At 40.0% G+C, this 144,179-nt stretch overlaps 1 protein-coding gene across 1 annotated transcript; it reads left to right on the forward strand.

The window, feature by feature from the left end:
* The first annotated feature begins 895 nt into the window (after positions 1 to 895).
* PPP1R14C (protein phosphatase 1 regulatory inhibitor subunit 14C) lies at positions 896 to 59,823 on the forward strand. The gene is made up of 4 exons (XM_075203611.1): positions 896 to 1,480; positions 49,411 to 49,494; positions 50,318 to 50,350; positions 59,599 to 59,823. Exons 1-4 carry the CDS (start codon positions 1,226 to 1,228, stop codon positions 59,671 to 59,673), a joined length of 447 nt encoding a protein of 148 aa, XP_075059712.1. The 5' UTR covers positions 896 to 1,225; the 3' UTR covers positions 59,674 to 59,823.
* The last annotated feature ends 84,356 nt before the right edge of the window (positions 59,824 to 144,179 follow it).

The following is a 144,179-nucleotide window of genomic DNA, read 5'->3' on the forward strand; positions in this document are numbered from 1 at the left end:
ACGCCCCTTTCCCTACCCCATTCCAACCATGAAATTATAGGCTATCAGAAATGTCCTTTGTGTCTGAAGAAGAAGTGCATACATTTGTATTCTCTGGTGTATAGACCGTTTCTGAGCAAGCGCAGTGCAATTTAACAAAAATGACTGCACGTATCGCCGTTTATACTCATTAATGAATTGGGCAGACGATGTTCTACCATTATATATGATTATCATGGCAGTCTATGACTGGCACACCATTTTCAGTTTATTGTGTAGGCCTTTTATAAACGCAAATGTTTACAAATAGAGGTTTATGACAGGTGTGTCCTATATGGTCCCTGGCCACTACTCTTTTCCTGCACTATGTATTTATTACAAAATATGCATGACTAAAACCATACATGTCACATTTTAATGGAACAATATTCAGAAAACCACATATTTAAAAACAATATTTGTTATAGTTTTAAGACTCATCTTGTTGTTTATGTATCTTCAAATAAATAATTAAAAATTTATTTGGGCTTTTTCCAGCATGACATATCAAGACTAACCTACGCTCTCATATTTTGTATTGAATAGATAAGTTTCCTCTTAGGAAGTCACTGGCTGAACGAGTGCAATTACAAAAATAGCTACTCTGACTGTTGTACTTCTGCACCTATTACTTTAATGTGAAACATAAATACAATTATGTCGTACAAAGTTATTACAAATAAACTGTATAAATGTACCACTAACACTAGTACTAGTGCACTGGCTCCCCTGACAGACATAAAGGCAAAATATATTACTCTTCATCACTCAATTATCAACCTTAGCATTGGATAGCTACGTCGCTGTTCCCACCCCTATTTTTTTTTGGAGGGGGGGAACCTAAGCACCTCCCTTCAGTATAGAAGCGAACCAGAATCGAGCCTAATGCAGGAGGAGGGGAGAAGTGCAGGTGCTAGGTGAGGAGACAGACTGGTGAGAGGAGGATTAGAGAGAGAAAAGAAGGAATATTGCAGAGAGAGGTGGAGGTGGAATAATAAGGCACTGAGGGAGGGAAATAGAAAGATGGAGAATATCGTTTGATATAACCATAAAGAAAGGAAATCTAAGCTCTGACCGTCATTGCAGTCAGGGGAGCACGGTTTAGGTTGGGGTGCATACAGAGTGTGCGCCTTAGGATTGTTGCGCCGGAGAGGAGAAGCCAGTCCTCAGAGCACAGCGCTGCGGGCACCTGGCTATACCCAAGGAAATGTCAGCAGTGAGTGGCACAGAGCCCAGCCCTGCAGCCGGGGGCAGGGTGTTCTTCCAGACCCCACTGGCAGCCCCTGCATCCCGGGAGGACTCCCCGCAGGTAGTGGTCGCAGCGGCTCAGCACAAGCAGCAGCAACAGAGGAGACAGCAGCAGGGCAAAGTGACTGTGAAATATGACAGAAAAGAGCTGAGGAAACGGCTGGTGCTGGAGGAGTGGATTGTGGAGCAGCTCAGTGAGCTTTATGGCTGCGAGGTACGGTATGGAGATTCGTAAGGGCATACAGTAATGACTTGCTGTAAAGCCTCTGACTGCATGCTTTAGGATGTGGTGTGTGGCACTATCGTTTAATTACATATGTAATACAAATATATATCATTTATATAGAACATACATTTAAGACACATGTACATGGCTGTATACCAGTTATCTATGTGTGTGTGTGTGTGTGTGTGTATCTATAGCTATATCTATATATTTTATTTATGATTAGTATGTATATATTGTTTGATAAATAATTATCCTGTATCTAATAAATATTTTTTTCACCATAGCAGAAACAAATGTGTCTGGTTTATCAGCCTTTTAAATGCTACTAATCAGCATTCATTTATAAGCATATGAGGGATGAAATTAAAGCTCTAAACGATCTGTCAGTCATGTGTTCACACTGATACATACAAGACTGAGGTTAATGCTAGTTTGGTGTTACTTGTAGTTAGGTTCAGAAGTTAAATGATATGGGAAAATTTCAGTTTTTGTGTTTCTCTGGCCTATATGTACATGAAAGCATTGCGTCTGGGTCACCTTCATTTAATGCCATTAGTTCGCTCTGTCTGGGTAAGGCTATTGTGTCTGGTTCTGTAGAAGCCTCTTTTGCATTAGATCAGATTTAGGAAGTATTAACTCATTCATTTGTGTGGACAAATACATTGCACTTGAAGGCCTCGCACTCACTGACATTAATGTCTTATGTTGCAATAACTTCTTTAATGCTAATATTACATTTAAACCCATTTGAAAATGGAATTGATTGTTTCCAATTATTCCACACCAATTCAGGGTGTTAGTTGTGTTTGGGTGTGTTATGGTAGCTTTGCAATTTATTTTTTAGCTCCGCTGCTTCATTCTTTTAACATAGGTACCTGCATTGTGGATGCCAAGCTGACCTCCAGTGACCTCCGCAGTGCAAGTAAAAGTGCTGTAAACAATTGCATGTAAAGCATGTTTGACATGCTTTTTTATACTGGTTTTTGTTCTAGCATTTATTAATGCAGAACCAGTGGGTGGCATAATGTTCTGGGTGATACATCCAGAGGAGGAGGACAATGACTTCATGTCTATAGGTAGAAAATGAGAGTAGCAGATTTGTAACTTTCAGCAATTAAAATGAACTGCATTATGAATCTTGTTTCAATTAATTAATGCATGTATTCTCTGTATAGGCTACATATCTTGTTGCTCCTTTGAATACTTCACTGTCTGTATTTTCTCTACAACTTGATGTACAAAGACTATTACTGACTGGTATTTATTGGAGTACAAACTAATGGATGGTGTGTTGTCTAGTGTAAGACGGAGATATGTTTCCCATACGGGTCTCTGCACTGGGTTACATCCTATTTTCTCCTGGTCAATTATGGGTATTGATGAGCAACATTTTCAAAACTGTTACTTGAAAGTTTTCCTAAATTCCGCATTTGGGTGCAGAAGTTGGTAATTTTATATGGCAGAATTTTGGTCTAAAGTGTTCTATGTGGAATTCCTTCCATCGTATTTATTCTTCTCTGCCTTCTACCCCAGACACAGTACAGAATAAATTGACTCTCTCACCCTTCCAGCTCTTTTATGGACTGTAGATTATGGAGAAAAAGGCGAAGATTGTATCGCCTTTGGCACCATTGTGAAATGGCCTTTTCCGCTGCAAAACTTGATATGCATGAAATTCTTCCACTCATCTTTAGTTATAGAAAACTTTTAACAGTTTACTGTCAATTATTGTAAAGCTCAATAGCAGAACCACAGTAGTTCAGGTCATTGTAAAGAAGTAGGAAATAAGTCTGTTACTTTAACAATAGAGTGCACAGTAGGTGGCGGAGGGAGGACAGGAGATTGCAGTTCTTTGAAAAGACTTCCGTACATATTCATTGGTTTTCCTTCTTTTTAATAAATACAGTATAAACTTGTAGATATGAGGAGCAATTTCTATATACATGCCAACATTTTAGATCTCCACTCTGAGATCCTGGTGCAGAGTTTGGGGGCCATGCCTGTGCATTGGGCCATGCCTGTGCATTTCACAGCATCACGCAGCAGGGATCGGGATCAGGATGACGCGATTTGCTGTGAATCTCTTGATCAAGTCCTGTCTCTTCACTAGGGAAGTGGGCTGGATGCAAAGTGTGCTCTGCTCTCCTAGAAGTCTTTGAGTGTCCCGGCCATTCTGTTAGGAGGGAGGGGGGAGGCGTAGGCTACTACAATTTCCATAGTAAAGTGGCTAATTAGTCAAAATAAATTTAGTATTGGGTGGGTTGAGATATCACAGCTCACTAGCTAAAAAGTTATTTTATACAGACATCTATAGGTATATTGTTATCTTTAGTAACTAATAAGACAGTACCAAAGGAGAGATCCAGAGGCGCACGCAGGGGGGGGTTCTGGGTCTCCAGAAACCCCTCCCCTCCGCTAACAAAGTGCCCCACATAGCGATGCTGTATTGTATACAGCACCGACGCGGACGCTTCTTTGACAGCGCCATGGCTGCTGTATAGTGCAGTGCTGCCGAAACGGCATGCGCAGCAGCTCTCGCGTGGTTTGGGGGTTTTTTTGCGCGCGCCACTGAGATCCATATTCCATCCAGTTAAGCCACTTTTTTGTTTCACAAAGGGCCAAAGAACCAAAAATACAAGTTGTCTTATATAAAACAGCTACTCTATATCTTTCACGAATTTATGTGTAAAAGTAAGAAATTCTCTGGTGTTCAGGAACAAGAAAACGCCTCTCATGCTTGTATTGTCTTCCGTTCTGACCAACTCCAGAAATGTTTATATAAATATTTATGTATGTTATTAATAGCTCTTCATATATGCGCCTATTATTTTCGGTTTAATGGCCCTTTAAGCAGAGAACTGCTATAAAGGTCACAGAGTGTTTACTTCCTTGTGTGTCCTGCAGTAGTTCATAACATGAGGTTTAATTAGTTAATAGAAGATGAAGGCTGGTTCCAAGTTGGCCTGAAATATGATCTTGTCGTTTGAGACAGCTGGTAGGGGGAGCTATTTTGATTGCGGGTCGATTAAGCGGAATCCTATATTCTCGGTTGGCCTTTCTATGCAGTATTTTTAGAAGCTGTTTAAATTTATATCCATCTATTTTAACAGATAACTTTAATATTGCCTAGATTTTTCATGAAAGCCTCCAGTACAGGTCTGATATCCTAATTTATGTTTTTTTAACCACTCTTAGGGGGGAGTTCAATTCCCCCCGAACTACCGCCACGCTAAAACTATTACCGTTATTATGGTAATAGTGTGCGTAATTACCGTTATTACGGTAGTTCTAATGCCGGCTTTTTGGGAGCTGCGAGCAGAAATCCGTGTTTATAGATATTACCGCTATTACGGTAATATTAATGTGGCGGTACTTTGCGGGGAATTGAATTCCCCCCTTAGTTTTTGGGGGGTTAAGACAAAACTTTTGTTGCTCAGAATTGTCCTGATGAATATTGTTCCTTATGAACACAGAATGTTTCAGTAGAAGATGAGATGTCCCTCAAAATTGCACTCCCCCCTATTTGTTGAATACAAATGGGAAGTTGGTTAAAATGGACATCTCACTATGATGACACTATTTTATTATTATATTTATAATAATCTGACAAACAACCCATTAGAGATGTCATTCTCACATGGCTAGTATAGAGCTGCACCTTCTTTACCTGTGACCTCCCGTTCTGTGACACCAGTAAAGGAAGATAATTTGGGCTCACGTACACGCCAGAGGGGGACTGAAAGACTTAAAATACTGTCTCTGATGCACATAACACTTCCTATCTCTGTATATTGATAGAACGTTTCATCCTAAAATGCAAGACACTTGGTAAAATAACTATTAATAATGTTCAGAAATATACAGTATATATTACAGCTTTACAAGCTTAACTGTAATGAAGACCTTTAAGATAAGGTTTTCGATACTGGGATACAATTTTTCTTAGCAAACCACTCCTAAAATAATGTGGGAATATCAGAGGGCAGAGCTTGGACAGAGGTGGATAACAAAGTTACATACTGTGCCAAATATCTTAAATCTTGTTAGGAAAACTTCTCTAGATTAGATATACAGCTGTGCTATATGGGGAGACCTCCCAGGGCGCAGCACTACAGGAGTGGGCGGGAGGGGACAGATTATGAATATTTTAGGTGCATGTGATTGAAACTGAGTGTTAGGGAGGTGGCGTTTTTGCTTCTCGCCCCATGCGCTAAAATTTGAACTTAAGGCTCTGCTACTGGTAGCAATATCTTGACCATGATGGGAGCACGGCGGTCCCACAACAGATAGTTGGTGGCCCCCACTGCAGCTATTACAGTCATTTCTGTACACCGGCTTGATGTTACTGACAAGGGAGTACAGCGTTAGAGCTGGTAATCGTAAACTGGTTCCTGGCCCTGTAGATGATGGAGTTATGTTTTCTCGCAGGTGCAATCAGTCTAGAAGTATGCAATGAGATGAACCTTCTCCAGCTTGTATCTGTACCCAGAGCCCAAAATGTATGCCACTGCAGGTAGATTTGATTTTTCTAACCTGATACATTAACAGCTGGCATTTGGGTTAAAGAAATTCATGGCAGGGTGACAAGATGTTGCTTGTTTCTCTGGCTTATTATTAATAGGCCTTTAAACGAGTTGATGCTGCTGTTGTGATTGAGTGTCTGGCAGGAGGGCAGAGTAGTTTTCCTGCATATCTCTTCCCAAACTGTTGGCTGAAAATGAACTCCCAAGTCAGGACATGTGCTCTTTTCTTCTTGGTAAGCACCTGTTGGCGGTATTTCCACAAGCTACATGTATTTAATCGCCAGTGTAATGTGTTGCAGAAACTCTGCAACATTGTTTTTAATTAAAATATTTGTATCCGTATGCAAATTGAAAATGTAATCTACAATAGTCTCAATTTATCATTATTAGAAAGAAGTTGAGTAGTGAAGTTATCTAAACCTAACTCATGTTTGTACATGTGCTTAGGGGTTTATATCCTGAAATCAGTATTCCAAACACATTGTTGCTGTAGTTTGCAATGCATGTGACTTCATGGTGATAGTTGTATTGCTGGTCATCCTTGACTGAGTGCAATAAAGAATGTGCTAAAATAGTTGTCCACTTGTAAGTGGCTGTGACATTTTTATCTTATCTGAAGGAACAGTCTGGTTTATCACATAGGAGAGTATTAAATTTAGAAACCACCCTCTTCATTTTGCATACGTTTGCAAATTGCTCCTAAATGTGTGCATCCATGATAGTGTGCCTGTTTTTTTTTTTTTTTTTTTTTTTAATGTCTGTACACTGCAGGACTAATAGCTAAAGCCATTCTTTTGGTTGAAGGCCTATGTACATGGTTTCTCTGTTCAGTCTTCCAAATAGAGCCCGCACAGGTTTACTTGAATAGAGGTTAAATTGGGAGGTACCCTCAATTTTTGTTTGTATTTGTGCTTGGAGCATATGATCACCTTCCATAAGGATTAATTACTTCCATTCATTTTCCACTATTGTATAATGTAAATAACAGAAGATATGTTTCCTGACTTAACCTAATTAGTAGCAAGAAATTTTTTTTTCTTCAATTTTACTATGCAGTGGGTACACCAGGGATAACATTCTTTGTGCACTCAAGTTGATTATATATTGCATTTTGTTTAGAACAGATATGAGTTTCTTTTGATAACCTATTTGAATAACTTTATAATGTATGTGAATTATATTTGAAAATGGCAGAAAAAAAGGAAAAATATATTAACATGATTCTGGCGAAGACTAAGATATGTGCCAAATTATAATCTTTCTCGTTTCCCGATGAGGGATACCAGTGTTTCCAGGATGTACAGTATCATCATAGTTTTATTCCCTTTTCTTTGTCTGATCTCTGCCTGATTTGCATACATTATTTTGTAATTGATCGAAATGTTATAACTTATTATTTTATCACAGTAAGGTGAAATACCCTTATATTGCGTCTTTATTGTCATCTGTAATTTATTAAACTGCAGGTGAAGCTAAAGTGTAACATGACTTATAGAGACTTCAGGCACACTGTCCTTCTCTGCATCTTTAATGCAGAAGTATGGCATCTTCAGATGCTTAGGTTAGAGAGCGGTTTGATGTCCTGTTGGTTCAGCCCATTTAGTCCTCCACTTCTACTTTAATCCATAAGCTCACTTGCTATTAGATGAGTGCTGTCCAACTAGAGTACTGTAAAACAAATTGGCCCTTCAATGCTTTTTTTTTTTTTTACTATTATTTATTTGTGGCCCCTGGCTTCCTTGAAACCTTCGCAGGCTCTGTTGGGTTTGTTTCTTTTTAAAAACATGTTCCGCTTGCAGTCCTATGGTAGTAGGTATAGCCCTTTTTTTTTTTTTTTTTTTTTCATGGAAACCCTTGAACATTAAATGACTCAACACATTTGCAATCTCCACTTTGCCAACTGAAGCAGTCATGACTTTCTCAGGAAAGGCATGGAATTGAGATGATCAAAACTTTCAACATTCTTATGCAGAATTGCAGGTAAACAAGCAAGCCTCTAATAAAGAGTTAAAATTATTGTGAAACCACACCAAGAGACTAAAGTTTGTGTTACTGTTACATACAGTATGTTATCTACTCCAGGAAATGCTCAAATCACATCTAAAATCATAGATGCGGTCATCAAATACACCCTGCAAAAAATATATTTTAAAAAGTTACTCTAGCTATTGGCATTTTAGTGGTGTACTCGTAATCTGCGAAAGTGATGTGATTTGTCCATGGTAATTGCTCAATTATAAGCACAGTCAAGAACATGGCATAATCCCAGTTGTATTCACCTTTTTTTCCTTAATTGAAAATTAGTTTGTAACTAGTATAGATGGCTATATATATATATATATATATATATATATATATATATATATATATATATATATATATATATATATATATATATATATATATATATATATATATATATATATTTTTTTTTTAAAGATCTCCATCTACCACTTGGTGTGAGGTATGGGTGTGTGTCTGAACTGCTTTACTATGCACACAGGAAGTTTTCAGCTTGTGTTTGAATTCAATTTTTGGTGGTATTATATTTTAAGGAAGTGCAGGCATGATCTAGATACAGTGGTCAGTGCTGGTAAATTCAATAAAAGTAATAGTGGAATAACAAACATTAAACTGAGTTTAAAAGCAAATCTTATTATATATATTTTTTTAAACAACCTTTGAGCTTTTTACGCTTTCAGCTGAGCAAGCCGGTTTCACATCTGATGGCTATATTTTGCAATGGGTGCAGCGTGTGGGTATGTACAAAAAATTGTCTGTCTTTCTGTAAATCACAGGATAGGGATGTTTTGCTTATGTTATGCAGGTAACATTTGCAATCCCTTATTGACAGAATACATGGTAACTTTTAATTCTCATGTCAGTACTTAGCTGTAAACTTTGCAGAGACTTTTTCAGCAATCATAAAGTATACACATCCCAAAACACACAAAAAAGGTTAACACCCCTCGCACCCTACCACAATATAAAGTAAATTTGTGACATCACCTATCCTATTTGGGTGAAAAACTTGATCTACTTTGTCTTCAGCTAGGTCTGTAATAGAAGACCAAGCATCCATGGAGAATTTAGGATGGGATTTGTTGGGATAGGTAAACCCAACCATAGGAAATTGTATATTGCAAGGACAAATTATTTGGCACCTTTGCCTTTTAAAAGTTGAAGTATAATTTCCAATTAGTAACTCTCTCACTTGACAGTTTCTACCTTAAAATACAATCGGTGCAAAGTTGGTTAAATGAGGTGCCACTCCTATTTAGGTGTGTTTCTGCCCTCTAGGAATTTATTCATAGAACAGCTTTTGAAATTTGTTGACGTAATGTTAAGTGGGTGCAGCTGATTTCTGGAGAGAACAATCCTTTTTCACAGCTTCAATTAATATAATACATGCATTAAGCATATTTTCTTACCTGGTTTATAGTTATGCAATCCCTAATTATATCCATTCCATAATCTAATTACCTGGATATCTACACACCATATATTATGAAGTGGTATCTGAAGGAATAGGTTGAATTAGTTTTAGTGTATGATCATCTATGGCTTTAAATATTTCATTCTGTAATGATTGGACAAACCAAAACTTTTTTTTATTTTTTTTTAAAAAGTGGTCTTGTCTTGTTGTCTTGTTTAATATTTTCAGATTTTCAGCACACTAATACTTTACTTTGATTAATGAATGGATTTAGGGGGAATAATCGCAATAAATATTTGTGTACTCCAACTTTGTGTGAAATTGGATTACTTAAATGCACTGACAGGAATTTATTGTACACCTGGATATCAAGTCCTTTGATTTTTCTTTCCAGCCATCATTTAGTATGGATTAGTTTGAGAATAATTACAGAAAATCATATTATGTCAAGCAAGTGGTTTTGATTGTGCTTAGTTTTAAGACCATAAGAAAAATATTGCTTGTAATTTCACTTTTGTAGATTGAAATGGAGTCTCTCTACAATACTTTTTGTGAAAGGTAAACAGCACGGTGGCTTAGTGGTTAGCACTTCTGCCTCTCAGCACTGGGGTCATGAGTTCAATTCCCAACCATGACCTTATCTGTCAGGACTTTGTATGTTATCCGGTGTTTGCGTGGTTTCCACCTGGTACTCCGGTTCCCTCCCACATTCTAAAAACATACTGGTAGGTTAATTGACTCTAGTCTGTGTATGTGTTAGGGAATTAAGATTGTAAGATCCAATGGGGCTTACAATCATTTTATAAATAAATGATGGTGATAAAGCTAGTGTTTTGTTTTGTAAAATAAGAAAATTGAAATTTATTAAACTGGAAAATATTTTAATGTATTTTGATTCCTTTACACTCTTATCTGCATTTTTTTTGTTTTGTTAAATGAAACAAAATCGTAAAGACTTCTGTTTTATTGATGGGAAATCAAAGCTATGAGTTTAGTCCAGCCATGTCCACCATAATATATTTTAGAGGTTGCAAACGTAACGTCATCATTGGGACTGAACAGTGCATTTTTTTTCTGAAAACGGTGGATGTCCTCAAATGTGAGTTTTCCATTGTAATTCTCCTTGCAACCCACATTATATCCCATATATTGCTTGCTGATGAGCATCCCAGTTACTAGTTGTCCTATAATATCCAGACTTTATTACAGAATATGCAGCAACATGAAGGAAGCATCAGATTTCTGGCACATTTTGGGCTTAGTTATCAACTCTTATGATTAGGAGATATAAGGGCTTCAGCTCAGAAACCTGTCAGACAATATATAGCAACATGAAGGAAGCAATCAGATTTCCTGTCAGTTTGACTTTTATTAGATGGTGTCCAAGATTTTTATGGGTGCTTTCTACACTTCTGTTTGATTCCCTTGTTGAGCTATCATCCGGTCTCTGTCCAGCACTGGAGCTTCACTGATGCTGCTAATTATTTCAGTTGATTAATTATCACAAGGGTTTCACTGGACTTCTCTAGGAATTTCACCTATTTGTCCCCAATGTTTGAGAGCTATTGTCTTTTCAAAATAATAGTTGTTACTTTGCTGTTATATTGCTATTGATTTTGTTTTGGTTACATTACAGTTTTTGACCCAGTAAAAAAATCTGAACTTCGATAAGAAGTACCTTACTGTTATCAATCAAGCAACATTTATCAGCATGTTCCATGGCGCTTTACAATTGGAGAGGGGGAGGGGGGGTGGATGTAATTGAACAAGACTGTGTATCACTGACAGACTGAGAGGAAAGAGGGCCCTGCTCAAAGATACAATCTATATATATTGTAGAAACTTAATATCCGACAGTATCGTCAAAAATACCTACAAGAGTACCAGACATTAAATATTGCAGCAAAGCAGTATGTACTACACAATTCAAGAAGATCTATCATTTTTGAGATTTATTAAATATTTTGTATCTACAAAATATTAAAGGATTAAATATTTATTATGATATCTGTGTTCCTTTTAGTATATAGTGTCTGATTTTTTTTTTTTGTTATACCAACTGTGAAATATTAATGTGTAATCTCCACATTTCAAACACAAAATATTGCATTCAACCAGCTGTCTATGAGGAGTTTGAATGTTCTCCTCTGGTGTTCCTCTTCTTTCAATAATCCTACAGTACAGGTAGGCCAAGATAATTATGATCATGTTTCTAAGGTAGGTTGTGTGGTTATGTGTATATATAATGAATACATTATTTACATTGGAGATATATGTATGTATATGTATATATATATATATATATATATATATATATATATATATATATATATATATATATATATATATATATCAAAATACAATAGATAATACAGCGCGTAACTCTAGGTAGACAAATAGGTATAGATTAAATGTCTCTTTGGATAAACGAATGTCCTATGTTCAGGCGGCTGCCAAATCCCCACAAGGCCAGATGGTGTACTGGATAAAATCTAAAACAAAATAAGCGAGAGGGGGCGCCACATAGTATAATACTGTATGTAACAATACAGACTAATGTACCAAGTAGTAGAAATAAAGATCACCACGTGGGTACAGACACACAGGTTGAAGTGAATCAAAAATAAGTGCACTCAAGAGTACCAGCACCATGCAAATATAATATGCGTACCAGATATAAAATCTTTAAGGCTTATCTGTTAGTATCCTGTATCATCAGGAGCTCAGATTTTTCTCCCAAGTCAGTGTTGTCTCACACAGCGATAGGGGTACAGAGCTGGCAATAAAACACTTCAAAAAGATCTTATCTGGGTATCTTTGTAAAGAGCCTAAACATTAGGAACATCAATGCAGGCTCACCAACATATTGCTGGATTCTGGCTCACCAACATGCAGCTGGACTCAGTAATCACATCAGAAACAGTCCTCAACGCGTTTCGTCTCATGTAATAAAGACTTCATCAGGAGGAAATACAATTTCCTCCTGATGAAGTCTTTATTACATGAGACGAAACGCGTTGAGGACTGTTTCTGATGTGATTACTGAGTCCAGCTGCATGTTGGTGAGCCAGAATCCAGCAATATGTTGGTGAGCCTGCATTGATGTTCCTAATGTTTAGGCTCTTTACAAAGATACCCAGATAAGATCTTTTTGAAGTGTTTTATTGCCAGCTCTGTACCCCTATCGCTGTGTGAGACAACACTGACTTGGGAGAAAAATCTGAGCTCCTGATGATACAGGATACTAACAGATAAGCCTTAAAGATTTTATATCTGGTACGCATATTATATTTGCATGGTGCTGGTACTCTTGAGTGCACTTATTTTTGATTCACTTCAACCTGTGTGTCTGTACCCACGTGGTGATCTTTATTTCTACTACTTGGTACATTAGTCTGTATTGTTACATACAGTATTATACTATGTGGCGCCCCCTCTCGCTTATTTTGTTTTATATATATATATATATATATATATATATATATACACTAACAAAAATGAAGCAATAAAAATGTCCATTTGATTTTTATTTTTTTTTATTGGAAATTTTGCTAAAAAAGAGAGACCTAATCTAGCTTAGTTTCTGAAACGGACATGTCCCACTCATGAGCTACCACCCACCACCTTGCATTTGATTTTTAATATTAAATATGAATAGCTGATCATATGTACATGTGTGGATGTACAGCAATATGTTTAGTGCACACCTAGCAACACAAATGGCAACAATCTGTTTGTTTTGTAACGTAAGAATAGATATGAGTCATTTAATTGTGAATCTGCACCTATGCAAAGACGTAATGTTAAAGCCGTTTGCTGTAGACTAACATAAAAATGTTAACCCCCAGCCCCCTTAAAATCAACAATATAGATTTCTGATGGAAATTCAGTGTTGCTTCTGTTGAATTTGAACAGTGGGCGGTATTTTTGCAGCCCAGCAATTATAACAATGGCAGACAAGGGCGGCCCATTGAGCCTTCGCCTGCGCCTACCCCCCAGCTGGCTGCTCACAATCTCATCCTCAAGCTAAACCAACTTGCCCATCATTGGCTTAGTGGATTCTTGACGACAATCTATTTCTGTGTGAAAATGTAATGTTCAGGTTAGTTTTTATATTCCGTGTGCAGATGAGGATGTTTTTATTTCTTTGTGAAAATAGAACCTGCATTGTGTGGAAAAGTATGTTATCCTTCCATAGGATTGCTCATGGTTCAGTATTTGGTTTACCCCAAACACACACCTGATTGGACAGGATAGCTGGGGTCATGAGTTCAATTCCCGACCATGGCCTTATCTGTGTGGAGTTTGTATGTTCTCCCTGTGTTTGCGTGGGTTTCCTCCGGGTGTTTCGGTTTCCTCCCACACTCCAAAAACATACTAGTAGGTTAATTGGTTGCTATCAAAAAAAAATAAAAAATACCTTTAGCCTCTGTGTATGTGCGTTAGGGAATTTGGACTGTAAGCTCCAATGGGGCAGGGACTGATGTGAATGAGTTCTCTGTACAGCACTGCGGAATCAGTGGCGCTAAATAAATTATGATGGTGATGACGAACTCATAGCAGACCCATCTGGTGCAATAATGACATGCAGTCCTATCATTTTAATGTCCTATCACCAGTGTAGCTCAAGCATGTCAAATGAAGCTGCATCTTTGCAGTTTTTAATATAATATTACAATTTTCCATCAATTAAGTGGGTACAAAAACATAATGTTTTCTGTAATGACTACTAGCTTTATAGAATAATGTGATTATAAGGGCAAATAACTTTTGTTTTGTTTTTCTTGGAGGGATGCAATTTCAAAGTAAACAAAGATTATATAAAAGAATAAGAGTTGATTTGGGTTGGATTCCAGTGCACTTTTCAGTTACTCCTGTTGGATGAGGAAGGAATAGATATGGAGCACTTTTTAGGTGGACAGCACAATCTAGCATGTATGTTGTATGGCATGTAATTTGTGCTTCTTTTCACCCACAGCAATTAAAGTCTAGTGGGAGGGGTGATCTGGTGTGTCCACCGAGCCTTTAATGGTTTGTGCCACTTATTCAAAGAAAAGGTGCCTCATCTATATATTTTGATGCTTGAATATACCTGTTTCTCTCTAGCACACTCTTGTGGTTAACATTTACACATTCTCTTTTTTTTTTTTCTTTTTTTTTATTTAAGATGTATAAAATATTCTGCCAGTTTAACACATTAATAACCAATTTGTTTTTGCATTTTCTCTTCTCCACATGTACTATTATTCATACTGTACAGTCCCATGCCCTCCTTGCCTATAACTGGATAATGCAATTGAAATGCTTGTCAGCTCTTGTAGTTTGCATTTCAACTATAACATTGAACAATTGAGTAATTGAAGAGCATGTGTGTGGTTATACTCCAGTGCCTAATATATAGTGTCAGTTGGTCAATCTCCTAAGACTGGGTGGCCACCTCTACATGAATTTCTCGCATACCAATGAAGATAGTATAACCATGGCAATATGCTGTAACAAAGTTTCCAAAATTGGATTTTCATGCAATGTAAATTGTCACATTGAATAGGTTTCGCCATCATCGGCCCACCTCTCTTTAACTTTGTCAGGGATAAGCCCTATCTAGTTAGTCCCTGATTTAATATCTTATCATATATTCCAACAGTCACTATATATTGCCTCTATTTTGTCAGGAAACCGCACCTGAACCCCTTTATCTGTCACAAACTGCCCTCTGCTCACTTGTGACTTGGAAGCTTACTGTAAGGGAACACACAGGATTCCAGCCTAAACCTCACACTCGCCTCTCTTTCAGACTACAGATTTCGCTGGTCCCTTTCCCAACACAGTTGCACGCTGCACACCTCTCAGCAACTGTAACCAGCTACATAAAAGGCCCGCAGCAAACCTGTGACTCAATTATCCAATTGCGCACACTCTGTGCTCAGGTAGCTACACAGTGAACCATTCACACACTGGTTTCTAAAGAGTTAATCCAGCCAAGAACTGTCTTTTCTAAACAGGTAATGGATTAATTTAGAGCAATAATGACAGAACTATTAAATTGTTAGATATAATATACAAAAAGTACAATGATTACAGACAATAAAACAAAAATAGATAAAGGTTTCATATACAAATACAAATTTGCAAACATTTATTAATCACCTAGGCATCTGGCTCTCCCTAATTTACATCTAGGGGTAAATGTATGAACATGCGGGTTCTTCAACACCCGCGTGTTCGGCGATTAAATTTCAAGCGGCGCTGCATTGTAAAGGGGAAACTTCCCTTTACAATGCAGCGCCGCTTGAAATTTAATCGCCGAACACGCGGGTGTTGAAGAACCCGCATGTTCATACATTTACCCCCTAGTGTTTAAAATCAGGTTCACTTCTATGTATCAATGCAATATTTTTTATTTGGTCCCTGACATTTAATATTCTATTTCATCATATCAGATTTATGCTCTCATCCTGACAAACCTCTATACTACAACCCAATTTCTATTCTATGGGGATTTTGTGTGTATAATAGTTTAGTACTTTTGCAAATCAGTGTATTTCTTTTAGTACTTCTAACCACGTGTATTTCGCCCCCCCTTTCCACTTTTTTGGCCCATAATTCTTCCTCCCTCCTAATAGTCACATACATTACAAGTTCCTGTCTATACTAATGCATTTGTTCTTGGTGACCGACCTATTTGTACAGTTGTATTTCTGTAACCTTTATTTGTACGACTTTTGATGCTTTCATAATGAATATCCATAAGGCATTGGTTTCTAGTGAATTGATAACCGGTGCACTTGTTAATATTGATTTAGCATCCAAAATAGCTGCCTATATTATAGGTAGACTTCATGTTCTTAATGAGGCTTTTGAGATAACACCTTTTAATGTATTTTTGTCTGGCTGACTATGTTCTAATGTGTGTGTTCTTTTCTTTTTTTTTTTTTTTTTTTCTCCCCCTCCCCTTGTAACTTTGGGCATCTATATACATATTCTCTGTGTATGACTTGAATCTATATTGTATATTGAGCTATGAGGATTTCTGCTGATTTGTATTATGTATTTAGACATTTTGTATTTTAAACATTTTAGGTGATGTAACAATATAATTGCTATTTAAATGTTTATACTCTATATGTATTAGATTGTATATTAAAGGATGAGGTATTGTATTACATTACAATTCCTATCATCATTCGTTTATTATAAATGCATACTTTTTTGTTAATAAATTTTTTAATACAGATAGAATTGTTTTTCATACAATTTGGTATTTCGGACTTTTAATTATAAAAAGGTGTTTTCTCGCCCTCTAGGCTAATATTGTTCTGCACATTAACTTGTACAACTAAAAGATGGTGCTTTTGTTGCTTCTAATACCATCAAGAAAATGGTGCCTTGATTATGTAATAATTCTTATACTGTTTTTAAATATGATTTAGTTCACTGTGCTTGATGCATGTACACTGTTGTTGGGGTATCATGTTCTTTATGTTCCATTATCGTAAATAATCTTCGGCTGGTGCGGGCTCGATAGCAGTGTCATACACTTCTTTGGGCGGAAGTATGCTACTTGTAAGGTGCGGATCTAATCCCCGCCTTGTGTGTTCTTATGATTGGACTCTGTTAATTATATAAACTATACAAACCTGGACATTTTGCAATTATATACATTCCTTTTGATAAAGTCGGAATGATGAAACGCGTTAAGAATTTACTTGGAACCTCCTATTGCTTCAGTGTGGTGTGGAGATCACTTTTGTGGCCTGAAAGCTTCACCCCTGGGTCATCTGCAGGAGATTTTTCCTTTCAGATAAGCTCTCACTTCAATTGCTCTTAGTACAGGCATTTGTTTGTTAATATTGTATTACATTGTTTTGGTGCTTGTTTTTATAGACTTCATGTACTCTAACTTTTTCATAGCATATACAGTAGTACAGGGTGATTCAAAAGTCGCAGTACACCCTTTTATTTCAAAAACTCTACAGGAATTGGGCCGATTTCAAGATGGCGCCCATGTTTGGTACATACCGTAAAAGATAGACCACGTCACCCATACCTTACTGGAGTATTCAGGTTTCCCAATTTCCTGTAGAGTTTTTGAAATAAATGGGTGTACTGCGACTTTTGAATCACCCTGTATAAACTTGGTTCATTATACAGATCATTACAAGATACACAGTAACTTGCAAACGTTTTTGTTGTGTGTTTGTTTCAAATGCATGTACATTCTGCATTACACAGGTCATTTCCACTTTTCTTTTTTTATTAATTTTTTTTTAGCACTTGTTAAAGATCCCGTGTTTACGCTTTATTTGCACATGCTGTTTTCGTATTCTGTGGTTACGCTCGTTACATTACCACATTCCCTCTTACAGCACATCTACAGTCCTTTAAACCTAATTTACTGTATCTCAGTTCTATTTATATAATCCCCTGTATTAAGACATTATAAATTCACAATCGCAACACAGATGTGTATGAAATAGAATCTGTACTTGTAATATTATTTCATTAGCATAAGCTTACACATGGTACAGATAATTTCAACATAGATGACAATCTGTGTGTAGGTACAGTATCTTATATTACTAATTTTGTGTGTGTATATATCTCAGAATTCGTTACCATTCACATGTTGGCTGCATTATCTCCACCTTACATAGAGTGCAGCAATATCCATAAATCCTAATTGCACTCAATAGAAATAAGTAAATAAATCTCACTATTCTGGTACAAATACACTAGTACTTGTAGTAAAATTTGTCTTGCAGAAAAATCTTGACAATGCAATATCATTGCTTAATAAAACTTCCCTGTGCAAAGTCACTACTCAACAAAGCATAGTATGAGGTTGGCCATTTGAGTGCATATATTAAAAAAAAAAGCATGTGGCTCTCTGGTGCCCATTTTTCTAATTGCCTGTTTTATACCACTCAACAGGGGCAAATGCAGGATTTTTAAGGGGGGGTTTCCAAATAGTTGAATTCTGAACAAAGCAAAAATACAACTTAAAAAATAAAGCGCCACAATAAGATGTCAACATAAACTTTTTTACTATAAATAACAAGTATTCTATATTATAGCATTTTACATGAAATGAAAAATCATTGCTACCACATACTAAAATACTGTACATTAAAACAATCTAAACCTATCTGTAAAATGAGTATTTACACTCCACATTAAAATTAGCAATGATACTCCACATTAAAACTAACACCGACACCGCACATCAAAATAGCATTGATAACACACATTAAAACTAACATTGCTAATGTACATGAAAAAAAACGAACAAAAAAAACAAATAAATAACATTACACAAGTTTGGACTATATATATTTATATTTATATTTATATTTAGTTACAGGGTGAAATCAGATACTGGCCACAAACAATCTGATATAGTTTTTTTTATTAATGGACCAAAGACTCCATTTCTGGGGAGCCTGCAGGGTATGCAGAGCTGTGTGACTATATATAAATATTGTATTATAGGATTAAAAAAGTAGAGTAATTCTCTACTTTTTTAATTCTATAATATAATATTTATATACAATAACACAGCTCTGCATACCCTGCAGGTTCCCCAGAAATGGAGTCTTTGGTCCATTAATAAAAAAACTATATCAGATTGATTGTGGCCAGTATCTGCAGCTCTTTTATTATTTAATATTTGCAGTGACACTAGAAATAGTCCTACCGTGCCCCAGGGAAGCCAGCCAGTAATGCCGGGTATTCAAGGGAGGAGCTGCTGTGCTCGCGCATGCGCAGCAGCTCCTTCTCGCCGAACAGGAGTTATACAGCAGCCGCGGCGCTGTGACAGAAGCGTCGCGGCGGTGCTGTAAGAGAAAAAAATATTTGGCATGTTTCAAAACATGCATTTTGCCCGACAGATCCGCGGAGGGGGGGTTTCTGGAGACTCAGAAACCCCCCCCTGCATGCGCCCCTGCTCAAGTATATTGTTTTATAGCCACATATCTTAACTATGTAACAAGCCTATTACAGTCCATATTAATTACACATTACAGTCCAGTATTAGCAATATTCTTATTAAAACTCCAATAATATACATACATCTACCACAAACATTTCTAGTGGTGATTACAAATTGTTCTTTTTACTCATGTCCCTCAGCCTCCATTAGAGGGAGGGGATGTCTATGCTCTATTATAAGAACAATCTTATTGAACTTGTCTCTTCCTAAATAACAATATCTCTTACTATGCAATCACTTACAAAATAACACTTCTTAAAAGCTAGACCACATGGCCCATGGCTCTGTCAGCCATCTTTAACAAAGCATGTGTGGATATCAAACAAGCTTCTTACAACACAGATCTTATCTAACACAAACACCTTTTAGCTAACTTCTGTACAATAGCATGCAACAACCTTTGCTTACAATTTCAATTCCTCACAAAAATAATTCATATTCTAACATCTGCAAACCAAAGACATCTATTTCACTTTCTTACACACTACGTATTTAACTATTAACCATTTTCTATGCACACTAACATTTATTACAGTGTATTTAGTGACATTGTACAATTCATGTTGCTTATCTTTTACCATTAAGACTCTGACACTGAAACTTTAACTAATATTGTACAACTCCTATTGCTATACACTTCACCATTAAAACACTGTACATCATACATGCCAACTTTCAAAACTTCTCCCCAGGGAGATCCCGGGGGAAAAGTAATGTGACAGGGGGTAGGAGGGGGCATGGTGATGCCGTCTCGTCTCCATAGCCCCACCCTCACTATAAAATGCTGAAATTCACGGCATTAAATAGTGGAGGCAGGGCTTCACAACACAATTAAGCCACGCCATTCAATGCCGTGAATTTCGGCAAATCCGGGAGGACTCCCCGAAATTTGAGAGCCTCCCGGGGATTCCCGGAGAGTAGGCAAGTTTGCTGTACATATTAAACACTATGGGACTAAACACCTAACTTTTTTAACCATTATATATTTCCTAGTCAACTCTGTTTTAATTTGATGCAACCTCATTTTCGATACTGTGCTTGAGGCTCTCAATACATTTGTTTTTTAAAAAAAAAAAAAAAAAAAAAAAAAAACTCTCTTGCCTCAAAAACTTGAATTGAAATCTTTTACTTAAAGGTGTGACTGTCTAATGTAATTATTTTATGTCATTTTCTGTACTTCCCAACTGTGCATGAACAGGGAATACATATATTTTGAACAGCTGGGTAAGGTCTTGAAAAAAACTTTATAAAAGCTCCTCCAAAAGAGTTCATGATTTATTTATTTTTTGTTTCAGGACTCCGTTTTATTTCGTGTAAACTTAATATTGTAAGGAGGGGACATAACACACCCATTGTTATGAACTGCTCAGAATTCACTTTTTAAATGGCCCCTTGACCAAGTACGAAATATTCAACTTATTTATTTTTATTACATAAGTATTCAACTATATTTGTTAAGATACACAAAACCCTTTGGCAATCTGTTGTCTTAATGTCTTCAGATGCCACAATTGATTGCTGTTCAACTGTGTACAGTTAGTTTTTCAAAATAGTATTTCAAAATAAACACCCCATGATGAGCTTCATCATGACAATCATCTTAGAACATGCATAGCAAAGCAAGAAAAAATATTGAAAAGCACATATCTAAGGGATATACAATTATTTAATAAACTTTCAATATCCCCATAGCATTGAATTGACAATCCTAAAGATATGGGGCCTGAGTCATTAAGGCAAAAAAGGAGTAACTGTTCTCTGGGACAAACCATGTTGCAATACAAGGGGTGCAAATTAGTTTATTATTTTGCACATAAGTTAAATACTGGCTGTTTTTTCATCTAGCACACAAATATTTGATAGCTTTATTATTACACCGAAATTTAAAGTTGATCTAGGACATGTCCTACCCCAACTATAAATCTGTCCCCACATTTTAAATTTACCTCTCCCTCCAATGCAACATGGTTTTGCCCAGGTGCAAATGTTACTCCTTTTTTATGCTTTGCTCTCCTTAATGACTCAGGCCCATGGAGAGAATATGGCACAACTGGGAATTTGTCTAGGGATGCTGGACATCTTTGTAGAAATACACTTGTCAGCAGACTGGTGACAGCAAGCTCCTCCATCTATCCAGGACCTAATCAATAGTCTGGCAGACTCATCATATGGAATACATAACCAGCATTTTTTGCAACTCGTCGAGATTCTTCACCAGTGTTCTCCTCAGAAAATTTTGCCAGCTGGGTGTCATTTAAGATGTAGCCAGGTGGTGACAGTTGTTATACTTTGCAGTAATATTCAAAAATATATATTCCCACACCTGCCGGGAATGGTCAGACTTGTGGTCAGTGGTCTAAGAAACACTGCTTTCTGTAATGCTTGCGTAGTGCCTGTTCGAATAGGAGAAACAATGGTTTATTCTATTATAATAGGACTCTGTTGGGCTCCAAGAGTCGGGTAGCAAGTTAAAACAGCCGGAAAATAGGTGCTGAGAAGAACACTGTTCACCACTTTCTGGGACCCATGGCTCTTTCTTTCACGCTCGTTCTCCATTCTCATGACTTTGTATTGTTCTATGCCTTCCCTTCTGTTACCTTATACTTCTAGCTGCTTCTAAAGGAATTAGCCACGCCACTCCGCTTTTTTCTTCTTTCCTCTCCTTTTCTTCTCTTCTTCCTCCCCCTTCTTCCTCTGTTTCTCTGAAAACTCTTGGTCATTCATTTTAAGTAATTTTTATGTTTTCTCTACATTGGGACGTTGCGCTTCTAGCCTGGCCGTAGATACTAATTTACTCCTTTTACCTGTTTACATGTACTCTCAATGTCTCTTGTATTTCTGCTTCTTGACCTTGCAAAAAATAATACTTGAAGGGGGAAAAAAAAGTACTCCTTGTTATAGAAGCCCCCAAAATGTTTGGTAGTGAGGGGAGAAAATATCCATCTGACCACTTCACAAATCTGCACTATGGGAGGGTAGCATAGAGAAAACCATTGGTGAACAAAGATTACATTTACTATTACATTTACCAAGTTAAGTAAGATTCTGGTCTGATGAGACAAAGATTGAACTTTTCTTCCACAACAATAGGCACCATATTTGATGCAAGCTGGAACATAATGCTATGAGGATGCTTCTCAGTCTGGGAAACTTGGTAAAATGAAAGGAGAAAGATATAGACAATCTCAGAGGAAAACCTGCTGCAGTCTGCAAGGGACCTCGGACTGGGCAGTTTAATCTATTTGTGTTTAAGCCACTCAAATATTGATGTCTTGGTGTAGTCTAATCAGACCAGCACTCAATCTGTTTGACAGCAATTTTCAAATTTATCCCATAGGTTGTCAATCAGTGGTCCCCACACATTCCAATAAATGTGTTATTACAGTAGAATGGAAGAAAACGAGTCCAGATATGCAAATTTGGTAAATACTTGCATAAAAATATGTAGCTGCACCTGAACAGTCTAGTGGTTATTGCCCATTCATGTGTCTATTAGCCCTAAAGATTTGTATTGTATGTCTGTATGCTGCACCTAGTGAAATTGCAGTGGTCATGCTCAGAACAGGAAAATGAGATTGTCATGTTTTTCACTCATTTCACTTTTTAAATATTTGTTTGTTCACACTGTCAAAACAGGTAGGTCTATGTGCAAACTTATTTGTATGTTCACTGCTTTCTTGGTGCAACAGCATTACATTGAAATCTAAACATCAGGAAACGAGTGACTTGCCCTTCTACTTACATTTTTTTTCTTGTTACTCCTCATGCAACTGGTACTACCTTTCCAGTTTTTAATGCCCTAGGCAATTGTGTAGACATTACAATAGTTTGACAGCTTTATTATGGTTTCTGTTGAATCAATGTGTTATTAATAACTATTACACTCCGTTTAAAGCTAGTCACACATGCATCTATTTTTGTTTCCGAATGAATGATTGCTTTTCTGTACAAACACCTCAATGCACAATTACAAATGTAACTTGCGCTATATTTTCAGCAATTTTTTTTTATTTAAAAGTGCACTTCAAATACAACAGTTTTAATCTGTCTTTTTCATCTATAGGTTAACTTTGCCACAACCACGAAGTGCATGATTTTATTGCACACACTTTGGCATAAAAAATTTCCGTTAAAGATGATCTGACTATTGAATGATTTGACCATTTAAACTTGATATTTTGTTTCTATTCTACCTACTTGTATGCTGAATATTTTTGCCTCTGTGTATCAACAGAGTTTCAGTAGATATTATTCTGAGGACTTGAATTCCTGTTCACTACTATGGAACTTGACAGGCAGTCATGACTATGTTTCTGTACTGTTCCAAATCCCTTCTTGCCAGGGTTACACTAGAGATGGTACCAACAATTTGTGTAGTGTGCAAATGCACAAAACTATCTCTAGCCATTTATCGGTCATCTGTGTAGCTATTGGCTCCCTATTTGTTTTATTGTGCTATTGTCAAAGAAGCACCTCACTGCATCTTTGTCAAACACTATGACAGAGCAACAAGTATAGGTGGTCCTATGGAAGATCAGCCATTACAGGTGACTAGTAGCTAGTGGTGGCGCTGTGTAGTTACGCGCTACACATGATCCAGCGCTGTTGCTATTGTAGTCTAGCCCTTGCTGCTGCCGAGAAGCTAATCAGTTTTAATATTTTTACACCATAAGATCAATATTTTTTTTTTGCAGAAAAATGAATTTCAATGTCTACAAATACGCATGTTGTAAATGGGAGGGGTATATAAATGTTTCTTCTACATTTCTAATCTTCATTGTAGAAGTGTGTAATAAAAAAGATTGCATATTTTTGACGTAGATCTAAACATAAACATTTTAGTTCAGAGTTAAGTGTGTAAATGATTTTCTAACTATACAGGTCTTTTTTTTTTTTCGCACATTCATAGAACCGTATATGGCGTAGTTCACTCCAACTTACAAAGTGATATTTATAGATGCTTTAATTTTTTTTATTAATTAAACCCAACAATGCTCCCGATTAGCCAGCCTGAAGATGAAGCCTATCTGTGCCATTAATTAAACGCCAGTGAAGTCACATGTTGAACGAGTTATTGGAGCATGCAGCATCTAAAATATGCTACCATGTACCGTCATTCCTGACACAGGTGGAATTTGGTATATGGTCTTTGGAACTAATAAGTTTAACTGAGCACCATTTAGTCTGTCCAAAAGCATTCTAATATTCTCCAGTAGCTGATTTCATAAGGGAATATCTGTTAAAAAGGCAAAGAATAAATGACTAAACTTGTATTACTCTACGGTAAATCTTCTCTACTATGTTCTAGCCTGTTTTGCCAGATTCCAAATAGACAGCCATTCTTGTCTGACTTCATTGCCTTGTGATAGTTGAATGACATCTGTCAAAATGGAAAACCTTAGTCATCAAATTTAATAGCGGTTTTGATTGTAGTATGCAAGTTTGTGTCTATTGCTCAAAGAACTACTCAGGTAGGCATTGACATTAAAAAGTCACTGATAATTTTTCAGTTTGTATTTTATTGACTACATAGTGAGTCAAATTATTTACACACAATGCAGAACACCTTTTTACATTTTGGAATTGAAAAATAAATTTTGTATTCATTATTTGGCACTTAAGGTGACTTAAACTACCTGTTGCATTTCAGATCTGATTTTCTCTAATTAAATCGGCACCTTAATCTAATTATTAGCTCTTTTTAATAAATTAGATATGTGTAATATATGGAACAGATGTAAGTATTACTAGCGGCTCTCTAGCCATGCTTAACAGTATGAGCTATTTGTTACTCTTCTAGACATGAATTTTAGCTAGTTTTTCTCATTTCTCCTTCAAAACTTTGCGACAAATACAGTAGCCACAAAGGACCAGATTCATATTAGGAAACAAGTCTGTTTGCGTGCTTGATCTTGTGTGAAATACCTCTGTGCATGCTCAGAAAAGGAACTTGCACCAGTGAATGCAATTGTATACAATTCATATCCTAATGCAAACTACACTTACGACTGCCTTTGACCTGAAAAGTGGGGAAGGGGTGAACAGATGTAGGAAATGTGTAGTAAGGGCGTTCCAACACAAATGTGGACATTTCGAATTCTGGGTTTCAGACAAATGATTATAGTGTTCAGAGCTGTTCATTTATTTTATAATATATGATTTCTTTTTGTACGTGTTCTGATTTGACCTTTATATTGCACATACGCTTGTGCATATACTGCAGACTGTTTTGTCTATGTAACGCAAGTACCATTTAGGCAGTGTGCTTACACCCAGATTCAAATTGATGCACATCTTGAGATCCATATTGATTTGAATAGAGTTGGAACTACACTCATGTAACATTCTTTTTTTTTATACCACAACTTGCGTTCCGATTTGAATCGGGCACTAAACGTCTACTTGATTAGGTACATCTAATAGGGAGTTGCTTTCCCCATTTGCTCTTTGAAGAGTCTGACTTCACTTGGGCATGAGCTCAACAAGGAGTGTCAAGTGCAAAAGAGGATGCCGGCCCAAGTCAACACATTTGTCCAGTAACTGGTGGTGTATCTGTACTCGCACTCATTCCATCTCATCCCACAAATGTTCAGTTGTATTTAGAGCTGGTGACTCTCCACCCACAATTGTTTTTGGATGCAGTCTGGACTTTTTTATGCTTGTGATATGCAATATTATTTGAAAACGTCCATTCATAGCTGGATTCACTGTCCTGAAGGAATGCACATGATTGAAACAATTTTGAGAATCTTAGCACGCAAACATCACTCTACTAATATTGAAGAAACAAACTTTGCACTGAGGAAAATAATCTGTATATTTATACATGTCATTTGAACACCTGTTTAAACATACACTTGAATTATTGACTGTACTAATATTGAGGAATCCAATATGTACCATGAAAACACATACAAAGCCATTAATCTACAATCTCCAGCCTGTTATTTATAACTTGTCGTGTTTTCAGTTAGTAGTAGCAAAACCAGGATTTGTTCGATCACTCTCCTCCAGTCATTAGCTGCCACCTTGTTTTCTGCAAACTGGAGTGCATCTCTTAATTAGTTGTTGGCTGCCATTCCTTATTTCTGTGTGCTGGTTGTATTCATTATTTTGTTTCTGTAAACATTTGTAAATGTGCACCATATTTTTCCCCAGTGAAGAGGTGGTAGGTGAGTGCAGTTTCACTTTTTTTTTTTTTTTTTTCTCTGCATCTCTCGTGTTACTGCACTACCATTGAGCTTCTATCTTGACCCTCATGGTTGACAATATCTTCCCTATTCTCAAAGCCCACTGTCTCGTCTTATAGTTGACAGCTTCACTCCACATTCCAATCCCTTGCACTGTCTTGTCACCTCCCCGTTCAAAATATTGCCAAAATATCACACTAAATGTTATGAAAACAGTTATATTATCATATTGCCCCTCACCTTGACTGCTGCTCCATCCCTACTGTCTGGCCTTCTCTTTACCTTTTTTCCCCCATTTACAATCTGTCCTAAATGCTGTGGTGAGACTGATCTTCCTTTTCTCAACCCTTCCTGGTCTAGCTCCCCATTTCCTTCAGAAATTAATTCAAGCTTCTCACACTCACCAACTCCTCCCCTTCATACATCTCCTGCCCTTTTCAATATGCCTCTCTTCACTGGGTAACCACTTCTCACTCTGACCTCCAAAATTTCTCCCATGCTTCTCCCTGCTATTAAACACCCTATCCTGCCTGACCAGACTCTCGCCCAACCTTCAATCTTTGAAGTGCACTTTTAAAACCCACCTCTACACTATAGTCGATCATAACCCGACCTGATGGGGTACAGTTTGGGCATGGAACGGTTAGAACATGCAGAGTACCAATTGCTCTTATAGTCTCACCGGTGCCTATTCCCCCTAAGACTGTAAGCTCTCATGAGCAAGGCCTTTGTCTCATGTCTGCACTTGTACTCTTTTTATGTGCAATTGTATTTTGTACGAATTGTAAATCGGACTCTCCGGTTTTATGGACTTTTGTGGCATCTTACAAATCAATGATTATAATTTTGATGGGTTGACACTGTCTCTGTATTAGAAGAATAAACTTATTATCCAGGGCTTTCACATCAAAAGCCATCAACTATTGGACATTGCAATCCCAGATTTTGAAAACAGTAGTGTAAAATCTTGAAGCAATGCTTTTTCACCCGTGGTTCTTGTGATTGAACAGGGTATCAATGGTTCACTTTCCAGGACGCAGGAAAACTAAGGCCATTGAGCTCAGCTGCTACTTCTCCAGCGGGTAGTACTCCTTTCTAATCACTCCCATCATCAGATAGCGCCACCTCCTCTCATTTTTACTTGTGTTGCCCAGGTGGTCATGCTCTTCACTCACCTTTTATCTTTTCCCTGCTACAATGTAATCTTCAAAATACATTCTGAAAAATCATATGCATTTTAACTACTTCTGCTTGAAAATGCTTTTACTCTCCCCCCTCCAATGTAACATGGTTTTGGGAAGGTGCAAAGTTACTTATTTTTTTTTTGCATTGCTCTTCTTAACTGCTCATTGACCCCTGGCAGACACTATGTCCATTGTCTCTGCCAGGGGCTCTATGTCAACCCTTTTTTACATGGCCTACTTTCCTCATAATGCTGACTGACTGACTCATTAACTGACTAGTCTGGATATGTGATTTCCACACACTGTTGGGATTGAAGCTTATAAAAAAACAAAAAACCCATTACTCTGGTCCTGCTGTGAACTTCTTGTTATTACTTATTAAAGTCATTCCCTATAAAAATTACCTTTTTTGTTTTTGAAGAATTTTTGTTTGCAGCTATAGGGCACTGCAATAGGTTTAAATATGGCCCCAATTTATGCTAATCTCTGTATGTTCTAATATATGAGTAGAAACATTCTAACTGATCCACAATTTACTGACTACATTTTGTCTCATGTACGGAATATTTGGCAACTTAGTTCTTATTTGGACTGGCACTGAGTGTCAATTGTTGGATTTTGTGAATAAAGTACATTTTATCCTTTAGTCCCACAGTGTTCAGCATCCTGGATGTTGGTGTTACTTGTACGACTTATGACTTATCTAGAGACATTTACAGGAGGGAAAATTATAAGTATACTCTCTTGTTGTCAGGGAATTTTTACCTCAAGACTTTGAAAATGAGATTACCCTGCAGGGCACTTACTAAAATGTGACTTAATGCTTTGAGGCATGTAAAAACGCATGGCACATCATAGTAATATTAAACTTGTTACTATACACTCACTGTTTTTGTAGTCTTCCAAGAATACCTCATTATTTAATCATATCCAAACCTTCACCAGCATTATTTAGACCACACCAACTCCAATCCTTCATTACTTAAATAATATACAGCCCTCATGGTTCTTTGCTCGATAGTTATTGTACCCACAATCTCGGTGCAAATATACTCAGTGGCCACTTTTTTAGGTACACTTATTTAGTACTGGGTAGTATGCCTCTTTGCCACATGAAAAATTATATTTTAGTGTGAGGTTGCTGAGATACTACTGCTGTACATAATAGACTTGACAATTGAACAACAATGGCAATAATGCTGTGAAGCACCTCCTTTTTAGTTTCCTAAAGAAATACACTTTTTCTGTATGTAGTAGTAGAACTGGTTGGTTTCCATTGCTCAGTAAATGTAAACAAACTTTGCTATTCTTATCAGTGAAACTGTGTTTAAATAAGCAAACACTGTTATAGTTTCCTACCAGACATGTTAAATCTGTCATTGATACAGGTGTAGATTAAAACAAGTGATATTAAATAACTATTCATCCATTGATGCTAAAGTTAGTTTATATTTGGTTGTTTACTTTAGAGATAGTGGGCCTGAGTCAGCAAGGAAAGTAAGGCAAAAAAAGGAGTAAATGTTCTCTGGGAGAAACCATGTTACAATGCAAGGGGTGCAAATGAATTTATTATTTTGCATATAATTTAATACTGTCTGTTTTTCATCTAAAACACAAATACTTTATAGCTTTATTTTTACACTGAAATTTAAAGTTGATCTAAGACATGCCCTATCCCAATTATAAATCTATCCCCAAATTTTAAATTTACCTCCCCCCCCCCCCCCCCCATTAATGCAACATGGATTTACTCAGGTGCAAAGTTACTCCATTTTTATGCTTTACTGACCTTAATGACTCGGGCCCAGTGTGTGTATAGTATTGATCATATATATGCAGTAGTATTTTTGATTAATCTTTGTAAACACTGTTATGCTGATTTTTTTTTTTTTTGTGTTCCCAGTTTTTGTTTAATGAACATACATCTATTTGGCTTACAAATCTTTACAACTGCTCTCACTTATAAATGTCAGAGGGAGAACATTTTGGGAAAGCAACAATCCTACTTGGATGTGTTTTGTACCACTTTATGCTCCTTTTTCCAGAGAGTTTGTTTAGAATTTTGTTTCTTTTACAAAATTGATCAGGTGGCGATTCATATGGCTGGCACAGTAAAAAAAACAAAAAACAATAAACCATCTAACAGATGGAAGCACGGTTTCTGCATGGGAGAGTGTAAGCAGAGAAAAACAGTCAATCAGTAAGCTGCTCTGTGGTCACATGATGCAGAAGAAAAGGGGGGAGCACTGCCTCCTGAGAGGAGGGAGGGGTGTTCCAAAATTGCTCAATACATCATGTCTTTGGTTGCTATGGTAATTGCATAACACTGAGCAAAATGTAAATCATTCTCCGCTTTAATCGCAACTCAAAAAATGCACAAACCTGTCTCTTCTTACAAATAACCATTGATTTATGGTAAATAAAGACTCCTAATTTTAGAGAGGATTGCAGCTCTAATATTAAGAATGGCAAAACTGAAATTGTCGCATTTCCTTTACCTACTTTTGATCATCAGCATTCATATTTTCTTTTTAGCTACCTCTGTGCTCGAGTTTTAAGTTTGTGTAGGTTACTAGGTTACTGAACAAGGCATTGCAAATAAACAAGGGCTTAAACTTTGAAATATTTTGAAAAATAGATTTGTGGCAACTTAATCTGCAGATTGTTACATATACAATGAAAGCGGTATACTAAGCAGAGGTGTGGTGATCACAAATTCAGTGTTTTATTTATACTTTAACCTTGAGTAAAAACAAAACCCAAGGTGTGTCAAATGTCACACACCAATATAATTCATAGAAATTTAGTGTAAACTTGTAAGAGTATTTTTTGATTGTAGGGAATACTCCCAAAACACACACTGAAATAATTTTCTTGTTTAAGTTAGACTAGGACAACACCATTAACCTCTCTATATTATTGCAATTTGTTTCACATAAGGCAACAAGTGGATCACGTGCTATAATCTCTGCTTTTGCTTGCCAGGATAATTCCTGTCAAATTGTCCGGCAACTAGATGGTTTAGTCTTTCGCCCCTATATATGGTACTATTGGCTCTGTTTTGTTTCTGTTTTTCTTCCAATCACTGTATCTGTAAGCATAATTTATAGTTATTTTTATACTGTAAATCAACCAGAAGTTTACATCTCATCTAGTCGCTGACCTGACCTTTAAATGTTTGTGCACCATAAAAATCACTTTTGTTAAGAGAAACGTTTTTTTTTTCCTTGAATTTTATGGCCACTACTTTTAATGTGTTTTTTTTTTTTTTTTTTTTTTTTTAATCTAACTACTTTTACACATTACCTCTTTGCTTAAAGTAACTCCCTCGCCTTAATGCAAGTTGTGTAACTGAATGTTGTGCCCCAGGCTTGACGCAGAGTCTTTGGCCTGTTGACTTCCCAGTTTTGTGAAATTTAAATTACCTTTATAATTGATATTTATAAATGTAGAACAGCTTTTATACAGAAGCTAAGCCTGTATCTTATTCTGGGGTTGCCTTAAGGATTAATCTTTCAGCGTTGAATTAATAATCCATTACTTTTAATTATTGTTTACTACATGCAATGTGCTGTGCAACGCTGCTACATGCTATGAAAATGTTTTGGGTACTACCGGCACATGCTGGGGTACGGTTAGGCAAATCCACTCTTAAAAAAAACAAACTAGTGGCATGCAAAGCGTGACGCACAAAATTATTCTGATAAAATTGCTGGCTCTAAACTTTTGGGAAAACTCTGTCCAGCCCTGATTTTAACAAAGTTTGAAAGTGTTTAAGACCTCTAAAGATACCACATTACTTGTCCCTGGGATGGAATACAGAACTTATAAATTAGCATTTACAGGTTTTAATTGTTGCTGACTTCCTGTCATAAACTAGGATTGTTCTGGGTGCACCAGATACATGATTGCGTTTGTTGGCCAATACCTTTGCCTATGCATTTTAAAACTTTAATAATATACACTACAGTATGCATGGCTATAGTGACTTCATTCAAAGGAATGACTATATACGTATATGATTGTAGGTGTCCTAAGTTTCAAAATATGATATACACTTTAGGAGTTCATCCATCCATCCCATGACAAATTTTATTTTTTTCTGATCCCAGACACATTTTCTGTCAAGTTCATCTATCCTAAGGGTAGAATACAACATTACTTTGTATCATTTTTAATCCATAGTCGGGTGCGGATTGGGAACTTAAAGTGGCTGTGGAAAAAACTCTTGAAGTGGCCTCATGTTGGTGGGACCAAATCAACCGTAGGTGGGGCCAACACAAAAGTAGGTGGGATTTAGAACTACTCAATTTGGTTGTAGTAACATTTAGGAAAACCTAGATGTGATGACTTAAGGCTGCCAGTCCTGTGATATAAAAATATTTTTTTTCCTTTTGCATGACGTGCGACTGGTTTATGCATCTGTGCTCAAACTTGTTTAGTTGCTTATGAACATATCTTTCCAAAATTCCCTTCATAGAAACCTATCTGACTTGGTTTAATAAGTGTAACTATTACGAAACACAGAGCAGCATATGAGCACTGTTGCATCTTCCCCTTACATCATGAGATGCAAACTACTAGTCAAATTTCTCTTTAATATAGATAAATGTGTATTGTGTGTTTTAAAAAAAAAAAAATTAAAAAAAAAATTGCATTAAAAATAATCCTTATAATAAATGGCTATTTAGTGCGGTCACCACACCACCGGCTGCTGCGTTCCTGCGCACATAGAAGCCCCTTCCCGGCTGCTGCGTTCCTGCGCACATAGAAGCCCCTTCCCGGCTGCTGCGTTCCTGCGCACATAGAAGCCCCTTCCCGGCTGCTGCGTTCCTGCGCACATGGAAGCCCCTTCCCGGCTGCTGCGTTCCTGCGCACATGGAAGCCCCTTCCCGGCTGCTGCGTTCCTGCGCACATGGAAGCCCCTTCCCGGCTGCTGCGTTCCTGCGCACATGGAAGCCCCTTCCCGGCTGCTGCGTTCCTGCGCACATGGAAGCCCCTTCCCGGCTGCTGCGTTCCTGCGCACATGGAAGCCCCTTCCCGGCTGCTGCGTTCCTGCGCACATGGAAGCCCCTTCCCGGCTGCTGCGTTCCTGCGCACATGGAAGCCCCTTCCCGGCTGCTGCGTTCCTGCGCACATGGAAGCCCCTTCCCGGCTGCTGCGTTCCTGCGCACATGGAAGCCCCTTCCCGGCTGCTGCGTTCCTGCGCACATGGAAGCCCCTTCCCGGCTGCTGCGTTCCTGCGCACATGGAAGCCCCTTCCCGGCTGCTGCGTTCCTGCGCACATGGAAGCCCCTTCCCGGCTGCTGCGTTCCTGCGCACATGGAAGCCCCTTCCCGGCTGCTGCGTTCCTGCGCACATGGAAGCCCCTTCCCGGCTGCTGCGTTCCTGCGCACATGGAAGCCCCTTCCCGGCTGCTGCGTTCCTGCGCACATGGAAGCCCCTTCCCGGCTGCTGCGTTCCTGCGCACATGGAAGCCCCTTCCCGGCTGCTGCGTTCCTGCGCACATGGAAGCCCCTTCCCGGCTGCTGCGTTCCTGCGCACATGGAAGCCCCTTCCCGGCTGCTGCGTTCCTGCGCACATGGAAGCCCCTTCCCGGCTGCTGCGTTCCTGCGCACATGGAAGCCCCTTCCCGGCTGCTGCGTTCCTGCGCACATGGAAGCCCCTTCCCGGCTGCTGCGTTCCTGCGCACATGGAAGCCCCTTCCCGGCTGCTGAGTTCCTGCGCACATGGAAGCCCCTTCCCGGCTGCTGCGTTCCTGCGCACATGGAAGCCCCTTCCCGGCTGCTGCGTTCCTGCGCACATGGAAGCCCCTTCCCGGCTGCTGCGTTCCTGCGCACATGGAAGCCCCTTCCCGGCTGCTGCGTTCCTGCGCACATGGAAGCCCCTTCCCGGCTGCTGCGTTCCTGCGCACATGGAAGCCCCTTCCCGGCTGCTGCGTTCCTGCGCACATGGTGCACGTCCCATGTGACCTTTCTCTGTACAGGGACTGGAGGTAGACAGGCAGAGGGGACAAGGAGGAAGGGAGTGTCCACGGCCACTTTAAGGAAGGTGGCTGGTCCCTGAGGAGGGGCCAGCCATCCAGTACCATACTGACACTCCCACTGGAACTTTGATCTTTAGTAATACTGTCCCCACATTTAATTTTTTTTTTCCCCCCTTTAAACGCACAAGAAAAAAAAAATACATCAGGCACCCTCCTGAGGCTACCGGCAAAAGTTTCAGTAGGTTGTATGGCCAATCTGCCCCTACATACAGTACATGTGGTACCCATTCCTGACATCTGGAAATATGTACAACAAATAATTGCATGGTTTGATCATGACTATTCTATAATGCATATTTTCAACTAGCTGAAGTACCCGGCGTTGCAAGAATTTAAATCTCCAAGTTATTAAGTTATCAATCCGTTGGATGTAATTGTCAACATTTTAAAAATAATTAGCTGCTTAACAGCTCTCCTAACACAACTATGAGATGGCTGCCCAGTGTCGTTTTTTTATTTTTATATTTAAATGTCATCCAAATTCACCCAGTGGAAGACCCAGAACAGGCTCCCTGGGTCAAAGTTCTGCCCAGTGTACACCAACAGTTGGTCCAATCGGGACTCAAACCCCCCTAAAACCTGGCCAGGGTCCAACTGGACCACATGCATTTGTTTTATCCCAGTTGGTGCAGGGGTGTCGAAATGCATAACCAGAAAGACAGACCAATGATTTTTATATATAAATTATATATGCATTTTGAACTGTTAAGCAAAACCTTTGAGTTTCAGGGACAAAAGTACATTTTGTAGACAATTGCTGTTCACCAGCTTTAACGTCCCAAAACTGAGAAGAAGACTTCTCTTGGGCTAGCATTACCTTTCATTGGTTAAAACTAATCTGTACGAAGTTTCTATGATCCTAAAACAAAGTGAAATACCAAAGAAAAACAAACAAACAAAAAACAAAACTTCCCAGCCCTCTTAATTAGTGCTACCAGTCTATGTCCAAAGGACCATCAATCCTTTAATTATAAACCAGTTTCCATAACCTGATATTGACCCAGAACAATATATATAATGTTTCTTCATACACTTTTTTTTTTTTTCTTCCAAAACAGAGTTCTCAACTGTTATTCTATTTGATTTCTAAACAAAAGTGTTTATTATATCAAAGTTTAGAACAATTCCAAAAAACAGTGCTCCAACCCTGTGCATTACTTTCTACACTGGTGGTGCTTGAACCTTCACTCCACTCAGTGTCTATAAAGTATGCAGCCTAAATTGTTGAATTGGTATATAGATCTCAAAAGGAAATGGAAAATGTATATAATGAAGTACTATTGGGCTTTTGGGATACTGAGGTGGTTTATCCATGACGTCTGTAGACTTTCCGGATTGAAAGCAATAAGCACTGGGAGTGGTCAGAGATCGCTCTCTTTATGCATTGAATGTCGGTTATCTTAGGTGCCATAAGGCTTGATGAAAAATATGTCAATCTTCGGAAAGCCTGCACAGCATGTGTATAACAAGAGTGCTGCTTAACCAGGGTTTACACACTATGTTTTTAGACTATCTATTGAACTAAGTGCACAAAAAGTAGTAACTCTGGATATTTTGAGCGTTTTTCCTCTTATTCCATTTCAGCCGTTATAACCATATTAAAATTGCCAACAAAATATCTTTTTGTTGTGGTTCAGATCACAAAATAGTAAATTATGCGGAGTCCTTAGTTACTTTAAAATGCCTAAAGATTTTTCCTAATCAGGATTGATACCCACTGTGAAAATGTAGAACAACGAATGGTGCAGTACGTCTAGCCAGTCCATGGCCATTTCATTGCTACCAATTTATCTTCCAGCAAATATGAGGTGTGTGTGTGTGCAAAAATAAAAACAAAGTTTTACCCTTTAATAACCACTGTAACTTGTAGCACCAGGACATGACACATCTTTGCATAGTTTGTGTGTATAATATATTTTTTTGTAAGAGGGTTTCTCTTTAATATTGACATTTTTATATTTGCTCCTTTTTTTTTCTTTAACTGGAGCTGAAAGTAACTGTTATCTATCTATATTTTTGTAGGTTCTTTTTTTTGTTTTCTTGCTTCTAACTTTCTCAGATTTAGCAGCCGGCAGCTATTTATTGAATTAATGTGTGTGCCTGTTCCACACTGCACCATGTCAAGGATAGGCATCCAGGTGGTGTTGCTGACCTGGACCGGACACCATATTTTAAGTTAGCATGTGATTACAAACTACAGAGCAATAAAATGGGGTAGATGAATTATTTATATTCAAGCTCTGCACTTAAACTTCCAAAACAATATTCAGCAAATATTGGTTGCAGTATTGTAATTACTCTGAGATGGATTATTAAAATCCTTTTGACTGAATAAACTACTATAATAACCATTTGTTACTAAATGGTGTGGTTTTTTTTTCCTTTTTTGATCTGAATTCTAATGTTCAATGATTGTTGTCCTTTTAGCTGTTTGCTTTTGATGCACAATGGTAGTGTTGTAAGTGAAGTCAACTTGTTCATATATAATTCTGTTTCATAACCGCATATGTAGTCCTGTCCAACAAAAGCTTTTGTGCCACTGAAGCCTTATCAATATATTTCTACTCCTATGCAAAGTATGATTGTCTATTAATGGTCCATAATGATTAGTGTGCTTGCTGTATCTACTTTGTATGTTGACATTGTAAGCTGCTGTAGGGGGTACTAGCAAGTACCTATTTAAGCATAAGTTTTTACATGACGACATAATTGCAGCGCTCCTGAAGCTCTCCAGAATGGCTCCCTAGTTCAAGCTCCAGCCCTGTAATGAATATAGCAGCAGTTTCAAGGGAGCAACCTCCACAAATATCTAGTCTTTAAGTGTGTGCCTGGTATAGGGTGGAAATCTCTTTAACCTAATCAACAGCATGCCATAAAACTGTTATGTTGTAGTGGGCCTTGGCTTATCCGGCTGTAGATCAAAGTATTTTACGATTGGAACCAGGCGTTCTATCAATCTTGCTCTAGTAGTTTTTTTTTATGCTACAATAATTTACCAGCAACAGTTAAAACCTTTTGAAGATCTAAATATATCAATATACACTATAGTGTAGGAATGATTAAAAGTTATTTCAACACATCCCACATATGGTTATAATGTTCCAGGGATATTTTTCTGGATTGTGAGTCATCTGATCTAGGTTTTGAAAGCCATGTCTTTACATATGGGTGTCCCGTTAAACTTTTATGAACATAAGTGGTGAAAGCAGCAGTATCAGAAGACTATTTTGTAAAGGATTGCAGATGTTCACAGTGCAGAGTCCTCACTATCAATGAGATTCCAAGAACAGTCCTTAACTGAGCCAAAACTCAGGTGTTGACTTATTCTATCTTTTTTTTTTTTTTTATTAAAAGCCTTTTCTCACCTTTAAAAACCAAGGACTGTATTTGTTTGCCATCTGTGAGGAGTGGGTAAAACCTGCATTTGGTTGATCATCCCCTGAAAGTCTGATGTATTCCGCCTGTCTAAATCATTTTTATTTGCATAATGGTTTATTTTAGGCTGTAAGCTCCAATGGGCCACGGACTGATGTGAGTGAGTTCTCTGTACAGCGCTGCGAAATTAGTAGCGCTATATAAATAGCTGCTGGTGATAATGAATGGTTTAATGTTGTTGTAGCCCATAAGCAAAATTGCAGGTCGTTGAACAAATTTCGGAACAACTGATCTTTGCGTATCAGTTTGTTTGTGCAGTGATGCGGATGTATGTATGAAGATACCCTTGAAAATATATATATTTTTTTAATCCTTTTTCTTCATCGTTTCAAAAGCATGAATGGTGCTGTGCATCGCTTGTAAAACACTTGTGATATGACATCACCTCTTTACACCAGCTCTGAGACTTTGCGAACTTTTGCCAATGAGCCCACAAGGAAACACAAATTTAAAACCACCCAGTGTATGGTCAGTATTTTCTCAGCTTACCAAGGTTAATATTTTGTTCTAAAGCACATTAATTTAGTTTTTTTGGGAGATTAATTGTACACACTGTAGAGTTTATCCATAGAATGTTTTGAAGTAATCTGTTCCTTCAATTATGGCACCTCCAACACTGAGTTTTATCTGGTGACCGTTAATATGCCACTTTTCTAACCAACCATTCCCATAGTGCCATCAGAATGTATAATGTATATAGTCTAATCAGATGTTCCAGTATGTATTGGGAGAATCAATTTGTTCTTGTTGTTTTGGCATTTACGGTTGATCCAGGATCACAACCAAGCTAAAATGGTAAACATCAGAAGAAAAGGATACTACTTTAAAGTTTGAAATGGTTCTTTAACAGAAGTACTGATTTGTGAGGAAATTGTTGTGGATGTGTCCATAAGATGTTTTTGGATAAGTGAACTCTCTTTCAGAATCTTTAGTGACTTTCTCTTTTTGCTGAAGTTTCAACATTTGTATGTTTTTATGTGGTATAATGCTTAAATATGATATATTAAACTGTCTGAAACAATAGTTTATACAGTTCAACAGCAACTACAGAATTTAATAATGTATAAAATATCAAATGTGAGTTCTAATATCATTTATTTTAATGAGGACGTACAAAGAAATGTACATGTATGAGATGCTTCGCTATTCAGATGTATTTTACTGTCTGTTCTATCACAAAACACTTTTAAAGCCTGTTGTAACATCACTATTCTGCAAATGTAAGTAAAATTTGACAGGAGTGACATCACTGTTCTTCATATATCAGTGATGATATCACTATTGAATACAATGGCTACACTAATAAAATAATTTTTTTATTTTTTTTATTTAAATAATAAATTAGTTGAATTCTCTGTCCAAGTTGCAAACTTCTGTTGCTACCAGCCAGGTGCACATAATGTCAGTGACTTTATGCAGGTAGATGGAGAAGGTAAAACCTATTATACATAAATAATGCTCTACTGACAGCTGATGAAATATGTTGATGATCAATTGTGATATGGCTTATTTGTGTACATAGTGAACAGCTGCTATAGTGTTTCAACTATTCAAATATGCCCATAAATCTGTTAAATAAATGGCTATATCTGATTCATGTGGGTGCTATTAGGGTGACATACTTGAAATTCGCACATCAGTAACTTATGTTTAAAAAAAAAAAAAAAAAAAAAAAAAGACAACCTGAGTTTGTGGTTATTGACATTTTGCTGTGTATGTTGCAGGGCTGCTTTAAAGCAGATTAAGACTATGGCAGATATCGCATTGGTGGGCCCCACGCACAGTTACAAAATATGAGATGTAACTTGTAACTATACCCCATAAAGGCAGCATATCTGATGTCAAGACAGAAGAGGCAAGTTTGTTAAAGATAGTTTTAGAGCTATAGGTGTATTTAGGATTATGGCTTCATTAGGTGCTGGAGGTGGGAAATGAATTACAGGGGAGGCTGGTGAGGAAAAATGAGCTGCAGTGTGTACACATGTTATGGCCAAGTTTGACATTATTAAACCAATAGCCAACAATAGTAGCGTTTCTAACATTAGTCACAATGTACAGTAATATGCAAAAGTCACTGTTGCAGGAAAACCTGCAGTGTGAGGTCCCCCTGCAATAGGTAACCAAGCCCAGGCCTCTCAAAGAGGCTACCAGAAACAATTTGGTTGTGGGTATATAGCTAATAATGAGTATTGGGACCCCTGGATTGGCAATTTTGCCACCCCAGGGATTCACAGTAGGAACTGTCCTATATACAAATATAGTATAAAAAGCAAATAAAATACAACCAGAATTGTAAAAATAAAGTATAATTAAAAAACAAAAACAAGCACCCCCTTCCATGTGTTGACCACTGGACCATCGCAGAATAAGAGTTGATTCAATGGACTGAGACTCATGAATTGCTCAGCCAATCACAAGTGGTTTTCCCAAGCTACCAGCTATGTGGTTGACTGTTGATGCACTGCAAATGCACCCAGATGCCAGTATGCATCCAAATGGGCATGGATGCATAGTACGGGTTTTATTTTTACATGCTTTTGCATGCATTTTACAAGTCAGATGCAGCATTTAAACACCACTGGGTAACTTATCTATGTAACATACTCTTCTTTTAAAACAAATTATCTCTTGTATTCGTGATCCTTTTCCTGGAATACCAGTGAAGCAGAATGGTTTTAGAGGGGAAATTCTCTGTCAGAATTGGGTTCTCCATGGAATTTGGAACACACTTCTAGTAATGAATCCAGAGAGAGGAAATAAACACCTTTTGGATGTTTAATGTAGACAATGAGGAGGTTTTGCTCAATCATATATACAGCTCTATGGTTGGTTATAAGTGACTAACCAACTGACACTGAAACTTGTAAATCTATTTTCAGTAGAAAGGGTAGAGCTTTCCTGTACATCTGGTTGTGAAAGACTTCTTAATAAAGAATGGAAATAGTCATACATTCTAATTGCTTTAGAAAGTCTGTCCATTCAGTGCTGAAGATGAAAAGTGGAGCTTGCTCCCAAACGTAGATGCACCTGTAGCTAGTATATCATTCATAACTACTAAACCAATTTAATGGGCGGTCACCTGAGGGTTCTCATGGATAGGAAGATGAAGTTATTTTAAGAAGCTTCATATTACAGTTACCACTTTGAAATCAGGTGTGGCTATGATTTTGGTGGCCAGGGCACTTAGATTGTGAGGAGAGAGACTGTCCAAGAAAAAGTGAGCAAACAATACATGTTGAAGAGCATTGAAGTCATGCAGTGGTGACTAGGCAAGCTTTTATGCTCTTGTTCATCAAATGCTTTGTCAAAAAATAATTTACCCAGTCTTCCATTTGAAAAGTCCCTGTTCTTTGGAGAAAAAATGGACTCTTCTGGATGTAAATATCACCACTTGCCACAAGATAGAAGAGGGTTTTAGTACTTCTACTCTTCCTTGGCTCAGCACTTCCAATAGGTATAAAGTTATAAGTCAGGGAGAAAATACACCAGGCAGAATATTCCTGCTAAACAGTCATTTTTGTGCATTCAGAAGAAGGTCAATTCAGAGAACATCTCAAAGTTGATTGACAGAATCTGTCCCTGCTAACACCAGTAGGGGACAAATTGCACAGTATACAGGAATATGGACACACTATATCACAGATCAATGGGTGTTAAATATTGTAAGAAACTGATACAAGATCATTTCATCAATATTCCACGGGGAACTTCTTTGTCTAATCCAGTACTCTGTCAACACAAAATAGATTTGGTAACCTTGCAAAACAGGCTGCAAACCTTAAGAAATGCTTGTGCACTTTTTAGTGTTCCTGCAGGTCAAGGAGACACAAGGCTTTTGGTTCCAGACACTTATTTTTCAGAAAATTACTAAAGACCTTTTACGCTGTTCTGGATTTGAAGAGCTCATCAAGTTTGCCCATATCAAGCACTTTCCAGTGTGTGAATTCCGTCCTTCTGGCCATCAGACATTCATAGCCCTATTTTAGGATGCCTGTTTTTAATTTCCTGTTGCAAGTAATCACAGGAAATTTCTTAGATTCTGGCACTTCAGTCAACGCTCAGTTCACATACCTTCCCTTAGGGTTGATAACATCTCAGAGAACTTTTGCCAAGGTACTAGTCACTCTGGGGGTGCAATGAAAATAGCACCAAGTAATGATATGACCCTAACTGTTGACTACATTGTAGTGAGGAGTTTAGAACTCTTTGTGCTCCCTAGAGGAACCCGCACGCACCCTTCTAAGCACGCCAATTCCATAGGGATCAGAAAAGTAATTTTACAGGCATATAAGAGGAATAGGTGTTAAGTGCCAGAGATCTAGCGCTCACTCAACAAAAGCACAGTAAACACCTTGGGCAAGAAACTCTGTGGCTTCGGATACAGAGCTTTGTAGAGCAGCTGGATGGACATCTATCCATAATTTTACTCGTCATTACCATCTGGATAGCAAATCCTCAATTGACTCTGTTTGTAAAACATGTTATCCACACAGCCACTGAATGATTTTGCAGTAGATGTGACTGACTGACTTGTTTGTTTGTTGCCCTCCCCCTAGGTACATCTCACTTTGATGGCTGCCATTGGAGGATTGAAGAGGAAGAAGGTGGAATTTGCTTACCCTTAATTCCTTCTCATCAATATACTCCATGGCAGCCCAGTTGGGATGTAGTTGCAATGTCGACTGAAAATGTCTACAACAGAATTTCTACATGTTAATAATGTCTACACAGTTAAAAGGTAGACATATAAAATGTATAGAAGGTTGTAAACTTGACCATAAAAAGGTTGTGATCGCTACATTTAAAATGGCAATACATGTTTAAAAAATACATAAAAGTTTAACTCAAAAGATTAGACAACCATTGTCTATAATGTACTATCATGTGAAGTTAAATCCCTAATGCGCTAAAGAGCGTTCATTTACACTAAGTAGTTTCCTAATTTTGAGTACGTTTATATCAAAATACTATTTCACATAAATGTTAAACAAAACTATTGTGAAGATGTATTTTTAAAATAAAAGTAAATGAATTTGCAACAAATGAAAAACTGTGATTACTGAAGTGTGTTACCCCTTAGGATATGTGTACCTAGTGGAAAAGCTAACTCTTACTCTATATAAAAAGAGTTCGTAATAGGAACTGGATCAAATTTGCTGAATCCTCATTGAAAAGGGAATATGTTTACATGTGTGCCTCGGCCTCTAGTTTGTTATCATGAGATGTGCGAAGCTCTTTAAAAGTATATTAGATGACAGATATAAAGCTATAAATAGGTTGTGGCCCACAAGGGTGCAGCTGTTTGCATACCCTATATCATGCTCACCATGTTTGACTGTTCTAGAATTTTGTCTGGCTCTACCTCTAAAAGTGTTTCTCAAACTTTATAAATTGGTTCAATACCCCCAATATATATATATATATATATATATATATATATATATATATATATATATATATATATATATATATATACACGGAGAAGTGACAGTTGGGAGTGGTTGGTGGTTGAGACCTGGGCTATGGCCCAAATGCATGACAAGAACCTTTTTTAACACCTTAAGTAGCTTGATTTGACTAGAATGCATGAGTATCATGCACGGGTTAACTTGTGTGTGTGTGTGTGTGTGTGTGTGTGTATATATATATATATATATATATATATATATATATATATATATATATATATATATATATTATTATTATTATTTTCTCTGAAATATTAACTTTGCTTTCACCCTGACTGTCCCCTTAACTTGCCCTTGTTCTAAAATATCCTATTGCAGAGACTAAATAAATGAGACTACTTGGCCGGAAAAAAAAAAAAGTCAGACACACTCATACTGTACTAATAGGAAGCCCAGAACAGTTTGTCATGAATTTTTCCTCTGCACACAGCTATTTATAATCTTCCCTCTCGGAACTAAATGGTCTCAGTCTTACATGCTGCGTGCATTCTGTTCACTTGTAATTTTAAACACAATGCAAAGCTATGCGAACCAGTGTTTTCTGCTATGGTGTCAAGCAGTGCCTATTATTATCCTACACATTCAGCATTTGGATTCTCTCCACCTTTAAACTGCTGAGAAACAGCACTCTTTGCTGATCGTGCATACACATTCTATATTATGTATGGTTCAGGAAACATTGCAGTGCAGTGATGATTTTGATAAAGATATTTCATTTAATTTTTTTTGTTGATCAAACCCAGTCAGTCTGCCTGTGTTTTTTATTTTTCAGCTGGTTTCATGAATAACTTCATTGTCCATGATACAAACTTCATCCTCCTTTTTTAAGATCTTAAAATGTTCCACAGCCCTGCAGTTCTGGTTGTGTATCTGATCTATTTTGACGTAGGCATGCTTGAGAATTCACATCTACTAAATCTATCTAATTATGCCACTCTAGGATTTGTTTGGGTTTTTTCTCGAGAATAAATTGCTATTGTGCACAAATATGCAACTGTTCCTATGGGTTTTGCTTGTATTTGTTGTGGAAAACAATGTAATGCCTGTGTTGTATGGAGTCTTGGCAGAGTATACAGAATATGCCTTTGTACAATTCTGAATGCATGTTTAGTATAAAAACTTATACTGAGAATTATATAAAAAATTTATTTATGGGACATTATATTTTCACTGGAGAAGCAGTCACCTTTTTGCATACTCTATTTTGCTTTCTAGGATATTTAATTTTCAGCAGAGCAAGAGAAGTAACCATTCAAAAGTGGAATACAGTTTTAAATGGTCAAGTTCTAAAATGTCAAAGCTCCAATTTGGATATAGTTCAGAAAATGTGCCAAGCCATATTATTTATTATTATTATTATTATTATTATTATTATTATTATTATTATTATTATTATTATTATTATTATTTATTATTATTATTATTATATTTAATATATAAACAAACAGGTGTGCATTTGATACATAAGATAGTGATGTTGAAATTGTAGCTGTTGGTGGGGATGCCTGCTCATGGATACAGACACTTCATAGTTACAGGTACAGTACTCGTTCCGGACTCTGGATATTTGGTGCTTTGAAATGTAAAACACAACTTGATACAATATATAGGAATTATGTAATAGTTTATGTAAAAAGATACATAGAATGATATTAACTTACTATGTAGCTGAAAAAGGATGGTATGACACTGGTGCTTTTCAAGCACCCATGTCTTATTTAAATAGCTTTTCTCTTTTAAAAAGTCCAACATTGTTATACAGCTGAAAGTGAGAACTTAATCAGTGTTTTGAAATCCACTTGAGTGTTTAAGGCACTAGTGTGATATACCCTGCATTTTACTCACAGAAATTGATGAATTCAATATGGCTTTAAACACGGAGTGAAAAAACCCCCCCACAAAACAAAGGATTTGAAGATGGCTGCAGATGACCTCACAAATAAGGGGACATCTTTAATCTCCCAAGGTGATAGGGTAAGATTAAAGTGCCCCTGTGCCCGCCCTACAGTGGCTGAGAAGTCTAATGTGCTTCCTGCAATAACTGTAGTGTGATGTTTGACCACATGAAAGCAGTTAGAGACAGTAGAGTGAAATGCTTTGTGTACAATTCCAAACAAACCAGACCAGATGCTAAAGTAATTGAAAAGTTAATTTTAAATACATTACTGATCAAAAATTAACCATATGCAGTAAATCATTCAATCAATCAATAAATTATTTAGATACAAAATACAATTTAAGTATATCAACATGCAAATAAAAACATTTTTCCATATGAGATACACATAGGGGTCGATTTATTTCTCGGCAATGTGTGGCCAAACATCACCGCAATGTTTGCCTATGCACATTTTCGTGTACTATGGTACCCAATATTGTGGATTCTCTTACATCAGCCCAGAGGGGAGAGGGTCTACAATAAGTGTAGTAGGGATCAATTCACTTTGAAAAGTGTTAGGGCTAGATTTACTAAGCTGCGGGTTTAAAAAAGTGGAGATGTTGCCTATAGCAACCAATCAGATTATAGCTGTCTTATTGTAGAAAGTACTAAAATGAAAACTAGAATCTGAATGGTTGCTATAGGCAACATCCCCACTTTTTCAAACCCGCAGCTTTGTAAATCTAGCCCCTAGTGTCCAAAATGTTTTCTGAATGTAGGAGTAGTGAGGTTTAAAAGGAACTGTTCAGTCAATCCAAGCTGCTTATTAGGAACAAGCAATCCCCATAAATATCTAGAAGACAGTACCAAATATATAGGAGACTCAAGTTTAAAAATGCTTTTTTATACAGTTTAATAGGTAGTGCATTGAATTGGAGAGTTTCATTCAGGTGACCAAAGACCTACACCATGCGCTGTTAGTAGTGGAAGCAGCAAAAGCTTATCGGATGCCAGCATCAAAGGCACAGTCTTCCAGCAGCCCATCTGACCTCTTCATGCTGACAAGAGTTGACTGCAATGCATGCTGTTGGTATCCTAGGGGGCTTAAATAGCCCACATAACCTTCCTATTAACTAGGCAACTACTGTATTCATTTGTAAAGAAGATTGTGCACAAAGGTAAGATAGCCATTAATGTTCTGGATATAAACAGTCTTCACTAAAACAGATTTTCCTCAAACAGAGGCTATATATGGTGTACAAGCTGTGAGTTGCAGAAGGGAGAAGAATGCACTATATATAACACAAATTTTTGAATGGTATTTATTTCTGTTTTTAAAGTCAGGTTGTATTTTAGGCTTTTTAGATACTTTAATACAAAGGTGTAATCTTATAATATGTATGGATGCCTTTAATAACTGTACTCCTGAGACTAGAGAACAGGCACCTAATCTTAAATTATGTTTACAAACTTCACATCTGTGGCAGCGTTTGGTGCAGTCATAGAGCTTTGGATCATTTTAAGTTCCTGGCCCTGCAATTTGTACAACGAGTGTTCACAACTGGATGTTTGTACAATGCAAGAACACTGGAGTGCTATTGCATTGTCATTAAAACCCAAAGGATGTCCAAGGGTTCCCTAAACTTGATCTAAGGTAACTGAGGATGCCACCCTTAGCTGGAATGGCAGTTACCCTCTGTGGGATTCAACTCACTCGGGTAGACCAGAATATATCCAAAATAAGGCTTTATTACAACACCACAAGATGTTCACAAGATACAAGGTAAATGGTAGCATGTGCCCTCCAGGAGCCTCTTGCAGTCAGCGCTCCAAAGTAATTATCTCAGTCTCTTTTAGAGACTGCAATATTACCACTACCGTTTAGCTAGACAGTTACCATGTCACCCAGCCCAGGCTACTGGCTCACACAAACCCTGTCCTGTTAGGGTTTCCTCCAGCGGCACTAAAATGCCCAGACTCTTTTTTGCTGATGTCTTGTACACCAGGAATCTCATGGTTGCCAACTCAGAAATGAAAAACAAGCCAAAAGCAAGCCCAAACCAATCCTAAAAAGCCCAACTTACAGGGGACAGGGGTGCTATTGTAGCGAAAACTACAAAGTTTATTGTTCATTATTAAATAAATACATATAAAGATTTCTACAAACTGTAAAGATTATTAAAGCAGTGACACAATTGACGCCTTTCTCCATTTTAAATCCTCCTGGTTACTGGGGCCCTCATCTATACCCACCCCGTGCATTCCTACACAGGTTCCCCACTGTAACACACCGGGTGACCCGGATTTCACACTTCTTGAGTCCTCGGGCTTCTCTCACCTCTTCTTGGTTCCGCCGCTCCGTCAGTCCTGTTGTCGTGGTAATGAGCTGGAGGCGGGTTCACCTAGAGTAGTGCGCTTATTGCAAGTTGCAGGCAGCTATATACTTGAGCTGAGCGCTCCTGCTAACACATATCTACCAACAACTGAGGTCACTCCCACATAAGAAGAGACTAGCAGTGTATAACACTGAACCGTTCTTTTACGCAATAAAGCTTCTTTTTTTTTAAAGAAAAAAAGTGTTTTGATAGCGATGAACTTGACAGACGTTTTTGCAAAGCCCAAAAACCTGCAATTTGCCACCAGCGAAAAAACCCACAAGTTTAAAAAAAAAAAAAAAGGCCCAATTCCTCTTGTTATAAGCGGAATTGGCAACTATGACCCGGATCCTCCAAGCTAGAATAGCTCTCTTGGTATTCTGCTCTTCTTATATTCTTCGCTGTATACACAGGGAGTAGGGCCAAATGTTTCAATCCTCCTCCTTTCAGCAGAGGTCTATCAGTGGACACTTTAGCTGTTAGACATACCATCTCTGTTACCTTGATTATACAATGGAATTGCTTGACTGAATTAGCTATTTGGCTGGATACACTAAACAAAAGGTTACAGTAGAACATCAGGGGATGACACTTCATGCTTGTGTGAAACAATAACACATTTGACACATTGTGTCTGCAGCATTGCACAATCTGAGTCTGTGATAGATTTTGATAAAATGACATTTATATTGATACATGTTAATACATTTCCCAATGCTATTTCAGCCAGTATATTACTGTGGAGGCACATTGCATATCATCAAGAAGTTCTAGCCTAACCTCTAAGATTACCTGTTGACTCACTCAGACATTGTTCTGATTACAAACTAGATCTAAGCCACAACTCATAACAATGGACATTTGAGACAAATGGTAATTCCTTTAGCTAACACAAGCAAAATTACTTCTGCCATCTTGTTATTTCCATACAATATCGCAATATTCTTTATTTCTAATACATACAATATTGCAGGTAATAGCAAGGGCAAAATGTACCCAAATAGCATGAAATAATACACACAATACACCGATGCTCTGATGTATATACTTTAGACTGGGCCAGGGACTAAAAAGTATATTAAACTGTGAGAAACGGATGATGAGTAAAAAGTCCTTAGTCCAGTAGCACCACGTTTCATCACAGTAACAAAGCAATTTTGTCAATGTAATTTTTTAAAAGCTACATTATACATGATTATCTACAATAATCAAAAAAAGTCTACACACTATCCTCAAATTTTAATTTCTATTTAATACATTAATCAACCAGATGTGTGCAATTTAAAGTAAAAAGCTCAAATAGAACAGCACTCATCCACTTTTATTGGAAAATATATATAATAATGCTTAGTCCGGTGTGGAGGGACTTCACTGTGCTTGTATAGTCTGGCCCAAGTGTGTTGTATTTTTTTTTTTCCCCCTCCTGGGCACATTGGGCCTGAGTTATTAAGGAGAGCAAAGCAAAAAAAGAGCACATTTTCTCATGGACAAACCAGGTCACAATGCAAGGGGTGCAAATTAGTTCCTTATTTTACACATAAGGAAAATACTGGCTGCTTTTTCATGAAGCGTACAAATACTTGATGGCTTTTATTTTTACACTGAAATTTAAAGCTAATCTAGGACATGCTCTATCCAAACTATAAATCTGTCCCCACATTTTTAAATTTACCTCACTTCTCCAATGCAGCATGGTTTTGTCCAGGTGCAAAGTTACTCCTTTTTTATGCTTTGCTCTCCTTAATTACTCTGGTCCATTGTGTTCAGCGGCGCACGGAGGATTGTCGGGGGGGGGGGGGGTTGGTTTCCCCCCCGCCGACCCAAAAAAACCCCCCGTTTCGCCAGCGCTGTCCTATATACAGCAGCCGCGGCGCGGTCTAAGAAGCGTCTGCGGCGATGCTGTATACAATACAGCACCGCCGTATTCTTTGACAGCGCCGCGGCTGCTGTATAGAACACTGGCCACTTAGCGCAGGGGAGGTTTCTAGAGACTCAGAAACCCCCCCTGCGTGCGCCACTGGTGTTAATGTTTCTCATTCACAGGTTTGTAAAATTAGTCTTTTACATCATAAAGTATTTCCTCAGCCAATAAGGGCAACAGATATTTGAAAAGAAATAATAAAACATTTTCTACTTTTTAAACCTACGGTAGCCAAAAAAACAATCAATGTCTGTCCTCTGTGAATTTATTACTTTTAATGATTATTAGTCATTCTAAAGCTACATCAGTTTAATTGGATGTAGTCCTTTTTTTATTGCGTAATGCAACCTATAGACGTAATGCCTTTTTTGTAGGTTTTGTCTTCCATTTTGTAACATAATTAATTTTTGTTAAGCTGCAAGGTATATTTTGAATTTTTTGTTTAGTTTTTCTTTATTTTTCCTTTTTAGGAAGAAGAAATGCCAGAAGTAGAGATAGACATAGATGACATTCTAGATGCATCCACTGAGGAAGAACGAGTTGTTAAATTACAGGTACAATCTATTTAATTTTTTATAATCTATAACCCTTTGTTTTTGTTCCAGTATAGCTTTCAATAGAATGAGTTATACATTTTTGTTTATATAATATATATTAAACAAAATGTGAAGGGGAATGAGATGATTTCAAACTCCAAAATTGGCAAGCCAATTTTCTCTTCGGTTTCGTTCACACATAAGCACTGGGTAAAACAGGTAAAACGAATGCTTTGTTTTCTATGTTAAAAGTGTTTTCTGTTGTGCTTTTATCAATACGATCTATTGTACTGTTAGCACACATTTAAAAAGGAAAAAAATAAATAAAATTCATGTCATTTCTCATGCATTGATTACAATTGAGACTGATCCCATAAATAACTATTCATCCTGTTTAATGTGATTTTCTGCTGTTAATGGCTGAAGAGTTTATTCTTCTGCTCTAAAAGCACTATGTTGTGCAAGACCAATAATGTAAAGCATGTAACTAATTCAAATAGCTACCGGCCAGTTCAATTCATGACTCTCTACCTCTGGCTGTATCGATGCTAGTAAACCAGCGGTTTTAATGCATGGTTTGGACATTAGTGTAAAAGGGCAAGTAGCATGTCTCTAATCACAACTCAAAGGGTAAGTTTTGTTGTGTTTTTTTTTTTTTTTGTTTTTTTTTATTTTATTTCACTCTTATGGTTGTTTGAGGTTACTCTAGAGTTTATGAACTAGCAGTAACACATCAATTCCTTATGTTATGGGAATGTTTTGATAATGCTAAACCATTGTTTGTGCTTCTTCGTGTGCTTCATTTTATTCCATAACAAACTTATTGAAATGTTTCTTTTAGGAATCTTTAGTAGACTGCTACAAGCCAACAGAGGTAATTACTTTTTATTTCCTTATGTATAATTTGTTCAACTGAAAATGATGCAGGTACTTAATCACATCACCCTTTTGTAACCAGACTAATTAACCTTTACTCGTTGTATCTGTTAAAAGGTATGCTTCCCAACTGTCCTGATTTTTAGGTAGGACGATCCTGATCCTGATTGTTTGTTGACTACATGAATCTGAAAGCCACAGGGTTGTAATTACGGGTTTTGGGACCGCCTAGCAATTCAGAAGGGAGCAAATTCCCAAACATAAACTATTGAGTCAGGCAAGGTATTAACTGTTATCACTTTATGTGACCCACATTTTTTATTCGTTTTGGGGTTTTTTTTGGGAAAGGGGGGCATTTGTTTTTGTTTTTTTGGGGTTTTTGACAGCATTTGTAACCCACAAAACTATCTGGGTGCTGATGTGTCAATTCCAGTCACTGGGAACTGGTCTCATTCAGAACTTGAAGTGAGAGTTCATCAAAATCCTGTCTCCAACCCATACAGTGTTCATTTTTTGTAGAGAACAGAGATGGTTACTGAAGACTATTTTACAGAAACACTGCTGTGAGCTGCCTTTCTACTTGTATATAAAAATGCAGAATTCTCAGTTACACACATAATATGCTACCCGCCACTACACAGCGCTTCTGCTAATAGGGTGGTCCTAACTCATTGTGTAGAGACTATTGGGGTTTAACTAAATCACTATATATTCAGATATGAATTCCTTCTTTAAGGACCTATAGAAGACATCCTGAATGCTATCCTTTTTTTCTCCAGCATGCTCGAGGAACATCACAGCCATGCGAGAGGTATTGCAGAGGCTTCTAGTCTCTTCACCATGGCACCCATACTCTGGGATCCCAACCCTAGTCAGGCCCATACGCTCAAAGTTAACTCCTCAGAGAGTGGAGCAGCAGTCGTGCTCTCCCAGACTAATGACAAGGATATCCTTCATCCCTTTGCCTTTTCAAATAGGTTCACCTCAGCTAAGGTCAGCTGTGACATGCTAAATTGAATTCATAATAAAGTACCAGCCTTGATTGAACGATGTCAAGGCAAATGTACTCTCCCTAAAGTTGAATCCCGAATGATCCTGAACAGTGAAACCAATATACTGTACTTTCAGATTTGATTCTGGGGCAGCACTTGCCAAGGTGCCCATGGCACTACTGGCTGCCAGCTGGAGGTCCTGCAATTGGGACACAACTCACAATTGGCAGGGCATCAGGAAAACGATAGATTTGGTCTTCTGGGAATTCTGATAGCTGACTGGAGGGATGTTGCTTCCTTCATCCGGTTATGCATAATCTGTGGATGCACCAATGTGCAATGAACCTTGTCCTCAGGGCTACTAATGCACCTGCTCATTCCACAGGAGCTGTTGACCCATGTCTCCATGGGTTCCATCACTTACACACATCTGTACTTATGGAGGATATAACATTTAAATCCTTGTATGCAGACATGTCAAAAAATACAATCTCTGATTTAAAGTCACCATTTAAACCTCTTGGGTGTTAATGTGCCTAGCTTATCTATACAGATAAGCTACTCTTCTGAGTAGAATTCGCTTTAAATTCTCTTCATGGAGTGGCAATTGGCATCTTTGTAATACATTGTTTCTGAGCATAAAAAATGTCTGTGAGTGAACTGTCCTTATTTGTTTGTTTGTTTTTTTCTTTTACATAAAACGTTCTTAGATTTGTTAATTAATTCGCACTTAGGTTGTCCTTGAAGACTGTCAACGTACCCCTACCCACAGGGGTCTTTCCATTTGCAATCAGCAATTTATTAAAGGTCAAGTAATTTAGAACTAAGAGATTTCAACTGTTTGCAACCTTTGTAAAGCTCTTCAACTTCTCTCATCCAAAAGGTTGGTAGAAGGAAGTTTTGTTTGTCTGGTGCTTCAGAGTCTTATTGAATTTGGCTTTATCCCTCATAAATCTACCTTCTCCAACCCATCGACTTTCCACAATGTCTCGTTTTAGGATTAAGCGGCTTGGCTGTTTTGTTTCTCTGATAGCTACTGTAGCCAAGTAGTTCTCTCCTGTATTGGTGAAACAAAATATGAAAATAATAAGCAACACAAAAATATATATATGTAAGAACTGTAGTAGTCCAAATGGGTTTCACAACCAGATGGGGCTTCGCCAGTGGGTTCTTAAACAGAACCCACTGGTGAAGCCCTAATGCCCAGTATTTAAAAGTTTTTGGCTGCATTTGTGTGATCCTAATTAAAGAAGCTGTTCCAGGACTGCTAGTTCCATTTTGGGAGCTGGATTGGATGCAGGAGAACCAAAATTGTTCGTTTTGGAAGCTGTCAAACAATGAGATGGGGAGGGGGGGGGGCAGTGGATGCAGCTGTCACACGCCTTGGGGACATAGAAAGGGAAGCTGTTGCATGGGGAGGGGAGGCTGCCTTATGCAGAGGGGAGAGGGCATGGTGAGGCTGTGTTACAGGGAGGGGGATGGAAGGCATAGGAGGGCAACAGATCCGTTGCATATTTACGGAGTCAGTTACAGTAGGGGGGATTAGTGGTGGTATGGCATGCCAATGTATACCAGCCCACTTTGATATATATATATACATAGAGATAATATGTTAAAATATATCTATATCTCAATAATAAATTGAAAATGTCACTTACCTCTAAGCTCATATTAGAGCTTGCTTGCTGTAACATATGGGGAACGCTTTGCTAGAACTGTTCTGAATTCTACTTGACACACAGACTCAACCTCCTTCAGGGAACACACTTCACTAAGATTCCTGTGTAATAAAAGCGTGTGATAGTAACAGACATGCCAATACCTCCTGGAATGTCAAGGAGACTCCTGCAATGTAATGTTTTCTCTAGTCTCTCACTAATTCCTGTATCCCAACCGCTATTATGTTGTTGTTTTTTTTATTATTAGGAACAATTGCCTACTCATTAAAGAAGTGTAGAGTATACTTGCCCACACTCCTAGAATTCCTGGGAGGCTCTCATATTATTCTGGTAGGTCTCTTGGACTCCCATGAGAGCAGACTATTCTCCCACATCCTGTCCATGTCCTTGTGAAGTGTCTGGGATGGGAGCGTTCATGGCATCTTGAAGCGTGTCATTTTGGCCCTGCACCCAGCAATTAAAGGACTCATTGCACAACGCCCTGTCCCCACAGAAGTTTTACTTTACCTCTGGTTCCAGGAGGTCCCGAAAACTATGGAACTCATGTGGGGAATGAGTAAGCCATGAGTGTCTTTTCAAATTTGATGGGTGGGCTTACATTGCCATCTCTGCTAACAAGGCTGGGGAACATTGTATAGTGGGGCATTCTGCATAATTGCCAAAAGTGGACACCATAGCCCAAACTGGCACTTTTTTATTTTTTTGTATGGTGTGATTCTACAAGGATGCAAAACTCATGCAACAGCCTAAATCCATAAGTGATGAGCCTCCCCCCACAAATGATCCACATCCCTATTTTGTTGCATTAAGCTTTGTTTTTGTTCTTGTATCCACTTCTTCCTTTCAGTGAACTCCATGTATTTGAAACACTTGCAGTGCAGGAGTAAATTTAGAAAAGTATATTTCCAGTAAAAAGTGTCATATTTTAGGTTTGTTTTTATTTTGCAACTTTATATGTGACTTTTTTTTTTTCTGCCTCTTGTAAAAAGTGTTAAAATCTGAAATCATCAGGTGTGCAAAACATTGAGAAATTTTACACTGCATACATAGAAATGTTGCAGCTTTAAGTGTTAATCTGCTCCCGTTGGTAGAAGATGCTGTAAAATACATGCTTTAAGTCCCTGGAGGTAATTGTTTTTTTTTAAGACAGATTTGTGCGCCTTATTTAACAGTTGTGATTCTGTTAATGTCTCGTTTTGAGATCACTTAAAACGTCATTTGTGATCTTTTTCACTTTTTTTTGTGTTTTGAACCTCTTGATGCAGCTGGTTACATTTATTAAAAAGATATAAACCAGTTCCTGGACAAAGCACTGAACCAGTGGCTGCCAATCCGTCCTGCACTGGGGAACACTCTACTGGGCATATTCAATTAGCCTCGTTACTCGCAAAAGTAATGCAGAATTTATAGTATTACCATTATTGTGGTAATTCTAACCCAGACTGAGCTGGTAGCAGAAAGCCAGCGTTAAAGATACCGTAATAACGGTAATTACGTGCACTATTACCGTAATAACGGTAATAGTGCGCAAGCCGCGTTACTTTTGACAGTAACGCGGCCAATTGAATATACCCCTACGGGTAGCATCACAGGAAGCATATGTCTGTTTGGGAATGCATTAGTGATGGGTGTGAGCATATATAAAATCAAATTTGCTGATGGGATTTTAGTGATAGTTTGTAAATGGCAATTAGTGTTTGGTATTTTTAGAGAGAAGAGTCATGTATTTGTATGTTTGAGAAATCCCTTGTCCTACTGTGTTTTTATACTTAATACATGTTGTATTTGCAGGAGCTGTACAAATACGTCACTCGCATTCTGTTAGATGGGTGTTGCTGCACGACACCCTGAATATTACTGATGCATATACCCGGCATTCTTATTTTTAATCATTAAATCTTAATTGTAAGACATTTCCTAAAGTTCAGAGGAGGGTCCCCACCAAAGTACTATTCTTGAGAATGGAGAGGATTTGGTAAACTTCTTAAAGTAAAGTCACTTTATTATTCACACCATACTACTGTATATTATTCACAAGATTGCTTTTTAACTGCCCATGTCACAAATACCAACAAATTAATTAAAACACAATTTTACCAAGCTGTTTTTCTAGCTAAATAATTCTATTAAAATATTTGTTATTTCGATATATTTAAATTCACAGGCCAAAATTTTTTTTATCATGGTTTGTTTGACTTTTATAATTATCAATTTATACATTGACAGTTTCTGTTAATTAAAATTGCAATGTACTAATTTGGCATTTACAAAGCTAAAAAAGTGCCGGACAGCAGAACATAATTTTGTGTGCAAACGTGCGTGTGTCACAACCATATGACAAACATAGATGCATGCTCGTGCTACACTTTTGGGACCTGCTTAGTGCAAATGATTTTGAGTGCCAATTTTCAGGAAGGCTGTCCAAGATGGAAATGTGAATGCTGGAAATAGTAAAACATGGTCACAACATAGTGTTTGATGTAAATTGGTTTGTAGGCAGGTCACATAGGTCTGGGCCTTGGAAAGCATAGTTGCAGGAGCGGCAGCTCCTTTCTTTTCTCTTCCTTTTTTCTCTAAAGCCATGTTGAATACAGACCATTGAATGGGTCTGAGTCAGCCTCCCAAGGTCACCTACCACATCTGACAAGTTCATCTCTCACAGCTAGAGACTGTCTGAAAAAAGTAAAAAAAAATGTATTGACCACACACTGAGGGTGATAGTACAGGAGGAGGTAGAGTTGCAAGTTTTCACTGTTGCCCTGTATGTATACAGGCATGCCAGTTTTTTGTTTTTTTTTTTGTTTTTTTTATTTTATTTTTTAACCTAGAAAGCCAATTAAGCCTGCTGTTGAGTTTAAACAATCCCTTAGTCTATTATCTCATCCTGACAAACGGTGCTGTCAAGTATGTTGCAGGTTTCTCACACAGGGCCGCCATCAGATATCATGGGGCCCAGTACAAATGACGCCCCACCCCAAACAGAAAGCCCTAAAAAAAAAAATCTATAAATTATAATTAGTTTGAGATGTTGCAGCTGCTGCTCCCTCTTCTTCTGCAGCGGCGGGAACAGTGGTGTGACGTCAGGTCACACCACACAATCAGTGAGAAGGGAACATCACATGATCGCAGGGGCAGAGCAATGATTCCCCTGCGATCATGATTGGCAGCTGCCTGGCTGTCACAGGCAGATCACATGATTGCAGGGGAATGATTCCTTCACCCCTGCGATCGCATTCTGCTGCCTGGCTGTCATGCTGACAGCCAGGCTGAAGACAGCAACAGACAGCAGCGCAGACCAGCAGAGACGCAGTGGAGGCCAACGGAGACTGGAAGACAGCGGGCCCCCTGGTAAGTATGTGTTACACTGCCGCCGGGCCCCCTGTTGAGCCCAGGCCCGGGACAAATGTACTCCCCTTACCCCCCTGATGGTGGCCCTGTTCTCACACACAACAGCATACCTCCCAACCTTGGAACTAGGATAGGTGGTGGGGCCACTACATGATGGGGGGGTGTGATCATCAATTTTGAAGCAATAGACCGAGCCTCGCACCCTACATTTACCTCTCCATTTCTCTCCTAACCCATTCATTATCTCATTCCCAGTGGCACATGCATGCAGAACCTGTTCACTGCTGCTAGGGAAATAACGCCAGTTTCCTGAGATGCGGGACGAAGCTCTTCTAACCTGTCACACAGTGTGATGGGTCCTCTAGTTAGTCACTAGATTGATACTGTGTAGATCTCAATACAGCCATTGCCACATGTTTTCTGCAATCATTTTCATCACCACTCTCCTTCAATGAAAGATACATTTGTAGAGGCACTGAAATTGAGCTGTGACCTATTCCTATGTTCCTATGGCTGTGAAAGTGATGTTATGTGAATATAGGGCCTGATATAGAGTTGGATGCAATTTAAGTAAAAACCACAGACCTTCAATTTTGCATCTTGCATAGTATGCTTAACCAGACACATCTGAAGATGCATTTAGGCCGGCATCAAATGCATATGCGGTAGATTCATGTCATTGTCAGTATGCATCTTGGACCTGCCCTCCAGCATCCACAAGAGAGACGCCTCCTGACAGGTGTATATGCGCAGGAGCATATGTACAAAAAAAATTATGTAAAACAAAATGGTTACGTTCAACTCTAAATATCTACACACTACAGGCTTGATGTAAAGTTGGTAGATTATTGACTAGAGTCTATAAACTCAAAGCTGGAATAAGGCTTTGGGGGGCCCAGGGCACTTAATAATGGTGACTTTATGGTCTAGAATTAAGTGACTAAATTAATAATGGTGACCCTTGAGGATCATAATTACCTTCTTTCTTCTCTTATTTTTCCACACCATAAACAGTGGGTCCTGGCTCTCAAGCTTTGTGAACTTGACTTAAAGATGTGATGCTTAAGGGAGCCAGAAGTCTTTGTACACAATTGTGTCCGGGAGCGGGAGCAGGTGCCGCTGTGCTGCTATGGTAGCAGTGGTGGGACTGGTGCTGCAACTCTGTCCAACCCTGGTCCAGGGGGGCCCATTAGAGAGAGTGGCCTTAGGCACATGTTCTGTCCTCTCCCCCACCCCCCCCCCCCCCCCAGCTCTCCCTTAATCATGCTCTTTTTGTACATTTTGAAGTTGGTTTTAAGCACTTGCATCAAAGTTCATTACACAGGTCATACAGAATTTGGATGACATTATCACTCTGAAAAAATGTTGTTTTTTTTTGTAATTTAGTTTTTTAAGTTTGTTTTTCAATATTAAATTTAAAAAAATATTACAGTCCTAGGCCTGTCTATATATGTCTACCATGGTTAAATGTTTATAATAGGTTCATAACTATTTACATATCAAGAAATTTCAACCAGAGGAATAACATGCAGATATATGTACAGTACATCAATAATTTATTAGACATTAAGGGGTATATTCAATTAGCATACGCGCCTGTCTGTCAAGTGTCATTACGGTATTGCAACATCGGAGATTTCCCCTGACAACCCTATGGGGTGCGCACGGAAATCCGCGATTTCGTGGTATTGGGACCCGTGCCGCTGCGCGTAATCGCAGGCACGAATGCTAATTGGATATGCCCCTTATACTTTGAAATAAAGTTTGGTAAGAAGTGCTATATGTGGAGGACAGCAGCATAGAATACAAGGGGGAAAAAACTTAAATACAAGCGTACTGTTATCATGACATGCTACGCCATGTGCGCACCCATACAAACATCATGCAGATACCGGCAGAGCACAATTTATCTTAATCTAAAGACATATTCTAAACTACTATTTTTATGTAGTTCATGTTTCCAAAGTATGAGCAATTAAATAGGATAATTTAATAATAATTATAAAGTCTCACTGCTGTAGCTTTAATTTTAATTTCTGTTCAAGGTCATACATTCCATAGCACAATATACATAAAAACCACTTGTGCTATCACCTTCTCAGTTCTATTTATGTGGCGGAATGTGAAGCTGACTGAGGCAAGGACTGGAATGATTCAGCTGGGAACAAAACCCTTGATGCTATCAAGCATGATGTAACACCGAAGTTGTTCTCCGTACTGAAATTGCAAAGAAATAGAAACTACTTCTTTACATCCCACACAACATTGCTGGAAACATTGTAAAGTGCACACTGTGATGCATTACAATATCAAGCCTTCAAAAGAAAAAATATTTTTTTATCTTTAAAGTTTAACTCTAAAATCAGAAGAAAAAAACAGTAGCAGAAACCATTAACAAGTAACAAACATGGTCCTGAGTGATTCTAACATTTTGATCCTACACCTGGAGGGTAATTAAGTCTTGATGACAAATCCTGAAATATGCTAAACCAGCGATGGGCAACAGTCTGCCCTCTGAGACTTGACCTGTGGCCCCCAGCTCCTTCCTGCTTTATTGTCAGATTTGCTATAGCTGGTAACACTTGTTTAAAATCCCTGTTGATGCCATTACAGTGATTTGTATTTTAGATTAAACTTAGAACAAAAATAACGTCTGTCATGTAAAAAAGCAAACCTTGGCATTCGGTAAATTAACGTAATTGACGTGAGCAGTGTTCCTCAACTCCAGTGCGCTCTGGGACCATTAACAGTGCATGTTTTCCACTTTTCACAGAATCACAAATGAAATAATTACCTGGGAATCTTTTAAAATGTCAACCTGTGATACATCTGTGTTCCAACAAGAATATATGGTTTATATTTGAAACTTAGGGCTAGATTTACTAAGCTACGGGTTTGAAAAAGTGGGGATGTTGCCTATAGCAACCAATCAGATTCTACCTATCATTTTGTAGAAGGTACTAAATAAATGAAAGCTAGAATCTGATTGGTTGCTATAGGCAACATCCCCACTTTTTCAAACCCGCAGCTTAGTAAATCTAGCCCTTAGAGTGAAAATGTATTTTTGAGGGTTTTTTTGCGGTTTTATGTTTTGCGTTGACCTGCCCCAGAGTACATTTTTGATGTTTTATGTTGACATGATAACGCAAATTGACTATGATGATACATATAGGTATGTGATTCTGTACTGAATAGACATTCTTTTAATAATTTGTTTTATCCTCCAGGAATTTATTAATCAACTTTTGTCCCGGATACAAGGAATGAGAAAATTGAGTCCCCCTCAGAAGAAGGATCTATAAACTTGCCATGGCCTTCCCAATCTTACAATATACAGCAAAGTTATCAAGATCACAAGACATTTAAAGGAAATGCTCTTTCTAAAGAACATGTTGCTGTTTTATGGAGGCTAGAGTGGTATCAGGCTATAGTTATTAAAATAATACTCAATACTTGTTTTTGTGGTAGTTAATAAAGTTGTTTTTTTTCCATATTTTTACAAGTTTATTTTGGGCCAATGCTGAAGTAAAAAAAGGTAAATCAAACACAGGTGTTTTATTTTAGAATGTTTAGAGTTGGACTAGTAGTCATGCTTATGGCTACATACATTTGAACAGTACAACAATCAGAACCTCTAAGCCAGAAGAGCATTTGGATTACATTAAATGTGCTCAGGTGTCTTCTCAATTTCATATGAATATTTCTGTACTTAAATTCACAAGAATTACTGCAACAGCCCAGATTTCAGCGGGACCGTTCCGAATTTAGGGGCATGATTGTCCTGCGGGTGGGAATGTTGTGGTGGGAATCAAAATATCTAATGAGTGGCCTAGTAGGCAGCCCTCTGGGTTGTAGCCACACCCCCATCACAATGTGGTCACGCCCCCGGCTGCAGGGGACTGACATGTTGTGAGGTATGACATTAAGCCTTTATTCTGCTAGTGGTCATCTTTGCAATCTGGTTTGTGTTAATGATTTTCTCATGACCCCCTTGTTTTTAATGTATTACTGGTTTTGAATGCAAATAGTATCCAGATCTTATTTGATAGGGGACTGCAAGTGAAGACAAATGTTGCACCTTAATTGACATTTGGATTATTAAAAGACCAATTCTATGCAAAAAAAAGTCACGCCAACACAGAAAAATACATTACAAATGTAAAGGTAAAGAACTTTTTAAATTGTACTTTTGATAATATTTAATATTCTTTTACCTGTCTTATGGAAAGGTAACTCTTGTGGGTTTTTCCATGCAGGTTCTCAGTTTAATGTAAATGGATCCCCTTTCACTTCAGTGTGTCAGCATTGAGAGATTTGTGTTGTGAATGTTGGAATGTATCTAGCTGGATATCGGCTAGTGTTCAAAGCGCCCGTGACTCTGTCCTAAGTGTTTTACTTGGTCTTTTAGGTCCTCTAATTGTTTGTTCTACTTCTCTAAAACAGGTGGCTTATACAAAGGCCAAAACACACTGATTGGTATACTACTACTCCATACATTTGCACATATTTTTATTTCTGTAGTTTGAGATACAAATGTGTTTTGAAAAAACAAGAAATAAATGTGTTTAGCTTTCCAGAGTGTTCGTTTATGTTGCCAAAGATATAATACACCTTCTGAGTCCTCTTGTCATAAGGAGCTTTAAGCTTTATAGTTCATTTCATGTTTGACATGGTCTAAGGATATTACCAGCACTTTACTAAATTTCTGCGAAAGGGCGTTGAATTGGATATATTGCACATTCTGTCTTTGTGGAATTAAGGTTAGAACTAAAGCAATCACATTTTCTTTTATTAGTTAAAAAATTTTTTTTAAAAAAACATTAAAAATGGTGTGAGGTCAGAATTGGTGATATCCCCTCTTCAACAATGTAAAAGCACTAAATTTAATAACAGCTTGTCATGTAATGCTTCTATGGTTCTGCCAAAGTAAGAATGATTTTATAGCAATATATGCACAGTTGACCCATAGTGAAACTTTTTTTTATTTTGTGTGATACAACAGTAGTACACTTTTATTTTTTTGTTTTCTCCTATAGGAACATCACAAAAAAACTAATGCTGATAAAGCATTATATGTAAATGGGTGCTCTAAACATGTTTTCAGATGAGATAAATGATTGAGTTTTCCTTTTCACTGGCAAGATTTTTTTTCCTTTTTAATTTTTATTTTGTGTTTTTATTTTGTATTGTTGACTGATTTTCATTTACAAGATATTTGCTGAAATAAACAGTGGATATATTAAGGTGGTATTTACTGTGTTTTGTCTTTTGTCAAGCGCCAGTTAGGTTTTCCTTGTAAATTGCATACATCTGTGAATACAAGCATTTAATTATCTGAGATATATTAATTATATTTCTGTGTGTATTTCGTTGTATGCATGAAAGCCTGTGAAGATGTGCATCCATTGAACTCAATATTTAACAGCAACTATGAGGTGAAATGACAGACAACCAGCAGGTGATGAGAAAAAAAAATCTGTTGATAAAGCAATTACACTTTCTATACCAAAGAACATTATAAAAAGGTTTATTAACTAAATAAAAAGCTTGCGCTGCAATAATGTAATCATCCATATTTTAATCTGTTATTCTGCCCATCCACCCACTAATCAGTTCCTTTTAACAGTAAAAAAAAAGTAGGTTGTATTACAATACTGTCATGTTACAATTGGTTGAAAGAGAGTTTAGGTGTTCCATTGTCCATTGGGGTCTCAAGACTGCAAGGGAGAGTGACAAATGTCCTTGTTCACCTGGAGTTAATTGGCAACATCTGTTCTTAGAATTAACTTTTACAATGCTGCTCACATCCCTCTCCTCAGCAAACAAACAAATACAAGAGGTATTAAAAATACCACATCAGATAAAAATAAAATAAATAAATATATTTATTGCTAATATATTGGCTTCATCCAAAAATTCCTTTGACAATGTACTACAAGAAAACTGAGGGGACACCAAATGTACACGTCCCTGATTGCAGGTGCCCACAACTTGCCACACTTTGTAGTTTCATGGCCTTTTCTAGTGATTCACCATGAATGGACAGTAATGATGCAAGTCTTTCAATGCAGCTCTACAGAGGTTTGAACACCCTAGGGCCTCATTTAAAGCTGGGTCTACATGCATTTTTGTAAAATAAATTCTGTACTGCGCATGCGTATCTAAATGCATCCATTGAATTTTCTTAGACCTGCAGACCCTTATATCTGAAGAAGTGGACCGGTTATGAGCAAGCATAGGTTGAGTATAGCGAGCCCCCTGGAGATGTGGCCTAATTAGACCTGGATGCATAGCCAATTGCACTCTTTTTAATAGGCATATCTCTTATGGATAATAGAGGCTTGGTGTAAAGATGCGTCATGACACCAGCAGCACTTACTTGCCGCTTCTTATTGACTGCATAATAACTCAATTCTGCAGATAGTACTTCATTCGTGGCACACCTATATTAGGTGGTTGCAGTCTATTTGAATTTCTTATTGGCCAGTTGGACTACTGCAGAGAATAAGATTCTTATTGATTTGCAATGTTAAGCAACATGTGTGGGTGTGATCTGTTTAAAATTTACATTTCAATTGAAAATGTGATTTTTGCATTTAGACCAAACACTGTCAAGACACTATTTTGTGTTGAGTATCTGACACATTTGCAGACCCTAAAAAGACCAGTCTGTCGAAGAAAGAAAAAAAAAAGGTCAAACTGTTCATGATGGGATAACTTATGTTTTTAAAGTTATGTTTATGTTCTGTATTGGGTCCATTCCAATGGAAACATAGAGGGTTTTCCTAACTACATGTGTCACATGCTGCATGGATGTCAAACATTTGTCATAACTGTTTATAAACACACACAGGCATTTCAAACACATTGCACAATTTGAAAAATGATAATGGTGAAGTGTGTTTTCAACATTAATTCAGGGAACTTAACTTCTCTCCTCCCCCTGTTTTTTTTTTTTTTTTTTTTTTTTTAAATCATGCACAGCATAATTCTTTTGTTCATGTTTCATGCAGGGTCATTTGATCTGATTTAGATTGGACCACCATGAGTGATGGCAGTAGCATAGGCCTTTTTAGGCTGACTAACACACAGATTATAAGCCAGTTTGGGCTACTACCTGATGCCATACTGGAAACCCAGAAGATTGTTCAGTGACCTTGTGCCCTTCTTAGACATCCACATAGCAATATCCCCACTGATTAAATTATTTACTGTTACATTTCTGTGCCTCTGCATCATTCCAGGCAACAGTAGCTGTGGCATCAGGGATGTCATAGGCTCCTTTTAGTCAGTTACTGAATTGGGTCATACATGCATTCCAGAGACACTACAAATTAATCTTCCAGTGTATGAGAATTCCCGTTTCCAGGTAAAGTGGTAATTTTATCTCATTGCTCAGTTTCTGCATTTTCTAGTGGTCAATCAGTTTGGCTCTGCATGGTGTGCAAAAATGTATGGCACGATCATAGAATACATGCGTGCAGCGCACACATTAAGAACACTTTATTTATTTTTTTCCATTTTAAATATTTCTTTATTTTGTAAAATGCTACAATACATGTAGGTAAACAGTAGACAACAAAAATATAAACAATACTGTAACAATGCTTTTGCATTTCAAGAAATTTTTACATTATGCTCATGTTTGTTTTTTAAGCCCTTCATGTTGGTGATGGACATGGCTTCTGGTGACCTGAGAGCAGTGATGGCTGTTGGAGAAGTGGTAGATGATGTTGCCTCTGGTCCCTGCAGCCCAGGTCACCCCTTTATTGATGCAGCCATATGGCCAAGTTGCTACAGCATTGCTTGTTGGCTTTCTGATACTTCAAGCCAATGCTGTTTTCATTGGTTGAATTTGTGCCTGCATGGCCAACACAATGTCATTGTAGGCCCTTTTGCCAGATGCCAAATTTCACAGGATTTCATTCTGTTCTCGGTGCAGGTTAATTTTCTCTTGGTTAAAGGCTTTCATTGACATAGTGCATTTTTTTTTTTACATAGTGAATGATGTACATTTAGGGAATAAAATAGACATGAGTTTTTAAAACGCCTGTTGTACTGCAGGCTGAAAAATTTGCGCATTTATCTCCTAAGTTTGAAATTTTTCTTGCATCTCTCCAAAATGTTTAACATAGAGCATACTACCTAAAATGCAAGAAGAATATTACCTGGTTACCTAGGTGGACGATGTAAAGGGAAGGCCAAAAATAAAAGAGCCTTGCTAGTAAGAGCTTAAATATCATTAAAATATTAATGACCTGCATATCTGCCTGGGGCCTCTGCTGTGTGTGGCTTTCAGTAACTGTGTCACCCAGGTCCTCAACATGGCATATATATATATATATATATATTAATTAACCCGTGCATGATACTCATGCATTCTAGTCAAATCAAGCTACTTAAGGTGTTAAAAAGGTTCTTGTCATGCATTTGGACCTAGCCCAGGCCTCCTTAGGGGAAGAGCGTTACTTCCCGACGCAAGTGCCCTTTTTTAACGTGGTTTTGTCCACATGTCACCATCTCATAATTTTTCTCCATCACCTCATCCTTCATCTTCATCGCCACATCCTTCATCAAGCTACTTAAGGTGTTAAAAACTCCCCACTGTCACCCCCGGCAACCACCAACCACTCCCAACTGTCACTTCTCCTTCAAGAAATATATAGGTCAGTGTATAACTGCCCAGCAGGTGGTGCTGCAGCTTAGTTTTTTTTTTTTCCCCCACACGTGCCACTAGCCATTTATATAGTAGATTTATTTATATATATAAAATATATTATATATATATATATATATATAAAATATATTATATATTATATATAAAATATATTATATATATATATATATATATATATATATATTTTGCACACACACACAGGTCCTGGCTGCTAGGGAGCTTAGCGTCAGTTGTTTGTCTTTGCCTTCAAAGTGCTGGTATGTTGCCACTGTTTTCTCTGCCTGCCTTTAAGATGGCTCTGAAAATCCTGCCAGTGTTTTGTCACTTCTTCCATAGACCCGGAGGTCCACAGCATTGCTGTTAGTGATTTCCTGCCAGAGGGCCATTTTGGCAGCTGCCAGTTGGGTCTTTATTCCATTTCAACAATGCTGGTGATCAAAATTTAAACCTCCCGATACCTGCCAAACAAACCCCCAAAAGACCACCTAATGTCTAAAGCAGCCTGCCTGACTGTCTCTTTATATTATCTCTCCATTTTTAGTTTGCTGTTGGATTACAGTCGTTACTTGAATAATCTATCAAGAAATTCAGATGTAGCCCTTATATAAGAGGCGTTATATAAGATGAATCTCTATTTTTAATTTTCTTTGCTGTAGGTTTTTCATGTTTATTGACGTACTTTACAGTACTGCACCAGCTTTTTTGTGTAATGACATAATCAGTTAAACCCCCTTGTGACACGATGGGCAATCGCAGTCTTGATAGAGTTTGTTTCTTGTTTTTTATTTAAATCCTCAGTTACAGGCATGCATGGAGCAGCTTTGCCAAAGAAGAGCAGCTCACATTATCATTACAGGGCTATAAAGTTGTGTGAAATAAAATCTGCACAACTCTAAGCATTGATTGTTCCAACCAACTCCAGCGAGGTGGATGTCATGATACTGGGGCACCCTCTTTGCAGCACCAAGTCAATGTTTACTGGGTTTCCTTCACCTATCGCACACCTTCAGTACCATGCACATGGGCACATATTTTCACACCAAGCCAAATAAACAAATAAAGAATGCTGAAAAACATTGATAAGGAGTTGCCATTAGAGCTATAGCTATTTTATGAAAGAGTCAAATCGGTCACATTAGTAGCATAACACAGGTATTCGCTTCGACCTTATTTTTATGTAGTGAGTCTCCTCTTCCATTGCTGAGAGCACAGCAGTGGTCCCACTTCACTGTGACCCTGCTTTTGCAGGCACAAGACTCACAGGCAATGAGGATGAATGAAGAAGATTGCTGGTCCTTGCTTTGATGTAACCTCTGCTTCACAGTCAGTCCAGTAGGAGACTGTTACGGCTCACGCCCCATGTTTAAACTCCTAGAACCGCTTCAGAGGTCTTCGCCTATAGGAACCGCTTATCCTGTAGAGCTAGATGCGCTCACAGGTACTCTGATGCCCCCAGGTCTTGTACTCTAGTAGTAGGAGCTGATAACCTGAGAACGTAGCGCAGGTGTTCACACAGAGGTGGAGTGAAGATACCGGAAAAGGTTTTGAGGGTCGCCGGCAATACAATAGCGTCTAAATCCAGGCCAGGGGTCAAACAGGTCACAGGCAAGACAGCAGCATCAGTATCCGAGCAATGGGTCGGGGTCACAGGCAAAACAACGGTGTCAGTATCCAGGCAAGGGGTCAGCAACGATAATAGAAACAACAGGAGCAACAACAGAGCAGGAGAAGTATGCAGGGTAGCAGCCAGCTGGCTATTTCTTAATTTGCGCACGCGCCCGGCTGTCCTGGATGCTGGGGCGCGGCGCTACAAAAAGAGAGCGTCCCGAACGTTGCCTTTTAAACGGCCGTGACAAACCGGAAGTGACGTCCCGGTCATCATGACGACAGCCGGGACGCTGGGGCAGGGAGTCGCGGCGGTGCCCAGAGCAGCCGTAGTGCCCGGAGCCGCAGCGGCTCGTGACAGTACCCCCCCCCTCTTGAGGACGGGTCAAGGAACCCCGGCAACCCGGTTTTCCGGGAAATCTTCTAAAGAAATCAGTAAGTAATCTGTCTGAATGTAGATTCCTTTGCGGTACCCAGGACCGCTCTTCAGGGCCGTACCCCTTCCAATGAACTAAGAAATGAATTTGGCCCTGAACTTTCTTCTAGTCCAAGATTTTCTCGACCTCAAATTCTTGATGCCCATCAATAGATATAGGCTGAGGTTTCATTTTGGAGGAAAGAACGGGTTTCAACAGAGAGCAGTGGAACTTGTTGGGTATTCTTAAAGATTCTGGAAGCTTCAGTCTGAAAGACACTGGGTTGATTTGTTTCAAGATGGGAAAAGGTCCAATAAACTTGGGCCCTAGCTACTTGCAGGGTTGGCGGAGTCTAATATTCCGAGTAGACAACCATACGAAATCTCCAACCTTGAAGGAACAGGCAGAACGGTGTAGGTCAGCAAATACTTTGGACCTAAAGGAGGCTCGGAGTAAGGGCTGATGTACCAACTTCCAGATTCTCCTAAGCTAGGTGGCTGTAGACCTGGATTCGGATGGTTTATCGGCAGACAAAGAGGACAACGAATTGGCTCTGGGATGATAACCAAGGTTGCAGTAGAAAGGAGAGTACTTGGATGAAGAATGGCATGCATTGTTGTAGGCAAATTCAGCCCATGGAAGAAGGTCCACCCAGTTGTCGTGGTTTTTAGATATATGTATATATAACCGCAGATATTGCTCTAGGGACTGATTCACCCTTCCAGTTTGTCCGTTTGACTGCGGAGAGTAGGCATATGATAGGCTTAGACTAATACCTAGCAGGGAGCAAAAAGATTTCCAGAAGGCTGCTATGAACTGAGACCCCCGATCGGACACTATATTTTCAGGGAGACCATGGAGACGAAACACGTGTTTGATTAATAGTGAGACCAGAGAGCGCGTTGAAGGTAACATAGTCAAAGGAATAAAGTGAGCCATTTTACTGAAGCGATCCACGGTTATCCAGATGGTGTTGCACCCGGAAGATGGAGGTAAGTCGACAATGAAGTCCATGGACAAGTGGGTCCAAGGTCTGACTGGGACTGGTAAGGGCAACAATAGGCCAGTGGGTATAGATGGCCACCAGAAAACTCGGGAGATGATTTCAATGGTCTTGGCAATATCAGGATGTCCAGAAGTCTGGTTGTCATGACATTCTGAGAGAACAGCTTTCCTGAGGTGGATAGGTACAAAAAGTTTGTCTGCAGGATTTTGAGGAGGTGCCTGTGGTTGGACTTGTAGGAGGGTTTTTCCCAGTTCTTGCGTAAAGGCAATCAGCACAGACAAGGCTGGGACAATAGGACACGGCTCTGAGACAGGAGTCTGGTAAGAGACAAAACTATGAGATAGGGCATCCGCCCTAAGGTTCCTCGAGCCAGGCCGGAAGGTGATAATGAAATGGAAACAGGAGAAGAAGAGGGACCACCGTGCTTGTCTGGAATTCAACCTTTTAGCTGATTCGATGTAAGACAAGTTCTTATGATCGGTGTATATTGTGATAACATGTCTTGCTCCTTCAAGCCAGTGGCGCCATTCTTCCAATGCCCACTTGACAGCCAGTAACTCTCGATTGCCCACGTCGTAATGTTCTTCAGCGGAAGAAAATCTTCGGGACAAGTAAGCAGAGGGATGAAGGCAATGGTCTTCAAGGTCTTTTTGAGATAGCACAGCTCCTACTCCTACATCTGAAGCATCGACTTCGACGATAAATGAAAGGTCTGGATTAGGATGTCTCAGAACAGGGGCAGACACGAAAGCACGTTTCAAGGCTTCGAAGGCAGATACTGCGACAGACAGACCGATTTTCGGATCAGCTCCCTTGCGAGTCAGAGAGATGGGAGCAACAAGAATGGAAAATGAACTGATAAATTTCCTGTAATAATTAGCAAATCCCAGGAATCGTTGGATGGCCTTAAGCTTCGAGGGTTGCACCCAGTCGAGGATAGCCTCTAATTTCGTCGGGTCCATAGCGAAGCCTTCAGGGGAAATAACATATCCTAGAAAAGTGATTTTGGAGACTTCGAATTCACACTTTTCTAACTTGGCATACAGGTGATGACGGAGTTTCAGAAGTACTTGTTGGACATGTTCTCTATGTTGCTTTAATGAGCGGGAGTAAATCAGTATGTCATCCAAATAGAGCACTACAAAGGAGCCCAAGAATTCTCGAAGGACATCATTAATCAAATCTTGGAAGACAGCTGGACGAGGTATTTATAGTGTCCCGTTTGAGTATTAAAGGCCGTTTTTCATTCGTCGCCACTCCGGATACATATCAGATTGTATGCTCCACGCAGATCTATTTTAGAGTAGATTTTAGCTCCTTTAAGTTGATCGAAGATGACTGAGATAAGTGGCAAGGGATAAGTATTTTTGATGGTTATTTTATTTAACCCCCTGTAGTCAATACAAGGCCTCAGTCCGCCATCCTTTTTGGCCACAAAGAAGAAGCCTGCCTCGGCCGGTGACTTGGAAGGCCTAATAAAGCTTTTCTGTAGGTTCTCTTCTACATATAATTCCATGGCTTGGGTCTCCGGAATAGATAATGCGTATAATCTTCCCTTGAGCAATCTCGAACCAGGGATGATATCAATAGCACAATCGTACTCCCGGTGGGGAGGAGAGTGTCTGCTTCCTTTTTCGAAAAAACATCATGGAATTCACGGTAAGTAAAAGGTAGTTGCTCGGGACCAGTATGGGTAATCCTAATTGGCAAAGACAAACAGGAAGAAGAGCATTTAGGAGCCCATTGAGTTATCTCACCCTTAGTCCAGTTGATACAGGGATTATGGAGGGCAAGCCATGGATAGCCCAAGATCAGCAGTACCGAGGGACAATGAATCAGGTACAGTGAGATAGTCTCGGAATGGAGAGCCCCCATCTTTAACTGCAGAGGAAGAGAAAGATGATGAATCTCACCGTGGTTCAGGCGATTCCCATTCAGCCCGTATACAGCAATTATGGAGTCTAGAGGAATGGCTGAGAAACCCAAGGACTGAGCGAAGGTTAAATCTAAAAAGTTTCCAGCAGCTCCACTGTCCATGAACGCAGGAACAGAAATAACTTGTCCACCATATGTGAGTTGGGCAGGTATTTGTAGGGAATTTTTTGGAGAGATGGCTTGTAGGCCGAAGTGTACTCCCTCCGTGTTCACTTGGCCTGGTCTTTTCCCGGTTTGACGGGGCAGGTACGGAGCAGATGGCCCTTCTCTCCACAGTATAAGCAGAGGCCCAAAGTACGTCTCCCGGTTCGTTCCTCAGAAGACAGTCGATATGCTCCAAGTTGCATTGGTTCAACTTGATCAATGGGGGAAGTTGAGAAGACACAGGAAAATAGGGCAAAGGATTTTCCTTCTCAGCTTTCCTTTCTCTGTAGCTTCGGTCGATCCGAATTGCTAGCTGCATGAGCTCCTCGAGAGATCCCGCAGTAGGATACTGGACAAGGGAATCTTTAATTTGTTCAGAGAGACCCAACCGGAACTGGCTACGGAGAGCTGGGTCATTCCATTCACAGTCCGAGGACCAACGCCTGAAGTTGGAGCAATATTCTTCAGTGGAACGTCGTCCTTGCGTTAAAGATTGCAGCTGTGCTTCTGCAGAAGGCATTCTGTCCGGGTCGTCATAAATCAAACCTAGAGCTTTAAAGAATGCGTCCACAGATTGTAACTGAGGACTGTTGGAATCCAAACTGAATGCCAAAGATTGAGTATCCCCTTGTATTAGTGAGATAATTATCCCCACTCTTTGTTGTGGTGATCCAGACGAGAGTGGCCTTAATTTGAAATAAAGCTTGCAGCTTTCACGGAAGTTGCGGAAGAGTCTGCGATCTCCCGAAAAGCGATCTGGTAAATTCATTTTTGGTTCCACCACAGAAGGCTGAGCGGCTAGCGGAGCTCTTGACGCCTGCTCTTGTACAGCCTGCCGCTGAGACAGCTCTTGGACCATTTGGGACAAGGTCTGGATTTGTCCTGCCAACACTTGAGCCGGACTTGGTTCCATAGGACCGAATTTCAAGACAGTTCACTCACTCCTAGGGCTAGATTTACTAAGCTGCGGGTTTGAAAAAGTGGGGATGTTGCCTATAGCAACCAATCAGATTCTAGCTATCATATTGTAGAAAGGACTAAATAAATGAAAGCTAGAATCTGATTGGTTGCTATAGGCAACATCCCCACTTTTTCAAACCCGCAGCTTAGTAAATCTAGCCCCTATTGTATATTTTTGGGCCTGTTATAATGTTACGGCTCACGCCCCAGGTATCAACTCCTAGAACCGCTTCAGAGGTCTTCGTCTATAGGAACCGCTTTTCCTGTAGAGCTATATGCGTTCACAGGTACTCTGATGCCCCCAGGTCTTGTACTCTAGTAGTAGGAGCCCGATAACCTGAGAACGTAGCGCAGGTGTTCACACAGAGGTGGAGTGAAGATCCCGGCAAATGTTTTGAGGGTCGCCGGCAATACAATAGCGTCTAAGTCCAGGCCAGGGGTCAAACAGGTCACAGGCAAGACGGCAGCTTCCGTATCCGAGCAATGGGTCAGGGTCACAGGCAAATAAGTGGCGTCAGTATCCAGGCAAGAGGTCAAGGTTCACGTGCCCTTGTATGGCGCTACGGATACTTTGTGGCGCCCATGAATATCCAAATAACGTAAAAGTACAAAGTTAAACTCACATTTCGGTGTAGACGTGGCTCAGTCAGGCTGAGGTGTTCTCCTCCTGCGGTCCGGGTGTTTTCCTCCCCTAGTGGCGGGTAGTTGGCGATTATGTCCGTAGTCCCGTAGTCAGACTGCAAATGCCAACTGATCCAATGCTGTACCGCGATCAGTTAGACGAAGGTGTGAATACTACGAGCATGCTAGAGATTAATGGGCTTAAGCCCTGCAGGTGTAAAGATCTTTGTAGATATGCAGTAAGGTGAAATAAGGATAAAAACCAACGCGTATTGCCTGTGATAAACAACAATGGGCTTCCTCAAGGATAATCCCTGAGGATTTATTATATATACGAATTAAACCTCTTTCACCTCCACACCTATAGTTCATGCGCCCAAAACCTATGTCTTTCGCTTTACCAATATTTCAGAAGGGTGGGGATTCCCCTCTGTGTACATGTAGGTTCTCTCTCGTGGCTGCACCTATACTCGTAAGGAAGTGCGGCTTTACCCACTTTCTTTTCTTGTTCACTTATGGAGCAGGCTGCTCTCGGTACAGTCTTTACAGGATCAGTCTTTCCACAGGGTGTCTACAGCTTTTTTACAGGCATAATTTCAGTGAATATATGGAGGCACAGTTTAAACACATTATACTTAACATCTTCATATGACGGAAACACAAAAGTGATGTATTTAAAAGAGAGCAGACCCCTATGGGCTTAAAACTTTTTTTTGAACAAGTTTAGTATTTATCTCCCATTGAATTTTGGGATCTGAGGAACATAAAGAGTGTAAAAAGTACCCTAACCCTACTCCATTATCTGTGCAAAACAAAGCACGTTCGTAATGAAATTATTCACTCATTTTGGCACAGTAGAGCTGCCAGCTGCTGGCATTTTAGATGCATCGCAGGTGGATCTGGAAAGGTAGGAAAGACATTATTACATTTTTATAATGATGTTTGCTGATTTCCAGTTATGTTTAAATGTTTTCACATGAAGGCATAAATCAGATACGCCCAAACTTAGTCCTCAAGAGCGACAAACAGATCATATTTTCAGGATTTCTGTAATCATGCACAGGTGAGTTAATCTATTTTCCTGTGTCAGTAATTATCCCATCTGTTTCTACAGACAGTAATCCTGAACTTCTTGGATTTATGGGCAGATGTGACTGGTTCCTGGGCAGGAGCCAGCCACCTCTGTTGCGCGACGGACGAGGGCTCCTCTGCTCCCTCCCCCTTATCCTGTGCACTGTGGACACAGTTTGTATTTTTTTTCTGAATAGGGAGGGGGTTGCGGGAGGGGGGGTGCCGCGATTTTTGCACAGGGGTCGCTGTGGGTGCCGCTATTTTCGCGGGAGGTGCAATGATTTTTGCACAGGGGTTGTGGGGAAGAAGGAGGGGGGGGTCAGGGTTTTCACTATTGTGTGCGAGAGCCAGGGGGGAAGGGGGTGATAGAAAAGGGGTGAGAGCCAGGAGGCATGTGGGTGCTGGAAGAGGAGTGAGTGACAGCCAGGAGGGTAGGGGGTGCTGGAAGAGGGGTGAGAGCCAGGAGGGAAGGGGGTGCTGGAAGAGGAGTGACAGCCAGGAGGGAAGGGGGTGCTGCAAGAGGGATGAGAGCCAGGAGGGTAGGGGGTGCTGCAAGAGGGATGAGAGCCAGGAGGGTAGGGGGTGCTGGAAGAGGAGTGACAGCCAGGAGGGAAGGGGGTACTGGAAGAAGAGTGAGAGCCAGGAGGGAAGGGGGTGCTGGAAGAGGAGTGAGAGCCAGGAGGGAAGGGGGTGCTGGAAGAGGGGTGAGAGCCAGGAGGGAAGGGGGTGCTGGAAGAGGGATGAGAGCCAGGAGGGAAGGGGGTGCTGGAAGAGTGGTGAGAGCCAGGAGGGAAGGGGGTGCTGGAAGAGGGGTGAGAGAGCCAGGGGGGGAAGGGGTGCAGGAAGAGGGGTGAGAGCCAGGGGGAAAGGGGGGAAAGTGAGAGGGACAAAGGAGAAGATGGTGCAAGGGCATAGGTAAAAGAAAGTGTAAAGGGAGAGACATCTTAAGAATGGGAATGTCAAGGAAGCAGCCATCATAAAACACAAGTAGTAATGAAGAATGGGAATGCACAGATGGGACAAGTGTTAAAAGAAAATAATAAAGCAAGCCTTCATACTCCATTCAGTTATATTTTCCATACCCCCACTTCTAAATTTCCACTTTGACCACTGCCCTCCGCCCGTGCTCCCGACTGGTTGTGTGAGCTGACAGCTGCAGATCCCTTCTCGCCCAGCGTGTCCAGTAGGAGAACAGAACACAGGATGCCATAATCAGGTAAGTTCATATATTTTCTCCTGTGCAATGTGTTTTTAACCATCCTTCGTTGAACTGGGGGCACTACTGTGTATCCAATGACGTTTAAAACACTATGCATTGCTCACTATTGCGCTGTAATTTTCTTGCATATTTATCTGTACAGAGACTTTTAATTAAGAGGAAAAAGCACTGCTTGTCATAAATTTTATCTGTGATTATATCAATATATCTCTTTTTGTTTGAATTGTAAATGGTGTATTAAGTTGCTCCTGGGACTCACACTCTCAGTATCTGATATGCTGTACCAATTTGTATTTGTGAATGAGTTTTTTGTACTACTGTATGGCATAATGTTATTTGGGGGCACTATTGTGGCATAATATGATTTGGGGGCACTACTGTATGGTATATGATTTGTGGGCACTACTGCATGGCCAAATATGAATTGAGGGTTATATTATGTGGCATAATATGACCTGGGGGCACTACGGTGTGGTATAATATAAACTGGGCGCACTACAGTGTGGCATAATATAAACTGGGCGCACTACGGTGTGGCATAATATGAACTGGGCGCATTACGGTGTGGCATAATATGAACTTCTGCCAAAGGCAAGTCTTTCATTGTTGAATATGACGGGGGCCCAAAGAAGTTGCTGTACTGGGGCCCAAAATTCCTCTTGTCAGCCCTGCCTGTGAGTCAAGGGGGTAGATGTCTCCAGGTAAATAATCTAAATGTTTCCTATCTAATCAAACTGATGGATCACATCCAATTATCTCTCACCCACCTCCTCTATCCCCCTTAATTAATATACTGTGTTATTTAAAATGAATAGAAAAGACGCATATCCAGTTACTGTAGTATAAAAAAATATTTTTCTCTGACATTTTTCTGTAGATATAAAATACTTTTAATGCGGCCGTGTGGGTTCAAATGATCATTCAATAGTTATGTTTTTTATGATATATTTGTTAGAGTTTCATTTCATGTGGAATGATTCATGAAAATTCTGCCATTACTATTTAATTGAGGGAAAAGGATACCTGTTACCTATATGTGTGTAAGTATTCTGTTCGTTGTTGCTATTTTGCGGGAGATTTGAAAAAAGCAAAACATTGGTTTCCTACAGTGGCACCTGTATAATTAGTGGTATTGCTGTAGTATGGGGTGGCGTGGTGGTGGCAATGTTGGAGTGTGTTTGGGGCTTAGTATTGCTAATAAGTATGATAGGGTATTGCTGTAATGTGGGGATGATGTCGGTTGCTGTAATGTGGGGGATGATGCTGGTTGCTGTAATTTGGGGGGGGGTAATGCTGGTTGCTGTAATGTGGGTGGGTATCGATGTAGTAAGAGTGTTGTGTGGGGGGTTCAGGGGCGCACGGAGGATTTTTGAGGGGGGGTTTCCTCCGCCCCCGAAAAAAAATAAAATCCTAGAGACCTGCCGGCAGCTCCGTTTCGGCTGCACTGTAGTATACAGCAGCCGCAGCGCTGTCAAGGAAGCGTCTGCGATTTGAAAAAAGCAGACGCTTCTTAGACAGCGCTGTGGCTGCTGTATACTACAGTGCCGATATGTAGGGGCACTTTTTAGCGGGGGGGATTTCTGGAGACTGGGGTTATTTATTGCTGTAATTTGGGTACTAATAATGTATTGTCATGGCATTTATTGATGTAATATGGGTGCTAACAATATAATGTTGAGGGATATTAGGAGAAATAAATACCCCCCCGCCACACACACACACTCATACTACATCATGTTGTACAGCACCAGCAACGCACACTGCGCCAGCATAAGTGTGCAACAATATAGTGCATGGAGCCCACAACACGTGGGCCTGTGTGCTTTAAATGCCAGTGCTGATTTTAAGTCTCAGTCCGGCCCTGTTGGCTCCATATACCTGAATATTATAAACACTCAAAATGACTCTCTGTATAAAACAACCACCAAAACGTATTGATCTAGGAATATATAATGAGGATTTTGAATTTAAGTATTTCTGGTATCTATTGGAATTACACAGAATAAAATTGCATATTTCCTTCAAGTGGTTCTATTCGACAATACAATTGTCACACTCAGCATGTGCTGCTGGAAAAATACATCAACATTCACTCAGCTACTTGTGCTATGTACGCGTGTTTATACCGCAGCAGTATGCATTACTTGCTGATTGTGCATGTTGTAGATACAGATAGAAAGATGTGAACTTTTAGCAGCTTTATGCTGTGATATTCTCATACATCACAGTACATCTGGTCAAATTGGTAATCCAAATTAATCAAGGATATTCTAAAATATTTGAACAGTTGTCATTAAAATGATTTGTGATGTGACCCAACACAAGCCCCCACCTAACCATATATTCCTTTTTTGTTCTTTGTAAGGGAAATATATTCTTTATGCAGATACAGATCAGCAGAAACACAGTTTGCAGCAGTGGGACGCTCAAGGGGCTGATGCTGAATTGGGGGGAGTGCTGAGTACAGTAAGGGCACATTCACTTAATTGAGAACTGAGGCAAACCCACATGCAGATGCAGATACACCTGTCAGTAGCCGTCTTTTATTGCGGTTGTCTGAGGGCTGGTGCAAGTACACACTGATGATAGCACTAGCTAGCTGCTACTGATTGCAAATTATTTTTGCTACTTTAGTTCGTACAGAAGAAGAAAGATTATATCTGCTGTATTATAGAGTTAAATGTTAAAACACTTTTCTTGTGACCTGTTTGGGTGTAAATGTATCCGAGTGTAAGTAAGCCTGATGAAAACCTAACCTGGTGCGGAGCTGGTTGATACCACCATTTTTTATGTATGTCTTTGAACTTTTTTATGCATACAACTCTGCATCAGTCCCTCAAATTTTAACATGGCATTAATCATTTTAGCATTTGTATATGACTGTTATGTTCTGTAAGTAAGGACCCAAATGTTCTGTATTAATTTCAAAGACCGGGGCAAAAAGGGAATTTGTAAGAAATATGTTCAGAATATCGTCTTGTGACATGGGGAAATACAAAGCAATCCCTGTATTATGGACCTACAGACCCTACCTTTTTGTGTATGGATTCTTAAATATAACTTTTAAATGTGTGTTTATATATGTCTATATGCATATATATATATATATATATATATATATATATATATATATATATATATATCTATATATATATATATTGTCAAAGTCAGTTAATTGGATAAAGTAATTTCAATTAATATCTAGCAAACGTAATCGTCTTTGTCTGAAAATTATGCGTAGAGCACGCTACGGCGTGGAGAAGCGTATCCAGCCGCAACACGTGGCAATAACAGGTTTTACACATTTACACGCATTCACAAAAACATACACATTTGTAATTAGTACACACTAATTGTAGTTGCAACACATAGCTATTTATTTCAAAATGTAGCAGGGTTTAAGGTTAATATTATAAGTTATATACATGTTAGTGAAATGAAAGGTTCAGGTTATAGCAAATATGTCATGTTTAGTATCATTTTAATCCCCTGTTTATCCGCAGTTGTCCGTTTCATTCGCGAAGGGATCGCACATTGCATACTCTAGTTAGCGATGATGGAGAATAAATGTTTAAAATGATACTGTCTGTGTAATGTTAATAGACTAGTTTAAACTGGATTCTGGGCCGGAAAATTGGAGTGCATCCCCTGAAAAGCTCATCCCACCTTTGGATATTTTCGTTTTAACTGGCCTATGACCTGCATTACACTGGACCCTCCTGAAGCCTGGACCTATAGAAGCAAGCCACCTCATCTGCATTGTTTTTCTCTATTCACTGACTGTATATAAACAGGGGCTCTGGACCTAGTGGACAGTCTACTTGACCACAGCCTTCAGACCTGAATGACTGTACACTTGATCGAGGGCGCCTGCGATAAGTAACGGCTGTACTTATTTTTATTTTGATTTGTTATTCTGCTACTTTTGGCTATTAAATCACATTGTGCTTTGGAACCACATTACGGCAATCGACAATCATTATTGGATAGCAACTAGACGTGCATAACAATTTGGGGGCTCGCGGCAGTGGTTCCAGTACCGGACGATACGCAAGGCCTACGGATTTCGGTTCCTTAACAAAGGGTGGAGACGCGTCATATATGGGTAAGAACGCAATGTGTTCAAAATCTGTTTATCATTCTGTGTTGTGAAACCGAATGTCCGTTTTTGCATTATCTAAGGAGCGCTAACTTGAATCTAGAGACAAGAGAGAAAACGGTTTATTTTTATTGTCGCTTTGCGTTTTAAAAACATTGCATTGCATAGCGTATGTGTACTTCCTGCATAGCGTATGTGTACTTCTGGTGTTGCCAAGTGTTTAAACAGTCGTGTTCATAGTCTGTTATATATGCATAGTATAATCACTTGGTAAAGCCTCTGAAAAGATATTACTATTGTTTGGGAAATATATTTTCTGCGCAGAAAACTAAGGTGTATGTGAATTGTATGATTTTGAAGTGAAAGTTGATTTACTGTTGAAAAAGACAGGGATATTGGTTGCTGCCTGATGAGGCGGGCTGGACGGCCGAGGACAGGTATACACGGCAGGTATACTGGCAGTAAAAGCTCTGTTTGAAAGGAAAACAGTTAAAGAGGCTTTTGAGACGCACTCCCCAATAGTAATCGCAAAGTTTAGCGTTAGCTAGTATCTCTAAGCGGTGCGATCGGACTGCATGAGTTATTGTGTATCCGTGATTGTGACTGGGTTGAGCTGCGGGAGGAATTACGCTGGCAAGGCAGGTAAACTCTGATGCTACCAGTTCAGTAATATACTCAGCAGATTTGTTGAATAGGCAGGGTATCGAGGAGCTGATATTCCTGTGGTTCACATTGATATTTCTGTGTTAGGAGGTGAGTGGACGTAGCATGTAAAATCTTCCACGGGTAAAGTCTCTAGTAGGCTCTGCTTGAAAGGAGAACAGTTAAAGAGGCCTGTGTTGTGTAGCATTGAGAAATAGGGTGTTTTCATAATGGGTGCTAAGCAAACACTAGAGATGGTTGATGGTGTGCTGGCTAAGGAAGGACCAATTGATTCAGCGAGGTTCCTTATGTTTAAAAAATATGGTGCATACACAACGGCGTATTGCAACAAATGGGTCAAGATGACCAAGGATTGTGTGAAACCTTTCCCAAAGATCAGTAGTTTCATTTCAGAGGTACTAAATAATGTAAGAAATAAAGTGCGGTTGATTAAATCAACAAAAATAACAGTTGAACATGATGACTGTTTGAAATTGTGGCAACTAGAGGGGAACACGTGGCAAGGCAGCGCGTGCACAGTGGAAGTAGGCGTGGAGAAAAGCACTCGCACAGCGGAAGTAGCCATTGAGAAGTGTGGAGAACTGAGCGCAAGCGCACCCCTGCCGCCGTATGCGGTAGGGGGCGTAATTACAGCCGTTACCAAAAATGAAATTAACAAGTTATATCCTGTTTTGAGTCAATTTAAAACAAGTGTTTCTGAGGAAGAGGATGAACCCACCGTGATTTCAGCCATTGCCCATGCTATTAATATGTTAGAGGTACAACGCAAGTATGGAAAGGGAGCGGTCCCACCAGCAGGTGCAGAGGCTGAGATAGGTGAGAGTAGTGGGGTAACCACTAGGAGGGAGAACATCCATGGTACCGAAACAATTCCTGTGATCAATCCTGAATGTAGTGAACCGGTTGGTGCTTATCCTGTCCGCACAATAACAGTTTCTAATGGGAAAACTGACAAGGATGGTATAGTACCTGTGAAAAATGTTTCAATGCATTGTCCTTGGACTAGATCGGAACTACGTTCAATTATGACTGAGTTCCCAGATCCTAGAAAAGAGTTGGCCAAATGTCAGGAATTTGTCAAAGACTTAGGAAATGCACACGAACCAACCAACAAGGATTGGCGAGTGGTGTTGAGGGCATGCCTTCCTCACAATACTAACATACAAAAATTTATTAAAGATTGTTTGTTGGAGGAAGACAAAACCTTAAAAGATGAGGATAATCAACAGAATATTCAGAAAATTGTCTCACATTTGGCCATCTATTTTCCAGTAGTAGTGAATTGTAGCAAGATTTTCACCATTAAGCAAACGAAGAGTGAAACGACAACTGATTATTTTTCTAGAGCTCTAGCAGCAATGACACAGTTTACTGGGATATCAGCTATAAGAGAGGATCCACATCATAGGGAAGTGGCTGTAATGGTACTAATGGATGGTCTCAGGGAAAATCTAAAGACGAGTACAAACCTCAACACCTAGTTGGAGGGGCATCACGGTAGATTCTCTTAGAGAGATTGCTGTGGAGCATGATTAGAACATTTTTAGAAAGCGCGAAGAAAAGAGTGATAGTTTGATGACGGTAAGTATTCTGGATTTAGAGGGACTGCACACACAACCACAAACATACCACACTCACAATACAGGAAATGGGATAGTGACGTGTTTTAACTGTCATTAAGAGGGACATATAAGGAGATTTTGTCCAGAAAGAAGATTGGAGACACCCAGAGGGGGATCACATAGATACCCACAAAGGAGAAACACACATAGGCTAGAGAGCTCACAGCTACCCGCGCATGTTATAGCAGGAAATATTGCACGGGAAAGTGATAGTCAGTGCTTGGGGTCAGGTCATACCTGTAGTCTACAGCAAGTGAGGTTAACTGAGAGTCTGAGGGAAGAACCTACAATGATAGTTGACATAGCTGATAGGAAACAAATTTTTCTTGTAGATACAGGAGTGGCCAGATAAGTGATAACCTCTCCTTTTAATTTACAGGTAACTAGTGTCGAAGTCAGCATATTGGATAAAGTCATTTCAATTAAAATCAAGCAAACTTGGTTGTCTTTGTCTGAAAAGATGCGTACGGCCAGTGCCGGATTAAGGGAATGGAGGCCCCTGGGCTAAGGGGGCCTCCATTTCCCCATGAGGGCCCCCCCCACCGTGATCTGAGCTGCCCGCCCTCCGCCCCGTGATCCGAGCTGCCCGTCCCCCGGCACTAACCTCCTTCCCCGGCGCGCTGTACGCTCTTTACTGAGGAGAACTCGTGAGAGTGAGACTCACGAGATCTCCTCAGTAAGGAGACTACAGCGCGCCGGGAAAGGACTGCAGGGAAAGTGCTCAGCAGCACTGATCTCGTCGGGGGCGCCCCCGCCCCGAACCGATCAATACTGCTGCTGAGCACTTTCAAGGGCCCCCTGGATGCCATAGACCTCTGGGCTGTAGCCCAGTTAGCCCTATGGTTAATCCGGCCCTGCGTACGGCACTCTACGGCGTAAAAGGGCACACTACGGCATAAAAGGGCGTAAGCAGCTGCAACACGTGGCAACAACAGTATTTCGTCTTTTACATACATTCGCACACACACGCACACTTGTAAAATAGTACACATTAATGGTAGTTGCAACACATAGTCATTTATGTCGAAATATAGTAGTATTTATGTGTAATATCATAAATTATATGCATATCAGTAAAACATATGGTACAGGTTGAAGGAATCATATCATGTGTGGTATCATAATACTCCTCTTAACATTTGCAACTGTCCGGGCCACTCTGCAAAGGAATCACAGAGTGCATACGCAAGTTATGAATGATAGGGAATTATGAACTATTTAAGACTAAGGAATCTTGGCGGGAAGATCTGAGCAAACCCCCTGAAGAGATGACCCCCTCCTTTGGATTCTTTAGGTTGAACTAGCCAATGATTGACAACCCCTTGGACCTTCCTGAAACCTGGACCAATAGAAGCAAGCTATACCATTCTGCATTGTTTTACTGTATTTCTGTGTGCATATAAACACAGGGCCGGTGCCAGGTTGCCCGGCGCCCTAGGCAAAGCTTAAGCTTGTCGCCCCCCCCCTCCCAAATAAAAAAATATTTTTTTATTTCACAGCCCCTAACACACTTGAAATTTTTGAAATAAAAATAACTCTTACCTCCTCTTCTCCTCTTGGCTGGCTAGGATGCAGTTCAGATGTCTGGCGCAGAATGCTGTCCAGGCTTCACTCCTGCCCAGGAGCAAACACAGGATATCTAGAGGGGAGGCTCTAACTGTTAGATTTCAGAACAAAACAAACAAAAAAAAAGAAAACTTTACATCACTCACCTGTTACAGACCGACATGTACCTTGCTGCCCACAAACTTCTCTCACACATGCCCATCTGCCCACTAGCTATTCTCACATATGTCACCTATGCCCTTGCATAGCTGCAATTTGTCACGGCACTATTTTAGTACATAGACTCCATAGTCTCTAACTTAAGGACATTTATAGGTGTAATCCCACATTTTCTGTAGCATCCATGCTCCCCCCACACACACTTACTGTAGCATGCATTCTCCCCCACACACACATTTTCTGTAGCATCCATTCTCCCCCCCCTACACATTTTCTGTAGCATTCATTATTCCCCCCCACACACACTTTCTGTAGCATCCATTCTCCCCCCCACACACACACACATTTTCTGTAGCATCCATTCTCCCGCCATTATCTGTAGCATCCATTCTCTCCCCCACACATTTTCTGTAGCATCCATTCTTCCACCCCCCCACACATATTCTGTAGCTTCCATTATCCCCCCACACACACTTTCTGTAGCATGCATTCTCCCCCACACACACATTTTCTGTAGCATCCATTCTCCCCCCTACACATTTTCTGTAGCATTCATTATTCCCCCCCACACACACTTTCTGTAGCATCCATTCTCCCCCACACACACACACACACATTTTCTGTAGCATCCATTCTCCCCCCACACACACATTTACTGTAGCATCCATTATTCCCCCCACACACACACTTTCTGTAGCATCCATTCTCCCCCCCCCCACACACACACACATTTTCTGTAGCATCCATTCTCCTCCATTTTCTGTAGCATCCATTCTCCCCCCACACACAGATTTTCTGTAGCATTCATTATTCCCCCCCACACACACTTTCTGTAGCATCCATACACACACACACACACACACACACACATTTTCTGTAGCATCCATTCTCCCCCCACACACACATTTTCTGTAGCATTCATTATCCCCCCCCCACACACACTTTTTGTAGCATCCATTCTCCCACACACACACATTTTCTGTGGCATCCATTCTCCCCCCACACACACATTTACTGTAGCATCCATTCTCCCCCCTCACACACATTTTCTGTAGCATCCATTCTCCCCCCCCCCCACACATTTTCTGCAGCATTCATTATCCCCCCACACACACTTTCTGTAGCATCCATTCTCCCCCCATTTTCTGTAGCATCCATTCTGCCCCCACACACATTTTCTGTAGCATTCATTATCCCCCCCACACACACTTTCTGTAGCATCTATTCTCCCCCACACACATTTAATGTAGTATTCATTCTCCCCCCACCACACACATTTTATGTAGTATCCATTCTCCCCCCACCACACACATTTTATGTAGCATTCATTCTCCCTCTTCCCCCTTTTACTGTAGCATCCACTCCCCCCCTCGGTTCTCTGCAGCATACTACTCTCACTCTCCCCTCCGTTTCTCTGTTGCATACTTTCACCACATCTCCCCCTTTTCTGTACTCACCTTCACTTTTCTTCCATTCTCTTCTCCGCCTCTTGTTTCTTGCTTCTTTCCTCTCTCTTTACTTCAGTCAGACTCCTGTCGGCTCTTTACACTGGCAGCGTCGTGACGTCACGACGCTGCCAGACCACTATATTGCGGGCGGATGATCCGTCCGGGGCGATCGCGCCGCCCGCTTAAAATTAACTAATGAATAATTGTTTTTTTAATAACCAGTCTCCTCGGCCACAGTGCCGCCCCCCAGAGGCCGGCGCCCTAGGCAGCTGCCTAATGGTAGCGCCGGCCCTATATAAACAGCAGCTCCTCATCTAGTGTGCAGACATCTTTTCCCCAGACTTCAGGATTGAATGACTGTACACTGGATCCAGAGAGCCTGCGATAAGTAACGGCTGTACTTATTATAATTTTCGCTTGAATATCTACTGCTACTTTTTGAGAATAAATCTTTGTGCGTTGGAAACACAAATCGAGATTCGACAATCGTTATTGGTTAGCGACAATACGCATTTAACAATTTGGGGGCTCGTGAGCTTTGGAGGTTTCGTTGCCGGACGATACGCAAGACCAACGGATTTCGGTTCAGCAACAAAGGGTGGAGACAGGTCATATACGGGTAAGAACGCAATGTGTTCAAAACCTGAATCTTACTCTGTGTTGTGAAACCGAATGTCCGTTTTGCATTGTCTAGGGCACGCTAACTAGAACCTAGGGACAAAAGAGAAAACTGTTTCTTTTTATTGTCATTGTGCGTTTTAACTGTATTGCATTGCTTAGCGTATGTGTATTTCCTGCTGTGCGTACGCGGACTTCCGGTAGATTTTCCACGTGGTTAAACAATCGTTTTGATAGTTATTATATGTGTATAAAATAATTACTTGTAAAAGCCTCTGAGACATTATTACTATTGTTGGGAACATTTGATTTTCTGCGCAGAAAAGGTGTATAGTGTGTGATTTTGTAACGTAGATACACTGTTTTATTGTGGATTGTGCTCAGTTGCTGTCTGACGAGGCAGGTTGCCCAACTGAAGGCCGGTATACAGGGCAGGTATACCGAGTGCGAAAACCGGGTTTTCGCGAATCGCCACCAATAGATCGCAAGGTTTACTGATAATTAGTATTAGTAGGCGGTACGATCTAACTGCACAGTAAACACAACCGCGAGGGTAAAATTGGAAGTGCGTAGAGGAATTATATTGGAAAGGCTGGTTGATTGTATCAACTTGGCGCTGCCAGTTATAATAAACTCAACAGAAATTTGAGATAGCCGGGCTATCGAGGAACTATTTCTGTGTTAGGGATTCTTGTTCGGAACAAGAGTAAGCGAGTGGACGCGGCTATTTGGAAATACGTCCACCGGGGCATTAGAGATCTCTAGCGGTGATTGTAGCAACGGGGTTGAAATTGTATTGTTGGCCGGAAAGAACAGAGCATTGCGGTGTGTCTGTGTTCCGTGTAGAAGGTATTGTTCAACATGGGTGCTAAGCATACACTAGAGATGGCCAGTGTACTGCCTAAGGAAGGGCCTATTGGTTCAGCGAGGTTTCTCATGTGTAAGAAATATGGTGCATACGCAACTGTGTATTGTGACACGTGGGTCAAGATGACCAAAGATTGTGATAGGCCTTTCCCAACAATAGGGAGTTTTAATGCAGAGGTACTAAATACTGTAAAAGATAAAGTATGGTCGATTAAGTCAACGAAAGTGATGAATAAACATAATGATTGTTTAAAATTGTGGCAAATGGAAGGTGACATGTGGCAGAGCAGCGAATGCACAGCGGAAGTAGGCGTGGCGAAAAGCACGCGCACGGCTGTAATAGCTGTTGAGAAGCATGGCAAACTCAGCGCAAGCGCGCCCCCGCCACCTTATGTGGTGGGAGGGGTAAGTACAGCCGTTATTAAAACTGAAAAAAGAGAAATTGCTAAATTATATCCTGTCTTAAGCCAGTTTAAAACAAGTGTATGAGAAGATGAAGATGAACCCACTGTGATTTCAGCCATTGCTCATGCTGTTAATATGCTAGAGGTTCAGCGTAAGTATGGGAAAGGAGCAATGGCTGAGATAGATGAGACTAGTATGATCACTAGGAGTGATAGCAGTCTAAATATTGAAACAGCAAATCCTGTAGCGTCTTCTGAAGACAGTGAACCAGTGGGTGCGTATCCAGTCCGCACAATATCAGTTCCCAATGGGAAGGCGGACAAGGATGGTGTAGTTCCTTTAAAGAATGTTACAATGCATTGTCACTGGACTATATCAGAATTACGTTCCATTATGACTGAATTCCCAGATCCTAGAAAAGAGTTGGCAAAGTGTCAGAAATTTGTTAAAGATTTAGAAAATGCACATGAACCAACCAATAAGGATTGGCGTGTAGTGTTGAGGGAGTGTCTTCCTCCCAATACTGACATACAAAAATTTATTAAAGATTGTTTGTTGGATGAAGATGACACCTTGACTGATGAGATTAACCAAGAGAATATAGAACAAATTGTCAAACATTTAGCCATCTATTTTCCAGTAGTGGTAAATTGGAGTAAGATTTTCACCATAAAACAAAAGGATAGTGAAACAGCCTCAGATTACTTTGCTAGAGCTATAGCAGCGATAACACGATTCACTAGGATATCCAACATAGGTGAGGACCCACATCACAGAGAGGTAGCTGTAGGAGTATTAATGGATGGCCATAGAGAAAATTTAAAGACAAGAGTACAGACCACATTACCTAATTGGAGAGGCATCACAGTAGATTCTCTTAGGGAGTCTGCTGTGGAGCATGACAAAAACCTCTTTAGAAAAAAGGAAGAGAAAAGTGATAGGTTAATGACGGTAAGTATACAGGCTTTAGAGGGAGTGCATACACGACCACCAGCATACAACCCACATATTAAGAAATATAGAATAATCTGGTGTTTCAAGTGTAATGAAGAAGGCCATTTCGCAAGAGATTGTAAAAAAGAAAGACAGTATACACATACGGGTGGGTCACGTAGATATCCTCCAAAGGGGAATTTTCATAGATTAGAAGACTCACATCTACCCACGCATATTATAGCAGCAAATGCTGCGTGGCAAAAAGATAGTCAGCGCTAGGGGTCAGGTCATACCTGTAGTCTACAGCCAGTGAGGTTAACTGAGAGTCAGATAGAAGAACCAACAATGATAGTTGACATAGCTGGTAGGAAGCAAACTTTTCTTGTAGATACAGGGGCGACCCGATCTGTGATAACCTCTCCTTTCAATCTACAGGTGACCAGTAAAACTGTTCCAGCTATGGGGGTAACGGGAAGAGTTGTTGCATTATCCACTAACTAAACCTGCTAAAACCTACTATCGGGCCCCTGCATACCAAGCATTCATTTCTCTTTGCTGCGGTGGCTCCTACTAACTTGCTGGGAATTGGCTTGTTATGTAAAATGGGATGTGTCATATACTGTACTCCAGATGGTGTGTTCTTAGATATACTGGAGAAAGTCGCACATGAGGTACAGGATATATTGGACACCCCTCAAAGGTTAATGTTACACTCTCCTGTTATAAAACAAAGTCCATCTCAAGTAAAAGGGATGTTGCTGGAAATACCAGGTTCACTATGGACCAGAGATGGACAGGACACTGGACTGATGGCAAACGTAGCCCCTGTCATGGTCAATCTAAAAAGTGGTAGGATAGCTCCAAAAACCCCACTGTATCCATTAAAACCGGAGGTGGAACTAGGGGTATATCCTGTTATTGAGAGGCTGTTACAACAAGGGATTTTAAATCGTACAGCCAGTACAGCAAATAGTCCCATTTTCCCTGTGAAGAAGAGTGGGGGGGAGGGGCTATAGATTAGTCCAGGACTTAAGGGGAATTAATAAAGTTGTTGAGAGCCAATTCCCCGTAGTGCCGAATCCAGCTGTCATCCTCATGCAGATTCCACCGTCTGCCAGTCACTTTACTGTCATTGATCTATGTTCTGCTTTCTTCTCAGTCCCTCTTCACCCTGACTGCCAATACCTTTTTGCATTTTCCTACCGGGGAGTGCAATACACATGGACCAGACCTCCCCAGGGGTTCATTGACAGCCCCAGTATTTTCTCCCAAGCCTTACATGACTGTTTGCAATCCTTTCAACCCCACAATGGGTCTGTTCTAATTCAATATGTGGACGATTTGTTGCTGTGCTCTGATTCTTTTATGTCATGTTAACATGATACTAAATTGTTGTTGCTCCATCTCTCACAAACAGGGCACAAGGTGGCAAAGGACAAATTACTGCCATGTCAGACTAAGGTCAAATACTTAGGACACTGCCTCACTAAGGGGCTAAGACACCTGACAACCGACAGGATTGAGGCTATACAACACATGACTCTGCCGCAGAGCCAGAAGCAGATTCGTACCTTCCTGGGGATGTGTGGATACTGTAGATCCTGGATCCCAGGTTTTTCTATTCTGGCATTACCATTGCAGGGGCTAGTCTCTTCCTCAAAACCAGAATGTGTTGTACACACAGAAGAGTCAGAGCAAGCATTCTGTAACCTTAAAGATAGTCTGACTAAAGCACCTGCATTGGGAATACCTGATTACGAAAAGCCTTTTGAGCTATACTGTACAGAAGCTGATGGTTGTGCAGCAGGTGTCCTCACACAGAAACATGGTGACGCTAGCAGACCGGTAGCATACTACAGTGCACAATTGGACAATGTGGCAAGATCACTCCCAACATGTCTCAGAAGTGTAACAGCAACTGCTCTTCTGGTAAGTAAGAGCGAGGACATAGTATTAGGACATAATTCAACTGTCTATACACCCCATGCTGTATCAGCTCTGTTAAATTCAGCCCAAACCAGACATGTTTCTTCGCTAGATTTACAAAATGGGAACTAGCCCTGATGGCACCCTCAAACATCCCCATCAAATGATGTAGCACCTTAAATCCAGCTACATACCTTCCATATGTGTCTCTAGAGACACAAAGGGTGGGAGGTGAGGAGACCCTGGTGGATGATGAGTTAGGCAAGAGTACTGAGACGCATGACTGTATGGAACACCTGAATCAGACCTTTACTGCAAGGCCCGACATACGTGACACCCCCTTAGAAAATGTAGATTTTACGTTTTATACAGACGGAAGTTGTCATAGACAGACACAGGAGAGCTATGTACTGGTTACGCTGTTGTAGACGATCAGGATGTGGTAGAAGCTGAACCCCTTGGCCCACCTCACTCAGCCCAGGTGGCGGAACTAGTAGCATTAAGGAGAGCGTGTGAATTGGCAGAGGGTAAATCAGCCAATATATATACTGACTCTAGGTACGCCTTCGGGGTAGTGCACGATTTTGGGGCCCTTTGGCATCTTAGAAACTTTGCGACAGCAGCAGGTACGCCAGTGGCACACTCACAACACATAAAAGGACTTCTGGCAGCGATACAGTTACCCAGAACAGTAGCCGTCATAAAGTGCAAAGCCCATACCTTTGAAGAAGACCCAGTGTCACTGGGCAATAACAGGGCGGACGAAGCTGCTAAATGGGCAGCAGGGCAACCTATGACTGTATCGACCGAGACTATGATGGTTTTTCAGACATTAGACATGCAGAAATTAATTGAAATGCAAGATTTGTGTTCCCTGCAGGAAAAGGCGGTCTGGAAGGCGAAGGGATGTGGTCAAGAGTCCTCAGGACTCTGGAGGGATGGACAACGTAAGCCTGTAGCTCCCCGAACGTACTATCCAAGCCCGGCTCAAGCAGCACACGGTCTGACTCACCCGGGTAAAGAAGGTATGTGCAAACTGGTGAGAGCATACTGGTGTGCTCCTGGATTTTCCTCTCAGGCTGGTAAGAAGGCAATTTCTTGTCTTACTTGTTTGAGGAAAAATGTTGGGAAAACTATTCCAACTGAGCCATTCCACATCCCTCCTACAGACGGACCTTTTCAGGTAATACAAATTGACTATATCCAACTACCACCGTGCAGGAATCTAAAGTATGTGTTAGTGTGTATTGATGTGTTTTCCGGTTGGGTAGAAGCATATCCGGCAGCCACTAATACTGCTGTGTTCACTGTAAAGAAAATTGTACAAGATTTTGTATGTAGGTTCGGTATCCCTAGAATTATTGAAAGTGATAGGGGTACCCACTTTACTGGTGATATCTTCCAAAATATATGTAAACTCATGGGAATCGGTAGCAAACTTCACACCCCTTACCGACCACAAGCCAGTGGTAAGGTGGAGAGAGTAAATGGTACTATAAAGAACAAGCTTAGTAAGGTAATGGCTGAAACTGGGTTGGCATGGCCTGAGGCTTTGCCATTGGTCCTCCATAGCATTCGGACCACTCCTAGACCTCCTCTTAAGCTGTCCCCCTTTGAGATACTGTTTGGACGACAACCTCATTTAATCGTAAGTCCACAAGACGACTTAAAGTGTAACAATGAAGTGACAGTGCAATATCTCATAAAAATGAGCAGACAGCTAAAACAACAACAACAAAAACTAAAAATGCTGTCACCTGGTATGCCAGAAACGAACTGTCATGATTTTGAACCTGGGGAATATGTTATGATCCGCAATTTCTTATGCTTAGGTTGTTTACCAGACCGTTGGGAAGGCCCGTACCAAGTGTTGCTGACCAGTACCATATCTCTGAAGGTAGCAGAAAGAGACACTTGTGTCCATTTTACCCACTGCAGGAAAGTCAGTAGCCCGGAGAAAGTACGAGATAAAGCTGAGACTGACAACACTGATCTGTCACTCGTAAACCTGTTCCTGGAGACCTAAAGTCTGCAGTCAAGACCCTTGAGCCAAGGACGTTGCCCAGATTATCCTCCCAGCAATGGAGTGGCGATTTTTGTTTTTCTTCTGTTCCAGGATTTTTCTTGTTTACATTTTTTATAGGACACCCTATTTTTGTGAAGGAGAATGGATAACAGAGGCAGGATCTGGTAGTGATACTGATGAGATGGAGTTGGAAGAAAGCTTGATAGAACCCATAGCGCAGCCCATTATCAAGCTTGGTCCAGGGGTTATGAAAAGGTCTGCTAGCTCTGGAAATCGGAGACAGTGTAAGGGGCTATTGTCTGATGAATATTGTATTTGTAAGTACTGTGACTCCCTAGTTGAAGAGAAATGCATCCAGCGATGCCAGTCCAATAGTAATCTGGACATTGGCGGGCATACTCTGGAGGATTATCACTCCCTAGTGGGTAAGGTCCTAATCCAATCTGAGTGCTGGGTGTGCTCTCATGTGCCTCATGGACCGCATAACATATGTCTAGTGCCGTTCCCACTAAATATCTCTGAGGTCCTCAAATTAAGGGGAGGAAGGTCCATAGAAGGGAAGTACAATAACACTAGGTCCCCTAGTCTGAAGCTTTGCCAATATTCCATAGACCAGTCTTTACTGTGTCTAAATATCTCACATGCGAAACGACTGGAGAATTGGGAAGCTGACCTACCAGATCAGACAATGGCTCGCCATACTCATTTTGGAGGGAGAATTGCAAGGTCACCTATAGGCAGAAATGTTGATGGGTATCATAGACTAGGACGCGTCAACAGACATAAGAAAGTACTCGTTGGGAGGGTTCCTCAGAGTTATTGTCAGGATATAATCCATGCCGAAACTTGTTTTGCACAAGTGAAGACAATGGGTACGGGAAGTTTTGTCAAGACACTGTGCAATATTATTAGCGATCGTACTGTACCTTATGTCCTCCCAGATGATGTGTACTATGTTTGTGGGAGAAAGACTTATTCCTGGTTAGCTCCGAGTTCCAAGGGTTTGTGTTTCTTAAGTAAACTGGTTCCTGAAATCATGACTATTACACATGAAGAAATGGTTGGTATTCACAAGACTACATCCCCACCATACATACACACACAGTATGAACATCGTGGCAAAATAAATATGATTCCTGGTGAAGAACCCATAGCTACAAAATTGATTAGTGAAACCACTGGTTTTCAGGTTATGGTTGCTCTAGATCCCACCAGGATCGCTCGGGGAACTTTAAATTTTAAGTATATTCAAGATCTAGCTAAATTGATAGATAATATTACCGAGATGTATGATTACACTTTCAGGTATACGGGAAGAGAACTACAAGCTTATAAAAAGGAGTTGTACAACATAGACTGGTATTGAATTATCTAACATCTATTACTGGTGGATATTGTGTGACATTGACCACTCAGTTCGGTGTCAAATGTTGCACATACATCACCAATATTACTGATGACCCCAAGGAAGTCATAGACCGGAAGATGGATGAATTTCTGCAACTGAAATGGGAATTTCGAAGGAATCATAATTTTTCATTGTATGAGATAGGAGAAAAGGTGGCAGGATGGTTCTCATGGTTGAATCCTGTAAAATGGTTCTAGGAGAGTGGGTACAGGAAATGGTTTCTAGCATAGGTAAGCTTTTTCTCCTCATACCTGGTATCATCTTAGTAATTGGCTTATGTGTCAGATGTGTTCCTACTGTGTGGAAGTGTGGAGAGCAGTCTACTGAGGTAAACACTGAAAATGAGACTGAAATGGTGGTGAGAGATACGGAAATCATGGTCTGTGAAGAAATACATTACAATCCTGATATTCAGAATATGACTGGGTGATAGTTTCTTATACTATCAAAGGGTGGAGCTGCCGAAGTCAGTTAATTGGATAGAGTCATTTCAATTAATATCTAGCAAACGTAATCGCTTTTGTCTGAAAATTATGCGTAGAGCACGCTACGGCGTGGAGAAGCGTATCCAGCCACAGTGCAAGGAAAGGTTTAGGTTATCGGAAATATGTCATATTTAGTATCATTTTAATCCCCTATTTATCCGCAGTTGTCCGGTTCATTTGCCGAAGGGATTGCACATTGCATACTCTAGTTAGCGATGATAGGGAATAAATGTTTAAAATGATACTGTCTGTGTAATGTAAATAGACTAGTTTAAACTGGATTCTTGGCGGGAAAATCGGAGTGCATCCCCTGAAGAGCTGACCCCCACCTTTGGATATTTTGGTTTGAACTGGCCTATGACCTGCAGTACACTGGACCCTCCTGAAGCCTGGACCTATAGAAGCAAGCCACATCATCTGCATTGTTTTACTGTATTCACTGACTGTATATAAGCAGGAGCTCTGGACCTAGTGGACAGTCTACTTGACCACATCCTTCAGCCTGAATGACTGTACACTGGATCGCGGGCGCCTGCGATAAGTAACGGCTGTACTTATTTTTATTTTGATTTGTTATTCTGCTACTTTTGGCTATTAAATCACATTGTGCTTTGGAACCACATTACGGCAATTGACAATCGTTATTGGATAGCAACTAGACGTGCATAACTATATATATATATATATATATATATATATATATATATATATATATATATATATATATATATATATATATACACACATGCATAAATATATGTGTGTGCACACATATATATGTGTGTATAAAAATATATATATATATATATATGTATATATATATATGTGTGTGTGTGTATGTATATATATATATATTACATGTAAATGCATGCAGTGGAACAAATAGCACTTGTATGACTGTGTGGTTATATATATATATATATATATATATATATATATATATATATATATATATATATATATATATATATATACACACATGCATAAATATATGTGTGTGCACACATATATATGTGTGTATAAAAATATATATATATATATATATGTATATATATATATGTGTGTGTGTGTATGTATATATATATATATTACATGTACATTGCATGCAGTGGAACAAATAGCACTTTTATGGCTGTGTGGTAATAAAAAATAAAAACCAAGGGATATTTTACCTGGGATAAATGCACTTGCAGTGATACTTATACAACATGCTTCCCGATCAAGTGTCAGGTCATATGGGACAAGTCAATCAGTTCCCATAGCGATGGGGACAATGTGTAAGCACTATTCAACAAATTATGTTTGTTTAGATTTATAACTGTCTTATGTATAGTAGACTACATGATGTGTCACTACATGTTACATTAATATTGTATCTTAAATAACAAAAATATGTATCAACTGCATCATACACGAAGATTATATTTATAAGCAAAAAAATTGATCTACATATGCTCACCTCAATATGTAACCATTTCTGCTGAGATTGTTTCAGGCTCTTAATGCTGCTTGGAACTACAGTTGATTAAATGGCTGATTAAAGTATACAGAGGATCAATCTGTTAACTAGTTTATAATATATAAATAATAGAAAGGAAACACTTCATAGTACATTAAAAACACCATAATTTATTAGGTAGATAAATCCAGCGTACTGAATGTGTACAATCAATTTCATAAAGCAGCACTTTTATCATACAGAAGCTCCTACCCAACCACATCAGAGCAGGTATTCAGCTGATTACAGCAACATGAAGTGCACAATACCACAGAGCTTTTTTACCTTCAGATGCACCAATGCAATTATGCAGATCAGACGATTGATGACCGTTTGGTTAGATATTGCAACAGTGTGTATGCTCCCACTTTCATGTTTTATCGTACCAAAACACATCACATCTGTTGATTTGGTTTTCTAAATTTCATAGAAATCAAGATCAGCAATGGAACGATGTCGGGCAAATTTGGAGGTGTATACACACTCACAACCAACAGTGTAGGCTGATATCTGTGTGTACAGAGACACTATCTTTTCAGCAGATAGTTATGAGAGATAAAAATCACAGATCTGAAGGTAAATTATGTACACATGACTCGGCATGAATCAGGACTTTCATCTTTGGGGAAATCGTTGAAGACATTACATCTATAGTGTGAAGATACGTGGCTCCCAAATCACTCAGACACGGTATTAGAGGAAAATTGGAAGGATGACTTATTCTGCAGAACAGGATTAAATACAGCACGGCTCCTTAAAGATAGCAGGTCCAACAAGTGAGGAAATCAGTTCAAATAAATCCAGTGAGATATGTTCCACAGGCAGTGTTGGACTGGGGCATTAGGGGCCCACCAAAGGGGGTGTGGTCAGCCATCATAGAGGCGAGACCAGACACTAGAGGGGGAGTGGTCAGTCCACTAAGGACAGCTACCACCTTAGTGCAGTATATAAAGAATGCAGTGTGTGTATAAAGAATACACAGTCTTGACCTACCCCTTAGATTGGGCATAACAGTCACCAAAAATCATGATTGTCCCACTAGACCAAGATTGGCTAACCTGTGGCATTCCAGGTGTTGTGAAACTACAAGCCCCAGCATACTTTGCCAATATATAGCAGCTTATTGCTGGAAGGATATGCTGGGACTTCTAGTTTCACAACACCTGGAGTACCACAGGTTAGCCAAGCCTGCACTAGACTCAGATCATTTGATAGGCTGTCCTACCTGTTGTTGTCACTTTTACCACCTGTGGCTGCTGGTTTCTTTAGTTGCGGCTTGTCTGGATCCTGTAATGTTGAGGGCCCTATTTGGAAAAAATAATGGGTACATTTAGAAAATTCCAACCAGCCTCGGCATTAAATAAATAGGACCCACAATTAATACTTAGGCCTTCCTCCAGACCCAACATTAAAGTAATAGTGCTCACATTTGATGAATATATCTATTTCCCTCCAACCAACCCAAACATTAAATTAATAGTATTCCCATTTAATAAATAAACCTATTACCCTCCCTCCAAACAGTCCCAGCAATAAATTATTAGCATTTACGTTTAATACATCCATTTCCCACGGCCATTCCTAGCATTAAATAATGAATATTCACATTTAATAGATAGCCCCCACACTCAGCCCCACATTCAATTATAGACCCAAACCAACTCAGCATTAAAGGTCCCATCACCCCCTCCCTATAGTGTTCTCTGTGCAGCCCCCCTCACTATAGTTTAGCATAGGCAGCCCCCCTATAGTTTAGTATAGATAGGCAGCCCCCCTATGCCACATGGTAGTGCCCCCAAAACAATGCTATGCCACACGGTAGTGCCCCCAATGTTATGCCTGCAATAGTCCTCTCAATTCACACACAATATATATATATATATATATATATATATATATATATTGATAGCACAAACAATATAAGCAACTGGTTAATACTTACCCAAAAGTTGATTGCTGCAGCCTCTCTGCTCTTCTCCCTTCAGCGGCGCGGTAACATCAGCTGACAGGGTGAGGGGGGGGTCACATGATCGCAGTTGCGATCGCATGTGAAAGATGACTGGCTGTCAGTGACAGCCAGTCATCTTTCAATTGCAATCGCAGCTGCGATCGCAATTAAGCAGCGGGGACGCAGCGGGGACGACGTGAGAGGCCTCCAGGTAAGCTCCGCCCACTGGTGAAAGGGTGTGTGGCTGTATGGTAGCCGGGCCTACTGGTGGTTTAACTGGTGGCCCGCTGGGCCAGTCCGACGCTGTACACAGGGCATCTCTGGCAGAGCATCACCTCTTGGCCAAAAGTCAGTCACATACATGTCCAGCTCCCCTCTTTAAGCACATCATAATCCCAGCTTGGGAACTGCCTGCCCAGGGGAGTTGCAAAAGGTCTAGATTGGTGGGCTGCTTACACTATCTAGCCCCCTCCTCTACCTCCCCAGGTGTCTTCTTTCAGGTGACCCCTGCTGGGTCCGGCTTCTGGCTGACTGTAGAGACCACTAGTGGACAATAGGGAGCAAACAGAAATAACAATGGTAGCTTAATTCACTCAACTCCTGAGTGTTCCCTGTGGAGGTGGAATTTAACCCCTGAAGTACTTTTCCAAGGAGATGTTATGGTTCCATCACTGATACTTCCTGATGACAACATGGCTAAAAAGTTCAGTATGGATTAGATTAAGGGGTTGTAACACCATACACCATGCCTGTTGCTTTACATATAGTATGATTGCATAGGTGTGTACCCAGCTTCAAGAAGGCATTTGGAGGATCTCTGTCACGGTTCTGCAGATAGGATTCTTGATCTGCCCAATTTAGCACTACTCCTAGCATGGCGCAGGGTCTAACGAACGGACGGTGTTCACCAGGGACCACCGCAAGGTGGTTTGGACTTGGCGGCGTCCGCCCGCAGGTTGCGGCTCCTACTAGAAGTATCAGGCGAGATCTATTAGGGGAATGAGAAGGAAGGCACTAGCAGATAGCAGGCAACAGCAGGAGAGATGGAGCGCAAGTTCTGTAGGCAATTTGAGGAGCTAGGAGTGGTGGAGCGTAAGCTCTGTAGACAAGTAGTACAGCGGAGTAGTGGAGTGTAAGCTCTGTAGACAAGCAGTACAGGGGAGGGGTGGAGCGTAAGCTCTGTTGAGAAGCAATACACCTGAGTGGTGGAGCGTAAGCTCTGTAGACAATCAGTACAGCGGAGTGGTGGAGTGTAAGCTCTGTAGACAAGCAGTACAACGGAGTGGTGGAGCGTAAGCTCTGTAGACAAACAGTACAGCGGAGTGGTGGAGCGTAAGCTGTGTAGACAAGCAGTACAGCTGAGTGGTGGAGCATAAGCTCTGTAGACAAGCAAAACAGCTGAGTGGTAGAGCGTAAGCTCTTGTGAACAAGCAGTACAGCGGTAAGATGGAGAGTAAGCTCTTGTAGACAGCGGTATAGTAGGGTGAGATGATACATAAGCTCTTGTAGCCAGTGGTACAGCGGAGTGAGATGGAGCGTAAGCCCTTGTAGTCAGCGGTACAGCAGAGTGAGGTGGAGCGTGAGCTCTGAAAACCAATGGAACGCACAGGAGGCAATGGAGCCACGTCTGATACCAGGCAGGTAACACAATCAACAGGCACTGAGCTGCAGGGGAAAGTGCCTTTTAAAGTTTGGAGCCGAGAATGGTTGTCTAATAGAAAGAATGCAGAGGACATAAAGGATCGAGTCCGCGCATGCGCAGACCCGAAAACAGGACGCCGACGGCCAGGGTGCGGAGGTCAGCGGGAGGCAGGCAAGTGTGTCGGACCACAGTTGTAGAAACCGAAGGTCTGCCGTGTGACAATCTCTTGCTGAGAAGACTTTCTAGCAGCTTTTCAGTGAACTACAATTTTCAACGGGACTATTCCCCATTTGCACTATATACACACACAAGCTGGATGGGAAATGAAGCACATTATATATATATATATATATATATATATATATATGTACGTACGTACGTACGTACGTACGTACGTACGTACATATGTTTGTATATATATATATATATATATATATATATATATATATATATATATATATACATATACATATACATATATATATATACAAGTTAACCCGTGCATGATACTCATGCATTCTAGTCAAATCAAGCTACTTAAGGTGTTAAAAGGGTTCTTGTCATGCATTCGGGGCTAGGCAAGGCCTCCTCAGGGGAAGAGCGTTATTTCCCGACGCAAGCGCCCTTTTTTAACGTGGTTTTGTCCACATGTCACCACCTCATCATTCTTCTCCTTCACCTCATCCTTCATCTTCATCGCCACATCCTTCATCTCCATCATCTTACTGTTCTAAAACCTCTCGATACACAACGTTTCTGCTAAACACTTTATCGCTGTGCTCAATCAGTCTTCCTTGAAGGGCAGTATTCATAACCTGCACTTTCACATCACTGCTTCTCCGTACTCGTGAAAATGCAACATACAATTGTCCATTACCAAACACAGGCTCTGGTAAATAAATACCCCCATGGTCAAGTGTTTGACCCTGTGACTTGTTAATGGTCATAGCAAATGCCGCCTTCAAAGGGAACTGCCGCCGTCTTAGCTCGTAATTTAGCCTTTACTACCCCTCCCACGGGGGGAAGGGGGGATGATGGAAGTTAACTGACTTCACTATTATAATTTTTTTGTCAAATAATGTCAGTATACCAAATTTCAGGTCAATTGGATGAGCCCTTTCTGAGAAAATAGTTTTTTACACACACACACACACACACACACACACACACACACACACACACACACACACACACACTAACACACGCCGCTAGGCTTATATATATTATATATATATATATATATATATATATATATATATATATATATATATATATGTAGAACTAAAAAATGATACCAAATAATGGCGCTATGTGACAATTATCAATATATATTTAGTTTGGAATAAATAGTCCAGAAAAAAGTCTTTTATGAGACACTTCCCATGTGCAGGCAGCAGCAAATCCTCCTTTGGACCGAACGGTGTAAAACTGAATAATCTGAAAACAAAGTGTAGAGGAGGAGGCGCACAATAGTGTAGTATGGTTGTAGTAAAATAGCCCAGGACCAAAATGATGCTGATAGATTCCCTTAACACCAGTTAGATAGATCTATGATCTTATTGTGTTAAATAGGATATAAGAAACACCAGCCACTCGTGCAGTGAATATGCGTACCAGAAGGATGGTCTTTAAATCTCATCAAAGGAAGGAATTCCTGGATGTAATAGGTCATATAATTTCCATAGTCCAGCAAACCAATGGATGTCTCAGAGATAGAATAGAAACCACAGATGTAATGGCTCAATATAACAATTTATTAAAAGTGCACAGTAGCTACTTACATATCAGGTAGCCATAGATCAGCTTAGCTGTAATAACATATCCATAGACGGCAAACAACGAACCCAATAAAGATAAAATCCACATATATGTTCTCAACGCGTTTCGCCTGTATAAAGTGAGAGACTTCATCAGGAGAAAATAAAGTATCAATGCCACGGAACCATGTCCCATAATATAGTAAGACGCGCTAATTTTGCGCATGCGCCATTTACCGGAAACCGGAAGTGATCATTGTGTTGCTATATTGTCATGGCAACATGCCGATTTCATTACATGAATACCAATCATAAAAATGATAGTACTACATTATCTAGATGCGCCTAGAATCACCAAGTTGGTGGAGTAATGTATTAAAACCTAGATCTATATCCCTTAAAAGGATGAATTATGCCGTTTATAAAACGGTATCAAAAAGCTAGATACCGGAAGTCATATAAACGTCACATATATATATATGTGTGTGTATATACACATAAATGTGTATACATATATGTTTACTGTTCTTGCATTAAGAGCTACATCTATTTAGGCACATCAAGCTGTTGTTTGTTTTAGCCTTTATTTGTAGGGGCCTTATCCTTTTGATTGTGTTTTTGCAATGTGAGTGTATATTATGACCTCCTTTTATTCAGAATAAAAGGATAATACTACACATTTTGATTATATGTTATTGTTATTCTGTCTTTGTTCTACTCCATGATCCCATGTCTGCTCAAAACTCAATTAGTGTGCTTTATACTTGTGCTTTATCCATAAAGTTTAAATGTTGTGTATGCAGTGCTCTGGTGTTTTTTGTTAATGTTTTTCTTCATTTGTCATCGAGGCATAAGCTATTGGTATTACAGTAAGATTGTGTATATTCCAAACAATAAAATTAATTTATGCTAGGTAGCTGAAAGCCATTAATGACAATATTGGTAGATTCCCTTAAAACCTAAAGACCAACAAAAAAACTGCACATAAAGCAGCAGGTGCTTCACCTGTTTGGGTAAGTATCAGAGAAGTGTGTCTACAATATTGTGAATACTGTATGTGAGCTACAGAGTCTTTTTTTTTTTTTTATCTTCGTGGTGTAAAACTCCCTGCTTAGTAAGGTCTGCCCTTATTTACACTCCCTCTATTCATTTTTCATAACAGGTATGATGAAAGAATGACTATGGGAGATGACAGCTGTAAATTTGTTGAATAGTTCAACACAAAAGCGATACATTGCTGCCATTTCTCATGAGGGAAGGTAAAAAATAAATTATTTGTAGCTTCCAGATTTTAAGGTTCAAAAAAGACGTGCCTACATAGTTATGTCGATTATTATAGCAAATCTCTACTATACTGCTAATGTACTTGACCAACTTGACTGCAATTTAAATTAAATATTAATCCAGCTATTACTTACAGGAGTTGTTCCACCACTCTGGCAATAATGTCTATACTCCTGCCAGCAACATGTTTTTGATGGAATGCCAAGCCACAAGTAAGATAATAATGGTTATAAATGTTAAATTATGGGATTCCACCCAAAACTGAATTTTAACTATTGGTTGCCATAAGCCTTTAACAAACTATACATTAACCAAGAAAGTTAACTAATTATTTACAAAGGTGAATGACACCAAATATAGAGAAAAATTAAAGCAAAAATATAGACAAAAAAGCTAAGTGTGTAAAGCAATTTATACTAGCTCCACTCCTCTTGTTACTACTGAATTCATTTTCTTATACAATAACCAGGGGAAAAACCCAACGGTGGTAGTCATTATTTCAACTGCAATAATGCCAACAACAGTTAGCCCAACGTAAAAATTTTGATTAGTATAAGGCTGGCAAGGAGGAAATAAGGACTTACCATATAGCAGACATAGAACATTCCCCACACGGTTAGTTGCCGCCATATGTAAATTGTGACTTTCTAAAATGTCTCTAGCTTGAATTACATCAGTTACAATGACCAAAGTGAGATTGCCAGTTTTAAAGCGGCAATGGGCGGACCTGCCGTCTGTATAGTGTAATCCAGGTTGCGGGTCTACCCATTGCCACATGAGCCTAACAGCTCATGCTTTCAGGAATTATTTAATCATGCACAGGTAAATTCATCAACTTGGCGGGGTCAGTAATTATCCTACCTATTTCCACAGGTAGAAAGCCTCTAATTAGAAGTTTGCTAATCAATAGTGTCACTCACCGGACTGTGAGTGCCATTTCTCCTGTGTTCAGGAACCGTGGCCGTCCTCCATCCTGAGGGTCTGCGCATGTGCAGCCCTTATTAAACCTTCAGTACCTGTTGCTTTTAATTGATTGGATGATCAGGCAACCCTCCCTATTTAAACCACCTGTGATCATTACCTGGTTGCCTGATCTTGGAGTCTCATTCCCCATGAGCCTCTGAAGGTGTTCCTGTGTTTCCTCGTGTATTCAGCTCCAGCTGATTCCTGTCTACTACGTTTGTGGTTTCCAGACCACTTCAACTCTCCTGTGTTCATCGTGCCTGCACTCAGCTGATTCCTATCTGCTACTGCTGCCGGATTCCAGTCCGCCTCAACTCTCCTGTGTTCATCGTGCCTGCACTCAGCTGATTCCTATCTGCTACTGCTGCCGGATTCCAGTCCGCCTCAACTCTCCTGTGTTCATCGTGCCTGCACTCAGCTGATTCCTATCTGCTACTGCTGCCGGATTCCAGTCCGCCTCAACTCTCCTGTGTTCATCGTGCCTGCACTCAGCTGATTCCTATCTGCTACTGCTGCCGGATTCCTGTCCGCCTCAACTCTCCTGTGTTCATCGTGTCAGCTCTCCACTGATTCCTATCTGCTTCTACTACCGGATTCCAGACCGCCTCTACTCTCCCGTGTTCAGCGTGTCTTCCCTCCGCTGCCTCCGCTACTTCTGCTGGATACCAGACAGCCTCAACTCTCCCGTGTTTATCATGTTTCCAGTTTTACTTACTACTGCTTCCTGAGTATTGCACCGTTGATACTGGTTACCGGTCGTGCGCTGCACCAACCGGATTACCGCTTCCATCCTCCAGTGGTTTCTCCTCCTGCCGGCGTTCAGCCGTTCAGGTATCCCTGCACATCTCACTGACAGCCTGCTCTCCTGAACCGCGGTATGCATACCTTCCATTGACTTTGCTTTTGTATTGCATATCCGTCTGGACTGTGTTGTGTTCATCTCCGGAGTCTTCTATCTACTGAAGCTATTGTGACTATTGACTTTGTGTTCTATTATCTGGATCGCTCTAGTGACTTTGTATACTTCAAGCAGCGCTTGTCAGTTATTATTGTATTGTGGATATCATCGTGGGATCAAGTTCCGTGTGCCCCGTGTATCCTCTGCATTACATTCATCTCCTCGTGTCCCTCCTCACATATATATAAAGCAGTGGTACAACTTGCTGACGCAGACCACTGACTCCTGTTTCCCTGTGACACCAGTTTCTAGTATCCTCTCACATAAGCAGTGGTACAACTTGCTATACGCAGACCACTGACTTCCCCGGTACCTACTTGCACCTGGAATCCATTCCTTTACTATAGACAGTGGTACAACTTGCTATACGCAGACCACTGACTCTCACTACCTCCTCGCTACTCCTGGACATTCCTCCTCACTATAGCAGTGGTACAACTTGCTGTACGCAGACCACTGACTCTCCTCACGTTTACTTGTCCATCTGGTTCCTCGTGTACACTCATCTACTCATTACCAGTTGCTGCTAGTCATAGACTTTCTTTGAGCATTCTCTCACCATCTGCTGATTCTCCTGTTCTGTTGTCACCCTGCTACCAGAGAACCATAGTACCAGCTATATTACTCTGGTAAGTACATCATCTGGTGATATCCTGGGCAAAGACTCCTAGTGCCCGTGACAAATAGATCTAATTCACTGTTATTCTGCCAATATGGCATACAACTGAGTAAAGGGCCGAAGGGGCATAAAGAAGGAAGGAGCTGGGATTGCAGATGATGCTAAGGGACAAAGGATGCAGCTTGTGCTGAATATACGCCTTGCACCCGATTTCCAATCCAGGCTATCAGTAGCTGTGTTGAGAGCTGTAGTGTTATTTTTTTTATTGCATTTCATTGTATATCATGTACGGTTTTGTTGTTTGTCTTCTGTACTGTGCTGGGGACCACATGTGGCTCTTTATAAGTAAAGGATAATAATAATAAAAACCATGAGAGGTTGACAGTACTTTAGGACTGGACTTAAAAAACACCGCTTTAGAGATTGATAATAAAGCAAGGTAGACAGGACAATTTGTGCATTTATGCCATATAAATAACAGGGTGGCTTTACCTAAACAATTTGTAGGAATTGCCCAGTCTGTGAACTGCTCAATAGTTAGCAGATGAAAAGATTATAGGACCTGATCTCTGCTGTACCTCCAGAACCCGTAGAGTTATGGTTCTCAAGCTAACATAAAGACAACCAAACTTTTCCTTGTGCATGACATTAAAGTGGGTCATAAAAAGTCTATATTTTTGTCTTCTAATTCAGGCACCAAGAACCAGGTTCTCATTAGCTGGGGAGACTTGGATTCCCATGTTATGACCAAGATGGACCTTTTGCTTCTAAAGTTTAACTTGGGCTCTTCATCCCAATTCCTGGCTGAGAATTGAAAACTGAATTACATGGTAACTCGGAGATGGACAACTTAATGCTTTCAAGGAATACATGTGTGGCCCTTTGGCTTTCAAAAGGGCTGCAAATAAACCTTAATCTCAGTAAGAAGGTAGAACAATACATGTAATCAAAGAAAGACACCCTTGTTTAATAAAGTAGCAGCAGGCATTTTAATGTAAGATAAACAAGTCTTACAAACAAATCTGATAATTCAATACTTCTGTGTGAACAGATTTTCCACCAGGTTTTTTGAAGGTTAGGTGTAAAGCTTTAACAAGCCCAATACTATTCTGCACAAAGGTTTTCCATCCATCATCCTGTTTTGCTTGTTGTTGTGATCTATGATGGAGAATGTCTGTTCACAAGTTTAAGAGGACCTAAAAATAGACAATACTGCAGCACTCTGGTGCATAACAGAATCTGTGTAAAAATTCTTACTTTGATTTAATGAATTAAGCTGAAATCACTCTTCTCTTTCACACAGTGAAAAGTAGGTGACCATGTGGGGCAGACTGCACATCCCTCCTCCACTGATCTCCGATGTGCTACTAGCACTGCATGACCTCCTTGCTGTTAAGGAATCCCAGTGTGAAAACCACAGGGAGTAGTTGTATATGAAAACAAAGTGTCTCTATTACAAACAAAGATCACACAGGTATAACTAAGTGCAGTCAATTGTAAAACAGTTATCATAAGTCCATAGAAACAGCAGGCAGCAATGCAGAGTTTAATGGGATAAATGACAGTAAATCAGGATACCAGGTTTAGCATTGAAGCCTAAGGTGGTAGATACCAGGATACAAAGGGTGAAGTGCAGGCACAGGACAGTAGTATTACCAGGTTTAGCTGGGAAGCTGGAGATGTTGGATATCAGGTATGACATGTTAACTGCAGGCACAGGTTTTTCAGAATAAGCAGGTTTGCTGGGAAGCTGGAGGATGAAATAATGATGTCCAGGAATAACAGATGAAGTGCAGGAATGAGGAGACTGGGTTACTAGGATAGCCAAGAGGCACAAGGCATTGGATTATCCACAGGAGAATCGGGAAATAGCAGGATCAGGCAAGCCAGGGGTCATAAGCCGGAAAATCAACAATATACCAGGGAGAAAGCAAAGTGGTGCAGCAGATGTGGAGCGGTGAGAGAGGAAGATCAGTCTTGCAGCAGCATTTAGGATGGATTCAAGTGTGGATATATGGATGTCAGGAATGCAAGATAACAGGAGGTTGCAATAGTCAAGACGGGAGATGATGAGAGAAAGGATAAGAGTTTGGTAACAAACTATTGGCAGTATGAAAGAATGTTGATCTTCCCCCGAAGGAAGTTTGAGTGTGCTGTGAGTAGAATAGCAGGCCTAGATCGTGCCATTCCTGGTAGAGGGGAGCACCATGAAAGTTATATTATTAGGAGAAGTCAGTGTAGTGAAGGTGGCATTAGGAGGAGGATTGTGTCCACGACAAGCATGAGTGCAGTATGTTTCTACAACTTTGCTGTAGCATATATTTGTATGCTTGTTATACATGTGAGATGTTATATGTATGAACTAGTAAACTGCTGTTGTCATGATCCTGGCCCCTTTATCTCATACTTGAAAAATGCACCTTGTTTCCAAAGCTTATTCCTTCTGTCAGAGAGGTTTACATTATTTAAGCATATTAATGGTATTCAATGTTTAAAATATTTTAATCCATGCTATGAAAAAACTGACTCTCCCAGCAAGAGTCACACCTGTAATTAGTTTGACAATTTACAGGCGGATTTAGGATTCAAGGATTTTTGACTTGCAGGGAGCAAATGAAAGCTTTGGCTGGTTTCCATACCAACAGTGTGCAGGAGTGACAATCTGTTATGAAAAGAAATCCCTGAAGTGGCAGCCTGTCTATCATAAGGAGATTTTCTTTCCTTCCTTATATGTGCCCCCAGCAGAAATTTACAGTTTGCAATTTAGGTTGATTTTTCCCTTAGACCGAAAGATTCAAATAATTCCTTAACAACTAAATGCTTTATATAAATCATTAAAACAGAACTGAATCACAGAAACAAGACTGAACAATAAGAGATCTGGTATTTCAAATGTGGAGGCCTGTGATTTGATATTTTTGAAGTGCGTTTTTTTATTGTGTGCCAAGTCAGTTATGAAAGAAGGCTTTGTTTGGTTAATAAATAGAAAGGATATGCTAGTTAATTCAATTCATTAAGAAATGCCATTTGTCTGTAATAGGTTTGCAACTGTATGGAATGTGCCTACAGCAATAAGTGAGGATATATATTTTAAAATGCTATTTTTTAATTAAAAGGAGGCTTAGTGTAATGTATTTGTGTATAAATACTTCTGTACAAGTGGGAGGACAAATGATCATTTGTAAGGAGTTTTATTAAAGGCTTATCAATATTAAAATAATAAAAGATCTATTGACTCTGTTAGTAATTGTTTAATGTGATGGATGTAAAGCTCTGGTTTTGCCATGTGGTGTACTTGACTTTTGTAAGTACAATACAGCAGCTTCCAGGATGAAATCACAATATGATGGTTCAGATTACTTGTGGTTCTCCAGCAATTGAACTGCAATTCCCAGAATCCCAGTTACTGTCTGCGATATTGTAATTTTGTGACATGTTATATTGCTAATATGCAGAAGTATTGAGAATCAAATTGAAGCAGAGGAGTCCTAAACTATAAGTCATCTAGATCAGGATTTACCCTGTTTCAGGCTTATGTACCATCTACTATATAAATGCCTAGTGGCGTGTGTGAAAAAAAAAACAACCAAGCTGCAGCGCAACCTGCTGGGCAGAGTTATACACTGACCTATATATTTCTTGAAGGAGAAGTGACAGTTGTGAGTGGTTGGTGGTTGCCGGGGGTGACAGTGGGGAGTTTTTAACACCTTAAGTAGCTTGATGAAGGATGTGGCGATGAAGATGAAGGATGAGAAGATGGAGAAAAATGATGAGGTGGTAACATGTGGACAAAACCACGTTAAAAAAGGGCGCTTGCGTCGGGAAGTAACGCTCTTCCCCTGAGGAGGCCTGGGCTAGGCCCAAATGCATGACAAGAACCTTTTTAACACCTTAAGTAGCTTGATTTGACTAGAATGCATGAGTATCATGCACGGGTTAACTTGTACTATTATAATTCTGTAAAATATAGGAATATTAAAAGTCTCCTTTGTGGAGGTGCAGCCGCTATGGGGCCCAGAGATAAAGGAGCCAGGCAATGCCAGGTCACCTTTCCAAGGCACTTGTTCTGCTCTTAGAAGAGCAAAGATTGGCCTTTTCTGAGCATGTGTTGGTCCGGCACATTTGCCAAATCCTGCATGCTTAGAAGAGTTGAGTGGCAACATCTTCTGAGCAATGCACCAATCCAATCAATGCACAGTGAATGCACTTCTCTGCTCATGCGGCAAGCCATGCAAGCACAGAGGAGGCCCTGTGTTTTGGATCTGGATTAAGTTCTTGTTTTGGTTTTGGTTTTGGCAAAACCACCCTTGCGTGGTTTGTGTTTGGTTTTGGATCTGTATTTTTTACAGAAATTGCTAAAATATGCTAAAATCACATAATTTTGCTCTTCTTTTTGTTCCTATATTATTATTAACCTGTATAACACTCATTTCTAGTCATTTCCAGACAATTTTAACCACATCACACGTCACAATATTGTTTTCATCCACTTTTGGAGAAGGACTGCAGTGAGCTGGCTGAATGCTAAGTGACAGAGCAATGACACAAACACACGGCAGTTCATAGCACATCTAGGAAACATAGCCACACAGCAGTGGCAGAAAAGTAAAGTGGTGCAAAATGGAATTGTCCTTGGGCCCTCCCATCCTCCATTTTGTAAGATATTGAAAAGGACATGTACAGTTTAACAAACCAAGCACTCCAGCGACAAGTAGTGCCACTTTTGTGGCTGAAGTGCTTGGTTTGTTTGGGCCCCCACAAAATAAGCTACCAATAGCTTAGCTGCCTTAAACCCGATAGTGCTGTCAATGAACGCTACGTTATTAAACCATGTCTGCTCATGATACATCTTTAGTCTCCTTCTCCTCTGTGGATACCTCCCTCTTATCTCTGAAGAACTGCCAAACTTATGTAGACACAGGAATGGATATTACAACTGTAGTGGAATAATACAGAGGAGGCCCTGAGGCAGAATGATAAATATGTCCAGTTTAAAGAACAGCTAGGAGACCTGAGAAAACAAATTGGTGTGTCACCGGCCCCTGCAGATGAAGCATTGGAAGATCAAGACGAGGAGATCGCCCTCAACCAGAGCACTGCGGATTTCACTTGTCCTATAACACAGTGATGGAGATGGTGAACCCAAAGTAAAACAAAGTATGCGGTCAAATGTACGAGAGAGAAGCAATTGAAAGGATGATTGAAAACAAACTTTAGAAGGGTAAACCTGCCAGCTGTCCAAAAATTGGCTGTGATCACTGTGACATGAGTATATTGGATCTTGTTCCAGACAATGCACTAAAAAGAGCCATTAACATTAACAGCAAAAAGCAAGGTCATCACTGAGCTTAGAATCATCCCCAATCCCCAAAAAATTAAAATATAGCTAGGTACTTTTGACATAAAGTGCAGATTACAAACACTTTGTGAAATACTAATGAAACAGCAGCAAAGTGAAAGGTTTAAGTAATACATATACACATCTATTTAGACATCCATGCTTACATTACTTCTGCAAGCAACATTGTTTTTTGTTAATAAAACTGTTGTCTTTATACCAGAAATAATAATAATAATCCTCCACCATTCTTTGGATGTTGATAGGTCAGATGGAGTTACGACAGCGGTGTCACAAATTTTGGTAAAATCTTTTATAGTAGACCAGACCAGATGTTAAAATGTTGTGCTGAGTCACCTGCATCAACAATGGGTGTCTTGGGAAAGCTAAGTTTTGCAAAGCACACGACAGTTTATAGCACATGTAGGTAACATTGGCACACAGCGGTAGCTGAAAGGAAAAGTGGTGCAAAATGGAATTGGCCTTGAGCCCTCCCACCCACCCTTATAATGGATCTTAAAGTATTTTCCACTGCGCTGGACTATAATACAATCCCCCGTCTTTCCCAATGTCATGGCTTGTGAAGTAAGCGTGGATGGCTTTTTCGCTTTTCCTCCATCCTCAGAAGCATATTCAGGGTGGAATTCCACCTTGTTGCCATCTTTTGCTTCAGTTGGTAGCAGGGCTAATTAAATTGTTCTTGTAGCTGTTGCAATCTCCTACATGCTGTTGCAGAATGCCGGAAATGTTCAGAAATTTCACGGGCCACAGACAGCCTCTCCTGCACGTCCCTGTCATTTTTTATAAAGCTCTGCACCAACAAGTTGATTGTGTGTCAAAACAGGGAATGTGATGGAATTTACCCAGCTGTAATGCTTTTACAATATTGGTGGTGCTATCAGAAACGACATATCCTGAGGAGAGTCCAAGTGAGATAAATCATGTAGCAATTACATCTCTTAGTTTTTGTAAAACTAAGGGATGTCAGCTGTATGCCTCTTAGCGAAGCCGGTGATACACAGAGTAGCCTGCCTCAGAAAAATCTGACGTAGTTGGGTACATGCTGCTCCTGCTTCTGAAGGCGAATCACCAACCCAGTGGGTTGTCACAGTCATATAATCTTTAGTTTGCCCACTTCCGCTTGTCCACATATCTGTGGTTAAGTGTACAGTGGGTAAAATGGCATTTTGTAGCCCAATAATTACATTTTTACGAGCCTTCTGATAGAGGTGAGGAATAGCTTTTCTAGTAAAATGGTGTTGTGATGGAATTTGGTAACGGGGACACAAGACCTTAATTTGCTGTCTAAAACCAGCTGCATTAATAGTGGATATTGGACACAGATCTAATACTAGCATAGGCGCCATGGCGTTTGTGATACGCTTTGCGACTGGGTGACAGCTTTCATACTTGCTTCCTCTTGAAAAGGATTGTTTAACAGTCAATTGTTTTAAACAACTAGTAGTCTTTTTTTGGTTTACTTCTGTGATGAAGATCCACCCCCAGCAGCAGCAGCATGGGAACTAACGCTAAAGAATTCTTCTTCCTGGATAGTGGAGGAGTCATCTAGCCTTAGCAACCTGGATGCAGGACTAACTCCGATCGCTAGTGAGGATATTGATGAGGACGATGTTGTCGGTGTAGATGCAGGTGCCAGGTTCTAGAGAAGAAAAGGGAGCTAGCTGATGCTGGACTGCTTGTTGTTATTTTTTTAGCATAAGTTTCAGAGTTTCCCAAAAGCTTCCCATGAACTCTCTTCAAGGGGCATAACATTGATGAGGTTCCTAGATGGTTAGGGTCCCTACCTCTATTGACTGTGGCTTTACAATCGTTATAAATGGCTAGACAACTGTTGTCAGGATTTGGGTAAAAATGATTCCACACATAAGAGGAGGATTTTTTGGTTTTATGCCCAGGCATGACAATGTTCTTCTTCTTATCACTGGCAAGAACTGCTTCCACTGGTGCAGGAATTACACAAACAACATCATTGTCATCAACATCCTCGTCAGCTACACAAATATCCCCCTCATCCTGTTGCAATTCCAAAGTGGCATCCTCAATTTGTGTATCATTGGCTACACTTGTGCTGCTCGTCCACACATCTGCAGAAATGCTGAAAGGAGGCTTCTTTATTAGTACACTCATCAAAAAGGTCAGGCGTACACATAGAACTTGCGGATAGACTCTCCTCAGGGATTTGTGTCATTTCTGAAACATACAGTTTCTTCTGCCTTACTGTTTTTTTCCAGCTTGGCTTTTATACTTAAAAGTATTTTGGCACCACTTTTTCAATCTGAGTGACAAGGTCTCGCATTGTCATGACTGTCCTTACAAGAAGATGCCTCACTGGCAGTTGTCAAACTAGCACTCAGAAAGGCGAAGGCCTGATTCTTTCCTTGCCACTGCATGTGTAGAATGGCATGTTGGCAATTTTATGTTTTTCAGCAGTTAACTTTGCCTTGATTGCAGGTGTTTTTTCTTTACCAAGGTAAAAGGTGTTTTGTTACATTTTTGTTTCCCTGACTTAAAAATACTATGCACTGTAAAATAGTCTTTAGCAGATAACGTAGAGGGATTACTATCATCATGACTGGTGCCAGCAGCTGCTTGGTGCTTTTGGTCTTTTGTGGACTGATGTGAATCCATTTTGATGACACAGTAATATGTGGCTGTAAACTTTTAAGAACACTGCCAGTCCTATTATTTCTCTTTCATCACTGACATTGAGCAATGGCATGTAGACTGGCAAGAACACTGCCACCTCTCCTGTTTCTGGGAGAGCTATGGCACAGTAGAATGTGACTGGAGACTTTTAAGAACACTGCCAACCCTATTATTTCACTTTCAGTACTGAACACTGCCACCTCTCCTGTTTCTGGGCGAGCTATGGCACAGTAGAATATCACTGCACACTTTTAAGAACACTGCCAGCCCTCCTCTTTCTCTTTTATTAATCACGGTGCCCAACTGCACTGGAGACTGCCAAGAACCCTACTACCCCTTCTGTGCCTCTCTGTGATATGGCACTTATAGAATCCAAAACTTGCGAGATCCGACAACACAACAATGACATTTTGCCTTGTTTTCAGTTCCAAAGGGGGCGAGAGAGTACTGAGCCGGCTCAGCTCGGTACTTGGATCTGCATCTCTACTTACAATACATAATTTTCAAATTGAAACAGAAGAATTTGCAGGTATAAAGTATACTTGTGATTTTTTTACTGACTATTCTGCATTTTTTCACAGAGCAGTTACACAATGAGTGAGATCACTCTTCATCAAATATAAGGATATATTTTACATTATTAGCTCTATTGGCATTATGGTAATGGTTTGGATTGGTAAACTGAGAAATTACTTGGTCTTAATCACTTATTAGTTCACAGAGAGATTATTTATATTTTTGGTATTTTATGCAGTGATTTTCTTTCAGCCCTTCAAATTATTGTTAATCGGCCTGTATGAGCAATTATAACATAAAGTGATATTAATGGATTTTTAAACTGATGTTTATTCTTGCTAAACCAAATAATTTAAAAGAGAAGTGATGTATTCTTCGACTAAGAATACTATTTTATTGAGTGATGCAGTATTTTGAAACTTTAAAGAGTTTTATAATCAATGGTAACCAGAGGCCATTTAGTCTTCCCACACCTGCACTTATTTAATTATTAATCTTGCTCTAACCATTTCCCAACATTGTTGGTTTAATCTGTTTTGAGATAGCATGACTTTTGTAGACCAGAGCATTTTAATTTCAGAGTTTACTGTATCTACCATGTAGTAATATAATGAATCTTCAAAACAAATATTTTTAGTGTTCAAAGGAGCAACTATGTACTATACTGTCTTATTCAGAACTTTAAATATATAAGTTATGAATGAGATCTTTGGTAAAATCAACCCTTTATTAGTAATGTGCAAATGCATAATGGAGGTTTCCACACATTGTTTTTGTTTGTACACTCCAATTGATAATGAGATGGCTTTTATGGAGGAATTTAATTATGTGCAATGTGTCGCAGAGTGCCTCTGGATCAGTCGTGAGGACACTTCTCGGCAATGCAACATCACAGAATTTTCCTTGCACCTTGTACAGGTGCACAGGAAAATCTGCGATGTTGGGGTACCGTAGTACCCGGTAATGATTGCAGCCGAACATCGTTGTTATATTCGGCGGCACTTCACACAGAGTTTAATTCCTCTCCCCTTATACATGTGTTTTTCAACAGCATCTTTAAGTGCTGTATCACATTTCACAGTAGCAGAAAACCTCATGACAATGATTTGCAAATCATTTTAACATTGATTGGGGGAGAAAATTGGTTAAAAATGATATTCAGTTTAACTCTGGTAACAAAATTTTAAAGACTCAAAGTCATCAAGAGAGTTAATGCTTTTTTTAAGTATTGCTTTAGTACACACAACTCATAGTTAAACACATGTATAGTGTTATTTTTAATAATGATGAGGCAACATTTTTTCTGTTTTCTGTTTTTCTGTTTACTATTAATTCTATTGTTATTTTAAATAAATGCTAACACCTTAATGACCAGTCTAGCTTTCTAGCCAGGCACGTTTTGAGCCTTTTTGATATCTACTGCTTGAACTTTTTTTTTATTTGTTAGAGTCAGAATGAAATTCATGTGTTATTATTTTTATGAGTTGTTATTTATTTGTGTATGGGAAAAATAGGGTTTTCCATTGGTAATATTTTTCCATAAACATAGTTTTTTAGTATAAGTTTGTTATGAAAACTAATTTAGAAACAAATAGTGAAATAAAACCATCCTAAAACTTTTTCAATGTATAATATAATAATTATTTTCAAGCAATTAGAACGACCCTAGAAATGTGTAATTAAATGTGTTTCTCTATTTCTCTCATTTGTATTGATGCCCAATATGTGGGTATATAATATAAGGGTCTAAAAGCTGTTATATTCTTATTTATTGTTTAAAACGTATTTCTAATATTTTTTATTAATGTCTCCCTGTAAGTCATAATAGACTTTTTTTGTGACTGTCAGAGCTAATTTGGGTCATCTTTGGCCCAATAGATCTCTCTCCTGCTTGAGGATATATATTGTATGGTGCTGCACAGTGTCCTGTTGAGTGTCCCCATGTGTGCAGCTGCACTTAACAGTGAACCTCCACCTTTCCTATGTACCATAAAGTCACGGCACATAGATGTAAGGCCCATGTCCGGAGTGAAGAAGTTAGTCACGCACATTATATGTAACACAGAAGGTGTAACAGACAATGAGATGCCAGATGGTGTTTGTCAAAATTAAACTTCTTAACTTATTAATGGTCCTAAGCATTCCTATTGATTGCACTGTGGTTGCCAAACAAGATTGACTGATGTCATGTTGTCCTATTGTACATTGTTATTATGTTCCATATTAAAATTCAGAAAGAAAACTATGGGCATACGTAAACATCATCCAGTGAATAATATACACTAATCTGTAGAGGAGCTGATTGTCTTGTATTTATATAATTCACCTAATGGAAAAGCAATAGTAAAGTATTGTAGAATACTTAACATTTCAATTAATATTTAAATATCAACATATGGCACGTGCGATAAAAGTTGTAACAAACATACTAATTATACATGGTCAATAATTTGCTGTTGCTGATGGAAGGTATGCTACAACTACTATTCTTATACTGCACTATGTACACCACCAACATGCTTTCCTCTATTTACACCCCAAAACTTGTACAATATTGGAGTAGAAAATATTTTTTTTTTCATTTCTACATGTCTCGGGTTCGCTCAGTCTAACTTATGCAATGGAGTCTAATTTATCTATTTTTGCTAAATATAGATTATGTGCCTAAATATTTATTATAACTTCCTTCCCCGTCCAGCTGGTGTCACATAATTCACTTGGTGTTTAATAAATTATTTTATTTCATGTGTAGAGTTCTTGCCTAGAAAAGTTGTGTGCAGGTAAGATGAAATCTATTTGTGAAATGCAAAGCAATGATCATGTTGTAATTCTGACTGAATTTAGTTGAGTGTAGGGACTGGCCAATTGGAGAAGACTTTAGCATGAACTGATCAGCCTAACATATTGTAATATATGGAACTAACATTCACTGTTTTTAATATTAGGTACATCTTAAAGTAACTTTATAGTATCACAAATGTTCTATTATTATTTAATATATACAAAAGGTGAATGCAAAGGATCAATTAATTCTTGTTTATAATATGTGGTGACTATGTGCTTATTGTACCCAATTTTAATGGTACAATATATATCTATTTTTAGGGGTATGTGATTGACAGCTAGACATCGATTTGGTCAACATTCAGAAAGTCGACAACATTAGGTCGACAATTCAAAGGTCGATCGTATTAGGTAGACAATTTGAATGTAGACAATATTATTAGGTCAATATTTCAAATGTAGACACTGCTATTAGGTACAGTCTACATTTCAGTTGTTGACCTAATAATACTGTCTACGTTTCAATTGGGGGCCTAATAATACTGTTGATTTCATTGTCTACTTTCCAACCATGTCTATATTTTGGTGTTGATCTATAAATATCGATTTTGTAATTGTCGAACATATGTATTACACCATTCCTAGGAACCAGTAACATCACTGCAATACTGCCTAACATCCATGAGGGACTGGTTACTTGTGAATTGTTAAAGTACATTCTCATGAATATTGCTTCAGCCCTTAAATGGTTGCACCCTTAGGATGTAAGCTCGTATGAGCAGGGCCCCCTCCCCTCCTGTCTCCATACCTGTTCTTCCGCTCCGTCTTTAATGCATATGACTAGCCGGAGTTTCTGAAGTATTGGTACTTTTTGTTCCTTGTTCTGTATGGTTTCACCCTGTATAGTCTACTGTTAGTACTGTGTGCGGCGCTGTGGATACCTTGTGGCGCCTAACAAATAAATGCTAATAATAATAATAATAATAATAATAATTCATTGTGTGTAGGTGACAAGCCCACTTTACAACAAGTGTTATATTTTACTTTAATATTGTAAACTCTGACACAAATCACACACATAAAAATAAATGTAAAAAAATTTAATGTAACAGAAGAACATAACATCAAACATTTCACTAGAGAATGAGCTAGTGCAGGCAATTATTGTACTTACTTTACATTATCAACAGAAGGTTTTGTTTCAGGTTAAACCTTTCTATTGTCCCATCACATTTCCCTTACAGCACAGTTTTCAATGTCACCTCAGCCCTGACCGTCAATCCAGCAATTACAACTAGTTCACGCAAAGAAGTATAATCTTTCAGAAGAAGCTACCGTAGAATCTATGATAAAACATCCTGAAATGCTTTGTTACTAAAATAACATTATAGAGGTTTAAACTTTATTTTTATTTCAGTATCCTAGAATCCCTAAATGTAATATCTCAGAACTGTATTTTTTTTTTTTTCGGTCTAGCAGGAAGTTATTGATTCTGTAGGAATGACAGGCAAAACGGGTGACCTCAGGGAGTTTTTAGATACTGATTTCATTGTTATCACCTACTCCAACTGAGCTGTCGGGCAGTGGCCTTTTTTTGTTGTTGTTGTATATGAGAACAATACTCTTTCCAACATTAAATTATGTGGTTAATTCTATGCCACATAGGCATAGGTTGGGAGAGGTTGGCATCACTTGCATGATTCAACTTTGTTATTAAGGTGATGCATCAGTATGAGAAAATGATACAAAATGGACATTATATTTAACATAATAAACAACTAAAGTAGATATGGACATGGATGTGGGGGATGCTTACCCAACCCAGAAAGGCTGGATGATTTCTTCTCAGTTACCATTATTTTAAATATAAGATTATTTTACAATTCATGCAAGAAACAATGTATGATTTTTTAAAATGCATGTATCTGCATATATCCAAATAAGTAAATCTATTGATGAGAAACCTTGTGGAATTTTTTAAATCAGTTACAAAAAATTGAGACTGAAGATATTTGCTAAGTTTTTTTTTAAGTATTACATTAAAGTTGTATTCAGTGGCATTTGTTTTTTTTCTTTTTCTGCTAACTGTTAACAGGGACGTAATTAGGGATGTAATTAGAAAGTACTGGCTTCCAGCAACATGTTTAAGGCATCCTGTCTTCTAAACTGCTTCCCTTTTCTGCTTTATTTTTAATATTATGACCTTCTCAAAGTCAGTAACCTACTATTCAGGATGTAAGCATTTGTAACATGGGATGACATCTCTTTGGCACTATTTGCACTATTCTAATTTACAGTGGGAAACATGGAACTGCTTTGACTACTGCTAGTGATGGCTAAAACAATTTATAACCTTGAAAATATGTCTCTATGTCAAGGTCACCACAGTCTTGGGTAATAGGCAAGGTATCCATAAGTTCTTTGCCCATTGTACAACGGTGGAATATCTAAGACAAAAATGCAATATCAATGCACATTTGTAGGCTTTCTCCAAAATGGCCTCATTCCAAGAGCATCATCTGGCTGAATATTTAAAGCAAAGGAGGTTTGTCGTAGGAGACCTGATGCTACCAATCCTGACTGAAGGGATTATGTGCAAAACATACCAAGGTTGTGGTCATAGGAGAGACAGAACAAGTAATTAGAGACACAAGGTGTTAGCAGTCGCGGTGGTGCCCACGGACCCTGGTTGCCTGGGCAACAACCGGGACGCTCTAGGCTCTCTGTCGCCGCGCCCGGCCAGCCGGTTGATAGGTGGGTGCGCACGCACAGGGCCAGTTAGGGAATGAGCCAATCATGGCCTCCAGGTGATTGTGGGAGGCAGTCTAGGTTGGGCTAGTTATAATTCAGCTGAGCTCTGCATTTACTATTGGCCACCAGTACTATTATTAATTAGGCTGCTCCTGTGGATACTTCCTGGATTCGGACCAAGTATACCCCTTCATGGCAGTGGTATTCCCCAATGGCAGTGGCCTCTTTCAGCAGGATAATGTGCCCTGCCACACTGCAAAAATTGTTCAGGAATGGTTTGAAGAACATGACAAAAACTTTGTGTTGACTTGGCCTTCAAACTCGCCAGATATCAATCTGATCGAGCATCTGTGGGATGTGCTGGAAAAACAAGTGTGAGTCATGGAGGTCCCAAATCAAAACTTACAGGACTTAAAGGATCTGCTGCTAATGTCTTGGTGCAAGACACCGCAGGACACCTTCAGAGGTCTTGTTGAGTCCATGCCTCAATGGGTCAGAGCTCATTTGGAGGCACAAGAGGGACCTACACAATACTAGGCAGATGGTTTTAATGTTGTGGCATCAAATGTTCTCCGGCTTCCTGACACTAGCTAAACTCACCAGCACTAGCTATCATCTGGCTGCTATTCAGCGTTGGAAGCCCCACCCACCAGATTCTACAATTCTTTGATTCTCAACAAACACTCCTCAGAAACCATACCCATGTTGTGCACCTGTGAGTAAGGGCAGTGGCAATATTATGCAGATCCCGAGCCTATGTTCACTTAATGGCCAAACACTCCTGTTCTACCATAGTGTACTTCTTTTCCCATGGGAGGAGTTTATGGTTGAAGAAAAGAACCGGTCTCTCCTCAGCTTTCACCCTCTGGAACAATACTGCCCCAAACCCGTCCAGGAAGTATCAGTCTGGAGAAAGAACCTCTCCCTAAAATTAGGGTAGCACCGATGCAGTGCCCAAGGCTTCTTTCAAATCTGCCCAGGCGACCTCCGAAGACTCAGAACAAATGAACTTATCTGGGTTGTTCTTTTTGAGAAATTCTGTCAATGGGGCTCGGGTAGCTACTTTTGGGGTAAACCATCTGTAGTACCCAACCAACCCCAGGAAAGTCTGTTGTTGAGATCTCCTTTCTGATTTAGGCCAATTACTCATGGCCTCTACCACATTGTGTTTTGCCTCCTCCCAGGCTGACCACATAACCCAGATATTTAGCTTTTGCCATGGTTAGTGCACACTTACGGGGATTTGTTGTAAGGCCGTGACATCTTAATGACTCCAAAACCGCCTCCACCTTGGGAAGATGGGACTCCCAGTTCTGACTGTAAATATCTATGTCATCAAGGCAAGTGATGGTGTATTACCGGTGAGGCTTTAGCAGTTTCGCCATTGCCTGCTAGAATGTGGCTAGTGCCCCATGCAAGCCAAACGGCAACACCCTTTCAGGTGTCGAAAAGACTGTTTTGGGTTTGGCTAAGGTAGTTAAACGTATCTGCCAGTACCCTTTTATTAAATCTAGAGTAGTCAGATATTGATTACTGGCTGTCATGGATCAATGTAGAAATACAGCTAAGGAGCCATGGATAGGTGAAAAAACAAACAATGTTTATTGCTGGAGAGTATGAACAGTTGATGACATAATAGCTTGCAGAATTTACCAGATATACAGCAGTTGCAGGTAAATGGGAGGTGAGGAAATATTCCAGGCAGCATGCACAGGGAAATGCACAGATAAGTCCCAGGTTCACATAAGGAACAGGTCAGCAGGTTGTATGTTGAAATAGATCTCCAGCAGCATAAATCCAGGAGCACAAACAGGAGGAAGTGACCACAGAGAACAATCTCAGGATGTGACAACAGGATGGGACAACAATAACCAGCCATGACTGCTGGGAGGAACAGGTATATATAAGGGAAAAGAAAACACACCCAGGTGCATGGGATAATTGGAGAAAGTGTTAACCCCTAATGCAAACATGAAAGGCAAGATAGCAGCACCTCTGGTGATCAGAGGTACTGCTGCAAATACACACTAATAAAGTCAAAAGGCAGGAGCTGCCAAGCAAAGCTGTATGTACTGCAAGGGGCTTGCAGGCAGATCCTGACACTGGCCAGATTCTCCACTAACTCATCCACACACACTTTAGATATGTGTCAAACTTAGACACCTTATTTAGCTTCTTAAAATCACTACACAAGCGGATGGCCCCTGAAGGCTTTGGCACAAGAACTATGGGGTTATTCTACTCACTGGAGGACTCCTCCACTACCCCGAGTTGCAACATGTCTTCTACCTCTCACTTTACTGCAGCCCTTCTTGCCTCAGGTATTCTAGGTGTCCCAATCTCTTTTATTCTGATACACGGCTCATTTAATCATTTGCTTAAGAGTCCTATTAAACCGCTCAACCCACCCATTGGTTTGTGTGTGATAAACCAAGGTCTTTAAACCCCTAGCAATTCACACAACTCCTTCATTAAATCTGACATGAAGGGAGTGCCCTGATCCATTAGGATTTCTTTTGGGATTCCAAGTCAATGGTACATTAATAGTAACTCTTAATAGTACAATAGTACTTGATTTAATATTCCATAGCGGAATTGCCTTAGGGTATTGTGTAGCATATTCAAGATCTAGAAATACATATTGATGCACTCGGGCAAACTTCTCCAAAGAATTCACTTGAATGGAACTGGAATTATAGGGAGATATACCAGGGAAGCTCGATAGTCAGTTTTAGGGGCAGTACGCTGGCATACTGGGCAGGCTTGACAATATCTCTTGACTGCCATGCAGATTCCCTGCCAGTAAAACCTCAGGAGTACCAAATTTAGAGTCTTCTCTCCCAAATTCCCCCCCAAAAGGTGTGTATGGACTGTTGCTAATACCAAAGGAAAGTGTACCTGTGGCACCAAGAGTTGATGAACTATTTTCTCCTGTACCACAGCTATCCTCTATAGCAGTTCCCTTTTATTATAATATAATGTTATCCCCTGCCCAGTCTCTCAGTCTTCCATACTCCATTCCCTTCCATCAAATATTTATAAGCATTTTCCAAAGCATTATCTTTAAGTTGGTCCTTCGCAAAGTTCTGGAGTGATATAATCCTGGATATTGGGGACCAATCTTCTCCAGCCGCTGGAAAGGTATCTGTTTCCTTCCAACTATCTCCAGCCAGGAATCTTCCCTCCTATCCTCTGGAATGCGACATCGGCCTACTTACAGACAAAGCCTGGTATCCAGGCTCCAGATATTGCAGCTTCTCTGTCTCTATCTCCAGTTCTGGAATATGAAAGATAGGATCAAGTAGGGTTGGATGTCCGGCCAAGTGACTCAGTTGCCGGTATGTCTTGACTGATCCAGTCGACTATAATTTCCCGAAACGGGGGAAAGTCTCTCCTCAGAATAAGGGGCTATGCCTTGGAGCTATCGCTGCTACCACTTGCACTGTTCATCCCTTCACAGTAATGGGAAGACAGACACGGTCATATTCCTCGATGATATAATGAATGCATAGTATTTTCACTGACTGTAGCAGGGTCAACAGGCTTTCTGGAAACACAGTGCCAGATACCATGATGTGATTTTGCAACCTGAGTCCACCAACGCTAACACTGCCTTTTGCTGTATCAAGACGGTCACCCAGAACAGCAGTGGGTTCCCCGTGGAGAAGGACATGGTAAAATAGTAGGAAACCTGGGGCCTAGTCGAACCACCGAACAATGCATCTGTTCTGGCCGACTTGGACAATGCCTCTGGAAGTGCCCTTGCTCACCACTCTCAAAGCCTTATCCTATTGATCCAGGTTTTTATACTTGAGACTCCTCCCACAGGCTTAGCTTGATGGACAGGTGACACTCATGCCTTGCCTTTAAAAGGAGTTCCCTGCAGGTGCTCTGTAATTCCTTTTCACTGCAGACACTCCCTGTCAGCTCTTTTGTTAGCTGTGGAATAGACACTTTCAAAACATGTAAGTTAAATCACACTTTATACTTTGTCACGCATGTCTTACACCTGTATACATTAACCTAGGTGCACTGCTATACCTGTGTGTAACTCGGTTGACAGCCTTTACGTGCAGAATGTCAGCTGAATAGGTGATTCCTCTCTTAGAGGCCTGTAGGAAACCATTCCCGTTGTCACATATCCCTCTCCCTAGAGTCACCAAGTATGGTGGCACGAACTTGTTGAGGAGCGTGTCTCTGTGAAAGAGAGCCTCTGTGACTGTTTTGTCCACCTGACATTTTAAGGCCAGAAACAAGAAAGGTTTTATTGTCTTTTGAAATGTCCTTACAATCACGCCTACCAGCACACTAACGTGGACCTTATCTTCTCGATACCTGAAAACCCTGTTCTGAAACACCTTGTCTTCTTTCCCATGGCCTCCCATCCTTGCAAAAGAACGATTATAATATCTTTCTAATAGTGGCTGTACTGCGACAGTGGGATAGGTTTTCTGGCATTCAGAACAAGCTCTATAAAACCTTTTTCCAGCTATGTAGATTCCGGGCCAGTAAAACCTGCATAGACTTAGTTCACTTATTTTACCTTCCCCTAAGTGTCCACCACCTATCTAAATGTGTGTGCAACTTCTAGCACTAAGGGTACATGGACTTGTGGAACTATCAATTGTTCTACTTGCTCACCAAGGACTTCGTTAAGCAGTGGGACGTCTTGCCCCAGAACCATCAAATACGGCAGCTTAGGCGCTATGGCAGCCACTACCTCAACAGTTTGGTCTTTTAGACTAATGGCCAAAAGATACATTTTTAATCTCCTGGTTACCCCATATGTGCAGCTACTTTAATTCTGGTCAACCGTGAGACCTTAGCTCAGGACAGAACTGGAAACCAGTGTAAAGTTGTTCTCCCACATAGTCACTTTGATTATAGGTGAACCACTGGTTGTCAAACTCTCAGGACAGCAACTTGAAAAGAGAGAACTAGCTTGGGCAAGTGAACAGGTTCATTGATTTCTGAAGTCTAGTACACTTAGTTTTAAAGTGTCCAATCTCTCCGCACTAGAAACAACTTCGGTTAGACACCTTTACTGCTGAAACTTGATTAGCAGTAGTGTTCCCTTTTAGGCCCTTGACTTCGGATTTACAGACTTGGATGCTCTCATCCTAGATGTTCACCTAACCCCTCAGATAGGATATCAAGGCCACCGCTTGGTCACGTTCCTCAGCGTTTCTAGAAGAAAGAGTCTTTTCCACATGTAGCAATCATTAAAGCTTTTCGAATTCCACAAGTTCCTTTACAGACTCTATTACTTTGTGAACTTCCTGCTGAACCATAATAAGCTTTTGTTTTCAAGCAGTAATTTCTTAGTCATTCTCTGCTGCTATCTAATTAAGAACTCCCGTTGCTTTTCTCCTTTCTTCATACAATTCTTGGAATGCATGCAACTAATTTTTCAATGATTCATAAACAGCTTCTTGGGCTTTTATCTTTTCATCACACTGTTGCTTTAAATTCTACACTTCATTTACAAGACAGCATTTTTTCTCTCTAAACATTTTCTCCAAGCAATCATACTCTTTCCTGGCCATATAATCTGACCCAGGTAGCACCAGGTTTGTGCAGCAAGCATGAGATTTTCCAACTTCATCTCCACTCTGCAAACTCCCATGCAGGTTTTCTGAATTTTCCTGCTGGTACTGAATTTCAGACACACCGGTTTTTATACTTTCCTTTTCACATATTTTATTCTTTCTCTTGCCCATCTTGGCTGAAATAAAAATAATTTGTACTGGCAGTAATTACTCTTTGTTCTACTGCAGGTTTTAAATATAAAACTTGATCTTTACATATACCCTGCATTTTGCACAGGCAATAAGCAAAACAAACAGGTGATTTAGCATCCCACACAGGCAAACAACACTACTGTGCCCCGTGCTCCCAGCCTATCAGAGTCTGGGAGGCAGAGCTGCAGCATCGCGGAGGAGGTAAGTAAAAAAAAATGGGAGGCATGGTCAGTGACTGCGGGGCCCAGACAGTCCAGAGAGTCTGGACAGACGGAGAGGTCTGTCCGGGCACCTCATAGCAGTACTGGCCGTACCCCCCTGATGGCGGCCCTGCCTACCTGTAACTGCAAGTGGGACTGAAAAACCTTCCACTAAAAAAGTTGTACATTCTAATTCAAAAAGAAAGTCTAAGTGCAGAAAAAATACAGAATAAGCAGTAGTGAGCACAACACATTACGTTTAACAAAGTTTACAAATTTGACACAAATAGAGGACGTTCTGTTACTCTTTATGAGTAAAATTATAGAAAAAATGCTTGTCCAATAAAATGTCACTTAGCAGATTACATTTATGTTATTATAAAGTAACAACCCCATGAACAAATAAGCTACGTTTTTATGTAAATCACTATGTCAGGGTATAAGAAGAAACTTTGTAATAAACATTTTCCTTGGTTTGTTTCTTCAGGCTGCTAGTAATGATTTATAGTTCTGCATGGTTTGTGTCATGTGACTACCGCGGTAACGACAGTCATATGACCACAGAGACCCCCCCCTCTCTTGTCACATGACCACAAAGGCTTCCTACAAGGTACGCTACACTAAGAAGTTTGGAAATAGCAGGAATGGAATCTATAGAACGGAATTCAAGCAGGTAATGATGTATGTGTTTGCAAATGTAATCCTAGCAGCAACTATCACCATTTAATGATAAGTGAGCTTCATTTACTAACACAGAAATGCATTCCAGCTGAGAGCCTGAGAGTGTGACTGGTAGCCATACGTGTCTCCTCTACAGCTATATTTTGATAAGCATATTATAATTTTGTAGGAGGGTAGCTAAGAAACATGCTTAAAAGGTATTTAACAAAGAAAAAAAAAGTCTATGTGGGATTGTTTCTGTAATGTATATTGTTTAGAGGGGTTTATACATTTTTAACATCACTTTTGTATTACAAGTACATTTAAATACTGTCTTGACCATAGAAATAGGAAGAGGATATCTTGATTATTGTCCTTGGCATCAAATAAAAGAACATGCACATCTGCTTTGAGACTTAATCAGTGATAGTATGTGACTGCTGAATCAGAATCTCTGTGGGGATAATGATTGGAAAAGCAGATAATTGAAGAATATGTCATCTTATAGCTTGCTTGATATCAGAAGCGTAAGAAATTGTGCAGATTGTTTAAAATGAAGTAAAGTTACTATTTGACATTAATATATATGAAAGACTATATATTACTGAGCTGAATCACATACATTTGTAACAGGGCCTAGGGGTACAGGGGCAAACGCAGGATTTGTAGAGGGGGGTTTCCACACCACGCCGCCAGTGAGCGTGACCAGCATGCATGGGGGCATGGCTATAATTTTAGACAGTGCTTGGCTGCTCTCAAACTCTTCCTATCCCCATAATATACATGGGCAATGCTGTGTGCACTACTGTTAGGCGCACGCATCTCTCCCTTTTCAAGAAGATCTCTGTGAAGCGGGACCAGGGTCCAGCCACCTCAATTATACAGTGCCCCAGGCTTGAAGGGGGTTTTCCAGGCACTAGGAAACCCATTCTTGGTTTGCCTATGGGGGACAAAGTCCCACAGACCGCAAATTTCTTCCAGACATCCCAGGTACTCACCTGATCCTAAGGGACAACTATGAGACACACAGTCCCCTTCTCAACAGCAATCTGGGAACCACATCTTGCATCTGATCACACTGGCACATCGGCCTTTACTGGGGCATGATCTTTGGTTCCAACAGGGGAAGATACTGAAAAGAGAGACAGGTTACATACAACACATGAACGTACAGTTCCTTTTATTACCTGCCAGTGACCACATCACCAATGGTCATCTTTTTCTTCTCTGGGGAACAGACCGATCCTGCTACTTACCCACCCTGGACCACAAGTATCCATTGGCACCTAGCTATACTGCAGGCCCCCGCCCGCTGCCTGGGACCCCAGCTTCTAATTCTGTCATGTATAAACTCAGGACTTTGTGCCACTGCGGACCTACTCAAAAGCCATGGTCTTCCGTACTCACCCAGGGTCTATGGTGCCTCCACACTCACAAAGGGTCTCTGGTGCCTACCTGTTTCCAACTAGCAAAAAGAGCCTCACTCCCTGCTCTACACTGAGGGCCTAATGCCCTAACACACTCAGGGGCGGTGGTAGTCATTTTTACGGCAACAATAATGCCAACAAAAGTTTGAGCAATGTGAAAATTCCAATTACTATGAAAGCAACTAAGTAAAGAGTAAATATAGATTTACTATATAATAGACATTCCCCACAAGCGTTATGGGCTGCACATGTATTGTAAGATCTCTGCAGTCAGAATAATGTCACTTCCAATGGACAGAGTGAGATTGAAGTTTTTAAGGTGGCTGTGACAGGATGAACCGCCTATGCCACCCTGTCTGTTGTTGCTGGGAACCGGCTGGGCTTACTTCACCACCGTTCCCTTTCATTACTCCAAATGCACCCTCTTTCCGCAGTAGGAAGGGCTTTCAATGCTGTCACCACTGAGCTCCTTTATGGCACTCAGAACCACATTCCTTCTGGATAATTGTCACTGCTAGTGTACTCCTGTGATGGTACACTTCGGCTGGTAACTCCGGACCACTGACTATGGGTCAGGGTTGATGTGGATGCATCTCCCCTGGCCTATCACACTGACCAGAGCTGCAGGGTAGTGGCAGAGCGGTGGTACTGGAGAGCTGGGTCCAACCTCAGAATCAGCCAGAGAATGGATTCGATTTTAGGGTCTAATCGGCAGGTCACAGGATTACAGCAATATTGAAGAAGTTCTCAAGCAGGGTCTTGAAGCAGAGTGATGTTTATTGCTCAAGTGTCCTGTCAAGGACAGTTCCACTGATTTTAGGTATCACTGATCAGGTCAGATGGAACATCAGAGTGATACATTACATGCTCACACAGCTCAACTTTTATACAGTTCTGACACAAGCTATTTTTTTGCATCAGGGTGTACTCTATTTATACAAACATGGATTTACATGCATTGGAAAACTAGACATATTTACACTTATATGTGAAATTCTAGAAACCCTGTGATATCCTGCGTCTGGTTTTCAGATGCAGATAATCCAGGAGCCAGTCTTAATTAAAAGTTCTTGCCTTCAATGTAGGACCTTCACACATCAAAAGATGTAATTAGCACAGTGCCTTTCTTCAGACCGTTCGGAATACATATTCACACAGAACAACAAAAACCAAAAACAAGCCAGTTTCCCACATCACAATACAAAACAGGCTTTGTAAACAAAGGCTCATTGTATCAGATATATACATCAGAAATAAGGTATTTCCCTTAGCAAGGGTAAACAGAAAAAACAAATTTTCAACCCTGGTCTCAGAGATAACGATTTCCTATCTCACAATATTTACAATATCAAAAAATAAGTGCATTGGCAATTTATATAAATAAGCGGGCTGCGCTATTTCCTTTAAATAAATTCATACCAAAAGTTATTTATCAGTGATCCAGTCACAGTGGCAGTGGTCGGACCCACAGCCTGTATAATGTTATCCAGGTGGCAGGTCCGACCTTTGCCGCCTTAAAACCGGCAATCTTACTCTGTCCATTGGAAGTGACATAATTCTGACTGGAGAGATTTAATGCCCACTTTGACATAAAAAATTATGTATGATAGTCTGTCTTGGTTTGTCTAATGGTAGCGTCGACCTAGTGTCTGCACAGCAAGTTTCAGAGTTGGTCGCAAATTGGACATAAATTTATGCTAAAACAATCTGCACATAAAAAAGGAGTATTTGGAGAAGTGTGCGTAAAATTAAAAAGAATGCTTACAAACACACACAAAGCATAATATATGCATGAGTAATGAAGAAAGCACCAATCAACCCCAGTGGTGTATTCTCAAGCAACCAGTCACAAGAGGTTCGCTATATTTGGAGACCAACATCATCATTATCCACTATTTGCACCTGCCCATGATCACCAGCAAAGCGTCACAAATGTGTGGGTGTGGCTTATCTAATGTGGATGTGGATTTATATATATATAATGAATATATGAAAATTTGTTATATCAAAGGGCTGTATTCAATACAACACAGTCCCATCAATTTCAATGCAGAAACTATTCTAGAGACCACTAGTCAAAACACAATGCATACTAGTGACTACAATTGAATGTGGACCCTGTTGTGGAGGAGACTTTAAAATGCAGATGTCCCAGGCTGGTGTAATTTACAGTGTTTGGGATAGGATGCCTGGCAGCACAGTGCCCATATTGTAAATTGTACCAGCCTGGGAGAGAGTTAGTGGCCCTGAAGTAGACCGAGGACATTATCAAGTCACCAGAAATTGTGGGTCTGTATAGTAAATTCACCAGAAATTTTAATGGTCTACACTGTAACACCAGTAGTGATTTGGGGGGCCTCCATTGTAAAGCAAACCGAGATTTAGGGAACCTGCATTGTACAATCAGATGTGAAGATTTGTATTTATAATTGCATCCAATAGTGGTCACGAGAATGTTCTCTATATTGTATAGAGATCACTAAAATGTTTTCTGTATGTATATTATGATCTATTATTTATTGCACTTCAACATATTACGCATATCATTGAGATGGTACAAATAGATAAAATACAAGGACATTGAATAGAAGGCAAAGATGTCCACGAGGTGCGAGGAACAACTGACACATAAGACAGAGGAATAATAATTGTAGCTGGGGGTGGAGAAAGTGTGTGTGGCTACTCTAACACAGCAGTATTTATTAGACATCAATATTGATGACTGGCATTTCTGAACAGGTTGCAAAGAGGAGTGACAGTGGAAGGAGGCAACATGAAAGATGAACCAGTCAATGCTGAAATGTCAAGACAGTTATGTTCTATTATTTTTATTAAGATGCTCTCTAAATTGGTCACTAACATGTTCTCTGTATTGTATAGAGGCAACTAGGTCGCTTTCTGTATTATACATTGGTCACTAGAATGGTCTCTGCATTAAGTAGTAGTCATGTGAGGCTGGTTGATACTGTATTTGATTATTACTTTTTGACATAGCAATTTTTCATATACTTCATTGGCTATATAAAAACACGCTCACATTGGGCAAACCATGCCCACACAATTTTTGTCACATTTTTCTATTGTAGCGCGCTGGAAGAAAACCTGTTTGTGTTTGCCTCCAAGGTCAAATGATGCCAGCCAGCCTCTGCACCCATCATCATCATCATCATCACCCATGTCACTCCATGGTTTAATACAAAGATACATCAACTGTTAGTAGGACGACTCCTAAACCATATTGTATTCATATAAAACGGCCAGTAAATGATAAATCTTTCAAGATGTCACATTATTTTTTATATTATATTATATCAGTGCATAATGAAAGCAGAGGTTATAGGAAAGGAAGTATTAGCGCAGCATTCAGCAATCCCATGAAATATGAATGTTGGTACTTACAATTTATCCTTGTTTTTTTTCTTCAGGCTGCTATTAATGATTTAATATTCTTTATAATGTCCGTGGGCAGCACGATGGCTTAATGACTAGTACTTCGGCCTCACAGCACTGGGATCATGAGTTTGCTTCCAGACCATGGCCCTATCTTTCTGGAGTTTGTATGTTCTCCCGTGTTTGCGTGGGTTCCCTCCGGGTGCTCTGCTTTCCTTCTACATTCCAAAAAAACATACTAGTAGATTAATTGGCTGCTATCAAATTGACCCTAATTTATCTGTCTCTGTGTGTGTGTGTGTGTATGTATGTAAGAGAATTTAGACTGTAAGCTCCAATTGGACAGGGACTGATGTGAGTGAGTTCTCTGTACAGCGCTATATAAATAGATGATGATGGATTACCATGGCAACCACAGTTACATGGCACATGTTGTAGTGATGATGTAGTGAGCAGACAGGCTTTGTAACTCCTCTCTGAACTTTGTCTGCATTGTGCCATCCTCCCCCTTCTGTCTTTATATTACATTCTGAGAGCTGAAAGCCATACTTCGGTGAGAATTTGGCCTGTGGCATACCCCCCAGAGAGATTTAAAAAAAAGAAGTAATTTGTAGAAGAACAGCTAAGAAACATGACTACTAGATGCATACTTAAAATGTGCTTATCCTATTATTTAAAGAGAATAAATTTGCTTTGTGGAACTGCTGTTTAATATGAAATATAAATTTTATTAGTTATGAATGTTGAGCAGTCATACCTGTGCTTTGAAATGTTTTTGCCATCTTCATGAAATGAAATAATAATAAACAAAGTGATGATTATATGATGTTGTTACCCCACATTAAAACAGTATTACCACAAAAATGTCCTTGATAATAGCTCAGAAAAATTACAATACAGTCCTTATTGGGTGTAATGCTTTTCCTTGCTCAATAATTCAAATGAACACTAATATGTAAAAGTAAATTAATTTTCACTGCAGGTGAAACCGAAAAAGACACACAATCTCCCTTGTGTGATTTCACTTACATGATCAACTAGGTTTAAAACCATCTTGTAATCACTTATTGTGCTGATACTCTAGTCTAGATTCTATCTTGTATATACAATTACAGCTTTCTCCCAAATGGAACATTTAGAACATGTAGGAAAATAGAAAGAAGAAACAATCTTGCATAATACCTTCATTTAATTATATAATTTATAGTGTGTCATTTATACACTCACATTTCAATAAATTAAACCAGACACATAAAACATATGCAGTCAAACTAGGACAATAAAAATTCCCAGGATGTGGATATGCGTTACTTCCTACAAGCCTTCCATAAGCGCAAGAACCCGTGCATAGGCCTATTGATGAGGATAAATGTTTCTTGTATTTGGCCTATGGAAATACCTATATTTTGTTGTTTACGAAACTGCAAAACATGCCAGTGCTCACTGCTTTTATATTTAAGGAAAAGCTTTGGGGATGTGTCATATCCCTGTGGGTTTGACTAGCACTTAAGCGCTAGGCTGTCCCTAGCATCCCCATCCCTAAACATTTCTCTACATTGCTGCATGTATCAGTTGAAGGTACGCATTGCACCTGCTTATGACAGTGAACAGAATACACCTTGCGTCAGTCCTTGCAGTCAGGACAAACTTTTGGGACGGCGGGACAATCCCATCTAAATTGGAGCAATTGGGATGTATGAATATGTTTTTTTTAACTTTCTACCCTGCTGAAATTGTCTTAACTTTTTCCACTTAGAGATTCAAAAATTTGACAAGGGTCGACCACAGTTTTGCATATAACTGAATCTTTTAAATTATTAATGAGAGTGAGGGAACAAAGGGGCTGTCTTTATTATATTTGATGGTTATATAGATTTGAAAGTTTTATTAAATTGGTTAAACTGCGCATATGAATGTGTTTTCTTATTGAAAGAATGGGATGAATCTTGATTAAGGAACCCCTAGAGCACCTGTAAATTGCAAATCTCTTTAGGGTAAGAAAAATTCTTGTAATCCTCACTAAACAAGAAAAAAAAAAAAAATTCTGGCTCTTCAGTCTAATTTACATTATCTGTCCCTCAAAACAAAAACTTATTTTTGCATGTGGATGCATAAGTAAGTACCTCCATGTGCTTAAGGTATGCCCATGATCCCCTTAACTACGCTCACTGCACGGATGCCGTCATCATGAGCTTTCCTGAAAAATTGCATTTGTTCATAAATAGGTGCATACATTCAAATTCATAAATCATCTTTACTGAATAAACTCTCTCCACACTCACTATTCGGTCACAGTTTATCAAATTTGCTACATTATTAAAACTAAGTACTAAAGTTAAGTCATGAGCAGCTGTGTTGTCTGATTGCAAAAATGAATTACTGTACAGCAGGAGACAAATGTGAACCATTTCAGATCCATGTATTAATGTGTCTTTACATTACTTATAAATAACACACTTGTAAGTCAAGTGGCTCAGATGGTAATATCCGTAAAAATTGTTTCTCCGATCAATTTACTTTTGCTCAATAAAATGTGTTATTAAAGTATAAAGAAATCTAATTTGTATTCCTCTTTAGCAAAATAATTATTTAAAAGGACACTATATTGAAACATTAATTATTAATAACACAGCATATGTGTTGTGCATAGCATCTTGTTGAATAAAAGAAGGGCGTTTCTGTGTCTAACAGCTGTGTTCAAAACCTAGCGCTGGTAAAGCCAAACTCAATCTTCATTCTGCATTTACTTATGATCATTTGGCCACTAGAGGGCACTGTGTCATTCTAGTCATTACAGTTTCTGGCTGATACTAAATTTTGCTTTGAGCAAGCAATCCAGCAGCAAATCATGTTAATAAAGATGGAAATTTGTAGAGAAATAAGTTTCTCTGGGCAGAAGCATTTATGACTATATTTGCAAATGAATATTTATGGAAAACAAGCGTAAAATAGACCCTACTGAAGAAAATTTGTGTCAAAAACAAGCCTAACTATACTAAATGAAATATTATGATATTTTATTTGTTGAAGGTAAATTGCACTGCTAAAAAATGTCTGTTCTTATAAGATTATTAGTAGTTGCTTAAAGCATGCTGTACAAGTTTGGTGAAATACTGTTCCACGTCACTGACTTTAGTTTAATACATACTTGCCAACTCTCCCGGAAAGTCCGGGAGACTCACGAAATTCAGGTCAGTCTCCCGGGCTCCTGCGAGAGCTGGCATTTCTCCCGCATCCCATATCTCCCTTGTCAAAAGAGAATTGCGTCACTCTGGATCCCCCCCCTACCCCCCCGCGACAACATGCCACTTTACTTGTGGGGGCGTAATGACGCGATTTGAGGCGCCCCGCCCCCCTCCCGCCCATTAGTCACGCCCATCTCCCGGACCTCGCCTACTGAAAGTAGGCAAGTATGGTTAATATATCCACTGCCATATACTGTTAGTAGTATGTTACGGTTTACTGTTGTTTTTATAAGATTTAAGATCTTAAGTTTGCCTTTTTATTTAGACAAAGTTATATGTTCCACTGTGAAGAAGATCAATCCCTATTTGGCAGCAACCCACAACTGATGTAACTGATGTTAATCTATATATTCTGTATTGCCAATTTATCCCTCTCAAAGTCTTGAGCTGTAAGTAGTATTACTATGCACTATGTACCTGATTCATTAAAGCACTCAAAATGAGCGTATTGTGCCTTTTTAAAAAAAAAAAATGAAAAAAAAAATGAACATAATTTGGGCATAAGTGCGTCCGTATTCAACTAGAAGCAGATCTAAAGAAGCTTCTCTTTTTGAATACAGGTCTAAGTACACTCCCATATACTGCACTTGCTGTGTGCAGACACACACAATACACTGCAGGATACGTACAATGCAAAGAATGTTACTTCATTCTTATGTTCAGGATGTCTAACAATTTATAACCTGAGAGATGCACCCATAGACAGGATAATTTATAGAGAAAAAAATAGAGGCAGATGAAGTGTACTAATTGGGACACTCTAGGATGTTAGTTGTAAAATTTAAAATTCAATTCTTTATTAATAATATATTAAAAAAACATATCCTGATCACTAAAAACCAGAGTGAGAATATGTGAAGTGATTGAAACATACAGGGAAAGGTGTGCTTTAATAATTGCAGTATTACCTGCATAAACCGTAAGGTATTGCCATGTGAGGGTGCGACAACCTACTATCTGGCTCTACGAGTTTCAATCAACCATTTTACATTTTCTCTAGTCTCTTCCAGAGTTGGCTCTTTTAACTGTTGTGAGGCAAAAATATATGTTCCCACTTCAAGATCAGGCATACAGTCAGCTGGTTCAATAACATTTTCTATTTCAGTAAGAGGTACATTATCCTTCGCTCCACTGCTGCCCTTGTCATTTTCTGACTCCTCAATCATATTTCAGAAAGAGAACACTCATGGATCACTGCTACCACCACAGCATCCGTAACATTATCGAACAGGTCTGGATTATTTACTTGTGTAACCAACTGGGTTTTCCACAGCTTCCAGAAGTGGGAAAAATTTCTCCCCAATATAGGATTAAACTCCAAACTATTCCCACTGTGAATACCTCACAACCACACTGTGTCCCTATCTTCACTTCAGTGTTAACATAATACTGAGTATTCCCGTGTATTCAGGTTGCGACAACATTTTTCACTTGACGCTTTAAGGGGATCACCAGCTTTTACAAATGTAACCATATTACCAGAAACTAGTAGAGCCTTTACTTGTTTGACTTCTATGGTAGTTTGTTTGTCTGGCTTAACTTGTCAGACTACAATGCAGGCCAGCTGGGCAAAGAAAGATACTCAGAGGTACGTGAACAATTATCAGCAATATGGCATAAACCACTACATCTAAAACATTTTATGACATTTTTATCAAGTTTTAAAAGCGGCTGGAATCTTCTTGGCATAACTACCAATCTCCAGGTTCCCAACCTTCTGTCTCTGGATGTTTTAGTTCATTCCACTGCCCAACACCCTTTTCCTCTGGAACAGTTTTACCAGTAGACACTGGAGCTTGCCGTCACGGAATTAGTGGCTGTTGGGGTGCATTCATCTGTTCCTCAGCTGCCACATACCTCTCCACCATCTCCACGAGCTTATGGCCCCCATTGCTTACCCACTTATGCAGAACAGTAGGAAGGGACCGTAGATATTGATCCTTGATGACCCTTTTCACTATTTGGCCCTGTAAAATCCTCAGGTTGGAGCTACTTCTTGGTGAGATGGATTAAGTCATGTATTTGTGAGTGGGGAGGTCAATCCACCTTGTATCCCCAATGATGAACACGTTGTGCCTGGACAGACAATGTGATGCCCAAATGAGTAAGGATTTCAGCTTTTGATTTATCATAATCCTTGGCATCGGTCAGCCTTATGTCAAAATATGCTTTTTGTGAGTCCCCAGACAGGAAGGGAGCCAATAGGCTTGCCAACTGACTTTTAGGCTAACTTTCTCTTTCTGCAGTTCTTTCAAATGTCATTAGGGTAGCTTCCACATCATCACCCTTGGTCATCTTTTGCAGAAAGTAACTGTATGGAGACGGAGCTAGTGGTGACCTCCAGGGAAGCATTTTCCGACAAGGCGGCACGTGATTGCACCACCTCTTTTAGAGTTTTGTGGTCCTGGGGCTATTCCCCCTGAGACTCCTCAATGGCTAATTGCTGCACTCTGGTAGCCTCCTGATGAGCTGCAATAGCTGCCTGCTGAGCCATAGTAGCCTGTACCAATGCCTTGATTGTCTGCAGGGTGCAGGGTAAGGGCAGAATGGAGGATATCAGCGTACGATGTCCTGAAGTAGGGTTCATAAGAATTTGCAATATACAGTCTTTTCCCAAAATTGGGTACCTGATCCTTTAAATTTTCACAGAGTCTTGTTCTGGTTGCAATTAAAGCGCAATGCTTGCTATTCTCCACCATATGTCATAAGGTCAGGTTAGGGGCACCATCCCCTGGGGTTAGATGACTGCACTTCCCTCACTTCTGTCAATTAAATCACAACAACCATGTGCTTTGATTTAAATAGCCTTAGCTAGTTTTATTCACTAGCATGAAAATAAAACAAAAGATAAACAAAATCCTTGCCATCTGGCTTCTAGCTAATACACAGGCACTCCCTATGTAAAGTGAGGGATCTAGTATTTCACACATATACAAATCAACAGAACTTACATATCACAAAATGCAGTATCCCTCAGGAGCCATCTGAACTTCTCCCCAGATATTGAGAGAGTAAATAGACTGTGTGAGGGTACCGGGGTTGGATCACAAAAGTATGGATGCAAGAAAGAGCTAAACCGCTAAACCGCTCCCTAATACTCCTCACATTAATGGTGGATAAGGAAAGATACCATTAGTTGGGAGAAAAGAGGTTAGGACAAACAATACACATTAATAGCCACTCCTATTCAGTGGATCTTCAGCAGGCCTTACTACTGGGTTGCTGGATTGTGGCAGAAGCAGGGCTCAATCTTCCAGCTGTTTGAATAATGAGATGTTTGGCAAATCCAGGAACTCATTCATCTCCTCCATTGGTGTCTTGTTCCTGTTCTGCCAGCAGCATAGTTACCATCTCTTCCATGGCCTAACTCTGTGGAAGGGGAATGAACTTAAATGCTATTTTTTTAAAACTTGACTGCTAGTTTGTTAAAAGATTTGGAGTTGCTGGGTTCCCTCGCTCCTACCTCTTCAGCTTATTCTCTTTACCTGTAGTGGGTATAATAGGGGTAAAATCTTCCAGGGTAAGGAGGAGTATTGCAGCAGCTGTGGAGGAGGTTAGTTCTGCTGCAGGGATAAGAAGGGGGTAGTTGGATAGAGGAGCAAGAGGTGGCAGGGTGAAGGAGGAGCTGGGTTGTGAAAGCAGGTGGAAGGGGGATGCTGTCACAATGGGCGATGAAGAGGGTGAACTGAGTAGGGGGGTGGAGAATGGGGCTGGGAGAGAGGAACAGTGGATGATTTTGTACCTTCCTGGCACGTCTGCTGCTTCTGCTTACTCTGTGCTGGCTTTGGATTGCAGGGTAGGCGGTAGTAGACTCTGGTCCTCTGGTGGCAGTCCTTGTATATGTGACTTGCCATGCCACTGAGGTTGCAGGCTGTTTTTCAGGGCAGTCTTTAGTTTCATGTCCTGCCATTCAGCAATTCCTGCAGGTTGATAGTTTGCAGCTTCTCCACATGTGGACAGCCCACTACAGGTCTTGTGGTTTCTTGGCTGATTGCCATGATGAAGAAGTCCTGCAGAGCCGCCCAGGGCAGATGCTGGAGATCAGTTGTGTTGTCATCTTTCCTCACCCCCAAAATGCTGGACCACTTGTCTGTCTAGAAGTTGGTGGCATCCAGGATTTTGGAGGGGTCCTTGATCACAGTGCAAAATTGGCTCAAGAATGAAATCAACAACCCTGCCAGGTGATGGGGGATTTTTCATGGATACCATCACCCGTCTGTCCTCTCTCTGCAGATCGTTATTCTTCCTCAAAGTTCTTACTCCTCTTCTTCACAGTCTTCTTGATTCTTTGGCATTGGCAGCAGAATGTTTTAGCAAGTTTGCTAGTCCTTACATGGACTGTAGTGTAAACAGGAAGAGGTTCATGTGTTACAAAAGAATTATGCTAAACAAAGTTCTCATGTAAATTATATTTTCTACTGTTTTGGACCCTGCAGGGCCTGATTATCCAATAGGCTGACTAGGCTGCAGTCTAGGGCACAAAGCTTTTGGGGGGGTGCAAAATTTTTGCAAAAGTTGATTTTAAAATATAAGAAAATTTAAAATTAGTTCTCTAAAGTTAAAAAAAAGACATAAAAGAGAAATGTAGCAAGGTTTTAATCTTGATGTGTTCCCATGGCTGAAGACAATGAGTCATCCTACTGCAGGCACATGACGATAAGAGAGAAGGAGAAACAACCATGGGAACAGGTGTAGGTGTGACAGCCCCCTCCACCTTCACCCTCAGTAGTGCTTGTTCATGCCTCAGTTCTGCTATACAGTTCTAATTTTAATGAAAACAAAATGAGTGATAAAGATTGCTGTGACCCTTTTAAGCCGGATTTTAAATTAAGGACGAGTTTGTTTTTTCCTAACGCAGATTAGCCTAGCATGGAAGGGGAGGGGGTGTCATCGAGCGGTTTAAACCCTTAATCAGGCCTTGGGACTGTGGATAGTACTTGTATAAAGCATGCACCTCTTCCTATTTGCTTATGTCAAAGCTGTGTGTATACTTTTTTTTGTCATGCAATAATACACATGTATCAGCTCTCAGCTCAAGGTTTGTCTTTATGTTTGTGGATTATTGTTGTATTTGTACTGTGTGAAAATATCAGCTGTATTGTGTGATGTATATCCTAATTTGCAATTGTTCACCTGTATTGTCTTGCACTTCAAATTAATGCAGGGATATCACTGTGGATTATTAGCTCCCATCTACTGTTTCAATAGCAATGCCAGCTGTCACTGAAGCTCTTACCAAACATGACCCAGCAATCACTCCTTTTTCAAAGTCATTGAGATATCTTCTTGCAGTCAAGCTAGTCAGGATTATAGGCAACTAGGAAATTACAGCATTTTTATACATGAACCAGACAATGCTGTTATGTTATTTGCTTAATTAACACATGAACCACACTTGTGCCCATATCTTACTAATGTACCTGTATCTACCCATAGATCCTGACAATATTCAGACAACTACTGAGTTAAATCTTTCTGTTATAAACAGAGCTGGATTAACGTAAAGGACTTTCTGGCACATTTTAGTCCGGGGCAAGACTCAACTCAGCAGCCATTTATTAATATTTTAAAGGAAAAAAAAATGCAGATGGCCCAGTGACCCAGTCCAAGGTAGCCCACTGTGGGACCAGCCCGGGGAGCAAATGCCCCCCTGCCCCTGGGCCTTGGGCAGCAGGGGGGCTCTCACAAAGATTTTCAGTGGGCAGCGCTCTGTAATTGTTTTTTTTTTTTAGAACACAGGCCGTCGATTAGGTCGGGGCGGCACCATCCCAGACTGTCATATGTGCAGCCATTCCCCTGCCATTCTGTCCCGTTAGGCAGCTAACAGCAAATCTGATGTGCTGTTAGCTGCCCAGCTGCTGTCAGTGCAGGCACTGTGCGCAGTGAAGCTGCTTATTGAGGAGGTCTCCTGAGGTGCACAGAGAACGCGCCCGCATTGACAGGGCAAGAAGAAGAAGAGCCGCCCCGGAGCCTGCAGCGAAGAGGAGAGGACCAGGAGATGGCAAATAGGTATGTGCTTTTTTCTATATGTCAGGGGGAGGGGGAAATGAGGAGCGGAGGTGATACATTGGAGCTGGGGGGAGAGAGATGAATTGGCTGCAAGGGGGGCAGGATCCTCACATTACACTTAGTCCAGGGATCTACATTGGCTTAATCTGTCCCTGGCTATAAACCTCACACAATACACTCCCTTCCAAGTGGACTTCCAATAAAAATGTATTTCTATTTATGGAAGCAACGAGAAGGGAAATAGGTATTAATTAGGGTTAATCAAGCTTATCTTAATTAGGCTTATCAACAGTTGTTGAATGGTGAATGCTATCAATTACTCACTAAAGATGCCAACACTGTTGTTACAAAATTGAACAGTAACCTGGATATGGCCTAAGCTAAGGGTTTAATTTCATAGCAGTCATATGAATTACTGAATTACTTTACTATTCAGAATTTTTATATAATATCTAAGATTAATAAAAATCAAACTGCTTCTCCGGGACATGCTATAGTGTCCGGGATGAGGTGACGTATGGAAAATAAACAAATCATTAAATTTGAAGTTAAAACCTTTGAGTTTCACTTATTTATTCTGGTCACGTATGATGCATTTAAGCATCTTTTGGGGGTTTGAGTTAGTGAGCGGTTACTTTTTTTTGGCTAGGATGTGGAGTAGCTCTATACTTGAATTCCAAATAAGATTGAAGTTCATACCAGTGCACATTTTCCAGGGAAAGAATATCTGATAAAATAAACTGATAATAGATAACTGTGAATGTATTTGAATTGTTTTATAGTCAATGGATTTCAAAATCAATAATTGCAGGGCATAGCTATGATGTCAGCACAGTTGTATGCATGTCTACACCACAGCTAGTGGGACGAGTCAATAGTGTTTGGCAGATGTGCAAATAGTGAGCATGTCACTCTCTGGCTGTGCCATATTGATGCTGTGCTTGTCGTATGGAGAAGTACTCTGGAACAAATACAATAATTTGTTGAGGACATTAACAATAATACTCTGAATTTTAAACTTACATATGCAGTGAGTTCATTTGAGATCCAGTTTGTAACTTTTTAGTAGGAAAAATGTAAATCGGTTGCGGATACTTACTGTAACTGACAGTCTTCTGCATGCCACAAGCCACTTATGTATACTGCGCACATTATAACGATTGAGGCAGTTATTTATATGCATGAGCTGTATGTATCTTTATTCAGTGGAAATGACAATTGAGTGTATTCTTTAAAGAATAGCACACTGTAACATGTTCTATTCATAGCTTTAACTGTATACATTTAACAGTGATTCATCTTCTTTCCTTTCATTTCATTGTGCACTCTTTGTCATCTAAAATACTTCTTTGTGAATAAAATGTCTTGTAATCTATGTAATTCAATGATTTATGTGGATATATTAATAATATTTTACAGCTTGTCATTATTATTAGAGATTTTCTATGCAAAAGCTTTACATTTCATAAGGTAATAGTTCTAAACAAGAAATAGATGTTTTAGGATGGATACATAACTTTGGATCATTGATTTAAAAATTCATATACAAAGCTGTGAATGTCTTGCACTGACAATATTAAACAGCTTGGTCTAATGTAATTCTGCTCACAAAAATGGCATTAAAGGCATATGAGTCAATTATACCTATTTCAGTAACTGGTGTTTAGAGAGGATGCATTATTTAACACAATTGGGCATGACACTCACCACAGCAGGGTGTACTCAGCTGAAGAGTGTGTTACATGATTGTATGTGAGCTCTCTCATGATCAGCTGACATCCAATATGAGATTATCTCCTCTTTTCCACTCTTTCCTCATTTCCTGCACCCTTCCCCATGCCCAAATCTACACTTTCTAGATGCAATCTTGATGCTCTTGATCCCCAATCAAGCGGCCTCCCTCTACAACCACACCCTCACCACCGCTCTTGACTCTGCTGCCTCCGTCTCTCATCCCTTCTGTTCAACTTTCCACTCTAAACCCCAGCCTTGGCACTCCAAATTTAACCTGTTCCTTCAAAAATGCACACATACCACTGAACGCCAGTGGAAGAAATCCTGTTCCTTCACAGACTTCCTTCATTTCAAGTTCATCCTCTTATCCTACAGTTCTGCCCTCTCCCTCGCTAAACAATCATTCTTCTAGTCTCTCTTCTCTTCACAGACATTCAATCCCTGATGCCTTTTTGCCACTTTCAACAAACTCCTTTTTCTGCCCTCCCATTCTCCCTTACTGCCACTGGCTTTGCCTCCTTTTCAATTCAAAATTGAGGCACAAAATAAGACACAAAATCTCTTCCTCACATAACTCTTCTGCCATCATCTATTGTGCTCTTTCCACCCAACTAAGGGTGACAAAGTCCATTCTCTTATATTATCTTCTCCACCCTCAACCTGCCCCCTGGATCCCATTCTCTTTCACCTCCTTCGCTCCCTCTTCCACACTGCCTGCTCCCCCCTTGATCACCTCTTTAATCTGTCCTCTGTCCCTCTCCATTGGAATCTTCCCCTTAGCCTTTAAACATGCTCTTTTTTCACTCATTCTTCAAAAGCCCAATCTCGACCCCACCTCACTTTCTAACTACCCCTCCATTTCTCTTCTCCCTTTTGCCTTCAAAATACTTGATCGGCTTGTCTACAACTGTCTCAGCAGCTACCTCTCTGGCAACTGCTTCCTTCAACCTTTCCAAATTGGCCTCTGCCCCCTCCACCTCACAGAAACTGCCTTGACCAAAGTCCCCAATGATCTTCTCTCGCCAAAATCACGGGGCCACTTCTCTTTGCTTTCCTTCCTACTCCACTTCCTTCACATCATTGGCCTTTCTGATATCAGCCTTTCGTGGTTCACCTCCTACCTCACCAACAGCTCCTTCTCTTTTTCTATCTCTGGTTCCTCCTCCCCCATCCATCCATCCCATATAACTCCTACAGAGTTTTGTGCTTTGCCCTATGCTTTTTTATTTGTACACCTTCTCCCTAGTTGAACGTATCAGTTCCTTTGGTCCCCAGTTCTACCTTTATGCTGACAACACGGAACACTACATCCCCTTCCCTTCTCTCTCAGGTGTCCAGTTGCCTCTCTGCCATCTCCTCCTGGATGTCCTTACACTTTCTCAAACATAACATGGCCAAAACTGAACTCATTATCTGCACTCCATCAAGAGTCTACTCCCCTCCTATCTTCTCTATCACTGTTGACAACACCACTATCTCCTCTGTTCCCCAAATACGCTGCCTGGGTGTCAATCTTAACTCCTCCCTCTCCTTCGCCTCTCACAATCAATCTCTTGCCCTATCCTATCTCTTCCTGCTTTGTAACATTGCCCAATTCAGACCCATCCCCTCTCAGGATGCCACCAAAACTCTTATCCACTACTGATGATTTCTCATCTTGACTACTGCAACCTTCTCCTTACTGGCCTCCCACGCACCCATCTCACACCTCTTTGATCTATACTTATGCTGCAGCCAGACTTATATTCTTCTTTTGCAGCTCCACATCTGCTCTCTGAAAAGCCTTACAGTGGCTCCATTTCCCCTACAGAATCCTCTTCAAACTCCTCACCCTCACATATAAGGCCCTATCCAACTCCACTGTTCCCTACATCTCCAACCACATCTCCATACATACTCCCTCCTGCCCTCTCCAGTCAGCCAATGACTGCAGTCTTTCATCCCCTCTAGTATCCACATCTCACTCCCTTATTCAAGATTTCCCCTGTGTTATCCCCCACCACTGGAATGATCGCCCACATTCTATCTGTCTATCCTCTAGCCTGTATAGCTTCAAACTGTCATTGAAATCCCACCTGTTTAGAAAAGTCTACCTGTCCTCCACTTAACCGTTTCACCATGTAGTATACCTCATTCTCTTTCATCCTCCATCTCTCCCAGTCTTGTTTCTTGCATTCAGATCCCCTACATTGGCTCACCCCATGTGTCAACTGTTTGTCTGCCCCTTTCTCTTTAGATTGTAAGCTCTATTAATCAGGGCCATCTTTCCTCCTGTTCTCATTACCCGTTCTTTTGCTCACCAACTACACTACACACCTCCTCCTAAGGCTCTCTGTTCATTTTCTCCACTCCTCCATTGTCTTTGGACCACTTTCAGTAGCTCTTAATCTGTTAATTGCACATTAATGGGAACAGGTTTCGGCCTGCATTGAATTTACCATTTGCATGTGGTTGCAGACCTCATGTGGCGCCCTATAAATAAAGGTTAATAATAATAACTATTATATAAATAATAGAAATTACTTCACCGGACCAAGTTGTAAAGTTCCCAGGCCAATTTGTAAAATTCTATGACGTAACGGTTAATCAGTGTCCAGCCAAGCTACTGCTGTCATATAGTCCAATAATAATAATAATAATCCGGCCAAACTGTCAGCTCTTTAAATGCTGATAGAAACTGTCTACCAAACTGTTGTTGTTTCCCAATGTCTTGAGGATCTCGGCCTCCTTAACAATGCTCTCTACCAACGTGGTAGGAACCTGCACCCCAGTTACCCTATTCCTGTAGGCACACCAGGAGAGACAGATCGACAAGCAGAGTTCCCCGTAGCAAGATGGGATGTTGCAGATACGTATGAGATGCAGAAGATCAGTAACCACAGTTGCGCTGGTAACAGACAAGACTCTAACCCCAGACTCAGTAGATCCATGAACATACCCTAAACTCTCTCTGCATGGTATTATTAAGTTGTCAAAATTCCCCAAAAGATAATCACACCCTACATGACTACATCAGAATTGGCTGGGATGAGCAGGAATCCGGCTTAACCCAAAGTGTGCTTCTTCCTTGCATAGATGATGCCTCAATGTCTGTTAAATGGTAGTTTAAACTGAATAATGAACATCCTGATCCTAGGTAATGAAGATCAACTCCTCAATTTAACCCCTTACAAGCTTTCATGACATTGCAGGGACCTCAGAGGCTGCTGGCTTCATGTTTGCTCAAAAAAATGGGGTAGTAGGCCAGGAAATGGAAAAATCACTATTTTGTAATTCACTGTAAAACTTTATTTAAGAACAAGATGGGCATCTTTCAATCCGTCCTCTTGCAGTTTGTCCATAGTCCAAGGATACAATGTTGTGATTAATAAAACTAAAAGAAATGGCATGATTTCAAACCAAACCATTCATTTAATTACCACATTTTATAAATTTTCAAAGTGACAGATAGGGAAGATGATGTACGTCAGACCCATCTACTCACACTGGGACCCGTAGTTCATCTATTAGACCACACCCACAGCACCAGAGGTGTGGGTAGAATATTTATTTTACAATTTTTTTTAAGATACTAGCAAGGTCTGTTCCGGTTGTAGTCACTTCAGTGACTACCCAAAATTTGACAGCACTTTAGCCGATAGCATAACTCTGATTGTCATGTTCCCTACCTTGCTGTGACATCGAGTGCTTGCAATACATTCTGGAAACAATTGCGACCAATGAACATGCCGGCGTGGAAAAATGACGTCAACTTAAACTGCGACACTGATATTCTTCGTATTAAGGTGGTCATTTAAGGAAGTGCCGCGTCTACAATCTAGAATAAACATTGTAGACACGGCGCTATTCCAGGCAGCATTCACGACACACTTCACAGCAAAACTTCCGTTACCCTCTAGCAGTCCATTTTTTGGCTCCTCTCCTTTCCCCCAATAATCTCCTGGAGCCTTCCAGTACAGTCTGGTGGCAAAATGCCTGTTTCTCTCCTTTGGAAACTTGTTGCAGTGTCTAATTGTCTCTACATGCTTCCAGTGCAGACTGGAGCTCGAATGAGCAGCCTAGGGCTGTCTGCAGTTTGCAGTTTGTCCACCCCAAAATTTTCACTGATCTTCCTAGAGGCACTCTGGGAGAAGAAATTGTTTGAGTGAATGCTTGCTGTAATATACCTGTGATTTGTAGTGTATTACATACATATTTTCTGTGCTAGTTGGTGCAAATGATACAGATGAAACAATTTACTAGAAACTCAGGACTTGAATAGGTCTCATCTGCATCAAAACGCTTTTGTTCTTACTGTACATTGTCTACATCAGTACGCCCCTTCCCGCCCTTCAAGTAATAGGCAGCTGTGTTATTTGCGTTCAGACATAACTTGCATGGAATTGCTTTTTTTGGCATAAGTTCAATTTTGGAGCAAGCGCAGAGCTATTCCATGCAAGATACCGCACACAAACAGACTTACATACAAACATGAATCAGACCCATTGTATGCAGCAGGATATTGTGCTGGTTTATTGTGTGGTTGTAGCTTCTGGTATAATGCGAGTGGGGATGTCAATGGTTAGGTCAGGGTTTAGTGTGTGGAGGTCTAAAGTGTGAATAGTAAAGGTTGGGATAGTAAATAGGCCTTTATTTTGGCTGGAGTGGTGATAACATTGTGTCAACTTTGTCAGTGGTCCAAAAACATCTTGTTCCACCACTGAGATTGAGTGCTACTCTTTTCATTAATTTATTATCCTAGGCTAATCCTATAAGATATCTTTTGCAAAGCATCAAAGAATGGAAATCTAACTTT

The sequence above is a fragment of the Mixophyes fleayi genome, chromosome 3 (genome assembly GCF_038048845.1).
Source record: "Mixophyes fleayi isolate aMixFle1 chromosome 3, aMixFle1.hap1, whole genome shotgun sequence".
Taxonomy (NCBI): domain Eukaryota; kingdom Metazoa; phylum Chordata; class Amphibia; order Anura; family Limnodynastidae; genus Mixophyes; species Mixophyes fleayi.

Excerpts from the sequence above, each read along its gene's own strand:
- PPP1R14C (XM_075203611.1), top strand. The coding sequence starts at position 1,226 with ATGTCAGCAGTGAGTGGCACAGAGCCCAGCCCTGCAGCCGGGGGCAGG. Across the intron at positions 49,495-50,317 it reads AACGAGTTGTTAAATTACAG|GAATCTTTAGTAGACTGCTA; the intron begins GTACAATCTATT and ends TGTTTCTTTTAG. Across the intron at positions 50,351-59,598 it reads ACTGCTACAAGCCAACAGAG|GAATTTATTAATCAACTTTT; the intron begins GTAATTACTTTT and ends TTTATCCTCCAG.